Source organism: Panthera leo, chromosome C1 (assembly GCF_018350215.1).
Source record: "Panthera leo isolate Ple1 chromosome C1, P.leo_Ple1_pat1.1, whole genome shotgun sequence".
In the NCBI taxonomy this organism is placed as follows: Eukaryota; Metazoa; Chordata; class Mammalia; order Carnivora; family Felidae; genus Panthera; species Panthera leo.
In genome coordinates, this window is record NC_056686.1 from 77,404,536 (window position 1) to 77,526,431 (window position 121,896).

The 121,896-nt window shown below is 37.3% G+C and overlaps 1 protein-coding gene, 1 long non-coding RNA gene and 1 pseudogene across 5 annotated transcripts; 1 reads left to right on the forward strand and 2 right to left on the reverse strand.

Annotated features, from left to right (window-relative positions):
* Window positions 1-4,284: 4,284 nt before the first annotated feature.
* On the reverse strand, window positions 4,285-38,196 carry LOC122227997. The gene is made up of 2 exons (XR_006206348.1): window positions 38,011-38,196; window positions 4,285-4,516 (listed from the first exon to the last, which is right to left on the reverse strand). It is a non-coding gene; the product is annotated as an uncharacterized LOC122227997 (long non-coding RNA).
* Window positions 38,197-38,249: 53 nt separating this feature from the next.
* BRDT (bromodomain testis associated) lies at window positions 38,250-117,777 on the forward strand. 4 transcript variants are annotated; one of them, XM_042952798.1, is made up of 20 exons: window positions 38,250-38,488; window positions 40,015-40,116; window positions 49,725-49,865; window positions 50,029-50,268; window positions 51,054-51,191; window positions 55,771-55,885; window positions 61,004-61,176; window positions 61,851-62,204; window positions 67,213-67,341; window positions 74,199-74,387; window positions 74,979-75,148; window positions 75,231-75,520; window positions 75,607-75,720; window positions 75,797-75,967; window positions 83,719-83,777; window positions 86,146-86,317; window positions 93,597-93,697; window positions 111,472-111,677; window positions 112,320-112,494; window positions 117,564-117,777. In XM_042952798.1, exons 4-20 carry the CDS (start codon window positions 50,080-50,082, stop codon window positions 117,630-117,632), a joined length of 2,814 nt encoding a protein of 937 aa, XP_042808732.1. In that variant the 5' UTR covers window positions 38,250-38,488; window positions 40,015-40,116; window positions 49,725-49,865; window positions 50,029-50,079; the 3' UTR covers window positions 117,633-117,777. The 4 variants fall into 4 exon arrangements, with proteins under 4 accessions (XP_042808732.1, XP_042808733.1, XP_042808734.1 ...); XM_042952800.1 differs by lacking the exon at window positions 38,250-38,488 and adding an exon at window positions 39,823-39,920; XM_042952799.1 differs by lacking the exon at window positions 49,725-49,865.
* Window positions 91,268-91,572, reverse strand: LOC122227809 (annotated as a pseudogene).
* Window positions 117,778-121,896: the final 4,119 nt, after the last annotated feature.

The window sequence follows — 121,896 nt, forward strand, 5'->3', positions numbered from 1 at the left end:
TGATGTAGGGCAGCATTCTCACACTAGTTTGCCAAGGACTGCTTCCTTGGTCAAATGGACTTAGGAAAAACATATTAATATACTCACAAGGAGGGGGGGCACCTAGGTGGCTCGGTCTGTTGAGCATCCAACTTCAGCTCAGGTCATGATCTCATGGTTAGTGGGTTTGAGCCCCGTGTGGGGTTCTGTGCTAACAGCTCAGAGCCTGGGGCCTGCTTCAGATTCTGTGTGTGTCTCTCGCTCCCTGATCCTCCCCTGCTCACGCTCTGTCTCTCTCACTCTCAAAAATAAGTAAACATTAAAAATAAAAAATATATATTCACGTGGATATTATTAACCACCAACATATTAACCAGTAAATATTACCATATAATATTTAATGTTGGCACAGTTACATTAACATTAACATAGTAACGCCTCTAAAAAGTTCTAGAGTAAAAAAATTCAATTTTTAACTGTTTTTAACCCCACATTTCCCAAACTTTTTGACCCCAGTGTCCTTTTTAAAATATAATATCCATAGAACTAATATTCTACAGAACATAGTCTGGGAAACTCTGATGTAAGATAAAAACCATAATTTATTATTTGATTTAAACAGTTATGCATTTCATCAGTGTATTTCATCAACAAATATTTCCTCTACTGGTGACTGATATCTACCAGAATGAGGTTCCAGAATGTTGTCCCTGGCTCACATTTCAGAGAAAGAGTTCTAGACCAAAAATCAGGCCCTTTCCTTCCCTGTCTGCCTTTATGCCCTACAAATGGCCTTTATTTAGTCCTTATAAAATGGCAAGAAACTCTCTGACCTGAGATACTGCCCACCTACCCACCTTGAATCAAACACTAGGCTTGAGGACTACTGTACCTCAGTTCCTTGTAATCTGAGTCAAATACCTGGGCTGCTTCTCCTGAGCTCCAGTGTGAAGATAAAGTACCATGAGGCCTTAAGATACTAAAGGAGTATTCTGAATCACCCCCCAAATTAAACTAGGTTCATATACAGTATTTTTTCAATTGTGATGGAAAAAACATAGCCTAAAATTTATCATCTTAACCATTTTTAGGTTTGCAGTTCAGTGTTCACACTGTTGCACAACACATCTCCAGAACTTTTGCATCTTGTAAAACTGAAATTCTATACCCATTGAATAACAACTTCCCCTTTCTCCCTTCCCCCACCCCCTGACAACACCATTTTATTTTCTGTGTTTATGAATTTGACTACTTTAGATTCTTCCTATAAATGGAATCATACAGTATTTGTCCTTTTGTGACTGGCTTATTTCACATAGCATAATGTCTTCAAGTCTATTCATGTTGTAGTATGTTATGGGATTTTCTTTTTCAAGGCCAAGTAATATCCCATTATATACATTTTATTTAGTAATTTGTCCATTGATGAACATTTGTGTTGCTTCTGACTCTGGACTATTGTGAATAATGCTACAATGAACATGGAGGTACAACTATCTCTTTGAGAGTCTGCTTTCATTTTTGTCTATTTAGCCAGGAGTAGGATTGCTGGATTGTCAGGTAATTCTATTTTTTACTTTTTGGGGATCTTCTGTACTGTTTTCCACAGTGGGTACACCATTTTACATTCCTACCAACAGAGCACAAGGGTTTTCTCCACATCCTCACAACACTTATTTTCTGGTTGTTGTTGTTTGTTTTTTTTTTTACAGTCTTCTGTAGTTATTATGTGTATTTTTATTGGCTTTTATTTTATGAAAAAAATATAACAACTCTTCATTAATCCAAATTTTTCTTTTTAATTTTTTTTTAACGTTTATTTATTTTTGAGACAGAGAGAGACAGAGCATGAACGGGGGAGGGGCAGAGAAAGAGGGAGACACAGAATCGGAAGCAGGCTCCAGGCTCTGAGCCATCAGCCCAGAGACTGACGTGGGGCTCGAACTCACAGACCGCGAGATCGTGACCTGAGCTGAAGTCGGACGCTTAACCGACTGAGCCACCCAGGCGCCCCAGTCCAAATATTTTAATTAGCTGGAACACAGACAAGTGGTCTCCAAAGAAAAATAAGTAGTTTCTCCAATATGAAAGGAAATCACAGTAAGAACCAAAATTACAAATATACATTAAGGTAAACTATATTTAAAAATCAGAATGAAACAAGTGAATCATTTTTGCAATTGCTTGATCTTTTATATAATTAAAATAGTAAGAAATTGAATTTGTTTTTAGTCAGCTATTTGTTCAGATAATAGCATTGTATACATTTGAACATTACAAACACTATGATATACTGCATTATAATAAGTTTAGAGATATTAAGCTGACTTTTTCAACTGTTTTTGAAATTCTATGGAAATAAACATATGAGAATGAATGGTGTGTGTTTCTCTGATACTTCAGAGATTTCTAAGAAGTTTTCCTATCAATAGTAGGAGGGCCTATTATAATATTAGTGCTTTAAAACTTACAAAGTACTGGGGCACCTGAGTGGCTCAGTCAGTTAAGTGTCCGACTCTTGATTTTGGCTCAGGTCATGATCTCATGGTTTGTGAATTTGAGCCCCGGGTTGGGCTCTGCGCTGTCAGTGCAGAGCCTGCTTATATTCTCTCTCTCCCTCTTTCTCTGCCCCTCCCCCTGCTCATGCTCTCTCTCTCTCTCTCTCTCTCAAAATAAATAAACCTAAAAACAAAAAGAAAAAGAAAAACTGAGGTACAAATTATCTGTCCAAAACCATATATATGAGTGGTTAGCTGAAACTCAAAGCCAGGTGTTCTCTCTCCAAATCCCTCTTTTCACTCCTCCATGAGAAAACATAGTTCTATTTGGATTAGTTTAGTTTTGAAAATATTTTTTCACATCATTTTGGGGTCTCTAAATACACAGAACATTTTTTTTCTTTTTTTCAAATAAGGGCTCAATTAATTACATTTTGGACTTAGTCTCTGTGTGGGAAGTTAAAGCAAACATGCAATGCCAATACAGCTCCCGGTTATGAAGAGTCAACATGAAAACAAGTTATTGTCACACATCCAGATGACAGGGGTCAGCAGCCCACACCCACACAAGAGACTTGGCTTATGAAAGAAGAAGTTTGTAGATGAGGACCAATGCCATGCTTTCCACTCCCTTCCTGCCTGCTATGCCTAGAATCTCATAGATCAGCAGAGATGCCTTCCAAGGCTTCCAAAATTACTGAGGGTTTGTGCAATTCTGGAAACAACAGCAACCCCAAGGTTCTGCTAAAAGTCTAACGGATTGGTTAGTTCACTTTTTTTTTTCTATGCCAGCCTAGGCCTCTTTCTCTCATAAGAGAAAGAATTTAAAATTCAGATATCATACAATCAATCAATACTAAGATAAAATAAAATAAAAAATAAAAATAAATAAAATTCAGATATTGAATTGCTGATGCCAAATTGGGATTTACCCATAAGAGGTTTGAAATAGGACTCTCATGTGAATTATAAATTCTTAAACTTGGCTCATAGTAGGTATAAAAAGCATACATATATTCATATACATATAAGTTCATAAGAAATATCTACTGGGAAGTACATATATTACATATTATATAATTGTATATGGATATAGATATATCCACTAGGAGCCAGGAATATCTCCAAAATATGCTGGAAATTTTGATAATTGAATGAATTCTTACGAAGTTTGGAAACTTAAAGAGAGAACAGTGGTAAAAGCCTATGTTTTGAAATTAGAAAGATACAGGCTTAGATGTTGGTTCTCCTACTTGCTGGCTGTGTGAACTTGGGCATACTGCTGACCCTGATTCCTTATCTGTAAAAGGGAAATAATAACATCTACCTTTTAGAATTTCTGTGAGAATTAAATGTAAAACAATGACAGGCTTTGCACACTTCCTGGCACATAGAATGTGCCAATACATTGTAACTGTTATTAGCACAGAGCCTTCCGATCATTTCTCTTGGCATCAATTCCTATAGAATAATCCTATTAAGGCTGAAGATATAGGTGATTAAGCTGAATCTGTAATGACACTCTGACATAACTTAGAATTACATATTTGAATAATCCTTAGGGTCAGTTTACTTAACACTTGTCTCTAGGGTACAGGAAAATGTTAGTTATTTGAGCTTTCTAAATTTAGTATTCCAAACCAACAAAAACTTAATACTTTTCCAAAAGAAATTTTGATAAGATTTTCTATTACTCACAACTGTTGACGAGTTACTTTTGCTTGTACTGAGTTGATCATTCTCACCTCTAGATGGAAAGCAATATTCAAAGCTCTTTTGGTTGAAAGTGATAGAAATGACACTCAAATTAGCTTAAGAAAAAGGGAATGTATTGGCTCCAGCAACTGGAAAGTTGAAGGGTTGGTTTAGCTTCAGATGGTGGTAAATGTTGCCAGAGCTCTGGCTCCCTCCGTGTGTTGGCATCATTCTGCAGAGAGCTTCTTCCATGAAGCCTGGGGTTAGGACCATAAGCTGCAGGCTTATGTGGTTCTTTCAGCTTGACAGCACAGAGTAAAAGGAGCTCCTCTCTCTCCTGGCAGCTATAGATCGGAGAGAAACAAATCTTAGAGAAGATTCTTATTAGTTCAGAGTAGGTGGGGCACTGCGGTCATCTGACTGGGACCACATGGCCTGGGGAGAGGAGATTCCCAAAAGAAAATCAAGATCTGATTCCTGACAAAGGAGGATGGTAAAGCAAGAGATACCCACAGCAGATAGTCTGAATTGGATTGTCTGAAAACAAGGACCTGAGCAAGGCCATCACGGCATCTATTAAAATATACACTATTTCATGGAACCACATAAAAATGTTTCAAAGGGCATTGGGATGGGACATGCTTGACTCATGACTTAGCTTCATGCTAAGCTCCACATGTGGTAAACATCTGCAAAAAAAAAAAAAAAAAAAAAAAAGAACTTGTTATCCTCATGTGTTCTGTATCCTAAGCAGTATAGTATGTGTGTGATTACATGGAAAAAAAGGAAATTATTTTTCCATATTGCAAAAGCAAATAATACTATTAATAAATAATAATCACATACAATTAATGAAAAAGAAACAAAGGAAATATGCCTCCATATAAAAAAAGGACATTGGGATATTAATAAATAAGTCTAAAATTTTGCGAACTTCAAAATAAGAACAAAAGAGTTACCATTCTATAACCGATTTACATAATACCAAAAATAAAACAAAAAGAAGACATTAGCATTACTTGCATTAGCAGATGACTGTTGAGTCCATTTTTCTAAGTGAAACAGTACAATTCTTTTTGCAAGGGAAAATAAGTTACTGTGAATGCAAAGTGCAAAAAGGAAAACTCTATTTTCTTCGTTTAGCCCCATTGATGAAAATAACTTTTAAACTCCTGATTTCATTCCCCAGCATTTCAGTAAGCAAGTTCATAAAATACTGATGCCTTTCAAATTAGAAGATTCTTGCTGAGACCTCACTCTGCTCTACAAACATGATCTCATCTTTCAGCTTGGTTACATTCCAAATCCAGGAGTGAGGGCAAGTTTATGATCAGGGAGGAAAAAAGGAAAATATTTACATAAGCCCCATAATACAACTTTTCTAAAAATCAAAAAGAAATCCATGCTATATATATATAAACTCTCTGATACAATCCAAATAGGGAATAGTCAGAGAATATGGGGAAGAGGTTTGAAAAAACAGCCACCCTTTGCAATGGAAACATGAAAAAGAATGAGATGAGCCATCTGAAGACACCCTCCCAAGAGTGACACACCCAAAATTTGATGCCTTATTATCAATCTAGTGCACAGTGTCTCCCTAAATCACCAACATATTACATTAAAAATCCCATATGGAAGGTATCACATCCAAACATCAACTTACTAATTAATATGTAATAAACTGGCATCCCAGAAATGAAATATTGCAATGAGGAAGCTTTTGCAACTCGTAAGCTGAACATCAAGACTTTTCTTTTCTTTTCTTTTTTTTTTTTTTTTTTTTTTTTGGTTTATCTCCAGAGCCCTTTTGAAGGTCAATGGACAGTGTACACCCTATCATACATGGTAAGTTACTAGTATCACTTTATGAAAATCTAATTTTTCCTCAACTATTCTCAAAATACTTACTAAGTTAGGAATACCTGGGTGGCTTAGTCGGTTAAACATCTGACTTTGGCTCAGGTCATGATCTCATGGCTCGTGAGTTTGAGCCCCGCACTGGACTCTGTGCTGAGAGATCAGAGACTGGAGCCTGCTTCGGATTCTATGTGTCTTTCTCTCTCTGCCCCTCCCCTGCTTGTGCTCTCTCTCAAAAATAAATAAAAACTTACAAAAAAACTATTTCCTAACTTCTATCCTGACAGTTTTGGTACCTTATCTGTACCATTTCAATTTACCTAAATAGGGTATAGTGTAACACCACCAGCCTTTAGTCATGATGTCTATACAACCAAATGTGAAAGGTAGACTGGACAGCTTATTCACTCAATACAATTAAGACAGATATTTATTCTACTCTGTATAATTCCATGTTAGATCTGTGTTTGAATTATGGCGTTTCTTTCCTTAACATTCTAATTTCATTGTAAACTCTTTCATTTTTGATTCAGATTTTTCAATCCATTTAGATTTGGATTAAGATTCACTCTGTTGTAGCTCCTTCTTTTCACTTACACATGTCCCTTAAAGTATGCCTTCGGGTCCGCCACTTTGTCTAGCATACAGCCACTTATGCCTAGGTGTTCAGATAGCATTCCTTAAGTGAATGACTAAAAGCCCCAAAAAGTTCCAAAAAAAGGGAAGATACTGTTCCCAACACGCATTTTTAGCCAGCATTTATGCTGCCAACCCCTATTTTGCTGAATGAGTATGAGGAAACCATTCTGTTCTTTCACTGGCGCCTTCAGGAAATGCTCATGGCTCAAGCAGAGAACTACTGCTTTCTGTTACCTTCCAGGTAAACCCACTGCAGACCCTCACCCCATCTGCCCCAACTTACAACAGCAAGTCAGCAAGTCTCCAGCTGAAGTTTCCTTTCTTTTTTGTTTCTTTCTTTCTTTAAGGGATATTATTTTTTTAAGAGAGAGAGAGAGCACAAGCAGGAGAGGGGCAGAGGGAGAGAGAGAATCCCAAGCAGGCTCCATGCGCAGTGCAGAGCCCACTTGGGGCTCGATGCTGTGACCTTGGGATGGATCACGACCTGAGCCCAAAGCAAGAGTCAGACGCTCAACCAACAGAGCTACCGGTACCCCAAAGTTTCCTTCCTTTAGGTCCCCTTGAGTTAGATCAGTGAATCCAAGGGGAAAGAGAGGGACAGCCCACTTTGGTGTGCATCCTACTAGGGACCTGGCTACTAGGGAAGAGGTTCTCTGATCATGTGGGATGTTGTCCTAGATTAAGCAGTGTTCCCTCATTTGCCCCTCCCCCTCACCACTTCCTTTTGGTGACATTCATTGAAAAAATAGGTTAGAAGTCTGGGCTCTAGCCCAACAACAATGTCAAGTTTGAGTCCTGGCTCTGCTAATTCTGTGACCACAGGCCACTGAATCTCTCTGAAGCTCAGTTTCCTCAGCCATAATTGGGGGTTAGTAATTATTGCCGTGAAGATGAAATGACACACTCCATGTAAAGTACCCAGCACAATAAGTGCTATTACATGTCAATTATCATTAGAACTTGTTGTCAGACATGAATTTAAAAGTTGATTATTATCCCTACTTTGGATTCAAAAGGCAATCTAAATGTAAAGAGATGTATGGTTTTCACTCCGCTGTAGCCTGGCACAGAGGAAAGCTGAGGAACTATGTCCAAACTTCAGTCTTGTTACTTATTGTTTATTTATCTGTTCAGAAAAGTCTTCTCTTTTGTGAATTATGTCTGATAAGACCTGCCTCTCCATATATGTCAAGTACTGGCTCATAGCAAATACTTTATAAATGTCAGTTCTCACTCTCCAATCCAGAACAGATCGCTCTGGCAAGGTTCTAAATTGAAGATAAAGTGACTAATTAGATCAAGGGATAGCAAATAAAACAGCAAAATCTGTTACCAGCTCTGCCACTAGCTAGCTGAGTAATCTTAAACTTTTTGGCTCTCCTACAGAGAAAAGCAGAATTTTCTATGGAGATGTATATAGATTTAATCATAGAGAAAGCAATCACTTGTATATAGTAAACTATGAGCTAATGTGATGAACTTTCATACTTTTTTAAAATCAAGAAAAATAATATATCATGATATATTTATTCTATAGGTGTTCTTGGACTCAATCTATAATGATCTCAAGAGCATTTTGATAGCATGTTATTTATACTTAGATTAAGATGTGGTTAAATGTTAAGCATTTCACTTCCACCTACCAACATAAAAGCTACCCAAAACCATCTCTTTAGCTCACTTCTGTGTCCTCAACATGTTGAACTGTGCTTGGTATGTGGGAAGCCCTATAATACTTGCTCAATTAGTGAACAAAAGGATGATGGAAAACGGTTCTTTATGATATGCAGTCAGGGCTCCTATCTCAGATCACCTGATGTTTACAAGTTGTTGGGCAACTTCCCATTACTAAGCATTCTTTTCAACCCTTAAATGATAGATATGTTAGGCAAGAGGGTTCACGTCTCTGTAAAATCTGGTAACACAAGCAGGATCCAGTCAAGTACTAGGGTTTTTTTGTTTGTTTCGTATAGATTATAGTGCAATTTTAACAATAACAAGAAAAAAAATGAGGATCTGAGGCTTTAACTCTACAAGGTCAAAATCACTAATTAAAAAATAAACTTTTTTATTAAAAAAAAAGAGATTACCTTATTTCAATAAAATGTTTTGACCTCTATTTTTGCTAAAGCACCTTCTTGTTTGGGCATTGCAGTAAAACTATAAGTCAATTTTGAGACTGTTAACCCCAAAATTCTATTTTGTTTGAGATAAACTCTTTTTACAGATTCATCTCAAAGAGAAGACATCTTGTTTTTCTGTTCAGGCATCTACTGATAAGCAGCCAGCTGTTTATGCTCCAAACACTTCGAACACACCCCAAACAATGAGATCTGTGAAACTGGAATGAAGCTTTGAAAAATATGAATAACAACGACAATTATGACAAAAGATTAGCTGCAGTATTCAATATTTTCTCATGCACACTTATATATTTAAAACTAATAGTACTAGTTTAAGAGTACTAATATGTTTCGTACTCTACTAAAAACACTTGTTGCTTTAAATTTCAACTGCCCACCCAAAATATCAATTGAAACCAAAAAGTAAGCACTTTCATTTATTTATATTTCTACATCTACAAATACCCAGAAAACACAGCATCCATACAGCATTATTTTTTAGAGGAAAGAAATATGCTCACAGTGGAATGTCTCTGATGTTTATATTAAATGAATGTAGATACTAATCTCTCAAAGAATCTGAAGACTTCCTTTCCGTCCTAGACAAAGTAGAGTCGTCTGATTTAATATTTAGTTTGTTCATTAATCATCTTAGCTCTGCATTAAAAAAAAGCCCAATATGTTTTACAAAGCAAAACTGCTGACTCCTTGTTTACTTAAAATATGGTAGAAGCAAGCATGAACGAATCATAGAAAATACATTTTCGTCATCAAAATACAAAAGATTAAAAACATACTCTGTCTACATTAATAAAACTTTCAAAGGGATCGCAACCAATTCTGTCAGCCTCAGAAGTTCCTATTTTGGTAGTTAAAAGAGAAGAACATGAAATATTTTGTGAATTATTTTTCTTTGTGGATAATTAAACACAAGCCATGAGAAAACAAATGTACAGATGTACACCATATTTTCATCACTCTGAAGACTAGAGTCATTTATTTGGAGACTTAATATTCAAAAGAACTATGTTTGAGACATGTTACTGACTCTTCTCCTAGATTAATGTTTTTTGGTAATTCTATCAAGTTTTGCCCCGTGTTCTCCTTTTTATTTGAAGTAACTGAGTTTGTTTATCATCTTTATTCTTCTAGGGAAGCCAAACACACTGCCAAATAACCATGCATATGATTAAGGTGTGAGTGTCGGGTGAGGGTTGGCTCTGTATGCTGACAGGCATATCACAAAAGCAACACCATTTCTCCTGGGGCCTGAAAGAATGTAGAATGTGTCTTCTTCTGTTGGGTGTGGGAACTGATGTTCATAAGTGGACACTGATAAGTAACTATATGTACACTATATTCATATATGTACACTACACACACACACACAGACACCCTAAACGTATCTACACACAACTATCATAAGGACTAGGCAGAAACAGTATACAGCGCCATAAGGCTGAAAATAGGGGATTTGATGTAGTGGGAAGAGAGAGATGTCAGGATAGCTTCCCTAATAAAGTGGGTGTATTATTAGCTTCCCTAAAAAGTGAGAATATGGGGGAAAAGAAAGTATTCCAGACTCAGGGAGCAGTGAGGAGGGTGCCCGGGGAGCTGGAGAAATGTCAGTGCAACCGCATCTCACATGCAAAGCTGATAGGGATGGAAGAGGAGATGAACTCAGAAACACAGGCAGTTGTTAGATCAAGGAAAGCTTTATGGTTTTTTCTCCAAGGACACTGAAGGGTGAGAAGTGTGCTTGCATGCTGAAATCCTCACTCTGGCAGCAGAGCTCGCAGGAGGGTCTGGGACAGTGGGGCTAGGTGTGGGGCTCTCTCGTAGTGTTTCTGCTGTAGGAGAATCACAGGGGGCCTGCTGCTAAACTGAGGACGGGAGCAGCGGAGACAAGAGAAGGTAATATCAACTGGCCAGTAAATGTAACCATCACCTTGGAGAAAGTAGAAACTTCATCCCTTAAAATGCTGCAAATTCCATGCAATAGATTTTCTCTCATCATAGAGTAAAGCCATCTGCTGTGTCACTGGGGTTTCTTCCACTTTTCTTCTCATTCTGGAAAAGAGTCTGCCAGCTTAGATTCCATCAGCAGTACACCAGGGGGAGAGGGAAGGAAGTCTGACAGTGAGTTTCCAGGCTATGGCAGAGATGGGAGGAATCTGAGGGGGGCCATATATCTTTTGGGGGGCCACCACTCAATCCAATACATTCTCCATTACCCCTCACAGCCAATTCATCCATAAGTCCTGGAGAATGCATCTTCAATTTTTATCTCTCAGCCATCTCTCCTCATTGCTATGAAGATGCTATGCTCCACTGCTTTATTGCCATGACCCCCACTAAAGGTACTTTGTGTCTCTTGAGAATTTCTGCAATGGCTGCCTAGCAGCACTGGTCTCTGGCTTCTTCTACTCTTGGCCCCCTCCTCCAGAGTTCATTCCCTATAGAGCAGCTTTTTAAATATATAAATCAGACCATATCACTCACATGCTTAGAAACTTCCAAAGCACTTAGAACTCCCTTTGCACTTAGTACAAAATGTGGCATTATCCAGTGCCTGCTCCCATACCCAGCCATCCACCAGTCTCTCCTGCGAACAGGCCCAGCCATGTGGGCCTCCTTCTAACTGGCCAGAGGGGCTGCCTCTGGCTGCCCTGCGTAAGGTGCTCTCGGCTACCCTCTAACACAGCACCCTATCCATGACCCCTTAGCATTTCTCCACTTGGAATTCATTTACCAGTTTAGTCGCCATCTCTTGGCACTGCACCCCTCAGAGGTAGGAACCAAGCCCTTCCTATTCAGCACTATATATCCAGTGATTGGCTAAATACGTGGTGGACGCCCAATACGTAATTTGTTAAACAAATGATTGAGCTGATTAATTAATGGTTCCCGTTGCTTATAGAACTAAGAACAAAACTTGCCTGGCATTCCAGGTCCCTGGCCTCTAGTCACCACCTACCACTTATGCTGCTCATGGGCCACTCTCAGTGGGAAGCCCCAGCTTCTACAGATTCTGTCTTATCTTCCCACTTTGATTCATGCCATTTTCTCCTTCAGGAATGTCTACTCCCTCCTTCTGCTTACTGCATCTTGGTTGTTTTTCTAGACCATTTGAAATCTCTCCTCCTCCAGGAAGCCCTCTTGACATCACCTCCACCTATGTTATTCTCTCCCACCTCTGTTTTCTTCTGGCTACTTTGTGGCACAAACTGTTCTAAGTGATTCTCACCTTTGCCTCCAACTGGACTAAAAGGTATAAGAGTAACTCTCTGTTTTATGCTTCTTTGAATCGACATTATAGGAACTGAGACAATGCAATGCCCCAGAAACCAGCTGGGACTATTTTCTAGTCTCAGTTCTGTCCACAAGTAGCCATGTGACCCGGGGCACTTTACCTCACCTCTCAGTTTATTTTCTTTATGTGTAAAATAAGGGGTTAGACCATACTATGTAAAGCCTCCTTTAGCCCTAAAATGACAAAATTTTAATAATCAATCAATTTATTTAACAAATTTGCTTCAGAAGTGGCTATAGAGATTTAGTTATTATATAAGGAACTCAGAAGAGTGCCAGGAACTGAGAAAGCCCTCACTAAATGAGTTGCTGGTTACTTCATTTTTTTTTTTTCCAGCAAGAAAATGAAGGCTTGGCGATTTAAATAAAGTAACCCAAGGTCAACAGCAGGTAATGACAAAGCCCAGGACCTCCAACTTAAAAAAAAAACAAGCTTTCCCATGACTCTGTGATAATAACAGTCACCTTACATACAGAGATTTTATAATTTAAGATTTTATTTATTTATTTTTAAATGTTTCTTTATTTATTTTTGAGAGAGAGAGAGTGCATTCAAGTAGGGGATGGGCAAAGAGAGGGGAAGAGAATCCCAAGCAGGCTCCATGCTGTCAGCACACAGCCTGACACGGGGCTCAATCTCAGGAACTGTGAGACCATGACCTGAGCCGAAATCAAGAGTCAGATACTTAACTGACTGAGCCAGGCGGCCCCAAAGATCTTATTATTTTTAAGTAATCTCTACACCCAACACAAGGCTCGAACTTAAAACCTTGAGATCAAGAATTGCATGCTCCGCTGACTGATCCAGCCAAGCGCCCCTACAGGGATTTTAGTTTATAAACCTTTCCATAATCATCTTATTTCACCTCCGTACCAACTCTGTGAGGCAGGTATTATTATATTATTTTTCACACAAGTGAAAGTTCAGTGAAGTTCAGGGGGGCTGAATCACTTGCTGAAGGTCTCACAACCAAGTGAGCAGGTAAACAAGGATCACACCCAAGACTTGAGCCTCCTAGCCTAAATTGTCTGTAATATGCCACACCACACTGCAGCAAGGTACAATTAATGAACATTGTCAAATCACGTTTCTGCCAATAAAAATGTAAGCTAAAAATATACCGACAGAAAACTTAGCAACTTAGAAAACTTAAGAACAATCATTGGATGAATTGAAGTGATAGCTTCTGCTTTTCCACTCGAGTGGTCTTCCAGATCCATCCAGGGCTCAGTGCATGTGCGGTTCTCATTAATACTAATGTGAATCGCACACGCCAGCTCTTCACAGAAAACACACCCGAAAGCACTCAGCCATTTAAGAGACAGAAACTTCCAAGAGTCAGGCACAAGAAGTCATGTGACTAGGCACCCTGCTACCCACTGACTCTGTCTGCAGACATAGTGTGTAAGCTTCATAACTCAAACTATTTTTCCCCCTGAACATACTTTGAAGTTTGGGAAGATGCAAAAAGATGCATTTCAGGATCAATCCCAAGCCAAAAGGGGAGGTTGGAAAGCATTTATGGTTTGTTTACTTTTTTTTTTTTTTAAGATTTTATTTTTAAGTAATCTCTACACCCCACACGGGGCTTGTGCTCACAACCCCGAGACAAAGAGTCACATGCTCCACCAGCTGAGCCCCTGGTTTGTTTCCTTTTTAAAAGCTAAAATGGATTTATATTTTCAGACTCTTTCACCATGGGAAATTTAGACTGACTAGCCAATTTCCAGGAAGGTCATTTCCCTCAATTTGAGTGAAACTGTGGAAAGAGGCCTGGACTACAAGGCCCAGGACATGGGTTCTAGTTCTAGCTCCAGTTTTAGCTTCTTTACTTGGATAAATCCCTTAAACTCGAGCCTCAGTTTCCCTGCTTGAAAAAGAAAACAGATTAAAAATAAACAGAGCGGCACCTGAGCAGCTCAGTCGGTTAAGCGTCTGACCGGCTCACGTCATGATCTCAGTTTGTGAGTTTGAGCTCCACATCCGGCTCTGTGCTGACAGCTCAGAGCCTGAAGCCTGCTTCGGATTCTGTGTCTCCCTCTCTCTGCCCCACCCCTGCTCACCCTCTCCCTCTCTCTCTCTCTCTCAAAAATAAATATTAAAAATTAAAAATAAATAAATAAATACTAAACAGAAAAATATCTGTCGTGCCTACTTCACAGGGGCATCATGAGATATTGTTTGTGAAAGTATTTTGCCTACTATAAAGTATTCCTCAAATAATTAATTAATATTACTGCTCCCAAAAGGTGAACCTGAGGGGGGGAAAAAAAAAAAAAAAAAAAAAAAAAAAAAAAAAAAAAAAAAAACCTCCATTTGCAAAGTATATACGCATATCCTGCCACCTAGTGGCCACATGAAGTTATTTTTAATTTTGCTCCTGGTATTAAGATCAAATTAAAGATATAAACCTTGTTAATATTTTTAGAAACTTTGACCCAATCCACTCAACTTATCAAATCTCCCATCAACTTTTTCTGACTCTATGTTGTATCACCGATGGAGCAGAAAAAATAATCATCAGAAACATAATTACAAAACAGTAATCTATTTGAACTAAAATTTATAACCTGCCTAACACCACATTTTTTTCCATGTCAGATCTGGGTTTTTTTTACCCCAGCATATAATCATTTAACATGAGAGTAGTTATCAGGTGCTGCCTTGTGCCAGGGCTACAGCAGGCAATGAAACAAAGTTCCTGCTTTTAAGTGAGCTTACATCATAGTGGCAGAGGCAATCAGCGGATAAATATAAAATATGTTAGTTGATAACAAGTTGTCTGAGAAGAAACAGAATAGGGGGAATAGAGAGTGACTGGCAAGGCAGTACACGTTCCACTTCAGATACCATTATCAGGAAAAGCCTCTCAGGTTTTCTTCAGGAAACCTAAAGTGAGTGGGGGCACCTGGGTGGCTCAGTCGATTAAGTGTTCAACTCTTGATTTTGACTCTGGTCATGATCTCATGGTTCACGGGATCGAGTCTGGCTTCAGGCTCTGCGCTGACAGCATGGAGCCTGCTTGGGATTCTCCCTCTCTCTCTCTCTCTCTCTCTCTCTCTCTCTCTCTGCTCCTCCCCTGCTCGTGCTCACACTCTCAAAATAAATAAAATAAACATAAAAAAAAAAAAGGAAACCTAAAGGAAGTGAAGGAGAAAAATGCTAAAATTTGGGAGGCAAGAGTATTTGACTCCGAGGGAACAGAAGGTACAAAATCCTGAAAATGGTGTAAGTTTGACATGACTGAAGAACAGCAAGGCCAGTGGAGCAGAGAATAAGGGGGTGGTAGGGATGCCAGGTTGGTAGAGGCCATGGTTAGAAAGTCACATTTGGCATTGGCATCCCTGAGTCCAATAGGAAGGCATTGGAGGGTTATGAGTAGTGGAATGACCTAATCATTCTGAGTAACCCTCTGACAAACAAAATAAAATACCAAATAACCTGACAGACAAGTTTAATGGAATGCTTGGGGAGAAACGGTTCCCGTAAGAACATAAATTTCTCAAAACGTTTATACAAGCAGCTCTTTTAAGGGAACTCACAGGGAGGGTGATACAAGAAGAATGCATAACATCTTTACACTGAAATAAGTGAAGTCAGGAAAGCCAGAGTTATTTTTACTCATGATTGCCTCAAAAAAAAAAAACAAAAAAAACCCCAAACTTTGGTAACAATTGTGCATAAATGCTGAAGACACTCTTCAACGCAGAAAGTAAATATTTACTGAATGTCCACTACAGGTAGGTGACCTGGCAAGTTCAGTTTGGATCACACAAGACAGGACCCTAACCTTAAAAGCACTCAGAAGACATCTAAGGAGATAAAAGGCATGCACATAAAAGACAACACAAAGCAATGTATAAATGCTGAAGGGGAGCTGGTGCCAAGGCCACAGTTCATGGGAGAAAGGGCTTTGTGAGCTGCAGGAACTGAGGCAGGGAACACGGTGGGGGCAGGGTCTAGGAGAGGTGGCCTGGGTCTAGGACAGAACCCAAAAAAGTCAAGAAGCTGTGCCTGGAATTAGAGACTCACAAAATTTTAGAACTGGAAGAAACTCATCACAAGAAAAAAAAAATCTGTGTCTATGTATGGTAACGGTTGTTAACTAGACTTATTGTGGTGATCATTTCGCAATAGAGAGATGATACTCTACTTACAATGGTTTGATTTACAGTTTTTCAATGGTGTAAAGGTGATATGCATCCAGTAGAAAGCACACTTTGAATTTTGAATTGTGATCTTTTCCCAGGCTATCAATATGCAGTACAATGCTCTCTCGTGATGCTGGGCAGGGAGCCGAAGCTCCCACTCAGCCACACAATCACAAGGGTACAAAGCCAATACACCTACAACTACACTGTACCCATACAACTATCCGGGCTTTCACTTTTAGTACAGTATTCAATCAGTTACATAAGATATTTAACACTTATAAGGGTGCCTGGGGGGCTCAGTCAGTTAAGCGTCTGACTCAATTTTAGCTCAGGTCACGATCTTATGGTTAATGAGATCGAGTCTCTCGGCCGGCTCCATGCAGACAGTGTGGAGCTTGCTTGGGATTCTCTCTTTCCCTCTCCTTCTGCCCCCACCCCACTTGTGCACTGCTCTCTCTCTCAAAATAAATAAACTTTAAAAAACAGATATTTCGGGTGCCTGGGTGGCTCAGTCTGTTGACCGACCGACTTTGGCTCAGGTCATGATCTCAGGGTGCATGAGTTCAAGCCCCACATTGGGCTCTCTGCTGACAGCTCAGAGCCCGGAGACTGCTTTGGATTATGTCTCCCCATCTCTCTGCCCCTCCCCCATTCATGCACGCACGCTCTCTCTAATATAAAAAAAATTTCTTTTTTTTTATAGGAGGAAAGTGAGCTGAGAGCCAAATCTTATTCGTCCCAGAGAAGGACAAGAATCAAGGCTAACTTGGGTGCACTTTCCTCTCTCTTTTCTTTTCACTTCTCCACTCTTCCATTATCTTCATTCATTAAACAATGTTGAACTCATGCCAAGCAGACAGTGTTAGTCACTACAAGAGATGCAAAAAATGAAAGGGACATTGGGTCACATTAGGTCTTGCTCTGAGTCTGATGGTGAGGAGAGAATGTGTATGGCAAATATCTTAAACATAAAGAAGAGAGTAAGGACTTTGACAGAGCACTAAATGTTTAATGTACTAGTTGTGGAAGGTATATTCTATAAATGGAGGACCTTTCTCTTTGTCTATGGGCTGCTCCCTGGTCCTTGGCAACATTAAATGAATGAATGAATGGGAAATAAAACTGGAAAAGTAGGTGAAAACCTGAAGAGCCTTGGATGACAAGCTAAATTTTTGCTATTTTTGCTTATTTAAAGACTGTCAGGTGCATAGAATTGGATTGAGAATAATCCTTGTTTCATGACATACTCTCATCATTGGATCATCCTTTATTAAATAATAAACTAACTAGTTAGTTTTAACAAGGCAAATAAACATCCATGAACCCAGCCCCAACATAAAACCTACCACTTAACTTTGTCTATCTGTGCACACCTTTCTTCCTATCCCCTACCTCACCCTCCAGGGGGAATCCTGCTCCTCAATCTTGTCTCCATAATTGCCTTTCTTTTCTCGCTCTTTCTTTTTTAATTTTTTTTTTAATGTTTATTTTTGAGACAGGGAGAGACAGAGTATGACCGGAAGAGGGGCAGAGAGAGAGGGAGACACAGAATCTGAAGCAGGCTCCAGGCTCTGAGCTGTCAGCACAGAGCCCAGCATGGTGCCTGAACCCACGAACTGTGAGATCATAACCTGAGCTGAAGTCAGACGCTCAACTGACTGAGCCACCCAGGCATCCCCTTCTTTCTTTTTGAGAGAGAGAGAGAGAGAGAGAGAGAGAGAGAGAGACAGCGTGCACAGGGGTGGGGCAGAGGGAGAGGGAGAGAGAGAATCTTAAGTAGTCTCCATCCCCAACACGGAGCTGACAGGGGCTCGATTTCTTGAACCGTGAGATCAGGACCTGAGCCGAAATCAAGAGTCGGACACTTAACCAACTGGGCCACCCAGGCGCCCCCTCCTTACTTTTCTTTTTAATAGGTTTGTTTTAACAGATAGATGATAAATATTTCCTAAAAGTACTTTTTAGTTGTTTATTCTTTTCTTCAAAGAGTACCATGTCATAAGCTTTTGGGACATATATTTTTTCACTGAATCTGTTGTATGATATGCCAGTATGTATATATGCCAGTTTATTCATTCACACTCCTGTCAGCAGATGAGTTATTCCCTGGTGTCTGCTATTGTTAACTGTACTGTTAGGAACATTCTCTACATGTTTCTTGATGTAGATGGGCTGGAGTTTCTTTTGGGGATATATCTAAGAGTGCAATTGCTGGGTTGTAGAGTATGTGAAATTTCAATTTTAGAAAATATGGGGCGCCCGGGTGGCTCAGTCGGTTGTGTCTGACTTCGGCTCAGGTCATGATCTCATGATTTGTGGTTTGAGCCCCACGTCAGGCTCTGTGCTGACAGCTCAGAGCCGGGAGCCTGCTTCCAGTTCTGTGTCTCCCTCTCTCTCTGGCCCTTCCCTGCTCATGCTCTCACTCTCTCTCTCAAAAATAAACAAACATTAAAAAAAATACAAAAAAAAAAAAAAAAAAAAAGAAAGAAAGAAAAGAACGCCAAACTTTCTGAAAGTGTTTGCATCAATATGCTCTCTTCAGACTCATTTTAACTTCTTAAAAAATGTTGTTTAACGTTTTTATTTATTTTTGAGACAGAGAGAGACAGAGCATGAGCAGGGGAGGGGCAGAGAGAGGGAGACACAGTATCCAAAGCAGGCTCCAGGCTATTAGGACAGAGCCCGACGCAGGGCTCGAACTCGCGGACTGTGAGATCATGACCAGAGCTGAAATTGGACGCTTAACTGACTGAGCCACCCAGGCACCCCAGATTCATTTTAACTTAATCACCTCTTTTAAGGCTCTATCTAAATACAGTCACATTATGAGGTACTGAGGGTTAGGACATCAACATACAAATTTTGCAGGGTAAGGGGGTTACACAATTCAGCCTATAACACCTTCTATTCCTTATTTACTAAGAGTTGATATATGAATGGAAATTGAATTATATCAAATGCTTTTTTTTTTTGCATCTATTGATAAGATCGTGTTGTTTTCCTTCTTTAATCTGTTAATGTGATTATTTTCACTTGTGCTAATTTTAATATACATTTATTATAAGTCGGTATACTATATTCAAACTTATTTTTCACTTTTCTTTCAGGTTTACCCCCTTTATCCTATGAAGGGTAGCAAAATATACCACCCTAAAATATACCCCTTTGGTACACTGATTATTTTGATTGTATGTACTTGGAAACAGCAAATTCAGGGAAAAGTTTTCTCTGAACTAATATGTGCCTAAAGACAGATCCTCTAACAGGAATTCACTTGTCACAAATCCCCTCCCCAGGAGTTTCATCAACCAGGGAGGATTGACCCTTGTCACAGGAGATGAGAAGCCAACACCAAACCCTAACAACCTTTGTCACAAGCTGTCATACCTCAGATCTGTTCTTCCAAGGGCTCATTCACCTCTTCTAAAAATCAGTTATTCTTCCCTAATGGGCCTATGTTTCCCCCTCCTCTTTTCTTGTTAAGATGAAATTTAAGTCTAAACTCTAAGCCACTTCAGAGTTACTCATTTTTCCCTGGGTATCTTTCATAAATACATGAGGCATATACGCTAATAAACTTCTGTTTTTGTTAATCTTTCATTACAAGGGTCTCAACTAGGAACCCAGGAAGGTACAGAGAAAATTATTTTTCCTCCCCTATATCTATAATCAGCACAAAGCAAGAAAAAGTTTTTCCAATTTGTGTCAAGTAAAAGCCTACTCCTGAATTTGGTAATCTTTAAAAAAATTTTTTTTACATAAAGTTTGCAATCTTGTAAAAAAAATTTTTTTAAGCAGAAATTTAAATCCACGGACATTTCAGCTCCTTTCTAATGGGTTTTAAAAATGGGGTGCAATGAGCAGAAGCCCAAGACTTGATCCATGAAAATAATATAATAATAATTTTACTTATTATTGTTGGTATTTGTTGTGGATTAAATTGTATTCCCAAAAAAGTATATGCAAGTCCTAACCTCCCTATCCCCATATCTGTAAATGTCATCTTATTTGGAAATAAGGTGTTTGCAGACATAATTGAGATGTAAGATGAACTGTCCACAAGATAAGGAATGCCAAGGATTGTTGGCAAACCAGAAGCTAAGAGAAAGGCATGGATAGATTCTCCCCTGCAGCATGTCCCTGCCAACATCAGGATCTCAGACTTCAACCCTCCAGAATTATGGGAGAATATATTTCTGTTGTTTCCCATCATCCAGCCCGTGGTACTTTGTATTTGCAAACAAATACAGTATCTCTTAAGTCCAGTAAGCATCCAACTTCGGCTCAGGTCATGATCTCACAGCTCCTGAGTTCGAGCCTCACGTGGGACTCTGTGCTGACAGCTCAGACCCTGGAGCCTGCTTCAAATTCTGTGTCTCCCTCTCCCTCTGCCTCTTCCCCACTCATGTTCTGTCTCTCTCTCTCTCTCAAAAATAAACATTAAAGAAAATTAAAAAAAAATAAAAAGAATAACTGTCTTTACTAAAGAGAGTAAATGCCTCTCTAAATCACAAGATTCCCAGTTTACTCTGAAATTCATTCCCAGCTAGTTATATAAAACTTTGTCATGGGGCGCCTGGGTGGCTCAGTTGGTTAAGCGGCCGACTTCGGCTCAGGTCATGATCTCTTGGTCCGTGAGTTCAAGTCCCGCGTCGGGCTCTGTGCTGACAGCTCGGAGCCTGGAGCCTGTTTCAGATTCTGTGTCTCCCTCTCTGTGACCCTCCCCCATTCATGCTCAGTCTCTCTCTGTCTCAAAAATAAATAAACGTTAAAAAAAAAAAAAAAACAACTTTGTCAGATAAATGTCACATAAATAGCCTTAAAAATCAAGCAGGGAAGAGGAAAATATCTTAGTGATAGACCCAAAGCCTAAAATTAATCTTTTGAGTTCTTTAACCTATTGGTTATGTATTTTATAAGGTCTACCTTCTTAGAAAGTACGATTGCTTTGTCTTTTACTTCTGAGATTGTATCTTATATACTTGTCCACTTTAAACAAATTATGTACAATTGTTAGGCAAGTACCAATTATGGCAAGACATTAGTTAAAATTAAAGCACTTCTTTTGATTATTGTGCATAAAAAACATTCATTCTGCTTTTGTGTGTGTGTCTATTTCTTCCCGGTACTTTATTATGAATTTTTTCAAACAAATAGCAAAGATGAAATAAATTTAAGTGAGTACCAGTATGTCACTCTCTACCATTTTACCATTAACATTTTTGTACACTTGTTTTATCACCTATCCATTCCTCTGTTGATCCATTAATCCATCTAATTTTCTGATGCATTTCCAAGTAAATTTGAGAAATCAGTACATTTCCCCCTACATACTTCAACGTGTGTATAATTGACTAGTGTCAAATATTTTTCAGTTTAATTTCTTTTGACGTAAAATGTACATACAATAAAATGTTCAGATCTTAAGTGAACATTCAGAGTTTTGACAAGTAATATGCCTGTGTCACCCTAAACTCTATCAAAATATAGAATATTAACATTACCTAAGAAGGTTTCCTCATACCCCTCCTGGTCATTTCCCACCCCCCCCCCCACCCCCACCCCTCCCAAGCCACTACTTTTCTGATTGTTTTTCGTCCTTTTGCCTGTTCTAGAACCTCATTCATCATTCTTATTTTATTTTATTTTATTTTATTTTATTTTATTTTATGTATTTATTTTACCAGGAACCAAATACAGAGGTATTTTAATTTCATTGGATTTTATCTTATGTAAGTATTTATTTTACCAGGAACCAAATACAGAGGTAATTTAATTTCACTGGATTTATGATGCTTTGTTTGGACTCTCTCTTAAGAAAAGTTGAAGTGGGTACGTTAATCATCATCCTTTTTTTTTTTTTAATTTTTAATGCTTATTTTTTGAAGGAGAGACAGAGAGACAGAGTGTGAGCAGGGGAGGGGCAGAGAGAGAGGGAAACACAGAATCTGAAGCAGGCTCCAGGCTCTGAGCTGTCAGCACAGAGCCCACAATGAGGCTCGAACTCACTGAGCTGTGAGATCATGACCTGAGCTAAAGTCAGATGCTTAACCAACTGAGCCGCCCAGGTGCCCCATCATTATTCTGCTTTTAAAATGGACTTTGCTTGGATAAAAATGTGTGCATCAGTAGGAAGGTAGACAGTCAAATCACTGTATGTAAATTTTTTTTATTACACAAGCCATTTGTTAACTTCCACATCTAACAGGAAGGATAAAACTTAGAAGAGAATCTTTCATTCACAAAACTGTGGCAAATTTTGTATTTTTATTATTTTTTTATTTTTTTAAATTTTGTTTATTCATTTGTTTTTTGAAACGGGGGGGGGGGGGGGTTGCGGTGCAGAGGGACAGAATCCGAAGCAGGTTCCAGGCTCCAAGCTAACAGCACAGAGCCCAACGCGGGGCTCTGACTCACAAATGGTGAGATCATGACCTGACATGAAGTCAGATGCTTAACCAACTGAGCCACCCAAGTACCCCAAATTTTGTAATTTTAAAATGAGATTGTGATATAATGAAAATTAAATATTTGTTCTTTGTTCCAGTTCCTGGCATAGAGGTCCTAAAACCCTTGAAATCTGTAGAGCGATGAGTAACTTTTCTATGGTAACAAGATGATTCAAGGTGGGAGCCCCTAGCTAGTTCCAGGATTGGGGGCTAGCTGTCAAATAAACCACTGGGTAACCAGAGAGTTCGAACTTTTAGCCCCACTTCCCTGATCTTCAGGGAGGGGAAAGGAGTCAGGAGACTGAATTCAATTACTAATGGCCAATAATTTAATCAGTTGTGCCTGTGTGACGAAACCTAGATAAAAGCCCCTAGATGATGGGGTCTGGGAGCTTCCAGCCTGGTAAGCACGATGATGGGCCCAGAGGGCGGCCTGTTCAAGACAGCATGGAAAGTCTGTGCACACACACTCACCTCTCCCACCAATACCTCACCCTATGCAACCCTGCAGTTTGGCTCTTCCTGAGTTGTATTCTTTATAACGAGCTGGTAAGTATAATAAATAAGGTGTTTTTTTCTGTGCTAAGTCATTCTAGGGAATTATCAAACTTGAGGTGGGGCAAGGGGCTTCATGGAAACCCCTAAATTTTAGTCTGCTGGGCAGAAGTGTGATTACCCAGGCTTTCTACATGTTCACTATTAACAATGGCTTAAATTTCTGCTTCTCAGTTATGTTTTAATAGGAATATGGCCCATGACCACTAACTATGTATTTGGTGCTACCTTCTCCTTATAAACGCTAGTGTCAGAGAATTATATAAATAAGTGAGGTGCTAAAGCTCCTGTTGAGAGATTAAGAGATCAACATAGTAGAAAAATAAAGTTGAAGGTTTAATTGGGATTGTGCTTTTCTGTTACTCAATTAGTCCAGTAAGTAGACCAACTCTGATGACAGTTTGGAACCATGTAAAAGCAGCTCAGAAACGTGGAAGCTCTTCTCAAGCTCATGCCACTGTGGGTCATTATGTATCATCTTTCCTGAGGCTCAAAACAGATTCTGGAGTCATTTGAGAGATGTCTCTCAACCCTTTGTTTTTTTGTTCCAATTGAAAATCTCTTTCCTGATGCTGCTCATCAGGTTTTCAAATGACTGCTGCCATTTCCATATTTTGGTCACATTATGTATTTTATTCTGATTTGCTTGCAAGCCCTTCATGTTGAGGTATTTCAAGGATTTATCAAGGAATAATTTGGCGTAGTTATAACATATGCCAACCTAGGAATGCTGCTTTTTTTCTTTAATATTAACTAATCTCTACACCCACTGTGGGGCTTGAACTTATAACCCCGAGATCAAGAGTTGCATGCTCTCCTGAGTCAGCAGGCACCCCTAGGAATGCTGCTTTTTATACAAGGGTCATTTCTTTTGCTAGATATTAGCAACCTAAACTTCTATTCTTCGTACTCATTCATTTTAAGTGTTGAAGTAAATGTTAAGTTTCTCCGGCAACATACACAATCCTGTTTTCTTATTGCAATTCTGATTTGTCTTTTTCTTGCATATTACTAGTGTGGATTATAGTTAATGTCTTCAACTTTATTAAGTTCTTAGACATCTTCTTAATACTGCTTCATCTCCTCTATTCACTTGTTTAGACCCATAGATTATTCAGTAAGAGATCCTGCTGCATTGCCATGACCTCTCAATATCTTAACAAGAGCTTTTAGCACCAGCAAGTATCTTCTTTATTTGGACAGTTCATTTTGGCCTCAATCCTTTGCAGCCATCTGCTGTGGCAGTTGGGGCTCAAAGGTGCCAGAGGGACCCACAGCCCCAGCAGAGACATTCCACACACCTGAAGAGTTTCCTCAGTGGTGGAGCTAACAGGGCTTCTATCCCCTGCTCCATATCTGCTTTTTAATCAAACAAAAAAAGAAAGTAAACTATTGTAATATTTAATATACACAATGACACAGGTACCTAGACTAAGGAATGTAGGTAGACATTTGTTGTATTCATGGATGCCCAGCATTTTTTTATTAGCCTTTCCACATGGGTAGAAATTCCCACATTATGAGGCCATTAGCCTCGCTTGAACACACAGCAGGTGCAGTGGCTCAGCCAGTTAGTGATACCATCAGACTTCGATTCATTGATTCAGGAGTAAGTAAGAAAGGAAATTAATTGGGCTCTGAAAGGAATGTCTATCCTTGATGGCACAGTTGATGGCAGAGGCATCCAACTTTGGGGGGGGGGTGGGTAGCGAGGACTGTAAGGTCAAGTTCCTGATGCAGAGAGGTCACCGTGAAAGACAGAAGGAGCAACTTGAGTAAAGTTTAGTGGGGCAGTTGATAGCAGCAATTTTCATTTAAGGCTAGTTCCACAGCAGGTGTGGAGTATTCCTGAAGTTTAGCTTTGAGTCTAGACTTCTCAACAATTTTGTGAGCTCCCTAATATCTGGTCCTTTTCCTGCTTAAATTAGCTAAGGTAGACTCTGTTCTTCGCAATTAGAAACTCTGATACAGCGAGATATTGGGAGTGTAAGTGGGAGCTAATAGTCGCAACCTTACTCAATAGTGAGTATTAACAGGAATAAAATCGTTCATTTTAACCACACTGTAGTTGCAATTTTCATGGCTCTGCTTAAGAGTCCCATAGGATATTATGTGGCATAATAAAATATAGGTATTTAATTTTGTTCCCCAATGCTGGCACAGAGCTCCTAAAGCCCTTGGAATCTCCGGATAGAAGCATGGGAGTGCCTTTGTTATTCAACACAAACCCTTTGTGACCACACCCGAGTTTGTGCCAACAAGGTGGCTCCGCGTGAGGCCCCTAGATTGCTTCAAAATGTGAGCTGGTCACCAGAAAGACCATTGATTAGAAGGTTGGAACTTGCAGCCCCATCCCCGACCTCCAAGTAGGGACCAGAGATTGAATTCCGTAAAAACTCTTAAACAAGAAGGTACAGGGAACTTCCCTGTCAGTCAACACACACTGAAGGGTCTGAAGGTTGGTTGCCAAGGAGAGGGTATGGAAGTTCCACACAGGCTCCCCTCACCTCCACCCCTTATCTTGCTCTGTGCATGTCTTCCATTTGGCTGTTCCTGAGTTGTATCCTTCATAATAAACCTCTAAATGTAAGAAAAGTATTTTTCTGAGTTTTGTGAGGCATTCTAGCAAATTATGCACTTAAGGAGGGGTCATGGGAACCCCACGGGCAGAAGTGTGGATGGCCTGGGTACCCCGTTTGTGAGTGGCATCTAAAGTATGGGCAGTCGTAAGGGACTGAGCCCTTAACCTGCTGGGTTTGTGCTAACTCCTGACAGTGTCAGAATTGAATTAAATTACTAGAAACCCTGTTGTTGTTGGAGAACTGGTTGTTGGTGTCAGAAAAATCACACATTATACAGTTTGACTTTAAAAGGTTTCTGCAAATAAGACACAAACTGAAAATAATAATAAACAGAAGCAGTATTATAACAGAAGTATTAATAAACAGCAGTGTTAATAAACAGAAGTATATTATGAGTTTTCCAGGTAAAAACTGTGGCACTTGATTAGATATAACAAGTAGTTATAGAATGAAGAAGAAAATATCTGCTTTTTAAACACTCATGCTATGGAAAGAATATTTTGAAAGTTGATCTATAAAATTATCTCCATTGTTTGGCAATTTTGTTCCCCAAAATGATGTAACTGTTACCTCTAAAGTCTTGCCTGGACAGTAAAAAGACTTGGAGATGTAATTTATGGTTTGTTTAAAAACTTCAACAGGTTTTGAAACTATTTGCTAAAAATACTAAAAATGCAAAATCTCCTGGTTCACAAAAAAAATGGTTAACATCAGGAAAGAAAGAAATTTACTAGCCAGGTCTTAAAAACTGAGAAATTTGTGTAATGAATTATAAAAATGAGTATCAAGACTTATTAAGTACATGGTGCCTGGGTGGCTCGGTCATTAAGCATCTGACTTCGGCTCAGGTCAGGATCTCACTGTTCGTGAGTTCAAGTCCCACATTGGGTGACCCCGAGCCCTGCTTCAGGTGAGCCCCGCTTCTTTCTCTCTCTGCCCCTCACTCATTTGCATCCTCTCTCTCTCTCTCTCTCTCTTTTAAAAAAAAAAAAAGACTTACTAAGTACGGGCAACAGTGTATTTCCATTTGAATCTTTGTATCTTGGTGAGATATCTTTATCAGATAGAATTGTTATTAAAAGCAATACCAAAATAAACTGAACTAGATCTTTAAATCTGAGACTGAAACCATAAAACTCATTAAAAAAAAAAAACAAAAAAAACAAAAAAACAGAGGCAGGGGCCCCTGGGTGGCTTAGTGGTTAAGTGTCCAACTTTGGCTCAGGTCATGATCTCACAGTTTGTGAGTTTGAGCCCCGCATCAGGCTCTGTGCTGACAGCTCAGAGCCTGGAGTCTGCTTCACATTCTGTGTCTCCCTCTCTCTCTGCCCCTCACCTGCTCACACTCTCTCTCTCTCTCAAAAATAAATAAACATTAAAACAAAAAAAAAAAACAAAAAACAAAGGCAGTCATCTCTTTGACAGTGCCTTTGCAACATTTTTCTAGATATGTCTCCTCAGGAAAGGGAAACAAAAGCAAAAATAAGTTCCAGGGACTACACCCAAATAAAAAACTTTTGCACAGCAAAGGAAATCATCGACAAAACAAAAAGGCAACCTACTAAATGGAAGACAATATTTGCAAATGATATATGTGGTGAGGGATTAATACTCAAAATATAGGAATATAAACCTCTATGCAATTCAACAAAAAAACCCCAAATAATCCCATTAAAAATGTGCGGAGGATCCAAATAGACATTTTTCCAAAGAAGACATCCAGATGGCCAACAGACACATGAAAAGATGCTCAACATCACTAATCATCAGGGAAATGCAAATCAAAACCACAATGAGATTTCACCTCACACCTGTCAGAATTGCTAGTGTCAAAAAAACAAGAAATAACAAGTTAAAACAAGGATGTTGAGAAAAAAGTAACTATGTGCACTGTCAGTGGGAATGTATGTTGGTGCAGCCAGTGTGGAAAACAGTATGGGGGTTCCTAAAAACATTAAAAATAGAAATATCATATGACACAGTAATTCCAATGCTGGGTTGTTTTTTTTTTTTTTAATTTTTATTCTTAATTTAAAGAGAGAGAGAGCATGAGTGGGAGAGGAGCAGAGGGAGAGAGAAAGAATCTTCAACAGGCTCCATGCTCAGTGTGGAGCCCAATGCAGGGCTCGATCCTATGACCCTGGGATCATGAACTTAACTGGAATCAAGAGTCAGATGCTGAGCCATCCAGGTGCCCTTCCACTACTAGGTATTTCACCCAAAGAAAATGAAAACACTAATTTAAAAAGATATATGCATCCCTCTGTTTACTGCAGCATTGTTTACAATAGCCAAGATATGGAAGCAGCCCAAGTGCCCACTGATAAATGAATGGATCAGGAAGATGTGACACACACACACAAACACACATACACACACACTGAAATATTACTCCGACAAAAAAAAAGAATGAGAGCTAGCCATTTGCAACAACACAGATGGCCTAGAGGGTATTATGCTAAGTGAAATAAGTCAGACTGAGAAAGACAATACCACATCATTTCACTTACATGTGGAATCTGAATAACAAATCAAACAAATAAAGGAGCAACAGATCCATAAATATAGAGAACTCAGGATGGCCAGAGGGCAGGGAGGTGGGGGGGGTGAGTAAAAAGGGGTGAAGGAGAGTGGGAGGTACAGGCTTCCAGTTATGGGATGAATAAGTCATAGGGGTGAAAGAGACAGCATAGGGATTACAGTCAATGCTACTATGATAATATTGTATAGTGACAGATGGTAGCTAAACTTGTGGTAAGCACCACATAACACATAGAGGTGTCAAATCACGATGCTGTACACCTGAAACTAATGTAATTTGTATGTAAAATAGACTTCAATAAAAAAAGGAAAAAGCAGGGGCGCCTGGGTGGCTCAGTCGATTAGGCATCCGACTTCGGCCCAGGTCATGATCTCGCAGTTTGTGAGTTCGAGCCCCGTGTCGGGCTCTGTGCTGACCGCTTGGAGCCTGAAGCCTGCTTCGGATTCTGTGTCTCCCTCTCTCTCTGCCCCTCCCCCGCTCATGCTCACACTCTGTCTCTGTCAAAAATAAAATAAACTAAAAAAAAGCAAAAAGCAAAAAATTATCTAAAACATTAATTTAAAAAGCAACAAATACATACAAATGCATTACTCTGACTATATCACTTATTACATTAAATATTACGGGTGTATGCTAAAATTTTTACTCATGGGATACCTGGTCATACACACACACAAACTGGATTGATCTATGCCAGTGTTTTCTAAATGTTATTTATGGATGTGTACATCAGAATCTCCAGGGTACCCCTTATATGCTATTTCTTGAGCCTTGTATTCAAGACAAACCAGCACCAAACTGACCTATTCTCTTGGGTTTAACAAGGGGTGAAAGAGAATTAAACATGTAATAATTTCATGATGCTGTGACTCCCTGTTTTTTATTGCTATTGTCTGTGAAGCATCTCAAATCACTCACCAGTGAGTTCTTCCCACACTTTAATCCATTGATTTGCAGCATTTCAACACAGATTCCATGTTAAGTAAAATCAGCATTAATGAAAAACCTAGACTTTATGCCATCAGCTGTTATTTACGTGTTTTTGTCACTTAGTGAACTAAAGGAAGGCACCAGAGGTAGAGAAGACACAAATACAAGGAAATGAGTGAATACAGCTAGAAAGAGAAGAGCAGAGATGGCTTTTCCTTCCAGGACACTCTTGCCTCCCTGTTTCTCAATCTCCTCAACTCCAGAGACTTTCATTTCTACCGTTTTTCACCCATCCACCTTGGACCCAGCCCTCACTCAGAACTGCATGACCTCCAGGGCTTCAAAGGGAGTTTCCTTTCTCTGATCACATCCCTCTTCCTTCCCCTTCGCCTGAGTTTGTTGACCTGCTTTTCCCTGTTGTAACTCTGGTCCCTTTGCCCTTCTCTTTTTTATCAAACCAGCTGGATGACCTCATTTCCGGTTTCTCTTTCCCTGATCCTTTGCCTAAAAAGGATCTAATATTGGGAAAGGGTTGTAAAACCCTGTTCCAAATGCTTCAGAGCCCAGAGTCCTTCAGGCTACTGACCTCATTTTTTTTGTGCCGAGTGCCACGCAGGGCCTGGTTAGAGGTTCCCTACATACTTAGGCATGAGCATAAGGCGTGAGCATACATGCTGGCGTGAGCATAGCCCATAGACACAATCCAAAGCCTTACAGCTGAAACTTATCATCTGGGATTCTAAGACTTCTTAAAAATTGAACTTAATAAGTTCTTTGAATGCCATTCAGAAGTATAAAAAGCGTACACCTATTAGATTTCTATACTCAAGTATTTGTTAAATAGATGATAGTGAAAAAAAAAACAACAAAACTGTTCATTTTCAACAATTATCGCATTGGAGACTTTCGCTTATAAAAGAGACAGTAACAACATTGATCAAAATAGAATGAAAGGCATATACGGTTTTTAAATAAGTAGCATTATCTCTCTGAAATTATATTACCTTATTGTACTTTTGAGAGACAATTTGCTTATTCTATTAGCCTAAGGGATCATAGGTTATAACACATTATCTCATTACTTATAATTTGAATTGCTTCATCTTCTGGTAGAACTTAGTATAAAGAAGTATAAGCATTGATACTGTAACAGTGTTGGTAGCTACACTTGTGGCCAGCCCAGCATAAGCTATAGAGATGAGATGCATCATTACATTGTACACCTGAAACTAATGTGTGTAACACTGTGTGTCAACTACACTCAAAAAATTTTCTTAAATACAAGCATTAATGGGGTGCCTGGCTGGCTCAGTCAGTGGAGCATGTGACTCTCAATCTCAGAGTTGTGGGTTCAAGCCCAACCCTGAGTATAGAGATTACTTACAAACAAAAATCTTAAAAAAAAAAAAAAGAAAAGAAAAGAAATATAGGCATTATTAATTCTGACTTCAAACCTCAGCATTTCTAGGTGAATACATAGAAGTTATAGATTCAGCTATATAAAAAATTTTTTTTTAAATTTTACCATTTTAAACATAGTCAAAAATCTTTTTTAACCACTAATAACATGTAAAATTTATCTACATGTCAATAATTAGCTCTCAAAGTAAAGTAAAACAAATTCAAAGGAAAACTAACCAAAATGAGTGAATAAGAATTTCCTCCCCTTTCATGATCTGTACTCCACTTTGTCAAAATAAAATCTTTCTGTTGCTTATTTTTCTCTGAGGAGCCTTTGTGTACACTGTAAAAATTACCTATGTGCCAATAACAATTTAGGAAGTGGCTGAGTAACAATGTGCAATTCTCCAATAGAAACGAATCCCTAGAATGTATTAGGTCAGGACAAGGGGTCAGAATTCACTAAAGTTAACATAAAAGGCTCCTAAGAAACAAAGAATAAGCAATGAGTAGACAACAAAAGAATCTTGACAAAAAGGTCTGGTTTCCTTTGAATTTAAGTGCTCTCATTTTACTAATGGCTCTTTCTCTGATTCTGTCAGAGGGGAATTTCGCTCTTTTGAATAACTTATTTTAGTTCTGATAAAAGAGTTCAGATATGGGAAAGACCCACTGGATCACTGAAGGGATCTTCTTCAGTCTCCTAATATGGATTATAATTGTTGAAAGGAGCCAAAAGACCGGTCATTATTACACACATAAATTTTTCCTGTGGTCTCTTTGCTTTTTCAGTACAATAGAAAATATATGTGCCAATTTCCAGCCAATTGGTAGGGGTTTAGATCCATAGAGTTTTCATAATTTCAATGACATTTGAAAGCTGGTAGCCTGTTTAAATTGCTGGGCAACACCAGCAAATATTTAGGAACTCCCTAATCCACTCCAATACAAGATAGTCTCCTGTACTTAATACAGGCCGTGTCAGGGAACTTCAGGCCTCTTCTCAAGCATAAGTCAGGGCACCATCTCTTACTTTTCACTTTGGACAGTGGATTTCTCAACTGAGAAATATATATCACTTTACATATTTGTCCCTTTTGGTGAAGAGTAGGTCTTTAGGCATAAATCATTTATTCATTATTAGACCACTATTAATTGAATACCTGCTATGTGCCAGATACTCTAATGGGTACTGAGGATAAGGCAGTGAACAAAACAGACAAAAATTTCTTCTAATGTTTATTTTTTTATTTTATTTATTTTAATATGAAATTTATTGTCAAATTGGTTTCCATACAACATCCAGTGCTCATCACAACAGGTACCCTCCTCAACGCCCATCACCTACTTTTGAAAGAGAAAAAAAACATACGAGCAGGAGCGGGGGTGGGGCAGAGAGAGACAAGGACAGAGGATCTGAAGCTGGCTCTGTGCTGACAGCAGAGAGTTGGATGCGGGGCTCTAACTCAGCAACCGTGAGATCATGACCTGAGCCGAAGGGACACTTAATCAACTGAGCTACCCAGGCACCCCAAAAGACAAAAATTTATTTTCCGAGCTTCCATTCTATGGAGAGAGAGATATATTAAGTAAACGATTCTATAATGTATCAGATGGTTATATGTGCTATGGAGAAAACTATAGGACAGAAAATGATTCGGGAGTGTGGGGATGGCAGTGGTAGCTATTCTTTTCTTTAAAAGGCAGCTTGACAAGCATTGTTGTGACTTTTCCTTCAGTCACACTAAACTATAAGGCAAAGAGTAGATGTAGACCTAAAAAGGATTAAATTTAAGGTTTAATAAGGGTTTAATAAAGGTTGTAATCTTCCCAAGCATGAAATAAGGAAGAGGAGGTAGAGGAGTTAGGAGTGATTGCAAGAAGGGATTATCATGATTGGCTGTAATATGAAAGCTGGATAAGAAGGGAATAGGGGACAGTAGGTGGAAGGATAGCAAAAAGGTAATAGGATTAATGGGTTACTGACTGATTCCTGTGTAAGTGAGGAGGTGCAGGATTGTCAGAGTCCTTAAGTTCCTAATACTGTCCTGGGACGGAAATCAGAAGCCCCACGGAAATTTGATCCTCCATTTTTATTTTGGAGTATGTGGCTCATCAACACCCCTCTTCAGCCCTTTAGGAATCTAGACTTGGACAAATGGACACTTCATAATGGGTCTTCTCATAAAGAGCCTGAAAGTGCGATCAAAGCCAAACAGACAAGCATCCTTGCTACTCTAGAGGGCTGGGAATTTCTGAGGACTTCCAGATTAGGTTATAGCCTTTTCACAGATTCTCTGTAACTTCCTACTGGACCTGATTTATATTTTTTATGCTGATAGAAATTCTTTATATCATATAGTTTCAGCATTGTAGATGCAAAATTAACTTTTAGTATTTTCCATTGTGATTTTATTATTTACAAAATCTTGATTGACAGGGTTAATGGGACCAAATCTTACAAATAAATCTTAAGCTGATTAACTAAACTCAAGCTTTGTGGTACTACTATATAAAATTTGTGGCTCTTTTCTCACAGATGGGGCTCATGATTACTGCCCACCTCCCCAAAATTATTTGTAATCTTTATTTGAAATGATTATATTAAGATAACTCATTGTTTGTTACACATGTACATTCACATCCAAATTTGAATCTTCTACACATTTAAGTTACATTTGAGAAATATATATTCAATTATATTTAATGCTATTTCCAAAATAAATTTGATAAAGGAAATTACACGCTTATACCTATGGAAAAACATTACACATTTTGTTAAAACGTTTAACATTTAAAAACTCATTTAATTTTACTTTAAAAAAAATTTTTTTAACGTTTATTCATTTTTGAGAGACAGAGTACAAGTAGGGGAGGGACGGAGAGAGAGGGAGACACAGAATCTGAAGTAGGCTCTAGGATCCCAGCTGTCAGCACACAACCCGATGAGGGGCCTGAACTTGAGATCATGACCTTGAAATGCCCAGAGTCCAAGAGACCCCCAAAAACGAACCACCAGAGTCCAGAGTCAAAGCTAAGCAGCAAGGGTCATTTATTGCAGGTTCGAACCTGGACCTGTGCGCACTCGTTGCCGGTGACGCTAAGAGGCCCCGAGAGAGGTTTTTACACCCCTTTTATAGACAGGTACAAATAAGTCATGGGGAAACCAGGGATTTTCCACAGTTACAGAGCTGCAATTGGTTGATGTTTAAAGTTGGACACTTAGCAGTATTCGATTGGTTCCTGCCTTTAGGTCAGACAACAACCGGGGGTACAGGTATCACAATGATTGATCAGGAATACACGGATGTGCCAAGCAACAATGATTGATCAGGAATACACGGGCGCGCCAAGCAATTGTACAGAAGCGGAACAAGCTGGTTAGGCTTGGTTAGGTTTCAGTTTCCCGTAACTTAAGCTTTTAAGTTTCAGTTTTCTCAGGCCTCTCAACCTGACCCGAAGTCGGCCGCTTAACTGACTGAGCCACTCAGGTGCCCCTCGTTTAATTTTACTTTTAAAATAGAATGGAAAGTCTGCTGGTAAAAATATTGATATCTAAGGCAAGTAAGTAAAAGGTCAAAATTTTCAACTATGAAATTGAATAGGGAGGAAGCAAGACTGGGACTACAAGCCATACCTCCCCTTGAGTTAAGTGTATGTGTTATTTGACTCAAAACATTTTTCCATGCTTTGTCAACTAATAGGCAGATGGTGTAGAGCCCTGGAGATCACTGCAAGACTTTTTCACTGAGGGTCATGGGTAGCCATTGAAAAGTTCTGAGGAGTGGAGTGACATGAGATGATTACCAAGATCATTCTATTGCTGTATTGAGGCTAGACTGAAGAAGACCAAAGGGAGAAGCAGAAGCACTGGCGATCTGTCTGCTGCAATAAACTAGATGAAACATTATATGGACTTGGACTACTTTGGATTCTGGATAGGTTGTGAAAATGTAGCCACAAAGATTTGCTGATGAATCAAATCCTTTTAAACTTGATTGGCTGTAAGATGCGAGACAGGGGATGACTGAATTTTTTTAATTTTTAATTTTTAATTTTTATTATGTTTATTTATTGTTGATAGAGAGAGACAGAGCACAAGTTGGGGAGGGGCAGAGAGAGAAGGAGACATAGAATCCAAAGCATCCAAAGCAGGCTCCAGGCTCTGAGCTGTCAGCACAAAGCCCGATGCAGGGCTCGAACTCACAAACCGCGAGATCATGACCTGAGCTGAAGTGGTACGCTCAACCAACTGAGCCACCCAGGAGTCCCGAAATGTTTAGCCTAAGTAACTATTATAAGACTGGAGCTGCCATACACTGAGATGTGGAAGACTGTGGGCAGAGCAGTTTGAAGGGGGATTATCAGGAACTCAGGTCTGGACATAAATACCAAGTTTAAGATGCTCATTAGACTTTCCACATGGAGATATGCAGTAGGCAGTTGGAAGTATGAGTCTGGAGTTCAGGAAAAGGGTTCAAGATAGACATGTAAATTTGGGAGCCAAGGACAGATAAGCCTTGAGACTGGATGTGCTGTTCCTAAGGGTGTTTCAGTAGGGAGAAGGTCCAAGGAGTGAGCATTGGATAATTCCAACATTGAGAAGAAAGAACTAGCAAGAGCTGACTTGCAGATTTAGCAACACAGAGTTAACATATTTTTATTTTTAGTAACAAATTATCCTCTATAGCTGTATGTATTAAATTGCTTCCAAATTCCTATACAAAACCATTTACAAATTTAAGTTCTTTTTTTATGTTTATTTATTTTGAGAGAAAGAGACAGAGTGGGGGAGGGGTAGAGAGAGAGGGAGAAAGAATCCCAACAAGGCTCCACACCCAGCACACAACCCACTTCAGACCTGAGCCAGATAATCAAGAGTCAGACACTTAACCAATTGAGCCACCTAGACACCCTGTAAATTTAAATTCTCTCAGTTATCTGGGGATCCTTGTAAATCCATAGGAGACCAGAAAGATGGGCTTCCTCTTGTTGAATGTGATGCTAGAATGTAAGATGGAAAGTTGAAAATGTCTTTCATCTATATTCATGTGATATATTGATTTAAACTAAAATGGAACTTTTTTATGTTTTTCTAAAAAAAAACCCATAATTACAACTATTTTATGTCACAGAATAGCCTTGTGATATCCTAGTCTTACTGTATTATACTGTTGCTGGTCTTCAGCCACTTTTTTACCAATAATTTAGAAGCAACTTTCTGTATTATCTGTCACACATTCCCTGGAAAATCTCAATACTGGGGAAAAGCAATTATCTTCTCCATGAACAATTACAAATTTCTCCATCTTAACTGTCTCAGATATGTCTTACTAAGACATTTTCCCAGTCAATTTTTTCTCCTGTTCTCCATAAACATTATTTCAAAACTATTCAAAAATATTCAAAATATTTTCCCAGTCAATTTTTTCTCCTGTTCTCCATAAACATTATTTCAAAACTATTCAAAAATATTCAAAACTATTTTACTCTTGTAACTTCTTTCCTGCCTTCCTCTCCCATCTTTAACTTAGACTGAATTTTGAGCTGTATAATAAACTCACCATTCAAAACCTCTATCCAGATATTTTATGGGCACCCTAAATTCATGTTCAAAACTGCACTCATTATCTTCCTCCTCCCCCAAACTTGCTCCCCTCCTACAATTCCCTTTCCAGTAAATGGTGCCTTCCTCCAAATGCTCAAGCCAGAAACACCATATCATCTTTACATCCACTCTAACAGCAAATCTTTGGGAGTCTACCTCCCAAATAAACCCATTCTCCAGATTCTCCATTTTACAACCATTTTAAGTTTCTTTAAAAAACTCAAATCTGTTTTTGTCACTGTCCCCCTCACTACCTCCCCCACCTTTAATTCAAATCTGATTTGTCACAGTCCTTAAAACTTGGCAGGATCAAAGGATAATGTACTTAATGATAATACACTCTGACTTTTGATACTTTGCATTCATGGTGCTTACTGTGTAGTGGGGAAAATAGACATTAACTATTTGCCTGGCTGTATAATTACAATTGTAATGGGTGCTATGTAATATGGTTGTAATGAGAGTGTATAATAGGAAGACCAATCTAGTGGAGGCCTCCTTGAGGAAATGACTGAGCTGAGACCTGAGAGTAGGATGGGAGTAGAGAGAAGAAACCATCGTAGAAGCCCTGGGGGGAGAGGGGGAAGGAAGGGAGGAGAGAGTAATAGGGTACTGGGAAGAACTAAAAGGTCAGTGTGGCTGGAAATACGGGAACTGTTGGTGGGATGGTTGGAGCTGGAGATAGAGAATTCATGTAGGCCTTGTAGCATTTCTTTTTTAAGTTTATTTATTTTGAAAGAGAGCCCGTGTGTGCATGGGGTGGGGGAGGGGGACAGAGAAAGAAGGAAAGACAGAATCCCAAGCAGGCCCTGAGGCCATCAGCACACAGCCCAATGCCTGGGCTCCGATGTGAGATCTGGACCTGAGCCTGTGAGATCATGACCTGCAGCAAAATCAAGAATCGCATGCTTAACCCACTGAGCCACCCAGGTGCCCCCTCTTGTAGTTCATCTAAAAGGTTTTGATATTTATCTTAAAAGTAATGGGCAGTAATTGAAAGGTTTTAAGGGTGTTAACAAAATGAGATTTAGCTTTTTAAAAGATCACTGGAGTGTGGACTATGCGCTTCTCCCTTATATTGGTTCTCAGGAGGAGAGCCAAAAAGTTGACAGCTGAACAAGATTTGCACAGGTCATTCCTGGCTTTTACTTCCTTTGACTTCCCTTAGGCCTTTCCCAGCATAAAGGTCACACCCTAGGTCTATACCTAGATCACACCCTAGTTCCAATCTTTTTCCTACCTAATAAGGGTTTAAACAACAAAAACAAGAACACAAACATCAAATCTAAACCAAGTATACGCTACGGTATTGACTCTTCGGTGTTAAATACACTCTTCTAATACACGTCCACAAAGAAAAAGGAGTTAGTCGCCAAGACTCTCAAAATCTTAAATCACTCTCTTCAAGCAGCTGTCTTTAAAATACTCTTAAGTGCCATTTTAAAACCAATGAGCTCATGTGGGCTCCCACCTCACCTGCTAATACTGAGCATTCACTACGTGCAAGAGATGGGAACTTTGGGGGGAACTGGAGAAAAGTACGAAAACGACGAAAACAATGCAAGCCAAAACTCAGGACCCCCTCCCCCCAAAACAACACAGGTCTAATGCATTAAATTGTTTTAATGATAAACTATTGGGTGGCACTCCTTCTCCTAAACCCCCAGCTCTTTGCACCATACCTGGCATTCAGTAAAGGCTCAACAAACGTGCACTCCCAGGGTGAAAGACCTTGAACCTCGGCGAAAGCCGGACTGCGGAGCTGATACCTCGCGCACTTTACCCGCCGCCGGGCTCCAGGCGTGGCCACGTGACACGCTCAGGCCAATGGGCGGGCCGCCTGCAGCAGGTCTCCCATAAAGGCGCCTGTCGCTGCCGGCTAGTGGCCGCCGCCATTAGGGCGAGAGCTGGCGGCGACGGTCGGTGAAGGACTGCTACCTCGCACCGCTTCATCTTGTGCAAGCTGGAGGGGACGATCAGATAAGGTCTTTTTCACCAAAGGTGACAGAGCCTCTACCTGGAGCATTGCTTTGGGATCCGGGCCCTCGGCGGGACCCTGAGTAGGAAACAACCGTTTTTTTCTCTTCTCCCCTCCCCCATCAACACTGCGACTGGCGAGGCAGTTGGGGAGGCCATACCCGTGCGTGCGTTGCTGCCCAGGTGAGCTGCCAGTTGCTTTTCTTTGGCTTACCAACTGCAAGCTTGTTGCCCCAGTGGACCCTTTTAAAAACTGGGGACCTTCCTCTTAAAAGCTTTGGCATTTTTTGCAAGGAAGGGGTGGGAAGAAGGAGGTTAGGGCGAGGGGGTGACGTTCCGGTTACACAACCGCCTACTCCCAACTCTTGAAAAACATTCCTGGTCTTTGTGCAGCTCTTAGGCCTAGGATTGGTGGGTCTCTGGATGTACTGTAGTTTTGGGTGTCCAGAAGAAAGTACGGAGCTTTAGCTGTTGCTGGCATTTTATTGTTCATCCTGGGTATCATCGTTTGGGACAGGAAGATCCCCAGCCTTGATTTATTCCTTTATTTATTCGTTTAACATTATTAAGCTCTTAACATGCTTAATTAATCCTCTGTTGAGTGCGGCAGGTCAGGCTCACCTAACCTCAAGGCACTGGCTTACGTTAAGAATTCAGATGAAGTATCTACAAGTATCTACGTGGTGCTTTGGGACCCGTGGGAAGGACCCGAGTGGGTAGAAGGGGATGGGGGAGGTATCTGGGTAGAAGTGATAAATGAGCTGGGTCTTGAAAGACAGATAGAAATTAGCCTAAAGAGTGATGGGAGGAGCTCTGGTAAGCAGGGGAAAAATTTCAAAACCATGGACAGGTGTGAGCACAAAGTGGGGGCCGGGGGTCAGTGAAGAAGTGTAAATTTTTGGGTGTGGCTTATGCAGGTTGGGGATTGGGATAGTAGCAACATGAGTCTAATGAGACAGGCAAGGGGGGTTATATATGTGTATATCATGAACAGCAGTGGGTTGAACAGTGTGGTTGTAAATTACTGAACAAAAATCACAACCTCACCTTTGTATCAATTCAGGTGGGAGTAACAAGTGATTGAACAAAAAAAGTGGTTTGGGGGATCGAAAATAGAAATACCCTATGTACTCAGAATATGTAAATTTATATCCCAGAGTCAGGGAGTGTGTAGATGGAGTTAAAAAAAAAAAAAAAAAAAAAAAAAAAAACCCAAAGAGCAAGGGAAGAACGCTGGAGGATATTAATAAGTTAGCAGAAAATGAGATGATGAAGGAGATAACATCCTCTGGATTTCCAGCCTGACTCCATTTGTTCCCATATCACCCAGTTCCTATCTCTGTCAAAGCAGTAATTATCAGTATCCTGTTGTAATTACCTATTTGTAAGTCTCTATAAAGAGACTGTATCCTCAATTCCTAGTTCAGTGCTTGGCACCATTGTAGGTGCTTTATAAGTATGTAATAAAAGAACAAATAGAATCTGGAAAAGAAAATAGTGGTATCCTGGAAACCAGATAAGAATTTCAAGAGAGTCAAGATAGTCTAGTGACAGATATTGCTGAGAGGTCAAGTAAGATGTAACTCAAAAAGAATCCATTTAACAACTAAGTATGGTAAGTATTAGCCTTAGTGTAGGGGGAATTTTAGAGGCATGGCTGGGACAGAATTGAGTGTGAGGTGGGGAGTAAAAACAGTGTCATTTTTTAGGATGCTCCGGTGTGAGGTACAGAAGAGAGAAGATTGAGGCTTCAAGGAGACAATAAGATCGAGAAGAATTTTTAAGGAGACTTGAGAAAGTGTATATGGAGGGTAAGCTAGTATAGAAATGTTGATGATACAAGCAAGAGAGATCAAGGACTGTTGTTATCTCATTATGTAGAGTACCTGGGAACCAAGTTCTAGACAGGGAAGGTGTCCCATTTCTAGAATGAAAGGAGTAGACGAGAAGATTGAATCATTGTGAAGAGTATACATTTTCTAGAAATTATTTGTTTGACTTTAAGTGAAGCCTGATTTTAATTTGAAGAAACCATTTTCTCCCTTGAATTGGAGACTGCTCATTTGATGAGGCAGGATTTGGAGTCCCTATGTGAGCTCACACTGGGTGGATTGCCTTTGACCTTTCTGAGCCCTGGAACCACGTGGTATTCAGAATCCAAACTCTTGAGTTCCTTGCTGTACTGCTTCCCTGCATGTGTAAAATCTACCATGAAGTTCAACCAGAAGTACCACCACACAGCAGAATAACTTATTCTGTGCTATTTATTGAAATGATGGAAGATGTTTTTGAACAATCTTTATTCAAAACCTCAAAGTTCAATTCCATCCAAAATTGAGGCTCAAAATATATTAATTTACATTATTTTGTTTTTCTTTTTTTTTTTTTTTAAACAGTTTGGCTGCTTTTTAAAAAAAAAATTTTTTTTTAACGTTTATTTATTTTTGAGACAGAGAGAGACAGAGCATGAACGGGGGAGGGTCAGAGACAGAGGGAGACACAGAATCCGAAACAGGCTCCAGGCTCTGAGTGGTCAGCACAGAGCCCGACATGGGGCTCGAACTCAGACCGTGAGATCATGACCTAAGCCAAAGTCGAATGCTTAACCGACCGAGCCACCCAGGCACCCAATTATTTTGTTTTTCAATCAGCTCAATTCCTTGAGACTTCAGTAAGCATATAGCGCAATACAATTTAATACTTGCACCACTGAGGTGGTAATAATTGAAGAATTTTGTAAACATTTTTTTCTTGGCAAACTCAAGAAGTTGGTTTTTGCCAAAGAGATCAGACTCTTCCTGATATGTCTGTGCCTACATTGAATTTGAGGTGAACTTGTATGTTTCTTGTAACATTTTGGAAACATGTTTTAGCTTATTTGTGCATTTCAGGAAACCTTTGGCTTGGTTTATAACTTTTGTCAGGAATGACTGGAATATTCACAACCGCTTCAAAGACTTTTGTTTCTTAGAAGTTTAAATTTTTATTCTTGTATGTTGGTAGAGATATAAATTAGAATCTCTCAACGGCAATTAAACATATAGCAATATGTAAAAGTGTTGTCCTAAAAATCATTAATAGAAATATATCCAAAGGCCAGGCCAAAAAAATATATATATCTCTAATAGGTATTGGCAGATGTAAGCAATGATGTATTTATGAGGATATTGATTGCAACATTATATATATTTAATGGGAAGCCATTAAAAATAGAGGGACTGGGGGTACTTGGAGGCTCATTTGGTTAAGCAAGTGACTCGATCTCTGTTCAGGTCATGATCTCATGGTTTGTGAGGTGAAGCCCTACATCAAGCTCTGCACTGATAGTGTGGAACCTGCTTGGGATTCTCTCTCTCCCTCTCTTTCTGCCTCTTCCTCTCTCTCTCTTTCTCAAAATAAATAAACTTAAAAATGGAGCTGCCCTGGGACCATTTCTAATATGAATTAAGTGTAAAAAAGTTTCTAAAAGGATGCACAAGAAACTGCTAACAGTAAGGAGGGGTCCTCGTTGGCTAAGGAACAAGAATGGGAAAGGAAACTTTGTATGCCACGTGGATGTTAAAATTCAAATAAACTCATTTTTTAATGAAGTCTATAAATAGTATATAATCCTTAAGAATTTTCCCAAAACTCAAAAGATTATTTTATAATGAGCTATTAAGTGAACAAAACAGGTCTGATTTTCAGGGCAGCTGGGTGGCTCAGTTGAGTGTCTCTTGATTTCAGCTCAGGTCACGGTCCCAGGATCATAGGATGAAGCCTTGCATTGGGCTCTGTGCTGAGTGTGGGGCCTGCTTGGGATTCTCTCTCTCTGTCCCTCTCCCCTGCTTGCATGTGCTCTTTCTCTAAAATAGAAAATAAAATAAAATAAACATCTGATTTTCAGCCAATTTCTTCATGGAACCATAGAATGATCTGACAAAGTGATACTAATTGTGTGATTATCTTCATCAAAGTAAACCAGAACTTTTCAGAATTTGTTACATTGTCTTTGTGCAATTGTCAGTGGTGGTTGTTATATAACACTGAATTCTTAAGAGATGAATTCTTAAGAGATAAGATTTCATTTGCCTTCACTGTCTTTCCATGGATAAAAAGTGTCTGAAAGCAGAAACAATAATAAAATGACAACTCACCATGAACATTGGAAACAACAGTGAACTTTCACAGAGATAAGAGAGGCTACAGGTTATGTATATTTGGCAGTATACTTGTAACTCCATAGTTTAATCATGTTGGAGTATAAGTAAGTGACACCTTTGAGCTGATTAGAACCTACCATTATATCAAATAAGGTGAAAATCTTTTGGGGGTTTGTGTTGCTGAACTATTATGCTGGCATTTTGTTTTCTATTACTGAGAACATTTTCTAATAAAAATTAATAATAAAATTATTAGGATTAATAATAAAAGGCTTTAGAGAAAGTAGAATCGTGTCAGTTAACAGAAATTTGCCAAATATAAAACACCACAACTCCTTAAAAAAATTTTTTTAATGTTTTATTTTTGAGACAGACACACAGCATGAGCAGGGGAGGGGCAGAGAGAGAGAGGGAGACACAGAATCCAAAGCAGGCTCTAGGCTCTAAGCTGTCAGCATAGAGCCCAACGCGGGGCTTGAACTCACAAACTGTGAGATCATGACCTGAGCTGAAGTCAGACACTTAACTGACTGAGCCACCCAGGTGCCCCCACCACAACTCCTTTAAAAATTTTTTTAGATAAGGGGGTGCCTGGGTTACTCAGTCAAGCGTCTGACTTTGGCTCAGGTCATGATCTCACAGTTTGTCAGTTCGAGCCCCATGTCAGGCTCTGTGCTGACAGCTCAGGGCCTGGAGCCTGCTTTGGGTTCTGTCTCCCTTTCTGTCTCTCTCTCTCTCCCTTTTTCTCCCTCTCTCTCCCTCCCTCCCTATCTTTCAAAAATAAATAAACATTAAAAAACTAAAATTTTTTAATAAGAAATGGAAGATTAAAATACATTTAAAAGAAAGACTGGGGTGGGGCGCCTGGGTGGCGCAGTCGGTTGGGCGTCCGACTTCAGCCAGGTCACGATCTCACAGTCCGTGAGTTCGAGCCCCGCGTCAGGCTCTGGGCTGATGGCTCAGAGCCTGGAGCCTGTTTCCGATTCTGTGTCTCCCTCTCTCTCTGCCCCCCCCCCCCCCCCCCGTTCATGCTCTGTCTCTCTCTGTCCCAAAAATAAATAAATGTTGAAAAAAAAAAAAAAAAAAAAAAGAAAGACTGGGGTAATTACAAAGAATATTTTATAAAGGAAATAATTAACTATTCTTTTGCCCAATGATAAATCAGAGCTCTTGTTCATGATCAGTCCATTTGCAGCCTTCAGCCACAGTGTACCATAAGTTTATTGCTTAAAATTTCTAATATATAGAAAAAATAGACCAAGAACACCTGTATATCTACCAACAATTGTCAATATTTTGCCCTGTTTGCTTGTGTATATAGGTTTTTCTCCCAAATCATTTAGAACCTATTTTAATGTTGTTATTCACATCAAATTTTTTGAGCATACATTTAAACACTTCTCTTACATAATCACTATACTATTCTCATATCTATCATAATGTATTCTCAAACCTGTCAAAATGAACAATTCCATAATTTTCCCTAGTTGTCCCCAAAATATATTTAATAGTTGATCTCAAACCAGTATTTGATCTAGGATGATAAAATTGAGTTCTGTTATGTCTTCAGACATTTTCTTTTATAATCTTTTTATAAAAGATAGACCATTTGTCTTTTTTTATTTGTTTTAGGTCATTTGTCTTATAGAATATTATATATTCTACATTTGTCTGTTTTCTTAATGGTTTTGTTTCATTTTTTTTCTAGCACTGTACCACAGAACTTTCCTGCAGTGATAGCAATGTTTTATAGCTGCATTGTCCCATATAGTAGCCAATAGACTTATAACTTATGGCTATTGAGCATTTGAAATGTGGATGAGTTTTTGACTTAGGAAATTTTGGTTAATTTGAACTTAAATACTTCCATGTGGCTAAAGGTTGTTATATTGGACAGTGCAGCTCTAGCCCTTTAATTTTTTTTTTAAGTTTATTTATTTCATTTTGAGTGGGAGAGAGAGAATCCCAAGCAGGCTCTGCACTGTCAGCGCAGAGCCTGACATGGGGCTCCAAATCACAAACCGTGAGATCCTGACCAGAGCCGAAACAGAGTCAGATGCTCAACCCACTAAGCTACCCAGATGCCCTAACCCTTTAATTTTGTTACATGAAAATTAAATCTAAAAGATTGTTAGATATTTTTGGCAAAATATGTAGATGAACCTACAATGGTAGCTCATTATCACCCAAAGTCCTTTGTTTGCTTTAGAGTTCACTCTTGGTGTTGTACATTCTGAGGGTTTGGGCAAATGTATAATGGCATTTATCCATCATTATGATCTAATATGAAGTCTTTTCACTGCCCTAAAAATCCTCTGTGCTCTCCATCTTTTTCTCCTTCCCTCTCCCCAACTCCTGGTAACCATTGATCTTTTTGCTGTCTCCATAGTTTGCCTTTTACAGAATCTCATAGTTGGAATCATACAGTATGTATGTAGCCTTTTCAGATTGGCTTATTTTGCTTAATATGTATTTAAGATTCCTTCATGTCTTTTCATGGCTTGATGGTTCTTTTATTTTTAGCGCTAAATAACCTTCCGTTTTCTGGATGTTTCCCAGTTTATCCATTCTCCTTCTGCAGGACATCTTGGTTGCTTCCAAGTTTTGGCAAAGTTTTAATAAAGCTGCTATAAACAACTGTGTGCAGGTTTTTGTGTGAAAAGGTGTTTTTAAGGAAAAAATTTAAGGCTGACTAGAGCATATCTACAGACATAAATACTAGCAGAAATTAATTATAAATAACTAATTTGTAAAGGCAAATTACAAATAAGACTTAATTACAAATAAGACTATAGAAAATATAGTCTTAAGAGCAAGAAATATAATTATGTATTGTATAATCTTTAGAGGAAAACTTTCTTAAACCTAATTTAAAAAGGAACCTACAATAGCAGAAATGAAGGAATTGTTAATGAAATAATAGGATTCTGGAAAAGGGGAAAGATCTTCATGGAAAAGGGGAGGCACTTATGAAGTAAGAGGAAATAGAACAGGAAGTAAAAGAAGTCAAGGGAAATTAATTTTTAAAGGGTGTCTCTTCGGGACACCAGGGTGGTTCAGTTGGTTAAGCATCCAACTTCGGCTCAGGTCATGATCTAACGGTTCGGTTCGTGGGTTCGAGCCCCACATCGGGCTCTGCTGATAACTCAGAGCCTGGAGCCTGCTTCAGATTCTGTCTGTCCCCCTCTCTCTCGGCCCCTCCCCCACTAGTGCTCTGTCTTTGTCTTTCAAAAATAAATGTTAAAATTTTTTTTAAATAAAGGGTTTCTCTTATAAACTGAGATCCTTTGCAAAAGGGTATAGTGGAGTTGAGGTTTTGATGAGGGGAACACGTTTGGAAAAGGCATTTTTTTAACTGATAAGAATTCATTAAGTCATTCATTCATCTATTTTTTAAGGCAGATTCCTGAGCAACAAGACTTAAAAGTAAAACATTCTTTAAAAAAATTTTTTTTAATTTAATGTTTATTTTGAGAGAGAGAGACAGAGCATGGGAAGGGGAGGGACAGAGAGACAGGGAGACACAATCTGAAGCAGGCTCCAGGCTCTGAGCTGTCCACAGAGTCCTACACAGGGCCTGAATTCCCAAGTCATGAGATCATGACCTGAGGTAAAGTTGGATGCTTAACAGACTGAGCCACCTAGGTGCCCCAAAAGTAGAACATTCTTGATTTCTTTCCCTATTTCTCCCTATATAAAAAGTCACATCTTCTCTATCTCTAACATAAAACTGAATCTGAACACTTTAATTCAGCCTCTGTAGTCTCTGTCCTAGGCATTAGTCAAACAAGACCTCAGTCTGTCCTATAGCAATACAAACAAAGCAGGAGAGAGGGTTTGGGAGACAGGTAGTAAACCAGTAGATAAACAAGGTAGTGGCAAAACAGTAATAGCTGATGGATTAACATTGCAGACAAGAATGCCTATTTATGGGGTGCCTGGGTGACTCAGTTGGGTAAGTGTCTGACTTTGGATCAGGTCATGATCTCACGGTATGTGAGTTCGAGCCCCGAATCGGGCTGTGTGCTGACACCTTGGAGCCTGGAGCCTACTTTGGATTGTGTCTCTCTCTCTCTCTCTGCCCCTCCCCCACTTATGTTCTGTCTTTCTCAAAAATAAATAAAACAAAATTTTTTTTTTTAAATGCCTATTTAAAATGACGTTGTGAAGGAAAAGCATGGAGAAATACTTGGACCACACATAACAAAGGTTTTGTATTCAGACTATATGAAGAACTAAAAATCAGTAAGATAATAGCAGACAACCAAATAGAAAAATGGGTAGGACACTTCAGCAGGTGATTGACAAAGAAGATATTCATGTGGTCAATAGACATTAAACAGGTTTTTCATATCATGAATCCTCAGTGAAATATAAAAATCACAGTGAGATCCCATCATACGCTCACCAGAATGGCTAAAATGGAACGCACTGATAATTTTTTTTTAATTGAAACAATTTTTTTTGTGTTTTTATTTATTTTTTGAGAAAGAGCACGCAGGGGAGGGGCAGAGAGAGGGAGACAAGCAGGCTCCTCACTGCTTATGCAGAACCAGATGCGGGCTGGAACCCACAAACCATGAGCTCATGACAAGAGTCAAAGAGGCTCAACCAACTGAGACACCCAGGCACCCTGCTAACCCTAAATATTAACAAGGATATGGAATAAGTGGGATTCTCAAACTGCTGCTCCTATAAATTGGTACATTTTTGAAATCTGGTATCTCCTAAAGTTGAATACACAAAACTTATGACCCAACATTTTCACTTCTGAGTTTATACCCAAAATAATGTATGTGCATATTCACCACAAGCATGTTCATAGCATGTACAAAGATGTCAGACACTGTAAGCAACCCAAAAGTTGCAAGATGAGTTGGATTGATTGTATAGTCCAATTCAATCATAATATACTATACAGCAATGAAGATGAACAAATAACAGATAAATCTCATAAACATAATATTGATGAAAGGCCATATGCAGTGTAATACATAGTAAATAATACTACATTTATGTAAAGGTCAAAAGCAGTCACAATTTAATCTATGGGAAAGAAGTTATCTTAGTGGTTATCTGTGTGAAGAAGAGGGTCTAGTAATTGGGACACTCCAAAGATAGGTTAACTTTAAATAATTGCAAAACAGAACCAGTTTCAGTTGTAACACTAGACTATCCCCTTTGTTAATAACATTAATGGTTGTAGTCCATGGGCACCCGGGTGGCTAAGTCAGTTAAGCCTCTGACTTCAGCTCAGGTATGATCTCGTGGTTCACAAGTTCGAGCCCTGTGTCAGGCTCTGCTGACAGCTCAGAGCCTGGAGTCTACTTCACATTTTGTGTCTCCCTCTCTGCCCCTCCCCAGCTTATGCTGTCTCTCACAAAAATAAAAACATTAAAAAAAAAATAAAAAATTTTAAAAAAAGTTCACATTTGTATGACATGAGAAGAGTGTAATGAAGTGAAATAAATTATAAGATTGTTAATCGCCTCCAAGTTAATTCACTTCAGTGTAGTGGTTCTTAATCCTGGCTATACATCACAAGCACCGGGGATATGTAAAGAGTAAACTGATTTGCAAGCCCTGTCTCCAAGGGGCCTGGGCATTTGTCATTGGTATTTTTAAAATGATCCACAACACCTCACATCCATTATAATGGCTGGTAATTAAAAAAATAAAATTAGGGGCACCTGGGTGGCTCAGTTGGTTGAGCGTCCGACTTCGGTTCAGGTCACGATCTCGCACTCCGTGGGTTCGAGCCCCGTGTCGGGCTCTGGGCTGATGGCTCAGAGCCTGGAGCCTGCTTCCGATTCTGTGTCTCCCTCTCTCTGCCCCTCCCCCATTCATGTTCTGTCTCTCTCTGTCTCAAAAATAAATAAACGTTAAAAAAAAAATTTTTTTTTAAATAAAATAAAATTAAATAAAAGCGTGAGGAGGTGGAGAAAATTGGAACCCTGTAGACTGTTGATGGGAATGTAAAATATTGCTGGTGCTATGGAAAACAGTATGGGACTCCTCAAAAAAAACAGTTACCATGTGGTCCAGCAATTCTCACTTCTGCATTTCTGGGGTGTATCCATAAGAAATGAAGGCAGGGTCTTGAAGAGATAACTATACACCCATGTTTACAGCAGTATTCATAATAGCCAAGAGGTGGAAGCTAACCAAGTGTTGATGAAATGAATGGATACACAGAATGTGACATATACAGATAATTAAATATTGAACTTTATAAAATGAAGGAAGTTCTGACATGCTACAATATAGATTAACCTTGAGGACATTATACTAAGACAAATATTATATGATTCCACTTAGATACCTAGAGTAGTTAAATTCGTAGAAACAGGTTGGTGGTTGCCAGGGGCTGGGGTGAAGAGAGAATTATTTAATAGGTATAGAGTTTCAGTTTTGCAAGATGAAAAGGTTCTAAAGATTAGTTGCTCAAAAATGAATATACTTAATACCACTGAACTGTACACTTGAAAATAGTTAAAATGGTAAATTTTATGTATTTTATTATAATTTCTTTTAAAAGATCCAGAAGTGATTAATACGTGGTTGAGAACTAACACTGCTTTAATTTTTTTTTTTACATTTATTTTTGAGGAACAGTGAGACAAAGTGTGAGTGGGGGAGGGGCAGAGAGAGAGGGAGACACAGAATCCAAAGCAGGCTCCAGGTTCTGAGCAAGCAGTCAGCACAGAGCCTGATGCGGGGCTCGAACCCATGAACTGTGAGATCATGACCTGAGCTGAAGTCGAACGCTCAACCGACTGAGCCACCCAGGTGCCCCTAACTAACACTGCTTTAGTGCAAACAAATACACTGGCTAAATCTAACACTGTTCTAAAAAAATGGACAATTTATTTAAACTCGCTTTTTGTTTCATTGATGTACTTCGTAGTACCTTTGCTCTTTTATCCTTAAAGTAATAATGCTGTGTAGGAATTTTAGATATTGTCTTACTGAAATACGAAGTTTTACTTTAGATATAGTAATATGCACTAAAGACTAGCATTTTAATATGTGTCATATTTCTTTCTAATAGGTTTTAAAAGGCACACTTTAGGGGTGCCTGGCTGGTTCACTCTGTTGGAGCATGTGACTCTTGATCTCAGGGTCATGAATTCAAGCCCCACGTGGGCATGGAGCCTACTTAAAAAAAATAAATCACTTAAATTAGCCAGAAAAATCCTTTATTTTGCCTTTCTTCTTTTACTGAATTAATAATTGTAGAGTAACTATAAACATTCCTGTTAATTCTTTTTTACCAGGAACTTACAGACTTTTCCTGTTAAGACCTCAGTTTGTGTTTTAGAAAGGCAGAAGAAATACTGTGAAATTTTAAATACCTTAAATCATCCAAAACTAAGGCATACATAATGAAAGAACTCTTAGTACTTACATAGAAAAAGGTTTGTATTTGTGTAAAAATGGATTCATTTATCATTTGGCTTTTTTTGTCTTAATCATGATGTACTGCAAAATATAATACCACTCTTTAACCCTTTTTAGTTCCTATAGAAACTATATTAAATGTGCTTTGAAAGTAACTTAGTTTTGTATTTGTGTTTTAAGGACGTGTATTTGTAGACAACATTGTACTATCAGTGTTTGACGCAGTTAAGAATGTCTCTGTCAAGTCGACAAACAGCAATTGTTAACCCTCCACCACCAGAATATATAAATACTAAGAAAAATGGGCGATTGACAAATCAACTGCAGTATCTACAAAAAGTTGTCCTGAAGGCTTTATGGAGGCATAATTTTTCCTGGCCTTTTCAGCAGCCTGTCGATGCTGTGAAACTAAAGTTGCCTGTAAGTGTGTCCTATGATTATGTTAGCTATAAAAGAAAAATCCCATAAATCTCTAAAAGAAATAAACTAGTCTTTAATATTATAAAATATCTTTAATAAAGACAATTTATTCCGTACCACTGAAGAATTTCCGAATGAGCATTTTTTTAAATGACAAAGCTCATTTTTCTAAGCATTAATTCTTATTTTAACAGTTTGTAGTAAATTATAGTTAATGCTTTCTTGTTATAGAATGTGTCACTTGACTTTTTTTGAATGTGTCGTTTGACCTTTTGATGCAAGGTTGTCATGAATGTCACCTTCTCCATGAAGTTGCTCTTGACACTTTTGTCTTAGAAGCATCATACATAAGACTTAGAGGCATCATACATAGAATTCAATTTTAGGTCTTCTGTTAGGAATTTTTAGCCATCTGGTAACAGAACGGTTAAGTAATTTGTTAAGTAGTAAACCATGGCACTGGGATTATACTCTGGGTCTGTCATACTTCATAAATTCTAGGTTTTTCTTCATGCCTTTCACTTTTTATTTTCCAGGATAGTTCTACTCTTATGCTCTTGTCTTTGTTAGTCTTATTTGTTGTTTATTTTTTTCTCTGAAGAAAAATGCCATGGCAGTCAGCTTTGTTTCTCATCACAAAAGTTTTGTTTTCTAGATTATAGCCTTTAAAGGTAATCAATTGCTCTTTCTAGTTACACGTATATAGCTTCTTAAATTTCTTTGTGTACCAATAGTTGTATTTGTTCTTACTACTAACATTTAGAATTTTTTCATGAAAACCACAGGATTATTACACCATTATAAAAACCCCAATGGATTTAAATACAATTAAGAAGCGCTTAGAACATAAATATTATATGAAGGCTTCAGAGTGTATAGAAGACTTCAACATAATGTTCTCAAATTGCTATTTATACAACAAGGTATGTAAGGTTTATGTTATACTTGATTATTTTTTTGGTCTTACATATAGAGGATGTGCATAAAAAGTGTGCTGATTTCAGTTTTCATACCTTGATTTGGGGTATTTTACATATTTTTTTTTTATTTAAAAAAATGTTTTTTTAACGTTTATTTATTTTTGAAACAGAGAGAGACAGAGCATGAATGGGGGAGGGTCAGAGAGAGGGAGACACAGAATCTGAAACAGGCTCCAGGCTCTGAGCTGTCAGCACAGAGCCCGACACGGGGCTCGAACTCACGGACCGCGAGATCATGACCTGAGCCGAAGTCGGACGCTTAACCGACTGAGCCACCCAGGCGCCCCTGGGGTATTTTACATATTTTTAAGGATAGGGGTGTTTTTTTTTGCTGGATTTCATAATTTTCATGTATCGATATTTTTTCACGATCTATTTGCCATAATTTTGCCTGAATACCTGTAATGGTTTTTGTTTTCTTTTTTTTCATTTTTTGAAATGTTTATTTATTTATTTGGAAAGAGAGGGAGCATGTGTGTGAATGGGAGGGGGGCAGAGAGGGAGGGAGAAATTCACAAGCTGACTCTACCTTGTCAGTGCAGAGCCCAACGTGGGACTTGATCTCACAGACCATGGGAACATAACCTGAGCCAAAATGCCAATGATAGCTGGTTTCTGTGAATAAAGTATCATTTATGTGTTCTTTACCATACTTCTGCCATTTCAGTTATAAATGATAAACCAATCTAAGTTAAATGTTCATGGTATGGATTCAAACAAATTATGTACATCTAAACTTCATGACATGACAAGTTAACCTAAAGATACTGTGTTCTATTCCAGTAGAAATGTTTGCATTTGTGTTGATGCATTAGCTTGTCTGATACTGTATGTGGACATTTTGACCCTAATTTTCACTTTTGCTTTCATCTGTAAAACTGGATTTGTGTATTAAGCTTTTTCTCCATATAGTATTCCTGTTTCCTAGAACACTGCATCCTTTTTAAACTGTTCCATATCTAAATATTTTAAAACTTGCATCCCATTTACTCAAAATCACTAGTGATGCTGAAATGTAATAGAAATTTGGTTCCCAAACTATCAGTGCCACCTTAAATTTAAGACTCTTAACAAGAACCATATGATCCTTTCAATAGATGCAGAGAAAACATTTGACAAAATACAGCATCCTTTCTTGATAAAAACCATCAAGAAAGTAGGGATAGAAGGAGTATACCTCGAGATCATAAAAGCCATATATGAATAACCCAATGCTAATATCCTCAATGGGGAAAAACTAAGAGCTTTCCCCTAAGGTCAGGAACAAGACAGGGATGTCCACTCTCACCACTGTTATTCAACATAGTATTGGAAGTCTTAGTCTCTGCAATCAGAAAACACAAATAAAAGGCATCCAAATCGGCCAGGAGGAGGTCAAACTTTCACTCTTCGCAGATGACATGATACTCTATATGGAAAACCCAAAAGATTCCACCAAAAACATGCTAGAACTGATCCATGAATTCAGCAAAGTCGCAAGATATAAAATCAACGCACAGAAATCAGTTGCATTCGTATACACCAACAATGAAGCGATAGAAAGAGAAATCAAGGAATCGATCCCATTTAGAGTTGCACCAAAACCCATAAAATACTAGGAATAAATCCAACCAAAGAGATGAAAAATCTATACACTGAAACTATAGAAAGCTTATGAAAGAAATTGAAGAAGTCACAAAAAAATGGAAAAAGATTCCATGCTCCTGGATAGGAAGAACAAATATTGTTAAAATGTCAATACTACCCAAAGCAATCTACATATTCAGTGCAATCCCTATCAAACCAGCATTTTTCACAGAGCTAGAACAAATAATCCTAAAATTTTTATGGAACCAGAAAAGATCCCGAATAGCCAAAGCGATCTTGAAAAAGAAAACCAAAGCAGGAGGCATCACAATCCCAGACTTCAAGCTATACTACAAAGCTGTAATCATCAAGACAGTATGGTACTGGCACAAGAACAGACACTCAGATCAATTGAACAGAATAGAGAACCCAGAATTGGACCCACAAATGTATGGCCAACTAATCTTTGACAAAGCAGGAAAGAATATCCAATGGAATAAAAACAGTCTCTTTAGCAAATGGTGCTGGGATAATTAGACGGCAACATGAAGAAGAATGAAACTAGACCACTTTCTTACACCATACACAAAAATAAACTCAAAATGGATGAAAGACCTCAATGTAAGACAGGAAGCCATCAAAATCCTCAAGGAGAAAGCAGACAAAAACCTCTTTGATCTTGGCCACAGCAACCTCTTACTCAACACATCTCTGGAGGCAAGGGAAACAAAAGCAAAAATGAACTACTGGGACCTCATCAAAATAAAAAGCTTCTGCACAGCAAAGGAAACAATCAGCAAAACTAAAAGGCAACCGACAGAATGGGAGAAGATATTTGCAAATGACATATCAGATAAAGGGTTAGTATCCAAAATCTATAAAGAACTTAACAAACTCAACACCCAAGAAACAAATAATGCGGTGAAGAAATGAGCAAAAGACATGAATAGACACTTCTCCAAGGAAGACATCCAGATGGCCAACCAACACATGAAAAAATGCTCAACATCACTCATCATCAGGGAAATACAAATCAAAACCACAATGAGACACCACCTTACACCTGCCAGAACGGCTAGCATTAACAACTCAGGCAACAACAGATGTTGGCGAGGACACGGAGAAAGAGGATCTCTTTTGCATTGTTGGTGGCAGTGCAAGCTGGTGCAGCCACTCTGGAAAACAATATGGAGGCTCCTCAAAAAACTAAAAATAGAACTACCCTACGACCCAGCAATTGCACTACTAGGCATTTATCCATGGGATACAGGTATGCTGTTTCGAAGGGACACATGCATCCCATGTTTATAGCAGTACTATCAACAATAGCCAAAGTATGGTAAGAGCCCAAATGTCCATCGGTGGATGAATGGATAAAGAAGATGTGGCATATATGTATGTATATATATATATATATATACATATATATATACATATATATATACACACACACACACACACACACACACACATACACACAATGGAGTATTACTCGGCAATCAAAAAGAATGAAATCTTGCCATTTGCAACTACGTGGATGGACCTGGAGGGTATTATGCTAAGTGAAATTAGTCAGAGAAAGACAAAAATCATATGATTTCACTCCTATGAGGACTTTAAGAGACAAAACTGATGAACATAAGGGAAGGGAAATAAAAATATGAAAACAGGGAGGGGGACAAAACATAAGAGAATCTTAAATATGGAGAACAAACTGAGGGTTACTGGAGGGGTTATGGGAGGGGGGATGGGCTAAATGGGTAAGGGGCATTAAGGAATCTACTCCTGAAATTGTTGTTGCACTATATGTTAACTAATTTGGATGTAAATTTTAAAAAATTAAAAATAAAATTAAAAATAAATAAAATAATAAAAATAAAAAATTTAAGACTCTTAGTCAATATGAATTTTTAAAAAAAATCAGAACTAATGGTATTCTGAAAGTGCCATTGGAAACTTCATTTTAATTTAACAATGTCAAGTGTATTTTTACATTTTTAAAAATTTTTTTTTTTCAACGTTTTTTATTTATTTTTGGGACAGAGAGAGACAGAGCATGAACGGGGGAGGGGCAGAGAGAGAGGGAGACACAGAATCGGAAACAGGCTCCAGGCTCCGAGCCATCAGCCCAGAGCCTGACGCGGGGCTCGAACTCAGGGACCGCAAGATCGTGACCTGGCTGAAGTCGGACGCTTAACCGACTGCGCCACCCAGGCGCCCCTACATTTAACATATTAAAATGAAGTTCAGTAATTTTCCTGATATACCTAACTCGAAGTCAGTGTTCTCTGCTTTAGGCTTTTTATCAGTAGTGAGTAAAGCAAGTGGAAGACTTCCAAGCAGGTAGTTAAGATTTAAAAACTGAAAGAAAAAAAAGGGGCGGCTGGATGGCTCAGTCATTTAAGTGACCAACTCTTGATTTTGGCTCAGGTCAGGCTCAGGTCACCCTGGGATTCTGCTGAGGGTGGAGCCTGTTTGGGAATCTTTCTCTCCCTGCCTCTTTGTCCCTCCTAGCTTGCGCCCATGCACACATGCTCTCAGAATAAATTTTAAAAAAAGATTTAAAAACTAAATTAGCTCTGCAGTGTCATTTTATCACTTATAGTTAATTGAAAACAATCACATCAAGTCAAGTCTTGTACTTTGCACAGCCATTAATATATTTTAACTTATTTGTGAGGTAGAAATTTTAATTTCTAAAACCTTTCTGTATTAGTAGGATTGGTTGGATTGTAATCCTCTATTACTCATAAAGGCTACCTGGGTTATTTTTAGAAGTTACATGTTACATTCTAACCTGACTTGTTAGAATTTAAAATATGAGCCGCTGCACTATTTTCTAAACTTAATTTAGAAGCAATAAATACTGTTTAGTAAATACTAAGAGTACTGTGTCACTGTCTTCTCTAAGGTAGCCTGAATTGTTGACCATGTTGTAATCTTATATATTTTCTAGCCTGGAGATGACATTGTTCTTATGGCACAAGCTCTAGAGAAGTTGTTTAGGCAGAAATTATCTCAGATGCCACAAGAAGAACAAATTATAGGTGGTAAGGAAAGAATAAAGAAAGGTAAGACAGAAAAGGTTTATGTTTTCTTTCTTTCTCTGTGTTTTATATTATATGCATGTGTACTTGTGCATGTATAAATATAATGACTAGAACTAAATAAATCCCTCAAAGGAGATAGGCAATCCGAAGTCCTTCTATATCCTATTTATTGGTATAAGGTGTCCATTTAAACAGTAAGGCAAACTTTGAAAACAAGGATGGCTATCATATAAGATTAGAGAGGATTGTCTCGATTTATGGCCTTGGAGTCTGAGATTTCCTATAGCACAGTGCCATTCACATAGTAAGCACCCCATAAATTTATTAGTATTTTTAGTGGATCTTGTATCTGTGCTATACTAATAAGAGGGCAAAACTTTTCAATGTTCCTTGTACCAAAGATCTCATAGCTAAGAATGAAATGTTACTGTTGTGTCTGAGGATTCGCCTATCTTTTAATTCAAAACATGCAAACAAACAAACAAACTTTAGAGGGAAATATTTTACAGCTAATAAACATAATATTTAAATATGGAGTTACAAAACTAATCTTAGGTATTCAGTTGGATTTATTGTAGAGGTTAACCAAAGTTGTCATAGATGAAATGTTGGTTTATTTTTAGATCACTGCAGGTGTACATTTTGGCTAAGTTTCTTAATCACCATTCCATGTTAGTTTCTTCATGTATAATATCAGGAAAATATTTAGCTTTTGTGTTTGTAAAGTATATAGTTAAGTGGCTGGGATATAGGAGACTTATACCACTATAAGATTGTTTTAATTGATAATAATGTGTGCTTTTTTCCTTGTTGTTGATAGATCTTTAAGATGGGTCATGCTTAAAGCTTTACCCAATCCTGTGAGATACTCACTGTTTATTAAAGTTATTATTTGATTCTCACCTTTGGAAAAGGTTGTTCTTAAGTCTGACAGTAAATGGCCTAGGGTTCTGCAAGAGTATATCAGTATGCCATTTAAATTGTTAAAGCAAAGTGATAATTATTGCTGACTTAAATTATCAAGCATGGTAAAAATTATTTATCTTTAGAATGCTTCCCTTAAAAAAAGATTTAATACTTTCTTGGTGGTTAAGTTGTAGCTACTTGTTTCAGATGCTCAGATTATTGCTAAAAGCATAAGATTCCGTCAGACAAAAGTTCTTTGACTTTGTTTTTCTGTCATTATGTATTTGGATGTTTGTCACTTAAAATGCACATATTGTGATGGTTACAAAGATGTATAACCAACCTAACTCTCAGCTTCAATTTACATTTTAGTTAGAAATAAAACTTTAAAAAAAATAAGACATGCATTATAATAGATGTCAGATGAAATTACACATAGTATGTGCTATAGTCCAAAAGAGTAAGAAATTCACACTGGCAAAGCTGGGGAAGGCTTTAGTGGTGACAGAAGCTGAGTTTGGTCTTGATGGATTGGTAGACTTTCCAAATAACTTTTTTTAGGAGTTTTCTACTGCCAGAGTCATGTCATTTTTATGCACAGTGGTAGGGAAATTGTCATATGACAGCCAAATAATGTAGTTATGTGTTGATACATTATGGCAAAGAAGAAATTTAAATTTAGTACATTAAACTGAATTGATAGATGAAATACTTGAGTAACTTTTAGGTGCCACCACACTGGTCAGCGTTCTTGAGATATATCAAACAAAACAAAAACTTTTGCCATCTTGGAGTTTACATTGTAGTAGGAAAAGAGAGGCAAACAAGCATGATGGGTTTAGAGTGGGCCTCATTAAGAAGTTAAGATTTGAACAAAGAAGAACATTCCAGGCAGGGGGATCAGCTAGAGCAAAGGTCTTTAAAAGGATCCTTTCTCTCCCTGTCACTTTGGGCCATTGCCTTCATGAGCTGGATCAGTCTTCATGTGACAATATTTAAGTAATATTTTTCTATTCTCATTTTACTTGATCTTAATCAGTATTTGCTTTAGAAGGCTACTGTCTCTTTCTTGAAATGCCTTTATTCTTTGTGCACACTCTAGTTGTGTGAGCTTACTTCCCATTCTGTAGTCCTCTTGGCATTATCATTCTTTTCTAAATACTGAAAACAAACTTTTTTTTTTGAGACGGAGAGAGTAGGGGAGGGGCAGAGAGAGAAGGAGAAAGAGAATCCCAAGCAGGCTTTGCACTCTTAGTGCATGGGGCTCGACATGGAGCTCAAACTCACAAACCATGAGATCATGTCCTGAGCTGAAATCAAGAGTCAGACGCTTAACTGACTGAACCACCCTGGTGCCCCTATTCTTTTCTATTCGATTTCTAAAGTATTGGGGTTTTCTTTTCAGGGCTTGATATTAGTATCCTTTTTCTAAATTCCATCTGTATGCTATTAATCCTCAAATCTATATCTCTAACACAGTCCTCCCTGAGAAACCAATTATTATCTTCAAGTCACTGGACATTTCCACATGGATGTCTTCCACTTGGATGAGAGATACACATCTTTCATTTACCTTGCTTATAGTTAAACACTGAACTTGTTAGGTTATTCTGTATAACAGAAAATGGTACTAATAAACAGTTATTCAAGCCAGAATAGTAGAAGTTGTTCTTGATTCCTTCCTTCTTTGATTCTTTCTCCCCTTCTGTTCATTAGTAATCATTTGAATTCAATCCTAAGATTGTTTTTGCAATAATACTAACTTGGGCTACAATCTTCTTAGCCCCTGTGATCTCGATTGTTCTGTGTTCTCTACACAATAGCAAAAGTAGTCTTTTATTTTTATTTATTTTTAAGTTTATTTATTTTGAGAGAGAGAGCATGAGCAGGGGAGGAGTAGAGAGGAGGGGAGAGAGAATCATAAACAGCCTCCACCCTCAACACAGAGTCTGATGTGGGGCTTGAACCCATGAGCCACGAGATCATCACCTGAGCTGAAACCAAGAGTCGGACGCTTGACTGATTGAGCCACCCAGGTGCCCTGCAAAGGCAGTCTTTTAAAAATAAACTATACATCAAAAAATAAAAATACATCATTAACCTGCTTAAAACCTCCTCTATAGCTTCTCATATTAAAATGAAGTCTGAATTCCTACCGTGGCCTTTTGGGATTAAATCTTTGCCCATTTCTCTATTCTCATCCTGAACTACTTTCATCTCACTCATTGAAGTTTTCCCTACTGATTGTCTTGGAATACAGTTTTACTGCCACCCCATTCTCTGGCTGGCTACTTCTTTCCAGTAACATCTGAATTGATACCTCTTCAAAGAGACTTCTTTGGCTATCTTCTTTATAGTAGGTCTCTGTCTTTTGTCAGTACTCCCACTTATTTCCTTTCTAGTGCTTAGCATCAATTGTAATCAATTTGATTACTTTTTTTTTCTATTTCTTACACTAGACAATATGGTCAACAAGGACAGAAACTGTCTATCTTGTTCATTATTGTGCCTGAGCACCTAGAATGGTGGCCTGATACATAATAAGCATACAATAAATATCCATTGAGTCCTCTTATGTCCCAAGTACTGTATTAGGCACAAGGGATATTGTAGAGATCAAAACAAAGTTCCTTTCCCCTCACAGAGCTTTTTGTTTTTGTTGAGGAAATTGGTAACATTAAGTAAATGTAAGTATTTCTCATTATACATATCTGTTTAGCTCCTGAGTTCAAAGAGCCACAGTTGGAATATCAAAAGATAGGAGGTTATCTCAGTCTCTTTGGTTCCTAAGTTTTAGTTAGTGAGTAATGAGAAATAAGAGATTGAGGAATACCAGCCCTGTCTTAAAATATATTCAAAAAAATATATTGTTGAGAATTTGGAGGGTCAGGGATATCTATATATTCTATGTCAAATGTGATAAGGGCAAAGAAAAAAATAAGAATAAGAGAATAAGAAAGTGGTGGGAGTGGAAGGAGAAAGATGTTCTATATAGGGTAGCTTGAGAAGGTAACATTTCAGCAAAGGCATGAAGGGAATGTTGGAGTGAGCTGATGAGGCTATCTCCTTACAGGCAGAGCAAATTGTCTGCTTATGCTTACCAAATTTGAGGACAGTAGGCCAGTAGGCTAAGTGAAATTAGTGAAGGGGTGGAGTGATAGGAAGTGCAGTTGGAAGGAGGGCAGAGGTGGGGACATGGGGGAGGAGCATAGGTAGAGAGATGACACAGGTCCCTACAAGGCATTGTAGGGACTTTGGCTTTTATTTGAAAAGAAAAGATTAGAAGTCATTGGGCATTGAACAGAAGTGTCATGATCTTATTTGAATTTAAAATATCACTTCGAGGGCTATTTTGAGAACAGACTACAGGATGTAAAAGCAGAAGAAGGAAGGGCTCATAGGATACTACTGTAGAAATCCAGTTAAGAATTGATGCCTGGGACCAGGGTGATTACCACTTGTAATTGTAATCAGATTCTGGATAAGAAAATAGAGCCAAAAGAGTTTGCTGACGGATGGGGATATTGGGTTTGAACGACCATGGAGTCAAAGATGACTCCAAGGTTTATGGTGCGAGTGATTAGAAGAGTGGAGTTACCGTAGCAGCCCTCTTGGTGTAGTGGGCAGCACATTAGTCTCATAGTCTGAAGAATGGAGTTACCTGGATACAAGGATGGACTTTTGAAATGATAGATTTCAGAGCGATGTGATCCAAATGTCTTAAGGGTTGGTGTTCTCTGGGGACATACAAGGCAGAAGACCATACACAGTGGTTCCTTCGGCAGAGTCATCTGAAGGATATATTGATAAGAAGATTATGTTCATATCTATTGTTTTGTGTTAACCAATGATGGGCTCTGTCATAGTTTTAAGGTTCTTGGATATTTATGCAGAGCATTCTGGAGACCTCACATAGTATTATGTAGTTTGTCTCCAGGATGTCTAAAATTTACTGAAGCTACTCACAGAGCTCTATTAGTGTAAATTTAAGCCAGGCACCTTTCTGAATAAAATTGATAAGTCTTCCATTAATATCAGGTTTGAAGTCTCTAATATTATATCTAAATTGGTCTAACAAATGTTAGCAAGTACCTGTGGGAGGGTTTCAAAGGAGAATGGGAGTTTCCTGTGTTTATATTACTAAAAAGCTGAACTAAGTGAATTAAAATAGAATACTAATAGAAAAATGGTTTTATATTTTACTCATATTTACTCTGGTTCACACTTTACTAGGGATTCAACATAATGTAGCAGTTCCTTCTGGTAAAGAAAAACAATCCCCAAAAGCACTGGACAAAGTATTTAAGCAGCAAGTGATTCCCTCTGTATTTCCTAAGACATCTATTTCTCCTTCAAACATGTCACAAGGTACTCCATTCAACACTGCCTCACAAACAGTGGCCCAAGTAAGTTTACTATGACTTTAAAATGTTTCAGTGTAAGGGATTGTTGTAATGACTAAACCTTTTTTTAAGTTGATCTGAAAATTGGTCTTCAGTATACCACAGTCAATCTTTGTGTACATTTTTTAATAGATCTAGAATGTGAACCAAATTTTAGAGATTTTTAGGTAGAATTTGAACTGGCTTATATGTTTTTATATTAGTATCAGTTGCCCAACTACCTATTTTGTGTGTGTTACGTAACTTCTTTTGAATCCTAACTTGATGGGTTGATAATTTAAAATTGTATACCGTAGCTGATTTCAGGTATTCAGAACTTGTTTTTGCATAACAGTGACTTTTATTGTTTCCCATCTCTCATTGATCTCAAAGGTTTGCATAAGACCATTCTTTGGGATGTAGGAAGAAAATATTTGAGCTATTAATTTACCTGTAGAAAAGAAATTAACTTTTACTAATATTTACTAATATTTAAATATTACTAATATTTAATATTTACTAATTTACTAATATTAATATTTAATATATAGACGACATGGTACTGATAATTTTTTCCTTTTTTTTGTTTTTTTTTTTTTGTTTTTTTTTTAACTGTAGGAGTAACCATCAAAAAAAGTTTGAAAACTGTTGCTGTGAATGTCACTTTAATTACAGTTGTTGTTATTGAATTGTTTCAGGTTACAAGGGGTGTGAAGAGGAAAGCAGATACCACGACTCCTACAACTTCAGTAGTTAACGCAAGTGGTGAATCTTCCCCAACACTTGCAGAAAAAAAATCAGTGAAAATGCCACCTATGAAAGAAAATGTGCTGAAGACTGTTTTGCCAGATTCTCAGCAACTATGTAAAGTCATAAAGAGTGTTGAAGTGACCGAACAATTAAGGCACTGTAGTGAGATTCTTAAAGAAATGCTTGCAAAGAAACACTTGTCCTATGCATGGCCCTTTTATAATCCTGTTGATGTTAATGCTTTGGGGCTCCATAACTACTATGATATTGTGAAAAATCCAATGGATCTTGGAACTATTAAGGTAAATGTTTTCTTAATAGGAAGAACTTCTTAATTATAAAAGTATTCTTGTCATTGTAAATTTTTTTTTCAAGTTAGTTAACATACAGGGTAGTCTTGGCTTCAGGAGTAGAACCTGTGATTCATCTCTTACATATGATATCCAGCGCTCATCCTGAAAAAGTGCCCTCCTTAATGTCCATCACCCATTTAACCCACCACCCCACTCCAGCAGCCCTTAGTTTGTTCTGTGTTTGTAAGTCTTTTATAATTTGAATCCCTCAGTGTTTTTATCTTATTTTTCCTTCCCTTCCCTTATGTCTGTTGTTTCTCATATTCCACATATGAGTGAAATCATATCTTTCTCTGACTTAATTTCGCTTAGCATAATACCCTCCAGTGCCATCCACATTGTTGCAAATGGCAAGATTTCATTCTTTTTCGTCACCAAGTGGTATTCCAGTGTGTGTGTGTGTGTGTGTGTGTGTGTGTGTGTGTGTGTAGAGAGAGAGAGAGAGACCATATCTTCTTAATCCATCAGTTGATGGAAATTTGGGCTTTCTCCATAATTTGGGTATTGTTGATAGTGCTGCTGTAAACATTGTGGGTGCATCTGCCCCTTTGAATCAGCATTTTTGTATCTTTTAGATGAATTCCTAGTAGTACTATTGCTGGGTCATAGGGTAGTTCTATATTTAATTTTTTGAGGAACCTCCACAGTTTTCCAGAGTGGCTGCCCCAGTTTGTATTCCCACCAACAGTGCAAAAGGGTTCCCTTTCTCCACATCCTCACCAATATCTGTTGTGTCCTGAGTTGTTAATTTTAACCATTCTGACTGGTGTGTGGTACTATCGATGAGGTTGAGTGTCTTTTCATGTGTCTATTAGCCATCTGGTTATCTTCTTTGGAAAAGTGTCTATTCATATCTTCTGCCCATTTCTTCACTGGATTATTTGTTTTTTGGCTGTTGAGTTTGGCAAGTTCTTTGTACAATTTGGATACTAACCCTTTATCTGATATGTCATTTGCAAATATCTTCTCCCATTCCATCAGTAGCCTTTTAGTTTTGTTGACTTTCCTTTGCTGTGCACAAGCCTTTTATCTTTATGAGGTCCCAATAGTTCATTTTTGCTTTTATTTTCCTTGCCTCTGGAGACATGTCAAGCAAGAAGTTGCTGTGGGCTAGGTCAGAGAGGTTGCTGCCTGTTTTCTCCTATACGATTTTGATGGTTTCCTGTCTCACATTTAGATCTTTCATCCATTTTGAATTTACTTTTGTGTATGGTTTAAGAAAGTGGTCCAGTTTCATTCTTCTTCATGTTGCTGTCTAATTATCCCAGCACCATTTGCTAAAGAGACTGTCTTGTTTCCACTGGATACTCTTTCCTGCTTTGTCGAAGATTAGTTGGCCATGTATTTGTGGGTCCATTTCTGGGTTCTCTATTCCATTGTTCTGTGTGTCTGTTTTTGTGCCGATACCATACTGTCTTGATGATTCTAGCTTTGTAATACAGGTTAAAGTGTGGGATTGTGATGCCTCCCGATTTGGTTTTCTTTTCAACATTACTTTGGCTATTTGGGATCTTTTGTGGTTCCATACAAATTTTAGGATTGTTTGCTCTAGCTCTGTGAAGAATGTTGGTGTTATTTTGATTGGGATTGCACTGAGTGTGTAGATTGCTTTGGGTAGTATAGACCTTTTAACAATATTTGTTCTTTCTACATCACTGTCTTCCCACATTTTTCTTTATAAACAAAATATTTAGGTGTATTTGAACACATAATGAAGTTATTATAATTTAAGCCCTATAAGTTTGCTTGAGAAGTATCAGAAATATTCCTAAAATATTTTATAACCCCGGCACTTGATAGAACAATTCTCCTAAAAGCTGCTTCTTGATCTTTTCATTTTCTGTTCTCATATGGGCACACGGGTTGAGAAGTCTTACACCATTTACTTCTATTCTGAGGGGTAAGTTTTAAAACCTACTAATGGCACTTTGAGAATTAATTGAGACTTTGTTTTCATATGTGAACCAAATACTAGTCTCTTTGAAAGTCAGAGGAATTGTTTTGGATGTGCCTTGTAAGTACCGTCTTTAAATTTTTTTTTTTTAATGTTTATTTATTCTTGAGACAGAGACAGAGCGTGAACAGGGGAGGGGCGGAGAGAGAGGGAAACACAGAATCTGAAACAGGCTCCAGGCTCTGAGCTGTCAGCACAGAGCCTGACATGGGGCTCAAACCCACGAACTGTGAGATCATGACCTAAGCCGAAGTCGGACGCCTGACTGACTGAGCCACCCAGGCACCCCAGTACCGTTTTTAAATATACACAAAAGCTAGGTTTGTATGGAGCTGACATATCTGAACTCCTCCTCTGACTTCTTGGTTTTATTTTAGCTAATGTTATCCAATCCCCAGTAACTTTGGTCTTATTGGAGGGAAGGAGCAACTTTATACATGTGAGAAAAGTAAGTGTGTGTGTGTGTGTGTGTGTGTGTTTTGTTTTTTAGATGCAACATACGAGTGAAATGATATGGTATTTGTCTGTCTTATTTTGCTTAGCATAATACCTTGTAGGTCCATCCATGTTGTTAGAGATGGCAAGATCTCATCCTTTTTTATGGCTGTGTGTGATATATGTGTGTGTATGTGAGTGTGTGACTGTCTGTGTGACATATTCTTTATCCATTCATCTGTTGATAAACACTGAGGTTGCATCCATACCTTGACTATGTAAATAATAGTGCAATAAACAGAGATGCATATATATTTTTTGATTTAGTGTTTTTGTTTCCTTATATGAATTATTTATATATCTTGGATATTAACCCCTTATCAGATGAATCATTTGCAAGTATCTTCTCCCATTCAGTTGGTTGCATTTTTGTTTTGTTGATGATATCCTTCATTGTGCAAAAGGTTTTTCATCTGATGTACTTTATTTTTGCTTTTGTTTCCCTTGCCTGAGGACACATCCAAAAAAATGTTGCTAAGGCCCATGTCCAAGAGATTACTGCCTATGTTTTCTTCTAGGAGTTTTATGGTTTTATTTAGGTCTTTAATCCGTTTTTGAATTTTTGTGTATGGTGTACGAAAGCGGTTCAATTTTCATTCTTTTGCATGTAGTGGTCCAGTTACCTCAGTACCATTTGAAGAGAGTCTATTCCCTACTGTATATTCTTGACTCCTTTGTCATAGATTGACTATGTAAGTATGGGTTTATTTCTGGGCTCTCTCTATCCTGCTCCACTGATTTATGGGTCTATTTTTGTGTCAATACCACACTATTTTGATTATTATAGCTTGGTAGTATATTTTGAAATCTGGGATTGTGATTCCTCTAGATTTGTTCTTTTTTTTTTTTTTTTTACATATATTTTTGAGAGAGAGATAGTGACAGTGTGAGTGGGGAGGGGCAGAGAGAAAGGGAGAGAGAGAATCCCAAGCAGGCTTTGCACTGTCAGCACAGAGACCAATGCAGGGCTCGAACCCACAAAATCGTGAGATCATGACTTGAGCTGAAACCAAGAGTCTGACACTTAACCAACTGAGCCACCCAGTCTTCCTGGTCCTCTTTCTTAAGATTGCCTTGGCTATTCAAGGTCTTTGTGGTTTAGGATTGTTTGTTCTAGTTCTATGAAAACTATGATTAGCATTTTCATCAGGATTGTATTGAATCTGTGGATTTCTTTGGGTGATATGGATATTTTAACAATATTAATTCTTCAAATTTCTGAGCATGGTTTATCTTTTCATTTGTGAAAAGACATTTCTTTCATCAGTGTCTTATAATTTTCAAAGTAAAGGTCTTTCACTCTCTTGGTGACATTTATTTTTAGGGAATTTGTTTTTGTTTTTGCTTTTTGATGCAGTTATAAATAGGATTGTTTTTCTTAATTTTTCTTTCTGCTACTTCAGTATTAGCATATAGAGGCAGTATGTTTCTGTATATTAATTTTGTTTCCTGCAACTTTACTGAATTCATTTATTCTTATAGTTCTTTGGTGGAGTTTTTAGGGTTTTCTGTATATAGTATCATGTCATATACAAAAAGTGAGTTTTACTTTTTCTGTACCACTTTGAGTGCCTTTTACTTTTTCTTGTCTAGTTACTGTGGTTAGGATTTTCAGTACTATATTGAGTAAAAGTGGTGAGAATGGACATTCTTGTCTTCATGGTCTTAAATGGAAAGCTTTGAGTTTTTCACATTGAGTATGGTGTTAACTGGGTTTTTCATATATGGTCTTTATTATGTTGAGGTATGTTCTCTTTAAGCCCACTTTGTTGAGAGTTTTATCATGAAAAGATGTTGAAGTTTGTCAATTTTTTTCTGCATTTATTGAGATGGCCATATGGTTTTTATCCTTCATTTTGTTCACATGTTTTATAAGATTATTGAATCATCCTTGCATTCCTGGAGTAAATCTCATTTGCTCATGGTGAATGAATTTTGCTAATCTTTCGTTAAGGATTTTTGCATCTATATTCATCAGGGATATTGACCTGTAATTTTTGTTTGTTTGTTTTTGTTTTTGTCTTTCATTTATTTCAGCTTTGATCTTTATTATTTCCTTCCTTTTACCAATTCTGTTCAATTTTTTACGTCTTTTCATTTTTAGGAGAATTTTAGTAAAAACCTTTCATTTAGATGTTCAGGGTTCATTTAAGGAATTTATCTTTTCACCACTTTCCTAGGATCAAACTTGTCTATCCAAGATTACCTGGAAATGCACTGTTTTCCTGCTTTTGTGATTTTGTTTCTGTTTTTTGTTTTTGTTTTTGTTTTTACTTGGAATGTCCTCCTTCCTTATCTCTGCATGTCAAAATTCATTGGATATTTTCAAAGTCAAAAAATACCAAAACAAATATAGCAGAATTTTTACATATGTCAAATTTGGAGGGTGGGTATCTGTTTCTGGTATTGTCTATATTCTTCTGTTATTTGAACTATTTAGTAATGTAGGTGCTCAAATAATTTTTGAACTATGTTGTTTGTGAATCCTGTAATTTTTCCTTAATTTAGGGAAAAATGGACAACCAAGAATATAAAGATGCATATGAATTTGCAGCAGATGTTAGATTAATGTTCATGAATTGCTACAAGTACAATCCTCCAGACCATGAAGTAGTGACAATGGCAAGAACACTCCAGGTAAGTTGATAGGTGTGCTCTGAAAGTGAATTTCTCCTTTTTTTTTTTTAATTTTTTTTTAACATGAAATTTACTGTCAAATTGGTTTCCATACAACACACAGTGCTCACCCCAACAGGTGCCCTCCTCAGTACCCATCACCCGCTGTCCCCTCCCTCCCACCCCCATCAACTCTCAGTTTGTTCTCAGTTTTTAAGTCTGTTATGGTTTGGCTCCCTCCGTCTCTAACCTTTATTTATTCCTTCCCCTCCCCCATGGTCTTCTGTTAAGTTTCTCAGGATCCACATAAGAGTGAAAACATATGGTATCTGTCTTTCTCTGTATGACTTATTTCACTTAGCATAACACTCTCCAGTTCCATCCACGTTGCTAGAAAAGGCCATATTTCATTCTTTCTCATTGCCATGTAGTATTCTATTGTGTATATAAACCACAATTTATTTATCCATTAATCAGTTGATGGACATTTAGGCTCTTTCCATAATTTGGCTATTGTTGAAAGTGATGCTCTAAACATTGGGGTACAAGTGCCTCTATGCATCAGCACTCCTGTATCCCTTGGGTAAATTCCTAGCAGTGCTATTGCTGGGTTATAGCGTAGATCCATTTTTAATTTTCTGAGGAACCTCCACACTTTTTTCCAGAGTGGCTGTACCAGTTTGCATTCCCACCAACAGTGCAAGAGGGTTCCCGTTTCTCCACATCCTCACCAGTATCTATAGTCTCCTGATTTGTTCATTTTGGCCACTCTGACTGGCGTGAGGTGGTATCTCAGTGTGGTTTTGATTTGTATTTCCCTGATGAGGAACGACATTGAGCATCTTTTCATGTGCCTGTTGGCCATCCAGATGTCTTCTTTAGAGAAGTGTCTATTCATGTCTTCTGCCCATTTCTTCACTGGATTATTTGTTTTTCGGGTGTTGAGTTTGGGGAATTCTTTATAGATTTTGTATACTAGCCCTTTGTCCAATATGACATTTGCAAATATCTTTTCCCATTCCGTTGGTTGCCTTTTAGTTTGTTGATTGTTTCCTTTGCAGTGCAGAAGCTTTTTATCTTCATGAGGTCCCAATAGTTCATTTTTGTTTTTAATTCCCTTGCCTTTGGGGATGTGTCAAGTAAATAATTGCTGCAGCTGAGGTCAGAGAAGTTTTTTCCTGCATTCTCCTCTAGGGTTTTGATGGTTTCCTGTCTCACATTCAGGTCCTTTATCCATTTTGAATTTATTTTTGTGAATGGTGTAAGAAAGTGGTCTAGTTTCATTCTTCTGCATGTTGCTGTCCAGTTCTCCCTGCACCATTTGTTAGAGACTGTCTTTTTTCCATTGGATATTCTTTCCTGCTTTGTCAAAGATGAGTTGGCCATACATTTGTGGGTCTAATTCTGGAGTCTCTATTCTATTCCATTGGTCTATGTGTCTGTTTTTGTGCCAATACCATGCTGTCTTGATGATTACAGCTTTGTAGTAGAGGCTAAAGTCTGGGATTGTGGTGCCTCCCGCTTTGGTCTTCTTCAATATTACTTTGTTTATTCGTGGTCTTTTGTGGTTCCATACAAATTTTAGGATTGCTTGTTGTAGCTTCAAGAAGAATGCTGGTGCAATTTTGATTGGGATTGCATTGAATGTGTAGATAGTTTTGTGTAGTATTGACATTTTAACAATATTTATTCTTCCAATCAATGAGCACAGAATGTTTTTCCATTTCTATATATCGTCTTCAATTTCCTTCATAAGCTTTCTAAAATTTTCAGTATACAGATCTTTTACATCTTTGGTTAGGTTTATTCCTAGGTATTTTATGATTCTTGGTGCAATTGTGAATGGGATCAGTTTCTTTGTCTTTCTTTTGCTTCATTATTAGTGTATAAAAATGCAACTGATTTCTGTACATTGATTTTGTATCCTGTGACTTTGCTGAGTTCAGGTATGTTCTAGCAGACTTTTGGTGGAGTCTGTTGGGTTTTCCATGTATAATATCACATCACCTGCAAAATGTGAAAGCTTGACTTCATTTTTGCCAATTTGGTGCCTTTGATTTCCTTTTGTTGTCTGATTGCTGATGCTAGAACTTCCAACACTATGTTAAACAACAGCGGTGAGAGTGGACATCCCCGTCGTGTTCCTGATCTCAGGGGGGAAGCTCTCAGTTTTTCCCCATTGAGGATGATATTAGCTGTGGGCTTTTCATAAATGGCTTTTATGATGTTTAAGTATTTTCCTTCTATCCCAACTTTCTTGAGGGTTTTTATTAAGAAAGAATGCTGAATTTTGTCAAATGCTTTTTCTGTATCGATTGACAGGATCATATGGTTTTCTTTTCTTTTATTAATGTGATGTATCACGTTGATTGATTTGCAAATGTTGAACCAGCCCTGCAGCCCAGGAATGAATCTCACTTGATCATGGTGAATAATTCTTTTTATATGCTGTTGAATTCAATTTGCTAGTGTCTTGTTGAGAATTTTTGCATCCATATTCATCAGGGATATTGGCCTGTAGTTCTCTTTTTTTGCTGGGTCTTTGTCTGGTTTGGGAATCAAAGTAATGCTGGCTTCATAGAATGAGTCTGGAAGTTTTCCTTCCCTTTCTATTTTTTGGAACAGCTTGAGAAGGATAAGTATTACCTCTGCTTTAAATGTCTGGTAGAATTCCCCAGGGAAGCCATCTGGTCTTGGACTCTTATTTGTTGGGAGGTTTTTGATAACCGATTCAGTTTCTTCACTGGTTATGTGTCTGTTCAAATTTTCTATTTCTTCCTGTTTGAGATTTGGAAGTGTGTGGGTGCTTAGGAATTTGTCCATTTCTTCCAGGTTGTCCAGTTTGTTGGCATATAATTTTTCATAGTATTCCTTGATAATTGCTTCTATTTCTGAGGGATTGGTTGTAATAATTCCATTTTCATTCATGATTTTATCTATTTGGGTCCTTTCCCTTTTCTTTTTGAGAAGCCTGGCTAGAGGTTTATCAATTTTGTTTATTTTTTCAAAAACCAATTCTTGATTTCATTCATCTGCTCTACTGTTTTTTTTAGATTCTATATTGTTTATTTCTGCTCTGATCTTTATTATTTCTCTTCTGCTGGGTGTGGGGTGTCTTTGCTGTTCTGCTTCCAGTTCCTTTAGGTGTGCTGTTAGATTTTGTATTTGGGATTTTTCTTGTTTCTTCAGATAGGCCTGGATTGCAATGTATTTTCCTCTCAGGACTGTCTTCGCTGCATCCCAAAGTGCTTGGATTGTTGTTATTTTCATTTTCATTTGTTTCCATCTATTGTTAAGTTTCTTCTCTAATTGCCTGGTTGACCCATTCATTCTTTAGTAGGGTGTTCTTTAACCTCCATGCTTTTGGAGGTTTTCCAGACTTTTTCCTGTGGTTGATTTCAAGTTTCATAGCATTGTGGTCTGAAAGTGTGCATGGTATGATCTCAATTCTTTTATACTTATGAAGGGCTGTTTTGTGACCCAGTATGTGACCTATCTTGGAGAATGTTCCATGTGCACTCGAGAAGAAAGTATATTCTGTTGCTTTGGGATGCAGAGTTCTAAATGTATCTGTCAAGTCCATCTGATCCAATGTATCTCTCAGGGTCCTTGTTTCTTTATTGATCCTGTGTCTAGATGATCTATCCATTGTTGTAAGTGGAGTATTAAAGTCCCCTGGAGTTACCACATTCTCATCAATAAGGTAGCTTATGTTTGTGATTAATTGTTTTATATATTTGGGGGCTCCCGTAATCGGCTGATAGACATTTATATTTGTTAGCTCTTCCTGATGGATAGACCCTGTGATTATTATATAATGCCCTTCTTCATCTCTTGTTACAGCCTTTAATTTAAAGTCTAGTTTGCCTGATATACGTATGGCTACTCCAGCTTTCTTTTGACTTCCAGTAGCATGATAGATAGTTCTCCATCCCCTCACTTTCAATCTGAAGGTGTCCTCAGGTCTAAAATGAGTCTCTTGTAGACAGCAAATAGATGGGTCTTGTTTTTTTATCCATTCTGATACCCTATGTCTTGGTTGGAGCATTTAGTCCATTTACATTCAGTGTTATTTTGAAATATACGGGTTTAGAGTCATTGTGATGTCTGTCGGTTTCATGCTTATAGTGATGTCTCTGATACTTTGTGGTCCTTGCAACATTTCACTCACGGAATCCCCCTTAGGATCTCCTGTAGGGCTGGTTTAGTGGTGATGAATTCCTTCAGTTTTTGTTTGTTTGGGAAGACCTTTATCTCTCCTTCTATTCTGAATGACAGACTTGCTGGATAAAGGATTCTTGGCTGCATATTTTTTCTGTTTATCATATTGAAGATTTCCTGCCATTCCTTTCTGGCCTGACAAATTTCAGTAGATAGGTCTGCCACTAGGCTTATGGTCTCCCTTTATAAGTTAGAGCCTGTTTATCCCTAGCTGCTTTCAGAATTCCCTCTTTATCCTTGTATTTTGTCAGTTTCACTATGATATGTCTTGCAGAAGATCAATTCAAGTTACGTCTAAAGGGAGTTCTCTGTGCCTCTTGGATTTCGATGCCTGTTTCCTTCCCCAGATCAGGGAAGTTATCAGCTATGATTTGTTCAAGTACACCTTCAGCCCCTTTCTCTCTCTCTTCTGGAATTCCTGTGATACCGATATTGTTCCGTTTGATTGCATCACTTAGTTCTGTAATTCTCCCCTCATACTCCTGGATTTTTTTTTTTATCTTTTTCTCAGCTTCCTCTTTTTCCATAATTTTATCGTTTAATTCACATATTCTCTCTTCTGCTTCTTCAATCCATGACATGGCCACCTCCATTTTATTTTGTACCTCATTTATAGCATTTTTTAGCTCCTCATGACTATTTCTTAGTCCCTTGATCTCTGTAGCAATAGATTCTCTGCTATCCTCTATGCTTTTTTCAAGCCTAGTGATTAATGTTATGACTATTAGTCTAAATTCTTGTTACGTTACATTGCCTAAATCATTTTTGATTAGTTTGTTAGCTGTCACTACTTCCTGTAGTTTCTTTTGAGGCGAGTTCTTCTGTTTCATCATTTTGGGTAGTTCCTGGGGTGGCGCCAAACTGCAGGGCACTTCCCCTGTGCTGTCTGGAGTAACTTGTGTTGGTGGGCAGGGCCATAGTCAGACCCGATGTCTGTCCCCAGCCCACCGCTGGGGGCACAGTTAGACTGGTGTGTATCTTATCTTCCCCTCTCCCAGGGGCAGGACTCACTGTGGAGTGGTGTGGCCCCTGTCTGGGCTGCTTGAACACTGCCAGGCACAGTTGTGGTGCTGCTCTGATGGGATCTGGCGTATTAGCCAGGGTGGATCCGCAAGGTGCACAGGGGCAGGGGTAGCAGGCTCAGCTTACTTTGCTGTAGGTGGTCCCCTGCAGGAGAGGCCCTGCAGCACTGGGAGGGAGGCAGACCCGTCGGAGGGATGGATCCGCAGAAGCACAGCATTGGGTGTTTGCGGTGCAAGCAAGTTCTGTGCCGGGATCTGGTTCCCTTTGGGATTTTGGCTGGGGGATGGGCGAGGGAGATGGCGCTGGCGTGCGCCTTTGTTCCCCGCCAAGCTGAGCTCTGTTCTCCGGAGCTCAACAACTCTCCCTCCCATTGTCCTCTAGCCCTCCCACTCTCGGAGCAGAGCTGTTGACTTATAACATTCCAGATGTTAAGTCCTGCTGGCTGTCAGAACACACTCCGTCCGGCCCCTCCGCTTTGCAAGCCAGACTCAGGGGCTCTGCCTTGCCGGGTGGGCTGGCCGCCCCTTCACTGCCCCGGCTCCCTCCGCCAGTCCATGTAGTGCGCACCGCCTCTCTGCCCTTCCGACCCTCTTCCATGGGCCTCTCGTCTATGCTTGGCCCCGGAGAGTCCGTTCTGCTAGCCTTCTGGCAGTTTTCTGGGTTATTTAGGCAGATATGGGTGGAATCTAAGTGATCAGCAGGACAAGGTGAGCCCAGCATCCTCCTACACTGCCATCTTCCGTGTTCCTGAAAGTGAGTTTCTTCTGAACAGTTTGGAAATTTTTGAACCATAACTGAAAAGACAAAGAACACCCTACTTCCCAAAATAAAGCACAATTTATTAAAGTGTAGAGATTGTTTGTTTGTTAAATAAAAAACGTTGAAAAAAAAAAAATTTTAAAAAGGGGCGCCTGGGTGGCGCAGTCGGTTAAGCGTCCGACTTCAGCCAGGTCACGATCTCGCGGTCCGTGAGTTCGAGCCCCGCGTCAGGCTCTGGGCTGATGGCTCGGAGCCTGGAGCCTGTTTCCGATTCTGTGTCTCCCTCTCTCTCTGCCCCTCCCCCGTTCATGCTCTGTCTCTCTCTCTGTCCCAAAAATAAATAAAAAACGTTGAGATTGTTTGTTTGTTTTTGAGGTATAGCATACATTAGCACATCTTTTTATGAGGCTGCTGTGCACATAGAAGATATTGGAGAAATATTAGCGAAGAGGGGATAGTAGATAACTGAGATAGGATTGACTGGAGCCCATGTCTCCCTGAAGGGAAAGCTCGAGGACTGTTGAGGCTGACCCAGTGGGAGGTAGTGGAATGATGGATCAAAACATGGGGCAGAAGATCCTTGAAAGAACATTCTCTACACAACTTGAGAGGTCTGTCTTAGAAGAGACCTAGAAGAGAAGAGAAAAGTTGCTAAGGTTAGCAAGCAAGGAAGCACGAGTCTTATATTTCTTCTTTGGTAAATTCACATTGTGTAAGTTTAAGGTATACAACATAATGACTTGATGTATATATTATATAACAATTACCACAAGGAAAAATAGAATTATCAAAATGTGACACTTTTGTTAAAAGGTGTTATTGCTGCATTAAATTGGAAATACAGAAAATGTTTATAGTCTCATTTTCCATTATAGGATGTCTTTGAAATGCATTTTGCAAAGATCCCAGATGAACCTGTTGAGAGTATGCCTGTATGCTACATCAAAACAGATACCACAGAAGTCCATGATAGAGAAAGCAGAAGTGAAGCTTCCTCTGAAGATGACTCTTCTGGTGATTCTGAAGATGAACGAGTTCAACGTCTTGCAAAACTTCAGGAGCAGGTAGTTGATTGTATTGGTAAAAGTTTTGGTATTTTTGTGAGCTCTTGATGCAGATCTATTATAAAATGCTTTTTGTAGATTAAAAGCTGTTACATTTAGATCACTTAGCAACTGTGGCTTTATTTACTTATTGGCACATTTATAATGTTTAATAGTCTTTCTTACCCAAAGGTCTATATATCTTAAAATTCTGTTATTTATATTCTTAACCCCAATGAATGGATTCTCATTGAAATGATTTATATGATGTAATCCAAGATATTTTATGGATGAGATTTTAACATTGCTACCTTTTGTGATAAAAGGTTAACCTTCTCTGAACTCAAGCCTGAAACAAACAATTAAAAAGTTAAGATTACTGGAAATTTAATTTTCATGGTCTGGTTATAGATGAATACCTAAGTTTATGGGTTGAGCACATGATAGTATTTCTAATTTAGTGTATGCCCTTCAAAATAATGAATTCATGAAATAAAATAAGAACCTGAAGGACATGAATTTCAGCATAGTCCTGACTTTTGAGTGCCTTCATTTTTTTTCTGATGTCTTTACTTAGAGCCGTGAATGTTTATAGAATTTTTTCTTTATCAGCTGAAAGCTGTTCATCAACAGCTACAAGTTCTATCCCAAGTACCTTTCCGTAAGCTAAAGAAAAAGAATAAGTCTAAAAGGGAAAAGAAGAAAGAAAAGGTTAATAACAGAGATGAAAATCCAAGGAAAAAGTTTAAGCAAATGAAATTAAAGGAAAAGTCTAAAAGCAAGTAAGTATCTTTTATTAAAAATGCCTTATTCAAATCATAATATTATCTCAAATAATTTTGATTAAATTTAATTTTTGTTTAGTCAGCCAAAGAAGAGGAAACAGCAGGTGTTGGCTCTGAAACCTGAAGATGATGCTAATGCTAAACCTATGAACTATGATGAGAAAAGGCAGTTAAGCTTGGATATAAACAAACTCCCTGGAGATAAACTTGGGCGGGTTGTTCATATAATACAATCAAGAGAGCCTTCACTGAGAAATTCCAACCCTGATGAGATAGAGATAGACTTTGAAACACTAAAAGCATCAACACTGCGAGAACTAGAAAAGTATGTTGCTGCATGTCTAAGAAAAAGACCACTAAAGCCTCATGGTATGTATTTCTGTGTAGCAGTAGAGGTCAGTCTGGTATTTGTTTTTGTTTTTGGGAATACTCTTTTTTCCTCTTAAATCCTATAGGTAAGAAGATAATGAAGTCCAGAGAAGAATTTCATTCACAGAAAAAACAGGAGTTGGAAAAGCGGTTACTAGAGGTCAATAATCAGTTAAACTGTAGAAAACGTCAACCAAAATGTAGGTGGCAGTCCTTTAAATGTTCCTTTGATGATGTAATTCTGGTAGCCTTGTAACGTACTTCCCTATTTTGTAGCTGAGAAGACGCAGTCATCCAAGGCTGTTGGAAGTGGTTCCCGATTAAGCGAAAGCAGTAGCAGCAGCAGCAGCAGCAGCAGCAGCAGCAGCAGCAGCAGCAGCAGCTCCTCAGAGACTGAAAGCAGTAGCAGTGATTCAGGCTCCTCAGACAGCAGTGATTCTGAATCAGGTTAGCTGTCCCCTTAAGTGTACTTGTGTTTGTGCGGAAATTTTTTCCTTGTACTATTGAGACTTCGATTTTTAGGAAACGTCTGTCACTTACCCAGAACCTATGGTTTGGATGCCACACTTATTATTGAATTGCATGTTGAAAATCTTACTATTTTCTTTAAAAGATGCCGTGTAAAATGAAACTTCATATTACACATATGTGACTTAGAGGTGTGTAACATCGAAAATAAGTTTACTAAAGGTGGGATAGTTTCTTAATATATAACACCAGATCTTAATGCGAGAAAATAACAAATAATAAAATTCCAGTCTTCATTTTTTTATAAAGTGAAGGATTATTTGAGAACATTTACTCTCTGTGATGTATCAGACTACTGTAATGTTGCAGTTATGTCCCGTTGTGACAATATATTCTGACTGAATATATTGAATGATTTCATCATTTTGAATTAAGCCAGTCATCCCAGAAAATGTTTAAAGGAGAATTTTATTCACTTCTGTGTTTTCTTCATTGTAGAATATTATCTTCCATTCATAGAAAAATGTACTTCAAATTGAGATTTCCAGTTATGCTGAAGTACCATATTACCTTGGGTAGATTTTCATCAACTGTATCAAGCTTAACTCATTCATGTTTTGTTTGTGCTGTTTCACTGATGGTCATGTAGTTGACAAGTAATCACTGCCCCAAGGATGCCCAAGTGGCATTCCATCATTATCCACCAGAAGGCATGTTCAGAATATAGAGCACTTTTCTACCCCAAATTTTGCTTTATTTTGAATGAGATGCTTCTTGTTTGTCATGAGATTCAGTTCTCTTCAAAAAAAAAAAAAAAAAAAAATCCTACACAGAATATTGTCACATCAGGGATTCTTACCTTTTGTAAGAACACCCCTCTTATTTCACTGTGGTAGTAAAGTCTTGCTGGCTTGGAGTCCCTTTTGTTTCACTTTTGGTTCTGTTCAGTTTGCGTTTATGTGGTGCTGATTGCTGCATTTTGTTTTTACATTTCTAAAGTATATAGTGGTAAACATTTTTGTTGGATTTGTCATACTAGAAAATTTTTAAATTGATTTAGGGCTGTAATTATACGTTATTTTCTTATATTTGACAATAAAGCATAAAACAATGCTGGAAAAACTAAAGTTGCATTTAGAATTTTAAATTGTAATAATTAGCATTTGTAACTTCATCTAATAAAGCATTTGTGGCCTAATAAGTTACAGCACTTTGTCTTTTATTTGTAAGATAAAGCTGTTTGAGTTATCTAATTATATATTGGCTACTGATCAATAGATGCCTTAAGCATTAGTGGAAAAGTGATATATACAGAGTGCTTCAATAAAATACCTTAATTTCAGTTTCTGATAGATTCTTCCAACACACTGCTTGAAGGAAAGATGTTTATCATCTACTATGTGTTCTTAGAATGGTTCTTATATATGTTTTCCTAACTTTCCAGTGGAATAACTTGGCCTCAGAATTATAATTTTTTTTAACACATTTGTGTTGAATTTTTATTTTATGACTGATGTCCTTGTTTAATGTTATCTTTCTATAACAAGTACTGTTTTTAAAAACATTGTTAAAATCAAAGTAGCACATTGTTATGTTTCAACCTACATTATGAGGGTATATAGGTTTGTGACACTAAGGTCAGTTTTTCTTACATGATAGTATGAATTTGTGAATTTCTTTGAAATTTTTATTGTTTTATAAACATTCAAACTGTGTACTTGGAAACACACTTACATGCATGTTATAAATTGCAAACTCAGTGCTTACCTTAAATGAGCATTAAGTTCTCTCCTGTTTTTTTGTTTTTGTTTTTGCTTTATTTGCTTAACAAAATAAATTAGTAAATGAAGCAATAGGACCTTTGTCTTAAATATTAACTTCACTTGTACCCATTAAAATACCATAAGGCTTTTTACTTCTGGTGTGTAAGCTGAGAACATTTTTTACTTTCTTGACAAAAACTATAAATGAAAGGATTGTAAATTATGAAAAATAATGAAGTCATATCATAGCAATAATAATGCTTAATGCAAAATAGTAAAAAGCATCTGCTATTCTTAATTATGTATATGACATTATCAAAGAGCAGACAACAAATCCCAAATCAAGTCTCAGGGTAGAGGGAAATGGAGCTACTTACTGAGAAAATACAATTTGTGAAAATTAGGAATGTCAGCAAAAACTTTATCTGTTACATAAGTACAAATTAACTGAAAAAATATATAAGATTTTGTAGCTTTTAAATTTATTGTGGTTTGTTCAGAACTTAAACTTAGAGTTAGAATATCTTCATTGCCATAACTCTGGTTAATAAGGCTTTTGATTATTCAAGATAGGAGATAAGAATATATTTTCATTTCAAAACTTTAATAGAGGAAAGTTTTCTGATAGAAAGATATTGATCTTTAGCAATTTTTCTTAACCTTTTTAATACCTGCCTTCTAGAATTTTATAGCAGTTTGGCTATATGCAATTTCCTTAGCAAAATCATAATCTTTTGTAATTTTGGTTATCAAGGATGGAGCTCTAAATTAACTTTTATTAGTTCCTTAATATTGATTCATAGTTCTTTAATTATCCTTATTATGAGCTGCTCTGTCTTTACTGCAGTAGCATTCTGTTTAGATGTGTGAAATGTTTGAATGGTAACATCTGTGAAAAACATTTAAGTGTTGTAAATTGTGTTACAGTTGTTTATTCCACATTATTTAAATGATTATATTTCATGTATTTTCAAACCTTATTTTATGCACTTTTGAAAAATACAGGCTCAATTCTGCTTTATTAAATAAGATTAATTAAATGGCCAAGCTGTGATTTCCAAGGAAAGTTTTATTTAAAAATTCTTTAATTAAAATTTCAAACAAGATATTGAATCAGTTCTAAGGTGGAATTGGAATGAAATCCCAAATCTTTGAAAAATATAAATGAGATATCTTTGGAGTAAAATCAGTACTTGATTGCAGATTTGTTGTGTTTTGGTTTTATCACTTAAATTATTTTCTTGACTGACATCAGTGTATGCAAATTGTCATGTGTAGCTTAGTCAAGAACATTTATTAAACATTGGTAAAAATGTAACCCTTTTCTAAATGATTTTTCATAACCTTCAAAATATCATCAAATATCAGATCAAATATGTAAATGAGATTTGACAGTAAAATGAATTCCAGATGCTTATATCCTATGTTAGCTGGGATTTGCTAGTATGTACACAAAACCTATTGAAAGTTTTCTTCTTCTTCTTTTTCTTTTTTTTTTTTTTTTTCCTACTGATAGTTTTCTAATTCTCCACAGCTTTGGCTATCTTGAGTGCTATAATAGGGAGGAATATAACTAATAGATTCAATTCCATAGATAATATTACTGAGAATCAAATGGGATCATCTCATTGGTGGTAGTACTTTTAATTGAAATCTTAAAGAAAATAACTTAAGGAACTGTCTAAATGTTAGCTCAGATACTTGATTAGTGTGGAATAGAATTATTTTTCAGGGGGGGCAGCTGAGTGGCTCAGTCGGTTAAGCGTCCGACTTCGGCTCAGGTCATGATTTCAGGGTTTGTGGGTTCGAGCCCTGTGTCAAGCTCTGTGCTGACAGCTCAGAGCCTGGAGCCAGCTTTAGATTCTGTGTCTCTCTCTCTCTGCCCCTCCCCTGTTCATGCTCTGTCTCTCTCTGAATCTCTCTCTCTCTCTCAAAAATAAAATAAACATTAAAAACAAAAAAAGGAATATTTTTCAGGAATGTTTATAATTTCAGTTGTTTAATAGTTACACTCAAACTCAGTGGTTATGGCATCAATTCTTCACCTGATTAAGACAAAGTAAATTTGTCACTTCATTCATTAGACTTTTTGCTTTTATTGGCTTCAGTGTAATATTCAGAGGAGGAAAGTTATGAAGCCCTTTAACAGTTTCTTTTTTAAAAACACTTACTTAGTTATGGGTGACTTACAAACAGGACTAAAACAATTTCTCTTTTTAGTTTTACAACCTAGGTTTTCTGTAGAAGTGATGAGGATATGATTTTTTTTTTCATGCAAGGGGAAAAAGGACAAAATGGACTTGGTTCAAGTCCAGATTTTGTTATACCTTTTTTAGGCGGAGAATGGTTTAGTGCATGTAGGAAGTACACAATGACAGTTGGGGAATACTCTTTGGCATTTAAGAGAAATGATTAGTTTATCACTTAAAATTTTAAAACTATGATGACTTTCTCATCAACTATAGTATTTTCAAAGCACTAGAAAGATAAATTCAAAGACCCAGCTTTGATTAAAAACCTATATATATTGAGGTCCACGCTTGAGCCTTGAGTCTTTGAAAAAGAGTGATAAATTTTGTCTTGTGTATTTAAAAATTATCTGTTCAAAAATGGGTCTTGTGTATTTAAAAATTATCTGTTCAAAAATGGGTAAATTTTGTCTTGTGTATTTAAAAATTATCTGTTCAAAAATGGGTCTTCCTGAATAAGCAGGCTGTCTAGAATAGTATTTTCTCAGTATGTTAGATCACCTGCAAAACTTTTAAACTAGTGTCCAAACCTGAATTAAATATAGAATGGGGCTAGATATATGTGATATCTAAGTATCCCAAGTAACTTTAATACGCTGCTATGTTTGAGAACCATTGACCTAGGGGGTTTTTTGTTTCTACCTTTTTAAATTTTTTTTTTTTGTTATAAATGTTTATTTATTTTTGAGAGGGAGGGATAGCACAAATGGGGGAGTGTTGGGGAAAGGGGGACCACAGAATCTGAAGCAGGCCTCAGGCTCTGAGCTGTCAGCCCAAAGCCCAATGCGGGACTCGAACCCACAAACCTGAGCTGAAGTTTGATGCTAAACCAATCGAGCCACTCAGGCGCCCCAGTTTCCACTTTTTGTACTTGGGTTGTGTTTATATATTAAAATAAGTACCAGACACTTCAATGAAAATTGCCAAAGCAGTCTGTAAAGGGAGCACATTTTTTTAGTTCAAAGACAAATTGCTTATTTGGGTTTTTTTGTTTGTTTGGTTGGTTGGTTTTGGTTTTTTAACCAACAGACCATGTCTTAGGTGATAAGTTTGGGCAAATCATTTAACGTCTCTGGACATGCTTTTTTCCTATAAAATAAGGTAACAGAACCAGGTAGTGAATTCCAACTACCTTTTTAAACCCTGTTCTGTGTAACAGAAGTGTGATTTAGTTTTCTAATTCAAAATTCTTCAGTAATTTTTTTCCGCTATATATGGCATAACGTTCTGGTTTTGCATTATGGTATTATATTCATATTCAGCTTATTAAACTTTTCTTAGTCCATACTGTCTTCCTGATAACATTTGCTATATCTGGAGCATTTATCTCAGTGCTTTGATAGGTGATGGATATTAAACCAACTCTTTAATCAAATATTCAATTCCAGCTCTCTTTTATTCTATAATTAAAATTTTTTGCCTTAGTTTAAAATGAAAACTTTTTTTAATGTTTATTTTTGAGAGAGAGACAGAGAGCGAGCAGGGGAGAGGGGGCAGAGAGAGAGACACACACAGAATCCACAGCAGGCTCCAGGCTCTAAGCTGTCAGCACAGAGCCAGACACAGGGGCTCTAACTCAACGAACTGCGAGATTATGACCTGAGTTGAAGTCAGATGCTCAACCGAGCCACCCAGGCGCCCCTAAAATAAAAACTTTTCCATCAGAGTTTTATGTTGAGGTTTTGGGGGAGATGTGAAAATAGAACATATTACATAACATGCATAATATGCATTTGTTTAGTAGTTCACATATATTACCCAATTTGAATCTCTTAAGGTGGGTATGCATATTATCACAGTTCCCTGGAGAAATTAGTTGACAGTATATATGTTGTCACTATAGTGCTCAGTTTCATTAAGATTTGCAAGACCTGAAGAGCTTCTTCACTAACTGAAAGGGGATCTTAAACTCGATAGTGAAAATGTATATGTTTGCCTTTTAACTACAAGGGCCAGGAACTCATAAACAGTTTTATGTTTTATGTTTCTAGAAAGTCAACTATGTAAAAGTAGAATGAGAATCAAAATGCTGAGTTTTAGGCTGTCATTAATTATTCTTCTGTCCATAGTCTAAGACTTTTATGAAACATACTGTATCGGATGGTTTTGACCTTTTTTTATTGCAGTATAACTGACATACAATATTAGTTTCAGGTGTACAACATAGTGATTTGGCATTTGTGTACTTTGCAAAATAATGACTACAGTAAGTCTAGTTACCATTGTAGTTTAAAAAATTTTGATGCCTTTTCCTAGTGTCTTCAGATTCAGAGAATTTTTAAAATTCTGAGCTATTATATCAGAAAACTAAGATAACGCCCTTGAATTTTTTAGTAGAACACTAATATATGTCATATTTTATTATACTTAAGAGTCTATGTAAATTGTAGAATAATGTAGTTTGGGTGCATATTTGAATATTTAAGATAGCTGTGTAGATGTGCATATATTATATGATCATATTAATGAAGTCTGTTTTTTTTGTTCAAAGCTGAAACCATAATTTATCCCCTAAATGTGACAGCTACCTGGATCTATACCCTCAATCTTTCCTGTCTATATTCTTCCCTTCCCTTCCACCTCGCCCCCAACACTTAAATAATACTTAGTGGAGTGACATTAAGATGGTTCGTGTCATTTCAAAACTTGAATTCTTTAAACTAAAGCACGTCATTGAGTGGCATTTAGCAATTTTAACAATGTCCAGCATCAAACATTTTAGGAGAGGAAAGAACAGTAACACATCCAGTGGAAACTGATGGCATTTCAGGAAGCAGAAGGTAATTATTAAAATTAGAACGTTTTAAGTTTGAATAAGATTTGGTATTAACCAGCTTTGGTGCCCTGGAGCCTGAAACAAATAATGCTAAGGTGGCTCATCAATGCCCACCTGGAGAGATGGGTCAAGGCATTAACTGGCAGTTTGGTGCTTTATTGCACTGGCCTAGGCTTATGATTGGGGAGGACAGCGCCAGAAAATATTGTAAGATAAAGAAAGGAACTTATGAGTAGCATGTCAGAGATCTCTTTTTATATCTACTGTACCACCAGTGTCTGCTGTCAAGGTATTTCTAAAGGTAAAGAAGGTACTATAAAAACCATTTGTTACAACATAGTTGAGGCTGCCAAATAACTAGAGAGTAAATAAATAATTGTTTGGGATCTTCCCATAATGCTTAGTAAGCAGAGCAGACTTTACCATGAAATCAAATAGCTTCACTTTTCATAAAAGACTGTATCCTCTCAGATCAGTGATATATCCTTCTCTTATAGTAAGTTCTTAATTATTTTAATTAAGTTCCTTGTGGCTGTATTTATGGCTACTTGGTAAAAGATGATTTTGCTATAATTCATTCTACTTGTTTAAAACCTTATCTGTGTTGTAACTTGTTCCTGTTTAAACTGTCGCTTATTCAAGCTCTTTACTATGCTGTTCTTTTTTGCCTAAATGATCCAAATTGAAATTTGTGAGTGGATATTTATTCAATTATGTGGAAAAGAAAATATCCCCTTTAAAACGCAAGTATCTCTTTAGAATTTTGACTGATTCAAAGGGCAAAAACCTGGTAACTATAAGAATTTCTTGATTTAAGAGGTTGGTATTAAAGACATTTTCCTGAGATGGCCGTTCTATTTTTAATATGAAAACAATTTATAATTTAAATCGTAAGGTTTTAAGCTAACAAATATTGAAATATTTATTTATATACATTTGCAGAAATGTTTCCTAAATTTACTGAAGCAAAACAGAATGATTCTCCTAAAGAACAAGTAAAGGTAAGTTAATTCCTCCTTTTTTACCTTAGAATTTAAAAATGTATGTTATAACTCAACTGGTATAGTAGTAGCTTCTTTAAAATTTGTTTTGATTTTGTTTATAACGAAGAGCTGTCACATTTTCAGTTTGTCAACTAAATACTCAAAGATTTCTTCTTAAAATTGAATACAGGAAGTATTTGGCTACATTTTTCTAATAAGATATAACTGTTCTATAAATCATATTAGAAGAACAAATGATAGAAGTTTTGAGTTAGTCTTGAGAGTAAATACAGAAGAAAGGCCTTGCTTTCCCTATGTGCACACAGTAGGATGTAGGGTGCACACAGTAAGGTGGGATTTCTAAAGGGAGTAGGAAAATGGTAGGCAGGGTTTCTAAAGATAAAGCTTATAATTACCGGCTACTAATTTTAGCACATCTATCATTAGTAGTTGACATGCTTTGACAAGGATAGAAGTAATTTTATCTCTTACTAAACTAATTCAAGTTGTAATTCTCATTAAAGCTTTAATCCTCTATACCTTCCTGAATATAGAATTACAGGTATATACCTTTATTAAATTATAAATTAACATCATCTAACTAGGTTACAGATGTACAACATAAATACGTGTGTTGAGGGAGCTCTCTATTATAATTATATCTTATCTTATATATATTATATAAGAGATATATATAATCATCCTGTTAAGAGGTTGCATGATTAGTGCGATCATCTATTTTCATAACTGAGAAAATGTAGAAGGAATATATATACTATCTGAAGGAGAAAATGCTTAAAATGGCTTTTAAACTACAGGGAAGGGAAAGAAATGGTTAGTACATTGACACAGATTAGGGACTTACTTTTTCTAAACAGAGGTAGTAGTGTGAAGAGAGGCAAAGAAGCACAGAAGTTGTGTTCAGGGAAAAATGGCAGCAGAGGGTATTTGTCAGGGATTAGTTGGCTTGGGGGACATAATAAAGAGGGCTTTGGACACCCAGATGAAGTGGTAATTAATTTGGTAGACAAGAATGAGTTCTCAAAGGTACAGATTGTCTGTTGCCATAGATTTTAGTGGAATCAAAATTATATCAATGAACTTTGAAAGCATCCTCAATACATAGCATATAAAATGCTGTCTTTTTATTTTAATGTTTATGAGGGAGGGAGGGAGGAAAGGAGGCAGCAGAGAGAGAGGGAGACACAGAATCGGAAGCAGGCTCCAGGCTCTGAGCTGTCAGCACAGAGCCTGATGTGAGGCTCGAACTCACAGACTGAGATCATGACCTGGGCCGAAGTTGGATGCTCAACTGACTGAGCCACCCAGGTGCCTCTAGAATGCTCTCTTAATGATCTGTTTGTGGCCAGAATTTTTTCAGTGTCACTCACTGAGGAACAAAATGCCCGTTGATAATAAAAGAGGGAATTTTTTTAGAAATATGAGTAAATGCATATATTTGTGTGTTTCAGAAAGTGATTTTTTATTGATTTAAACCTCAGCATTTGACTTTAACTTTGCAGCTTGGGTCTATATTATTGTTGGAACATTTCTATGGCATTAGTTTTATTCAAGCTAGCATAGGTATTCATACACTTGCCTTATTTACTCACTCTAACCCCTTTATTAGATGGAGAAAGACTGTCTTACTGATCTCTGTACTATCTACAACTCAAAGCTTAGTAGATAAGGTACCTGGGCTTTGGTACTATAACTTAGCTTGTGACTAAATAATTGTGAGATTCTAGGAAAGTTGCTTTTATTATATCTGAGTCCTATTGTAAACTATAAACGGGGATAATAGTTATATTGAACTCATGAGATTATTGTGAGAATTGAAGAGCTTTATATAAAGGGTTTAGCCTGGTGCCTCACACATTGTAAGCATTTAATAAATGTTAGCTATATAATACAGTTGTTACTTACTAAATCAGAATTTTGTTGATAGTCTTACAGGTCAACTATCATGTGATTTTTACCCACCCTTCCCATTATGCCTATAATTCAGTAAGGTAAAGGGGGTAAAAGAAAGCAGATTAGTCTCTAGATTTGGTATAAAAGCTTACAGGAAAGCATTTGGAAATAAGCAGCACTATTTAATAACATATGTAAGTTTGTATGTATTATTAACTAAGATTATAGGCTTTGACTAACTCTACCTAAAACTATAGGATGGCCAAGTCTTTTAATCTTTCCACACCTTATTTTTCTCATCTGTAAGAATGGGATAATTATACCCTATAAGTTTGTATGACTTAAATAATTATATCATAGTTGAAGGTAGTTTTAAATTATATTCTTTTCCTCTCTGTTTCTACTTTTTTAGTTAAACTTCTTGTGTGGTTAAAACTCTGAAAGACAATTGTCTTTATCTTTGTCTTAACAGATACAGTCTTCTGTACAAGATGAAGCCTCTGCAAAAACTACCCTTTTTTGTCAGACTTCATATTCATGTGAAATACCACCAGATCACCATCAGTTAGCATTTAATCATCAAGAATTAGAACATTTACACAGTGTGCAAAACATTTCGTCTTTACAAATTCTGCCTCCCTCAGGTAAGAAATTAACTAGTTAATAACTACTAAATTTCAGGTTAGAAATAATCACTGAAGCACATAGTTAGAAATTATCTGCTTTATTTTTAAAGGTATTCATTACATTTGAATAAGAAAATTATATGTACAGTTCACATGCAATTTACTTTCATATAGATTATATACATTGGCTTGTGGGTCAAATACTAAAACCTTTCACTGCCAGAGCCCATACTACTGAGTTCTGAGCAGATTTGGGAAATGTAGCTCTAATTTCCATGATTCCTATTTGAGTTGGAAAGGTAGGATGGAATAAGGAAAAGATAGAGGTTTTATAGGTAGAGAAATAAATTTTATACATGAGAAGTAGTTTACAGCTAAGGAAACTTAGGACAAAAATACTTGCCTAGTGGTAGTTCCCATTTACCAAAATCATCTTCCAAACCTGGCTAAATTTTTATATTGTTACATTCATTTGACTACAAATATCTTGTCTGTTAGTCTTGTCAGAAGTGGAGTTATTGCCTGTCTCGTCCTGATTCTCCTGCCGTGTATGCCACAAACAATAATTCTCCGATACTGATGAGCCCAGCTTAAGGAGTACCTGAACCTTGAGATAGTATTCAGGTCTAGTCTAGAGTCAGGTGTGAATATTCCTCATCCATGTCGCCTTCCCTCTAGTAGGCTGCCCACCAGTTTCTATTTGGCCTTCCAAGGGCAGGGGTTTCTCCAAAGCAGAAGAAATTTCTAAATTGTTTTACTACAGTACAGATTAGGAGGAAGAGAGAAGTTTTGATCCTCCTTTAGTGCTTCCAGTGAAAGCTCTCTGTTCTGTGTTTGAGTATTTCATTTTGTATGTAACTCAAGTTATAGCTCTTCAGTGTGGAGAAGGGAATGGAGATCAAAATAGAAAATACCTAAAGCAACACTGGAAGGCATCCCAGGAATTAAAGAAAAAAAAAAAACAAAGATCCAAACTATAAAATATTTATATCCATCCTTTTGTGGAAAAAGGTTTTCAAAGTATGCAGGAGCATAACTGAAGATGTGTTAATTCTAGGTCATGAATTATCTTGAATGCAAGTGTTGCATTTGGGTCTTTTATTTTGCACACAACAAGTAGCTTTGTTTTTTGTTTTTTGTTTGTTTTTTTTAACGTTTATTTATTTTTGGGACAGAGAGAGACAGAGCATGAACAGGGGAGGGGCAGAGAGAGAGGGAGACACAGAATCTGAAACAGGCTCCAGGCTCTGAGCCATCAGCCCAGAGCCTGACGCGGGGCTCGAACTCACAGACTGCGAGATCGTGACCTGAGCTGTAGTCGGACGCTTAACCGACTGAGCCACCCAGGCGCCCCTAGCTTTGTTTTTTTTTAACGTTTATTCATTTTTGAGAGACAAAGCACAAGCAGGGGAGGGGCAGAGAGAGGGAGACACAGACACTTAAGCAGGCTTCAGGCTCTAGCTGTCAGCACAGAGCCCAACGCAGGGCTCAAACCCACGAACCGCGAGATCATGACCTGAGCCAAAGTCAGTCACCTAATCGACTGAGCCACCCAGGCGTCCCTCAACAACAAGTAGCTTTAAATAGTAGCCTAACAAAATCAGATTTTATAATCGGAACTGATTGCTGCTTAACTGTTTAGGGGACAGACAGATTTTAAGATGAAGATGCTCTGATGTAGGTGGAACCAAGTAAGGAAGCTGAGTGCTATGTAGTCTAGGAGAGAAATTATACGAGGACCATAACTGAGGCAGTAAGCATGGAAAGATGTGGATAAATTAGAAGAATATTTTTGTGGCACAGCGCATAGGCTTTGTTAGAATGAATGTCTCACCAAGGTATCATCCAATAGTTAGATTGAAAATAAGAGGCAGTGCTCACTTTGGGCATATTTGAGGTACTAGAGTATCTGATTAGAAATATATGACTAGAAGTAGGTTTCTAGAACTAATAGGATATAGCAAGAACTATAATTTATGAATCACCAGCGTATAGAAGCTACTTGAAGCTGTAAGAATGGATGAAAACATCCAGGAAAATGTACAAAGCGAGAAGAGGAAGGTTAAGGACGAAATTCTAGGAAACAAAACTTCCTCAGTAAAAATTTTAAAAAATTAGTTAAAAGACGATGTTATCAAATCACCAGAGTACAAAAGCGCCACAAGAGTATACTACAGTGCATTAAAGTAAGATGAGGAGTGAGGCTTAAAGTTGGCAGTTGAGATTTTTTACTTTCGCAAAAGGTTTTTTAGTGGCCATTGTGATTGAGGTAGAAGCCAGATTTTTGTAAATTGAGAAGTAATCTGAATGTAGCCAGTCTTTCAAGAAGTTTGTTGGAGAGGATAGCTGTAACTTTAACAGGAAAATAGGTGGGAGTTTTGTTTGTTTTGTTTTTTGGGGTTTTGGTGTTTTGTTTTTTGTTTGTTTTCTCAGACTGGGAGAAGTTGTTTTGTTATGTTTGAGTTTTTGAATCAGATTTGAGCATGTTTGAAGGTTGATCAGAAAGAGCCACAGTAGGGAAAGGTTGCTGTTTTCATTATAGCACTTTTGTAGAACAATTGATAGGGATAGCCCTGAAGAAGAAATAGACAATGGAAAACCAAAAGAATGCATTCATGATGGTCTTTTGTTCCTATTTTGAGAAAACACCCTATCTGTGAAAAGTCAGGCTTTCAATATCTAAGTCTTCAGTTGGGGTAAGTTTATTGTATTTTACTTCAATTTGGGCTTATATGTGATTGTGAGTAACATAGTGTGTAAAAGGAATTTTGTATGATGCCACAGATGCTATTCTGTTGCACTAACCAGGTTTTTCAGAACCCAGTGGTTTGCATTTGCTAACTGTAGGTGGCACTATGCCCAAGGGAAACTACAAATGTATACAAGCTAAAATATATATAGAAGTTTACTTTTCTGGAGTTTAATCTCGATGGAAATAAATTTTTGGTTAAGTCTTTTAAACAATAAAGATTTTTTTCACTTAAGTTTTCTTAACAAAAAAAACCTTGAAAAATGTTAGTACAGAAAAGCTTTAAGAAATTGAATCAAGTGTTGTCAGCTTTTCCCAAAATTACTGCCATCATCTCCATATGAACTAGAAGAAGCCTCTTTTTTTTTCCCCTTAAAATAAGTTGAAGCTCTTAGTTATAAAGGATTATTAGTCTTATTCTTATTACTTATCCATTTCCCAGCTTATAAAAATCTTCACTCAGTTGTATTAAGAATTAAAAAAAATACTTACGCTGTCATATCATTGTGAATTAACATGGCAAATGAAAAGCTTAATCAAAGAGTTAGCCATCAAGTAGGAGAAATAAACAATTGGGTATGCGAAATAAAAATAATGTTCCCTAAAAGAATCAAAATGAAATTTAAGGAGGTGAGGAAGGCAAAATTACCTGATCTCTTTGGCAGATGTGTATTTTACAGATTAAGTTATCATTTGAGCTGGATATTGGAGGAAGAAGTAAGACTTATCTATGTATATCTAGGACTGAAAGGCATTTTGGATGGAGAAAACAACATGAATGAAGGTATTTAGGCAATCAATAATTGGATGTGATTAAACCTTTGGTTGGATGAATAGGAATATGGGGAAATGAATTTGGGAAGGTAGACCAGTTCAGATCATAAAGAACCTTGATATCTAGAGACTTTGGACTTAATGGTAATGGTATAGTCATTGGGGAGCCAGTGAAGGTTTTTTGTTTGTTTTTTTTTTTTTTTTTTCGAGCAAAGGGTGTGCTTCAAAGTAATTAATATGCCAATATTATGTAGGCCAGTTGGAGGAATGGGCCATAGGGAACAGAAAGAAAATAGCAATTGTGTTTTTGCAGTAGCAGAAAAAAAAAACAAAGTGATGGAAAGAAGGAAACGGGAAAGGCTAAAAAATTATAAGGGTCAAACAAGCAGGTCTTCAAAAGATGAATATATGCTAGGTTTTAAGAACAAAGGAATATAAGCTTCAGTGACTCAGAGAATATGGGCTAGATACTGGTCTGGGTTGCAGAACATAAGTCTTAGGAAAGATGAGTTCTGTAGTGTTTTGGGTACTAGAGGGTAATCCCCATAAAAATCTTTTTCGGAAAGTTGGACCTTAACATACTTCCTAGGCTTCTGTGATACTATTTTCTTGATCGTCCCATCTCTCAGAATATTCCTTACAGATATCTCTGTATCTGCCTTAAGCCCTTAATATCTTTTTACTTCAGGGCTTTCCAGCCATGTTCCAAAGCCTAGGTTTACTGAGCTAGTGATCCTCTCCACTTTCATAGCAATAGGCTTGGAGCAGCCTTCCCATTTACCCAGATTTTCCATACATTGATCATTTTCTACTTATTATAACATGTAAAAGGTTGAAAGGCAGTGATCTATACATTGTGCCTAAGTGATCTTGGTGTCTGTTACTTCTGGTCTCATTTTTACAAATCAAGCATCGAGGCCCCATGCATGTTTATACACCTCTGCTGACCATCTTTCCTTCAGCATCTCATAGGTATGTCAAGCACAGCATGCCAAAACTGAATTTCCCGATTTTAATCTTTCCTCTTTAATTTTTTAATTTTTTGCTTTAAAAAACACTATGACTGGTGCGCCTGGGTGGCTCTGTGGGTTAAGTGTCCAACTTTTGGTTTCGGTTCAGGTCATGGTCTCCTGGTTTGTGAGTTCAAGCCCCACATCAGGCTCCATGCTGATAGTGCAGAGCCTGCTTGGGATTCTCTGTCTCCCTCTCTCTCTACCCCTCCCCCACCTCAAAAATAAATAAACTTAAAAAGATAAAAATAAATTATGAGAAATAAAAAACACTATTACTTTATTAACTACCAATAGAGCTAGCCTACATGGGGCAGTGGATGCTCTGGGCTCAGGGTACATGTAGGATGTGAGGAGGGGATAATGATTGAGAGTCTCTTTTGAAGGAGAGAGTGTGGTCTGGAGGCCAGGCCCAAGAGCACCTCACATTTGCTTCTAGAAATGGGTAGACCTAATAAAGTAGCCATGGCAAGATATGGCCATTCCACCAGAAAGATGCAGAAATTCTTGGAAATCTAGCTGTCCATCACAGTTGAGGTCTAGTTTTTTCATCATACAGTCTAGGACACCAGGGTCCTTCCAGTTCTTTAGGAAGACTTCCACTTCTGTATTCATGAAGGCTGGGAACTCTTTCTTGGAGAGGTGCAGTTGTTAGCCTCCTTTCCAGCATACTTGTGGGAAACAGCAATCAGAAGCTCAATGCACTGCTCAGTCTCAGTAGGGCTGGATATTTTTGCCATGTCTATGTGAAGCAGGCATGGAGCCTGTGACCAGGCAGTGGCAGCACTGCTCCTTTTTCATTCTTTTTTTTTTAAATTTACATCCAAGTTAGTTAGCATATAGTGCAACAGTGATTTCAGGAGTAGATTCCTTAGTGCCCCTTACCCATTTAGCCCATCCCCCCTCCCACAACCCCTCCAGTAACCCTCAGTTTGTTCTCCATATTTATGAGTCTCTTGCTTTGTCCCCCTCCCTGTTTTTATATTATTTTTGTTTCCCTTCCATTATGTCCATCAGTTTTGTCTCTTAAGGTCCTCATATGAGTGAAGTCATATGATGTTTGTCTTTCTCTGACTAATTTCACTTAGCATAATACCCTCCAGCTCCATCCACGTAGCTGCAAATGGCAAGATTTCATTCTTTTTGATTGCCAAGTAATACTCCATTGTATATATATACCACATTTTCTTTATCTATTCATCCATCAATGGACATTTGGGCTCTTTTCATACTTTGGCTATTGTTGATAGTGCTGCTGTAAACATGGGGGTGCATGTGTCCCTTTGAAAGAGCACACCTGTATCCCTTGGATAAATACCTAGTAGTGCAATTGCTGGGTCATAGGGTAGTTCTATTTTTAGTTTTTTGAGGTACCTCCATAATGTTTTCCAGAGTGGCTGCACCAGCTTGCATTCCCAGCTCCTCTTTCATTCTTAATAACAGCACTGCCACCACCTATTTCAGCAAACTGAGTCATTTAGCATTTAATTCTCTTGACATGCATACTCTTTCTACATCTTAAATAATATGTGGCCTCAAGCACAGAAGGGATGTAGTTATGTACTTAAAGCTATACTCCCTGTTTTTCCCTTCCTTGTTGAACTGAGAAAACATAGGTATGTTAGGCCATGTAGGGACATACAAATTTAAACTTTGTTCTTTCATTCATGCCTCTAGTTTAACAGTTTTTTCTCACCCTTCCATGATCACTCCCACCTCTTAACATTCCTCTCTTTTTCAAGCCTCAACCTCAACTAGTAGGATTTGGCCAGAGAATCAGTCAAGGGATTGACAGATGGTAGAAGGTTAAATGTAAGTTCCTACATTATAGTATGTAAGTGGCCAGGATTTTGTGACCTTGGAATCAGTTAACAGAGATAGTAACTTAGTTGTCATTTGTCTCTTCTGACCTTTTGCTACTTGTTAGGGCCCATAGTAAAGAACTAGGGAGAAGTGAAAGAGAAATGACTCAACTAAGTTTCTGCATTAGGATATTCATGGTTGCATATGCCAGAAAACTCAGTTCGAGATGACATGAATGATGTAAGTAATTTTGTTAGTTATATACAACCACTGGTCCAAAGGTAGGTCAGTCTAGGCATGGTTTGACCAAAGCTTAAGGTATTTTTCTGTAGTTATCTTTACTGGTGATAAGTGAAACATTTGTATGCAAGTTTAACAGCTAATACAATTGCATAGTTTGTTCTTTTTACCTCAGAGTCAAGCCAACCTCTTGCATTTCGTACATGTTATCTTCTCACTAGCTAGTCTAGGTATTTAGTGTCTTAGTTCTTCCATTCTTTGTGTTTTCTTTGTTTTCAATTTGACCACCAAGAAGTATCTTTCCCTAGGATCCCTGCATTGGTGTAGGCCTGCTCTTTACTAAATGACTCACTTGTGTTGGGGTAGGATTACCATGATTGATTTGGCCTAATGAAAACCCATCTTTGGAGCAGAGGTCATTCTGCACACTGGGGGACTGCTATACCATGGGGACAGAAAAAACAGATTTTGGTGGGTGGCCACTGTGTCAGCTATCCTTTATGAAGACAAAACAAGAGGACATAAGTTCCAAGCAAAAAAATGTTTATTTTTCAGTAGAACAATTCCTCAACTAAGAATATTCCAAAGTTAAACAGCATAAACAAATTAATCCTTTTGTTTTCGTAGTTTCTGACCTGGGTTGGGGGGGAGAAGAAGTCAAATTATGGACAAACAAGATGAAATATCTTGATTATACTATTCTAAAAATGTGTGCATCTAGGTGATTGTGAACAACATTTGAATGGCCTAACTATGATGCATCAGTCTGGTGATAATGACACAACGGTGTTAGAATCTGAAGGTCCAGTACCTGTGCAGAAGGTAAGAGTGATGTTACTTTTTTTCCTAACAAATTTGAAGGGATTTAAAATTGAATATAGAAGTGGCACAAGAGGTGTTTTAAGCCTTAACTTGAATGAGATTTTGGATCTCTAAGCCTATTTAATAAAAAAAATTTTTACCTATCTAATAAAATTTAAAAAATTTACTTGTGAGCAGCACCGCCCCCCATCCTATATCATCAGTTCCCATGCTTGTGTTTAAGTTTTATAATGCTGCATTTGCCAGCTATCCAGATTTTAAAGCATGTCATAAAGCTGTCTTTTAGAATTTGTGGTGGGGGATTTCCTAATGGAGTCTTTTTGTGTACTTAATCTCAAACCACACATTGATCATCCTTTCGACAAATATTATAGATGTTTGGGATACATTAAATAGCTCAGCTACTATTCTAGGCATTTGAGTCATTCTCAGAAACTTACTGTAAAGGAGGTGTTTATATACCTTGTCTTTTCCTTCTTTCCCTCCCTCCCTCCCTCTCTCCCTTTCTTTCCTTTATTTTTCCTTGCAAATACGTCAGAGGACAAGTCTTATTATTTCTTTGTTTCAGCACACTTAGGAATATGATTTTACCATAAGGAACACACTGATTTGGTCCTTGTGTTTTCTTAGTATCTTTAATTCTCTTTGATAATGTGCTAATAATTACTATCATCAAAGATTATGTTTAATTTGGGTGTCTTGTTATTGATAAGAACCATTTAAAAAAAGTGTCTTCTGATAATCCAACATTAATTTTTTTATTTTACTGGTTTTTGTTTTATTTAATTTTTCAATTTTTTTAACGTTTATTTATTTTTGAGAGAGAGTAAGCAGGGGAAGGGCAGAGAGGGAGACACAGAATCCAAAGCAGGCTCCACGCTCTGAGCTGTCAGTGCAGAGCCTGACATGGGGCTCGAACTCATGAGCCATGAGATCATGACCTGAGCGAAAGTCAGATGCTTTACCAACTGAGCCACCCAGGTGCCCCCTGGTTTTTGTTTTAATAACAGAAGTGTCACCTATCCCCTTTACGATGGAAAGAATAGTGCTGCAGAGTTTATTTACTTTAAAAATTTTATTTTCGAGAGCGAGAGCAGGAGAGGGGCAGAGAGAGAGGGACGCAGAGGATCTGAAGCAGGCTCTGTGCTGAGAGTGCACAGAGCCCAATGTAGGGCCCAAACCCACAAACCATGAGATCATAACCTAAGCCAAAGGCAGACATTTAACTGATTGAGCCACCCAGGTGCCCCAGTGCTCCAAAATTTCTTAAATATTTGGCTTACTGTAATCTTTATGTTTCTAATTTAACAACCCTGTTTATAATTTTGATTGAGCCAAAATAAAGTTTAAAAACAATAAGAAAATTTCCAAAAGGGCAAAAATAAGCAGCAAAACATCTAGTATATGTCATACAGTTGAAGTTTGTGCCATAGGTGAAAGTGACATAAGACCACTCTGATTATTTCCAATGTCTAGCATGTAGCAGGAACTAAAATGTTGACATGAAAGCTAAAGGAAGAATGGGATTCTGGGGCTTGTTCTCCCACAACAGACTTTCCATTCTTGACATTTCCTACCATTGCTCCCTCACTGTCAGTAGTATTACCTCCTATTGAAAAGAGAGGCTATGGAATTTTGGTGCTAGAAGAGCTCTTTGAGAATTAGTCTATGTGAATAAACTGCAACCCAGATGGTTCAAGCATCCTGCCCAAATAAGAGCTGGGACTAAGACCAAAAGAATTTCAACAAACACTCAGACTCTTGTCTTTTTACTTGGAAGCCCTAGCTTTGCCGTTTTTCTCTTCTGCCTCAGGAAAAGATGTTTCGTTACCAAGACTAACTCATCTCTGTTCTTAATTCTCTTGCATTCAGCAGATTTATTATAGTGGAGGTCTCCTACCATCTCTGTAATCTCTATTATTTTTTTTCTTATTTGTGCCAGTATCATATTGTCTTGATGATTACAGCTTTGTAATACATCTTGAAGTCCAGGATTGTGATGCCTCCAGCTTTGGCTTTCTTTTTCAGGATTGCTTTGGCTATTCGGGGCCTTTTCTGGTTCCATACAAATTTTAGGATTGTTTGTTCCAGCTCTGTAAACAATGCTGGTGTTATTTTGATAGGGGCTGCATTGAATGTGTAGATTGCTTTGGGTAGTAGCATCATTTTAACAATATTTGTCCTTCCAATCCATGAGCATGGAATATTTTTCCTTTTTTGTGTGTCTTAATTTCTTTCATAAGCTTTCTATAGTTTTCAGTGTATAGACTTCTCACCTCTTTGGTTAGGTTTATTCCTAGATATTTTATGGTTTTTGGTGCAGTTGTAAATGAGATAGATTCCTTGACTTCTCTTTTTGTTGCTTCATTATTGCTGTATGGAAATGCAATTGATTTCTGTGCATTGATTTTATATCCTGCAACTTTCCTGAATTCATGGATCATTTCTAGCAGTTTTTTGGTGGAATCGTTTGGGTTTTCCGTATAGAGTATCATGTCGTCTGCGAAGAGTGAAAGTTTGACTCCCTCCTTGCTGATTTGGATGCCTTTTATTCTTTTATTGCTTTATTCCTCTTTGCTATTTGGATGACTTTTATTGCTGAGGCTAGGACTTCCAATACTGTGTTGAATAACAGTGGTGAGAGTGGACATGCCTGTCTTGTTCCTGACCTGGGGGAAAGCTCTCAGTTTTTCCCCATTGAGGATATTAGCGGTGGGTCTTTCATATATGGCTTTTATGATCTCAAGGTATGATCCTTCTATCCCTACTTTCTTGAGGGTTTTTATCAAGATAGGATGCTGTATTTTGCCAAATGCTTTCTCTGCATCTATTGAGGATCAATGTGGTTCTTGTCCTTTCCTTTATTGATATGATGTATCACATTGATTGTTTTACAGATATTGAACCAGCCCTGCATCCCAGGTATAAATCCCACTTGGTCATGGTGAATAATTCTTTTAATGTATTGTTGGATCTGGTTGGCTAGTATCTTGTTGAGGATGTTTGCATCCATATTCATCAGGGAAATTGGTCTGTAGTTCTCCTTTATAGTGGGGTATTTGGTTTTGGAATCAGGGTGATGCTGGCTTTATAGAATGAGTTTTGAAGTTTTCCCTCCATTTCTATTTTTTGGAACAGCTTCAAAAGAACAGGTGTTAACTCTTCTTTAAATGTTCGGTAGAATTCCCCTGGAAAGCCGTCTGGCCCTGGACTCTTGTTTTTTGGGAGATTTTTGATTACTAATTTGGTTTCCTTACTGGTTATGGGTCTGTTCAAATTTTCTATTTCTTCCTGTTTCAGTTTTGGTAGTTTATATGTTTCTAGGAGTTTGTCCATTTCTTCCAGATTGCCCAATTTATTGGCGTATACTTGCTCATGATTCTCTTATTATTTGTATTTCTGCAGTGTTGGTTGTAATCTCTCCTCTTTCATTCTTGATTTTATTTATTTGGGTCCTTTTTCTTTTTGATCAAACTGTCTAGGGGTTTATCAATTCTGTTAATTCTTGCAAAGAAACAGCTCCTGGTTTCATTGATCTGTTCTACTGATTTTTTGGTTTCAATACCATTGATTTCTGCTCTAATATTTATTATTTCCTGTCTTCTGCTAGTTTGGGGTTTTATTTGCTGTTCTTTTTCCAGCTCTTTAAGGTGTAAGGTTAGGTTGTGTCTCTGAGGCCTTTCTTCCTTCTTTAGGAAGGCCTGGATTGTTATATACTTCCCTCTTATGACCACCTTTGCTGTGTCCCAGAGCTTTTGGACTGTGGTGTTATCATTGTCATTGGCTTCCATGTACTTTTCATTCCATTCGTTATTTAGTAGGATCTTCTTTCATCTCCAAGTATTAGTGGTCTTTGCAAATTTTTTCTTGTGGTTGATTTTGAGTTTCATAGCGTTGTGATCTGAAAATATGCACGGTATGATCTTGATATTTTTGTATTTGTTGAGGGCTGATTTGTGTGCTAGTATTATCTATTCTGGATAACATTCCATGTGCACTGCAGAAGAATGAATATTCCACTGCATTAGGATGAAATGTTCTGAATATATCTGTTAAGTCTATCTGGTCCAGTGTGTCATTCAAGACATTGTTTCCTTGTTGATTTTCTGTGTAGATGATCTGTCCATTGCTGTAAATGGGGTGTTGAAGTCCCCTACTATTATGGTATTATTGTAAACAAGTTTCTTTATGTTGGTGATTAATTGATATATATATTGGGGTGCTTTCACATTTGGAGCATAGATGTTTATAATTGTTAGGTCTTCTTGGTGGATAGACCCCTTAATTATGATATAATGCCCTTCTTCATCTCTTGTTACAGTCTTTATTTTATTTAAAGTCTAGTTTGTCTGATATAAGTATGGGTACTCCGGTGACCATTAGCATGATAGATGGTTCTCCATCCCCTTACTTTCAATCTGAAGGTGTCTTTAGGTCTAAAATGGGTCTCTTGTAAACAGCATATAGATGGATCTTGTTTTCTTAACCATTCTGTTACCCTTTGTGTTTTGATTGGACATTTAGTCCATTGACATTTAAAGTGAGTATTGAAAAATATGAATTTATTGCCAATATGTTGCCTGTAGAGTTGGATTTCTGGTGGTATTCTCTGATCCTTTATAGTCTCTGCTGCTTTTGGTCATTTTTTTCTGTTTCATCTTTTCTCCCCTCAGAGAGTCCCCTTTAAAATTTCTTGCAGGTCCAGTTTAGTGGTCATGAACTCCTTTACTTTTTGTTTGTCTGGGAAACTTTTTTATCTTTCCTATTTTGAATGACAGCCTTGCTGGATAAAGAATTCTTGGCTGCATATTTCTCCAATTCAGCACATTGAATATATCCTGCCACTCCTTTCTGGCCTGCCAAGTTTCTGTGGATAGGTCTGCTGCAAACCTTATCTGTCTTCCCTTTTGGTTAAGGACTGTTTTTCCCTTGCTGCTTTCATGATTCTCTCCTTTCCTGAGTATTTTGTGAATTTGACTATGATATGCCTTGTTGATGGTCACTTTTTGTTGAATCTAATGAGAGTTCTCTGTGCTTCCTGGATTTTCATGTCTGTGACTTTCTCCAGGTTAGTAAAGTTTTCTGCTATGATTTGCTCACATAAACCTTCTACCCCCTTTTGTTTCTCTTCATCTTCTGGGACACCTATGATTCAGATGTTACTCCTATTTAATGTGTCACTGAGTTCTCTAATTCTTATATTGTGTTCTTTTGCCTTAGTTTCCCTCTTTTTTTTCTACTTCAGTATTCTCCATATGTTTGTCCTCTATATCACTGATTCTCTGCTCTGCTTCATCCATCCTTGCCACCTGGCATCCATTCAAGATTGCATCTCAGTTATAGCATTTTAAATTTCATCCTGACTAGATGTTACTTTTTATCTCCACAGAAAGGGATTCTGTGTTTTCAACTCAGGTAGTATTATTATCATGATTCTAAATTCTGGTTCAGACATCTTTCTTGTATCTGTGTTAAGGCTCTGGCTGTCATTTCTTCCCGTTCTTTCTTTTGGGGTGAATTCCTTTGTCTTGTCATTTTGGAGGAAGAAATAGAATAAAATAAAAAATTAAAATTAAAAAATTAAAAACAACACAAAAAAATCAAATAAAGGATGCTAGATCCTAGGTGTGTTTTGGTCTGGTTGTTGAAAGACATTTGATAGAATTGAGAAAAAAGGGAAACAAAAAAAGAAAATGTTTGAAAATTTAAAAAAATTAATAAATAGCATAAAATGAAATGATGAAAGTAAAAGAGAATAAAAATTTACAAAAAAGTAAAAAATATAGAAAAAAATTCGTTTTTATAAAAACAGAAAATAAAAATAATTTTTTTCTCTTTGTATTCATGAAAAAGAAAAGAAAAAAAATTGAATAGATGGACCAGTGAACAGAATGGAATACGATTGGAATTACATTCAGTTTTCCCTAGAAGTCAAACTATGAAGCACTCTATAGTCTGTAAACTAAGCAGGCAGAGAGATTTGTGGTATTCTTCTAGGCTGTGGTTGGCACAGTGGGACAGGGCTTGTGTAGCAGGTCCATTCTCCACTAAATGGTGCTGCTTAGTTTACTGGGGTGGATTGTTTTAGTGCATGTATTTTTGTATATGCATGCTTGGGAGAGGTGAAAATGGCATCACCCAGCTACCTTGTCTCTGGTATCAGAATTCTGTGTTCTCCCGACTGGCAGTCAAGCACCTCTCCTTTTTCTCCAGCTTCTATCCACTCCTTGCTTCTACACCATCTGCTACCAAGCCATCAGCCTGCCAGGCAGTACCTCCCTCCCAAGTTTTATCTCAGATAGGGCTGTGTTTCCAAACCCGTCACTTCTGAGAGCCCTGTGGCTTTGACCCACTCAGACACTCTGTGGGACTGTCTCTCTGAGCAATGGCCAGGTTCTGGCCTGCCCCCAGAAGTGGTCACTCAGCCACGCTGCTGCAAATGCCCAGAGCCTGCGGCTGGATGCCAGCCCACCCCCAAAAAAGTTTGTGCAATCGTGTAGTAGCAGTGTTTCAGGGATTATGGTAAATTGCAACACACATCTGGCGCCAAGCTTCACCACCCCCTAACATCCTTATTCCAACACTAGCAAATGTGGCTGTTTGCTGGAGTCCGTGGGCACCTTTGCCTCTGTGGAGGCTGCACAGCCTCTACCAAATGTCTTCTTAGCAGGGGAACCACCTCTCCCCATGTGGCCTGAGGACCCCTCAGACCTTGCTGTCTGCTCCTCAGGATTCATCCTTCCCACCGGCGCTCCACCAGGTATCGAGCTGCAGAATTTCAGACTCTGCACTCCCCTGTTCATAGAGTCTTAGGGGTATCCAAACCCTCTCCTTTCTCCTTTTTTCTTTCTCCCTTTCTTGTTAAGTCACTTATGGGTGTTTGCACTCTTTGTCTTCAGCTGCTTTTGGGGGAGGGGGTGCTTTTCCTATACTCTGCCCTCCTATCTCTGTCCTCTCTCTGCAAGCAAAAACAGCTCCCTACCCTCTGCAACTTCTCTCCCCAAGTTCACCTCTCTGTGCTGCATCTGCCGAGTTCTGTGGTTCAGGTTATGCAAATTGCTGTGTTAATCCTCAGATCAATTTTCTAGGTGTGAAAGATGTTTTGGTGTTGATGTAGCTGCATTTCAGGGGCCAGAGATGCAAAAAACTTCCATGCTGCTCCGCCATCTTGGGCCCCTCCCCCTGAAGACGACATGCTTTAAATCACTTAAGTAGCCAAAGGAATTCTGCAACTCATTTTTAGCTCATTCCATGGGTAAGAACAAAAATAGGGTTCGTGGGCAATTTTGGAAGCACTTGTGAAGGATATCTAGGTGACTCCTGGTGATGTTTGACTCTCTTTAGTACTTCAGGATAGAAATTAAGGGCCTGTGAGTATATATAGTCATAAATTTTCTTATGCTTTATTTGGGACTCTTGACAAGTTCTCCTAGTATTTCATGGAAATCTGTGAAAAGAGTAAGTAAGCATACTTATTAAGGAGAAAATTATCAAAAAATAAATTTCAACAGAGGATGTTTAGGTATTGTATACTTTCCTACCATAGCTAGGCAGGTTAAATCTTTTGTTTTTATTGAGAAATAATTGACATACAACATGTTGGTTTTCTGATGTACAACATAATGATTCAGTATTTGTATATAATGATTAAATATTTGTATTTATTGTGAAATGATCGTCACAGTAAGTCTAGTGCCACACATAGTTACAAATCGTTTTTCTTGTGATGCAAACTTCTAAGATCTATTCTCTTAAAACTTTCAAATATAATACAGTATTATTAAGTATGGTGACCATGCTATACACTACGTCTGCAGGACTTATTTTATAACCAGAAGTTTCTACCTTTTAACCCTCTTCACCCAATTTCCCCACTTGTCACTACCCTCCTCTGACAGCCACCAATTCATTTTATCAAGAGTTTGGTTTTGTTTGTTTTAATTCCACATACAAGTGAAATTAGACAGTATTTATCTTTCTCTATCTGCCTTATTTCACTTAGCACAATACTCTCAAAGTCAACCTATGTCATTACAAATGGCAAGATTTTCTTCTTTTTGTTGCCTGAATAATAGTCCCTTACTTGTAATGTTCCATTATTGTATGTGTACCACATTTTCTTAATCTACTCATCCATTAGTGGACACCTAGATTGCTTTCATGTCTTGGGTATTGTAATGAACACAGGCACAGTTTTTCTAGTCAATATATGGCCTTTTCATTTTGTAGATGGTTTCCTTTGTTTTATAAGAGCATGTGGCTATCCAGTTTTCCCAATGCTATTTACTGAAGGGGTGCCTGGGTGGCTCAGTTGATTGAGCATCTGGCTCTTGATTTTGGCTCAGGTCATGATCTCATGGCTTATGGAATCAAGTCCGGTGTCAGGCTCTGTGATGACAGCATGGAGCCTGCTTGGGATTTTCTCTCTTTCTCTCTGCCCCTCCTGTGCTCATGCATGCACATGCTCTCTTTCTCTCTCTCAAATAAATAAACATTTTTGTTTAAGTGCTTATTTTTGAGAGACAGCATGAACAGTGGAGGGGCAGAGAGGGACAAAGGATCTGAAGCAGGCTCTGCGCTGGCTGCAGAGAGCCTGATGTGTGGCTTGAACCCACAAACTGTGAGATCATGACCTGAGTCAAAGTCAGATGCTTATTAACCAACTGAGCCACCCACGTGCCCCTAAATAAAAAAATTTTTTTAATACCATTTATTGAAGAGATTGTTCTTTGCTCATTCTATACTCTTTACTCCTTTGTTGTACACTAATGGACCAAATTTGTATAATTTCATTTCTGGGCTCTGTTGACCTATGTGTCTGTTTTTACGTCAATACCATAGTGTTGTGATTACAATAGCTTTATAATGTAGTTTGAAATTCAGAAGCATGATACTAATTTTGTTCTTTTTCAAGATTGCTTTGGCTATTTGAAGTCTTTTGTGGTTCCATAAAAATTTAAAGATTGATTTCTGTGAAAAATGCCATTGAAATTTTGATAGGGATTTCACTGAATCTGTAGATTGCCTTGAGTAGTATGGACATTTTAACAATATTAATTCTTTCATTCCAGGAGCTTGGGATATTTTCTCATTTATTTATGTCTTCTTCAATTTCTTTCATCAGTTTATTTCACCATGGTTACAGTTTTCAGTGTATAGGCCTTTGACTTCCTTAGTTTATTCCTAGGTATTTTTTTTCTTTTTTGATATAATTGTAAATGGCATTGTATTCTTAGTGTCTCTGACAGTTTGTTATTAGTGTATAGAAACAGCATAAATTTTCATATAATTTTGTGTCCAGCAACTCTACTGAATTTGTTTAATAGTTCTAACAGGTTTTTGTTGTTGTTGAGTCTATAGGGTTTTCTATATATACTATCATGTAATCTGCAAGTACTGACAGTTTTACTTTGTCCTTTCTGATTTGACTGCCTTGTATTTACCCTGCCAAATTGCTCTTGCTAGGACTTGTAATACCATGTTGAATAGAATTGCCAAGAGTGGGCATCTTTATTTTGTTCTTGATTTTAGAGGAAAAACATTCATCTTTTCACTGTTATATTAGCTGTGGGGCTTGTCAGATACAGCTTTTATTATGTTGAGGCATCTTACTTTGATGCCCACTTTATTGAGAGTTTTTACCATAAACAGGTGTTGAATTTTGTTACATGCCTTTTCTGCATTGAGGTAATCATATGATTTTTATTCTTCATTTAGTTAATCTAGTATATCATATTGATTTGTGGATGTTGAACTATCCTTGCATCCCTGGAATAAATCCTACTTGATTGTGATATATGATGCCTTTAATGTACTGTTGAATTGGGTTTGCTAATATTTTGTTGAGGACTTTTGTATGTATGTATGTTCATGAGGGATATTGGCCTATAATTTTCTTGTGTCCTTATCTGGTTTTGGTATCAGGGTAATGCTGGCCTCATAAAATGAGTTTGAAAGACTTTCCCTTCAGGGCACCTGTGTGACTCAGTCAGTTAAACATCTGACTTCAGCTCAGGACATGATTTCACAGTTAGTGAATTCGAGCCCCATATTGGTCTCTCTGTTGGTACTGAGCCTGCTTTGGATCCTCTGTCTCCTTCTCTCTGTCCCTCACCCCCCCCACACACACATACACAATAAATACACTTTAAAAACAAAAAGACTTCCCCTTTAATTTTGGGGGGGAGCTTGAAAAGGATTAGTATTAATTCTTTAAATGTGAAGCCATCTGGTCTTAGATTTTGTTTGTTTGTTTGAAGGGTTTTGATTACTTAGTGTCCTCACTAGTAATTATTCTGTTCAGATTTTCTGTTTCATCATCATTTAGTCTTGGAGGATTATGTTTTTAGAAATTTATACATTTCTTCCAGGTTGTCCATGTCATTGACATATAATTGCTTATAGTAGACTCTTATCTTCCTTTGTATTGCTGTGGTATAAGTTGTATATCTCTTTCATTTATGATTCTGCTTATTTGAGTCTTCTTTCTCTTGGTGAGTCTAGTCAAAGGTTTGTCTATTTCCTTTATCTTTACAAAAAAAAAATCAGCTTTTAGTTTCACTGATCTTTTCTAATGTCTTTTAGGACTCTTTCTTTTTTTTAAGTTTGTTTATTTTGAGAAAGAGTGAGTGTGAGTGGGAAAGGGGCAGAGAAATATGGAGAGAGAGAAACCCAAGCAGACTCCACACTCAGCACAGAGCCCAACGTGGGGCTTGAACCCACGAACCATGATATCATGACCTGAGCTGAAATCAAGAGTCGGATGCTTAATCCACCCAGCCACCCAGGTGCCCCTAAAAATCTATTTCTACTCTGGTCTTTGTTTCTTCCTTCTGTAAGCCTTGGGCTTTGTTCTTTTTCTGGTTCCTTGAGGTATATACAGTTAGGTTTTGTGAGATCTTTCTTGTTTTTTGTGTGTGCATTTATCACTGTGAACTTTCCTCCTGAACTGCTTTTTCTGCATCCTATACATTTTGGTATATTTCCATTTTCATTTGTCTCAAGATATTTTTTACTTTTTGATTTCTTGTTTGAGCCATTGGTTGTTCAGTAGTAGAATGTTGTTTAATCTCCATATTTGTGAATTTTCCAGTTTTATTCTTGTTATTGATTCCTGGTTTCATAATGTTGTGGTTAAGAATGATGCTCGATAAATTTCAATCTTTTTAAATTTATGCAGACTTGTTTTGTGGCATAGCACATGATCTATACTAGATGATGTGGCACGTTAACTCTTAGAAGGGCCATCTAGACTTGAATTGTCCAATGTCTGATATGGTAGCCACTATCCACATATGGTTATTGAAACCTGGAAGTGTGGCTACTGCAACTGAAGAACTAAGTTTTAATCCTTATTTAATTAAATTTCAAAATTGGTACTCTGTTCACTTTTTGGAACATTTAAGTATGTTTGAAACAGCTTGATTGTGCATATCTACTTTTTCAGCTGTATGTTTCATGAAATGCAGTTGCAAATCAATTGTTTCCAATCAGTTTAGCATTTGAATTGAGATATGCTATAAATATATAATAAACACCAATTTGGACTTACAAAAAATATAAAATTATCTTCAAACTTTTACACTGAGTGTATGTTGAAATAATAATGCTTTGAGTATATTTGGATAAATAGTAAAATTTTACACTTTTTAAACTTGTTAATGTATTAGAATATTTTTAAAAATTTTAATTCCAGTGTAGTTAACATAGTGTTATATTACTTTCAGGTGTGCAAAAAGTGATTTCAACAATTCCATACATTACTCATTGCTCATAATGATAAGTGTACTCTTAATCCCTCTCACTTCTTTCACCTATCCTCCCACCCACCTCTCCTCTAGTAACCATCAATTTGTATTCTACAATTAAGAGTCTGTTTTTTGGTTTGTCTTTTTTGTTTTGTTTCCTAAATTCCACATGAGTGAAATAATATGCTATTTGTCTTTCTCTGAATAGCTAATTTCACTTAGCTAGATGCTAAGTGATCCATCCATGTTGTTGCAACTGGTAAGATTTCGTTTCTTTTTGTGGCTGAGTAATATTCCATTGTGTATATATACTACCTCTTTATCCACTCATCTATCAATGGACATTTGGGTTGCTTCCATAACTTGGCTATTGTAAATAATGCTACAATAAAAATAGGGGTGTATATATCTTTTGGAATCAGTGTTTCATATTCTTTGGATAAATACCCAGTAATGGAATAGGGTAATTCTATTTTTTATTTTTTGAGGACTCTTCATACTGTTTTCCACAGTGGCTGCACCAGTTTGCATGTCCACCAACAACAGTGCACAAGGGTCTGTTTTTTTCCACATCCTTGCCAACACTTGTTTCTTGTGTGTTTGATTATAGCCATTCTGACAGGTGTGAGGTGATCTCATTGTGGTTTTGATTTGCATTTCCCTAATGAGTAATGTTGAGCATCTGTTCATGCATCTTTTGGCCATCTGTCTGTCTTTGGAGAAATGGCCTTTTCATGTCTTCTGCCCATTTTTAAATTGGATTATTTGTGGGTTTTGGTGTTAAGTTCTTTATATATTTTAGATACTGTTTATCCAATATGACATTTGCAAATATCTTCTTCCGTTCAGTAGGTTGTGTTTTAGTTCTTTTTATTGTTTCTTTTGCTGTGCAGAAGCTTTTTATTTTGATGTAGTCCCAATAGTTTATTTTTGCTTTTGTTTCCCTTGCCTCAGGAGACATATCTAGAAAAATGTTGCTATGGCTGATGTTAGAGAAATCACTGCCTCTCCTCTCTTCAAGGATTTTTATGGTTTCAAGACTCACGTCTAAATCTTTAATCCATTTTGAGTTTATCTTTGTGTATAGTCTAAGAAAGTAGTTCACTTTTCCTAACACCGTTTGTTGAAGAGAATGTCTTTTTTCCCAGCGCATATTCTTGCCTCCTTTGTCAAAGATTTGTTTTTGTCAAAGATTAATCATGGGTTTATTTCTGGGCTCTGTATTCTGTTCCATTGATCAATGTGTCTATTTTTGTGCCAGTACCATTCTGTTTTGGTTACTGTAGCTTTGTAGTATATCTTAAAATCTGGGATTGTGATACCTCCAGTTTCATTCTTGTCCAATATTGCTTTGGGAATTTGGGGTCTTTTGTGGTTCTATACAAATTTTAAGATTATTTCTTCTCGCTCTGTGAAAAATGCTATAGATATTTTGATAGGGATTGCATTAAATCAGTAGATTGCTTTGGGTAGTGTGGACATTTTAACAATATTTGTTCTTCCAACCCATGAATATGAAATACCTTTACATTTGTTTGTGTCATCTTCAGTTTATACTTCTTAGAGTACAGGTCTTTCACCTCCTTGGTTAAGTTTATTCTTATGTGTCTTACTGTTTTTTGTGCAATTGTAAATGGGATTGTTTTCTTAATTTCTCTTTCTGCTACTACATTATTAGCATATAGAAATGCAATGGATTGGGGCGCCTGGGTGGCTCGGTCGGTTGAGTGTCCGACTTCGGCTCAGGTCATGATCTCACGGTTCGTGAGTTCGAGCCCCGCATCGGGCTCTGGGCTGACAGCTCAGAGCCTGGAGCCTGTTTCAGATTCTGTGTCTCCCTCTCTCTCTGCCCCTCCCCCGTTCATGCTCTGTCTCTCTCTGTCTCAAAAATAAATAAAACGTTAAAAAAAAATTTTTTTTTTAAATGCAATGGATTTATGTAAGTTTATTTATTTATTTTTTTTGTAACCCTGTGACCTCACTGAATTCATTTATCAGTTCTAGTAGTTTTTTTAGTGGAATGTTTGGGTTTTCTATATATAGTATCATGTAATCTACAAACAGCTAAAGTTTTACTTCTTCCTTACCAATTGGGATGCCTTGTATTTCTTTCTTTTGTGTGATTGCTGTAACTAGGACTTCCCACACTATGTTGAATAAAAGTGGTGAGAGCAGACATCCTTACCTTATTCCTGATCTTAGGGGAAAAGTTTCTATTTCATTTATATCTACTCTAATCTTCATCATTTCCTTCCTTCTGATGATTTTAGGCTTTAAGGCTTTTTCTAGCTCCTGTAGGTGTCAGTTTAGGTTGCTTATTTCAGATGTTTCTTTCATCTTGAAGTAGGCCTGTATTGCTAAAAACTTGCCTCTTAGAAGAGCTTTTGCAGGTGGGGGGGATAGGGTAAGGGGCACTAAGGAAGACACTTGTTGGGATGAGCACTGGGTGTTATACTCGGGAGAATCACTGGAATCTACTCCTGAAATCATTATAGCACTATATGCTAACTAGTATGTATATTAAAAAAAATTTTTACATGTAACAAAAAAATAATTTGTAGAATAAAAAAAAAGAACAGCTTCTCCTGCATCCCAAACATGTTGGACCATTATGTTTTCATTTTCTTTTGTCTCAATGTATTTTTTGATTTCCTCTTTGATTTCTTGGTTGACACATTTGTTGTTTAGTAGCATGATATTTAACTTTCATGTATTTGTGTTGTTTCAGATTTTTTTTCTTGTGGTTGATGGCTAGTTTCATAGTGTTGTAGTCAGAAAAAGATGTATAGTATGACTTCTTTTTGAATTTCTTGAGACTTGTTTTGTGGCCTAACATGAAATCTATACTGGAGAGTGTTGTGTTTCCACTTGAAAAGAATATGTATTCTACTGTTTAATGATGGAATGTTCTGAATATACCTATTAGATCCATCTGGTACTATGTGTCATTCAAAGCCACTGTTTTCTTGTTGATTTTTTGTTTGGGTGATCTATCCATTGGTGTAAGTGGGGTGTTCAAGTCCCCTACTATATTGTAATACTATTGATTATTTCCTTTATGTTATTAGCTGTTTTATGTATTTGGATACTCCCACGTTGGCTGCATAAATATTTACAGTTGTTCTATCTTGTTGGATTTTTCCCTGTATGATTATATAGTGTCCTTCTCTGTCTCTTGTTACAGTCTTTGTTTTAAAATCTGTTTTGTCTAATACAAGTATCGCTCCCCTGGCTCTCCTTTTACTTCCATTTGCATGAGAACTGCTTTTCTGTTTCTACACCTAATGCAAGGTTCAATCCCACAACCCTGGGGAACCCTCCTGAGCTGAAATCAAGAGTCAGACACTCAACTGATTTAGCCACCCAAGCACCCCTGCATGTATCTTTAGTACGAAATGAGTCTCTTGGAGATCGCATATAGATGGGTCTTGCTTTTTTGCATCCACTCCAAAACCCTATGTCTTTTGATTGAAGCATTTGGTCCTTTTATATTCAAAGTAATTATTGATAGGAATGGATTTATTGCTATTTTATTGCTTGTTTTATGTTTGCTTTGTAGTTCTTCCCTGTTCCTGTCTTCTCTTGCTCCCTTCTCTCAAGGTTTGCCAGCTTTCTTTAGTGACAGACTTTGGATTCTCTTCTATTTATTTTTTTGCTTATCTATTACTGGTTTTTGATTTTTGGTTACTATTAGGTTTATATATAACATCTTTTATATATAGCTGTCTATATTAAAATGATGGTCCTTTAAGTTTGGACCCATTCTTCACTCCTGTCCTCCCCACCTATGTTTCAGGTATGTGGTATTATACCTTGCATCCTTTTATTTTGTGACTCCCTTGACTGATTTTTATAGCTATACTTAATTTTACTACTTCTGTGTTTCCTACTTTTCTTATTCCTACTTAGGATGTTTCTTTCCACTCAGAGAATCCTCTTTTAATATTTCTTGTAGGGCTGGTTTTGTGGTGCTGAATTCCTTTAACTTTTGTTTGGGAAACTCTATCTCCTTATATTCTAAATGATAGCCTTGCAGGATAGAGTAATCTCTCTCTCTTTTAAGTATTTATTTATTTTGGGGGAGAGAGAGTGAAAGAAAGACAGCATGTGGGGAGGGGCCGAGAGAGGGAGACAGAATCACAAGCAGGCTCCGCACTGTCAGCGCAGAGCCCGACACAGGCCCTGACCTCATGAACCATGAGATCATCACCTCAACCAAAATCAAGAATCTGATGCTCAATGAGTCACCCCGACACCCCTAGATAGAGTATTCTTGATTGCAGATTGTTTTTTTCTTTCAGCACTTTGAATATATCATGTCTTCTCCCTTCTTGCTTACAAAGTTTCTGCTGAAGAATCAGCTGATAGCCTTGTGGGGTTTTCCCTTGTATGTAACTTTTTTTTTCTCCTGCTGCTTTTAAAACTATAGTTTGCCATTTTAATTTCTACATGTCTTGGAGTAGACCTCCTTGGATTGATTTTTGTTGGGAGCTTTCTGTGCCTCCTGGATCTGGATTTCTGGTTTCTTCCTCAGATTTTGGAAGTTTTCAGTTATTATTTCTTCAAATTTTCTGCCCCCCTTTTGTCCCTTCTTTTTCTGGGATCCCTATAATGTGAACGTTATTACCTTTGATGGTGTTGCTGACTTTCCTAAGTGTCGTTTCATTATTTATTTATTTATATTTTTGTCTCCTTTTCAGCTTGATTGTTTTCCATTACTCTTTCCTCCAGGTCACTAATCTCTTCTTGTGCTTCCTCTAGTCTACTATTTCTTCCACCTATTTTATTTTTAATTTCAGTTTCTGAGTTTCTCATCTCTGATTGGTTCTTTTTTATGTTTTCTATCTCTTTTTTAATGGTCTCACCGAAGTCTCTTCCACTCTTGTCTGAAGTCCAGTGAGTATAAACTATATGTATTTCTATTGGATTGCACTGATCTAGATCATGACACATCTCCCTTAAGAACAGCAGTCACAATCAGTTAATTATTAAGAAAGGAAAGACAAAGGCATGTCAGAGGGTTCCCAACAAATATGGCATTATCTTTCTTTGCCTCTTATTAATAATTTGTATATTTGGTTTATTTTCCCTATAGGACCAAAAATATCTTTATTTACAGTGACTAGTTTACTTATTTTTATATTCCTTGCAGATTCTCATACTCTTAATATACAGTTGACCCTTGGGGCACCTGGGTGGCTCAGTCGGTTAAGCATCCAACATCAGCTCAGGTCATGATCTTGCAGTTCGTGAGTTCGAGCTCTGTGTCAGGCTCTGTGCTAACAGCTCAGAGCCTGGAGTCTGCTTCTGATTCTGTCTGTCTCTCTCTCTCTGCCCCTCCCCCACTCACATTCCGTCTCTGTCTCTCAAAAATGAATAAATGTTAAAAAATATATTTTTTTAAATATACAGTTGACCCTTGAACAACAGAGGTTTTGAACTGTGTGGGTCCCCTTATAGTTTTTGATACAGTTTGATATGGTTTTGATACAGTTTGTACAGGTTTTTGATACAGTATAGTATTGTAAATATATTTTTATCTTCATTGTGATTTTCTCAATAACATTTTCTCTTCTAGCTTACTTTATGGTCAGAATATAGTATGTAATACATATAACATAGAAAATATGTGTTAACTGACTGCTTATGTCACTGGTTAAGGCCTCTAGTCAACAGTAGGCAATTAGTAGTTTTTTGGGGGAGTCAGAAGTTATACATGGACTTTTGACTATGCAGGCATCGGCACCCCTAATCCCCATGTTGTTCAAGGGTCAACTGTATATGTTTTACATTAAATTGAAATAATTGGTAAGTATGCTATTTTAATTTGGTCTTAGATGATTGAGTTTATCTGTTAATCATATTTTCATATTTTTTCTGACATCAGTTACTTTTAACTTAAGTTTAATAAAATTACAGGAAGTTCTTTAGAATCTTACTGTGATCTATTACTATATCAAAAATTATTGTTTTCCTTCCAAAATGTTGACATCTGTAGACACAGACTGAATCAACTATTTGTTTTAGGATATAAAGATCAAGAATGCAGACTCTTGGAAAAGTTTAGGCAAATCAGTCAAAACATCAGGTATACTAAAGTCCTCAGATGAGCTCTTCAACCAATTTAGAAAAGCAGCAATAGAAAAAGAAGTAAAAGCTCGAACACAGGAACTAATTCGGAAACATGTGGAACAAAATACAAAGGAACCAAAAGTATTGCAAGAAAATCAGAGGTCTGTAATTTACTGGATTATAACTTGGGAGATATGGACTTTTTTTTTCCATTTATCAGTTCCTTTTTATTTATTCAAGTATTCATTCATATCTGCATGCATTGACTATGTGTAGCAATCTCCATTCCCTATGATGGACATATAATTTTAAATATATTAAATTTCTTTTTTGTCAAGTGACCATGATTAAGCTATTTAGTAGAATACAGAGCAAATTATAACTGCAAAAATCAAATTTTTATTGATTTTTTTAATTAACAAGTAGTATCTACTTTGAAGAGGATAGAACTTATCAAGTGATTAAACTATCAAAGATACTAATGTAACTAAATTAGAAAGACGTTGTTTTCCAGAAATGTCTTAATGTTTCCATTCTATGTGTAAGAACGTAATACAGTTCTATATAACCTTGGTCACAGTTTCTATGTAAACTTCTCTTTGTTAATATAGATTGTCTTTGTAAAATTTGACATCAAAAGTTAAGCTTAAAAATGGCATTATAACAAAAACCGACATCACAACATGACAAGGGGAATCTAAAACATTGCTTTATATTTATACTTTAATGACATATCTTTGTAATGTAATAAAAACTTTTAAGGAACTTTTGAAACCCACTTTGAGCTATACTGTTTCTTTAAGGGACCTTGGCTGCATTCAACAATCTTTTTCAAATAAAATGCAAAACCAGTGCCTTGGAAAAGAGCAGAAAGAACATCAGCAGTCTTTGGAAACTCAAGATAAATACAAACTCTTGCTTCTCAAAGACCGTAATTTAGCAAGGGAGAAAGAACAAGAGCGGAGGAGGAGAGAAGCAGTAAGTAAATTTTAGTTCATTACATCTAAGGAAAGATTTAACAGAGTACTGTCTTTTACATGTTCAAAGATATATTCAGGGTGATTTTCCGTGACAGTGGAGTTACATCTTTAGTGAGGATCAAGTTTTAAATTCAGAGCCTAAAATAAAAATTTTATACTCAAAGATCTAGAATATAATCATAGAGTATTGTCTTAGAGCTACTAGACTATGTGGTTCAAATACTAGTTCTCCCATTTTCTAGACTTTTGGGCTTGGCAATTTATTCAACCTCTCTGTACCTCAGTCTACTTGTCGGTAATAAATAATACCTATTCTAAAGATGGAATGAATTTACATGTAGTAAACACATAGGAAAGTGCCTGGCACATAAAGTGGTTCATTACTTACAGTTATTACTCTTGAAAAAATCAATAAACTATCTATAAATTGTGGCCTAGAGTTATGCCATCTGCATAACTGCCCCAGGTCAGTGTTTCTTAGTTCAACACTAGAGGAAGAAGTTGACTTCTATTATATGTCAACTATATCTTAATAAGATTGGAAAGAAAAAAAACCTGACTTGCTTAGGAGTCTTAATATACAGAAAATGATGTTTTAAAAACTAGGATTTCTTCTTTCATCCATGGATTATTTTTTCATTTTTATTTTGTTTTGTTTTTTATTTTGAGAGGGGGCAGAGAGAGAGGGGAAGAGAGAAAGAATCCCAAGCAGGCACCATACTGCTGGCTCAGCACAGAGCCTGATGTGGGGCTCAGTCTGCAAACCATGAGATCATGACCTGTGTTGAAATCAAGAGTCGGATGCTTAACCCACAGAGCCACCCAGGTGCCCCTCAGCCATGGATTATTTATTTAGAAGTATATTAGTTTCCAAATATTTGGGAATTATCTGGCTAGTAATTTGTTATTAATTTCTAATTAAATTCCAGTGTAATCAGAGAATATATAATGTATTGGATTCATTGAGACTTTTTTTTTTTTTTAATTTTTATTTTGAGAGAGGGAGCATGAGTGGGGGAGGGGCAGAGGGAGATAGTAAAAATCCCAAGCAGGCTCCGCTCTCAGCTCAGTGCAGAGTCCAACTTAGGGCTCAATCTCATAACCGATGCTTAACTGACTGCACCACTCAGGCGCCCCCATTGAGACTTTTTTAATGGTCCACATTATGGTCTACCTTGGTAAATATTCTGTGTGCACATGAGCAGAATGTATGTTCTGGTGCTGTTGGGTAGCCAAGTTGGTTGAGCATGTTGTTCAAGACTCCTGTATTCTTGCTGATTTTCTGCCTGCTCATTTTACCAAATGTCCAGAGGGGGCATTGGCATCTATGATCGTATGATTTGCAGATTTGTCTTTTTATCTTTGTAATTCTATTTTATTTCACGTATTTTGAAGCTGCATTGTTAGGGACCTAACATTTAGGATTTTTATGGCCTCTTGATTAATTGACCCCCTTTTCATTACAAAATGATGTACTTGATTCCTGATATCATTTACTATGAAATATAACCACTTCAACTTTTGTATTACTAGTGTTGGCATGATTTAAAAAATGTTTTCATCCTTTTATTTTTAACCTACCTGTGTTTTTATATTTAAAGTGAGTTTCATGTAGGCAACATGTATTGAGATCTTTTTTTTTTTAATCCAATCTCTGCCTTTTATAGGAGTGTGTAGATCAACTGCGTTCAATATGATTATTGATATGGTTAAGTTTGAGTGCAACATCTTGTTCTTTTCTGTTTGTCCATTCTTTTTATCTCCTTTTTTTCCTGAATTATTTTAATCAAGCATTTTTATGATCCCATTTTATTTCCTTCATTGACTTATCACTAACACTTTGTTATTTAATGGTTGCTTTAGGATTTTAGTACATACATTAACTTAGCACAGTGTTCCTGTGAGTTATGCTATACCACTTCACATTTGATAGAATAGCTTTACAACAGTGTACTTCCATTTCTACCTTCCCTGCTTTTATGCTAATATTTAAGCCATAAAATAATCTTTTTAAAAGTTTTAAATAAGTTAAAATTTTATGTTTACCTGTGTAGTTACCATTTCCAGTGCTCTTCGTTCATTTAGCTCCAGATTTCCAAATGATACAATTTTCCTTCTTCCTAAAGGACTTTTAACATTTCTTGTAGCATAGGTCAGTTAGTAATGAATTCTTTCAGCTTCTGTGTATCTGAAAATATCTTTATTTGGCCTTTTTATATCAGTAATAGACTTTATATTTTAGAGCATTTTAGATTCACAGCAAAGTTGAGCCTAAAATACAATGAGTTTCCACATACTCCTCCCCTCCTCCCATCAACACAAAACTTTCCACACCATCAGCACCCCACAGTCCATGAACCAACATTGACACATCACTGTCAACCTTGGTTTATCAAGCAAAATCCATAGTTTACTTCAACATTCACTCTTAGTGTTGTACTTCTTATGGGTTTGACAAATGTATGATGACATAGATCAACAATTACAGTACCATCAGAGTAATTTCCCTTTCTGGGGTGCCTGGGTGGCTTAGTCAGTTAAGCATCTGACTTTTGATCTCAGCTCAGGTCTTGATCTCAGGGTTGTGAGCTCGAGCCCTGCATTGGGCTCCACGCTGGGGGTGTAGCCTACTAAAAAAATAAGAGTAATTTCCCTTTCTTAAAAGTCACCTGGGGGTGCTTGGGTAGCTCAGTCGGTGGAGTGTCTGACTTTGGCACAGATCATGATCTCACAGTTCGTGAGTTCAAACCCCACATAGGGCTTGCTGCTGTCAGCATGGAGCCTACACTGGATCCTCTGTCCCCTTCTCTCTCTGCCCCTACCCTACTTGTGCTCTCTCAAAAATAAATAAAACATTTTTTTAAGTCTGTTTTTCTTAAAAAAAAAAATTGCTTGTGTGTGTTCTACTCATGCCTTCCAACCACTGATCTATCTCCATAGTTTTGCCTTTTCCAGAATGTCATATAGTTGGAATCATATAATATGTAGCTGCTTCAGATTGGTTTCTTTCATTTTAGTAATATGAATTTAAGGTTCCTCTATGTCTTTTTGTAGCTTAATAGCTTTTTTTTTTTTTTTTTGGCTGACTAAATACTTCCATTATATGGATGTACCACAGTTTATCCATTCATCTATTGACAGACATATTGGTTGTTTCCAGCTTACAGCATTTACAGTAAACCACTATAAATATTTGTGTGGTTTTTGTGTGGATGTGTTTTAAACTGGCCTTTATTTTTTAAAATATGTTTTTGCTGGATATAGAATTCTAGATGGTTAGTGTTCTTTTCCCATTATTTATTTTTGAGAGAGAGAGAGAGAGATAGAGCATGAGTGGGGGAGGGCCAGAGAGAGATGGAGACTAGAAACTGAAGCAGGCTTCAGGCTCTGAGCTGTCAGATACTTAACCAACTGAGCATGCAGCTCTTGATCTTGAGGTTGTGAGTTCAACCCTAAGTTACGTGTAGAGATTGCTTAAAAAATAAAACCTTTTTTTAAAAAAAGTGGTCTGGGTAAAGATTTTAAGAATTTATTTTGGGGGCGTCTGGGTGGCTCTGTTGGTTAAGCATCCAACTCTTGATTTTGGCTCAGGTCATGATCTCATAGTTGTGAGGTCGAGCCCCACAATTCTCTCTCCCTCCACCCCTCTCCTGCTCACATGCACTCTCTCTCTCAAAAAAAATTCTTTTGTTTCTATGGCATATTTAAAGAAATATTTATAGTTTATGAGTCACATATATTATCCTTTTGGTAGCTAAATCATAATTCTAAATCTTCTCCCACATAGCCAATAAGAATACTGATTCTCATCAAGGAAGTTAACCAATTGATTGCAAATTGGCACATTTATCCATCACTCTGGGCTGTTACTATTTACTGATAAAAAAAATTTTCTTTTAATTTCATAGTTGGTATCATTTCAGATGCCAAAGACTAGTACCACATGGGCATTTATAGAAGGCTTCAAATATAGGAAACATTTATTTCCTTTGTCTTAATTTGCTTTTTGTTTACTTTGTTATTTTTAATGGCTTTTTAGCATTTAATGAAAAACAGTGTGCTAAATGTTACATATGCAATCTGATTCGATCTTCATAAATACCTACATTTGACAATATATAAAATAAACTTGGTTACAAAATTTGTCCTAGGTTACATAGTAAGTGGCACAATCAAGGAAAGCCTGTAACTTTAATGTTAATAGTTTTCTCTAATAGTTAAGATATTGGTTTATTCAGAAAATAATTTTACGTGTCTTAGCACACTATGTTGATTACAGAGGTAGATGAAACAATATAATCTCAGTTCACATTCTTATTAATATTTTGCCTACATTGAGACTTTACTCTCTTAGTTGAAGAGAGAAGTTAAACTTGTTCTCAGTGTTCTTGTAAGTTTTAAAACCTTTACTTATCACATGAGCAATATATTTTTTTTAATGTTTATTTATTTTTGAGAGAGAGACAGAGGGCAAGCAGGACAGGGGCAAAGAGAGAGGTAGACACAGAATCTGAAGCAGGCTCCAGGCTCTGAGCTGTCAGCACAGAGCCCGATGCGGGGCTTGAACTTACAGAGACCACAAGAACATGACCTGAGCTGAAGTCAGATGCTCAACCGACTGAGCCACCCAGGTGCCCCAGATATGGGCAATATTTTAATTTTTTTTTTTTTTTAACGTTTATTTATTTTTGAGACAGAGAGAGACAGAGCATGAACAGGGGAGGAGCAGAGAGAGAGGGAGACACAGAATCTGAAACAGGCTCCAGGCTCTGAGCTGTCAGCACAGAGCCCGACGCGGGGCTCGAACTCACGGACTGTGAGATCATGACCTGAGCCAAAGTCAGACGCTTAACCGACCGAGCCACCCAGGCGCCCCAGATATGGGCAATATTTTAACAAAAATCAGATAGTATTTGAACAGAAATAGAAAACTGCATAAACTCATTATGTTAAATAGTGTTCATTTTGTATAATTTGTTTCAAATGTTGTGTAATCATTTTTATATAGTTATAATGAAGGCATACATTTTTTAAAAGTAACATTGAATTGTTTCCTTCTTTCTACAGATGGCTGGTACCATTGATATGACTCTTCAAAGCGATATTATGACAATGTTTGAAAACAACTTTGATTAAAACTTTTTAAATTAACCGTCAGCTTAAAATGAATGATTTAAAAGATTAAAATGCATATGGTAAAATGATTGCTTTCAAACACCAGGATACCAATCTTATATTGTATTTTTGACTGCTCTAAAATGATTAAACAATTTTCACTATATTTTTTAATAGCTATATGTTCATTTTCTAAATGGTGTAATTTACAGGAAATTTTATAATTTTGAATCCCTAAAAATTGAATAAATTCCCAGATTTTATTTATTTTATAAATAATAGTCTGCTATGTATTATAGGCCTGTATAAGCAATGAAAATCCAAAAGAGATAGCCCCTTGTTTAAAAATGAAAAAAATATATAAAGGTATATAAAAACCAGTTCCTGTTGAGTTTTTAACTTTTATAACAAGTATCTATCTGCCTTCAAAAACATTTAGAACCTCTAACAAATAATACTTGGTTTCTTTGAGCATCAGGTTACGTAAAATTCTCTGCTGATTCTGTATGCAAAGTTGATAATGAAATCTAGCTTAAAGAAAATGTTACCTATGGTTTGGTTGATGTTAAATTTGAGCAAAATAATAGTAAATATGATGTAAGTTTCTATAGGAGCTTATACATTTCTTAATGTGAATATGTGATAGCAATGAATGTTTACATTTTTACTTAACTATATAGTATTTATTTTAAATCTGTAAATTATTTTTGTTTCATCATCCTCAAGTTGCAATTATGTATCAATCATGTGTATCTGCTTCATATATTTTAACATTTTGCACTCTTAAAGTGTAAAATGATTCAGGCAGTATTAAGATACCATCTAAAGTAAAAATTCAAAGTTTGTGTGTATTATTGAGAGAAAGAGGGAAAGTTTTCTTGACTTCACTTGTTTTATAATCAATATAATTTTTTGAAATACTTTACAGCCATTTTTAAAATTACGATCAACTAGTAGCTAAAATGGTGGTGACACCTTCAGGAAACAGCTAGAATTAAAGTGGTAATCATATCCACTCAACTATAGCTATTTTTTAACCAAGAAATTAGTATGTATATATATATACTGAATAGTATGCATTGTTATTTTCCTAAAAGATCATCTGTAGATTAGATATATCTGTGTGTGTGTATTTTTTTTTAAGGAAGATATATCAGATATATGTAGTGATTAGCAGAGAAAATATCGGCTTACTGACTAACTGATCCTTCCTATATTAGGCATTATTTTTTAGTAAAAGACTGTTTCGCTTTTTTTTAACTTCTTGTATGGAGTTTATTTCTGTTAATTTTACGCATGAAATACTGCATGTAACTTATTTGCCTTCAACTCAAGCCTAGTTTTGTGAGGACCCCATTTCTGTCCCCATCTCTTACTACTCTCCAACTTCTAAAACTGTTTCATATTGTTTTCTGGGATTCGGGATCAGTCCCGATATAATCAAGTTTTTGCTTGTTTTTTCCCTCTTCTTGAGTTGTCTGGAAATGTGGTCCCAGGACCAGCTGCATTAGCATCATCTGAGAATGTTTTAGAAATGCAAATTTTCAGACTTCAGAATTACTGAGTCAGAAACTCTGGGTGCAGGGTCCAATAATCCTTAGATGAACGGTGATAATAATACACATTAAAGTTGGAGAACCACTGCTCTGACTGAACCTGGGCTCTCCCTTGCAAGCTCTCATTTAGTCCGTTTCTTCACTAGTGTTTTTCTTACTTTTGGGGTGCCACTTGCAGACCATCTTCCCCCCCACACCCTCGCAGTTCCTCCTTTTTATCCTCTGCTTTAAGTTTGTCATGATCATCAGACTATACCACCCATAGTCATTTACCATCCCTGGTTCACTCCTTGTTTCCCAGAGATTTTAGTCTCTGTCTCAATATTTCTCTCTAATGGACACTTCTCAGTCCCTTGACCTCCCTGCTAATGATCAAAATAGCTAATTAACTTTAACCACTCCTTTGTCATTGCCAATAACTAAAATCTTTCCTTGATCTCAATTTCAAGCACGCTAGTTTCTTACTACTTCCTCATACCTTTTTCTAGCTTACTCCAGATAACCCTTGACTCCAACAATTGTTAGACCTCACCATGACCTTAAAATCCATTAATCCTATAGATTTTCACAGTACCTCTCCCCTTCATACCCTCACTGCTTTCCTTATGCAAGCTTCTGTTCCTTATAATTTACTTTCATGTTGTATTCACTTGGCAAAACTCAAATCCTTATTAAATCTGACTGCCCGCTCTGCACCCATGAAGCTGTTTGTGGTTACAGAAACACATGGAACCATAACCAGTCTCACTTCAAATTCATGAGCATAAACTCGTTAGCCATAATGCTGCCCAGAAATCTTACTACCAATGTAGAGATAGTAAGAAACACTTTCCTCTCCACCCCAACTATTGAGAGATCAAAGATTTTTCAGTCTTCTTTTGCTCATCCAAATATAGACATGTCAGGACGTTGAGGGGGTTGTTTTTACAAAAACATGATCATTTACACATGTTACTTGACAGTTGGGTTTTTCTTAATGCATCATGAGCATCTGTCTAGTTCTTTAAATGGACATAGACTAATTCATTCTTTTTTAAAAGTATGTATTTCATTCCATAGAACAGACATATCATGGGGCGCCTGGGTGGCTTGGTCGGTTAAGTGCCAGACTTCGGCTCAGGTCATGATCTCATGGTTCGTGGGTTCAAGTTCCACGTGGGGCTCTGTGTCGACAGCTCAGCCTGGAGCCTGCTTCAGATTCTGTGTCTCCCTCTCTCTCTACCCCTTCTCGGCTCGCTCTCTCTCTCTCAAAGGTAAATAAACGTTAAAATTTTTTCATTTTTTTTTTTAAAAGAAGAGACATATCATGATTTATATAATCCCCTACTGATTCAGTTGATTCCAGTCTTTTTCTACCATGAACAATGCTGAAGTAAATATACTGTTTATGTAGCCTTGCATAATTGTGCTTCTATTTCTAAAGAGTAGAGTTCTTAAAATGGGATTGCTGGGTTAGAAGTTACAATCAAAGGGAGTAGTTTTTATTTTAATAGGAGGTACCAGATAACTTTTCCAAAAAATGTTAGATCAGGTCACATTCCTAGGAGTTTGAAAGTACTATTTTCCCCATTATTCTCACCAGCATTGGATATTACTGCCTTCATATTCTTTGCTAATCTGAATGAAAAAATTATAATCGGCTTTTTAAATTTCTATTTCCCAGACTACAGGTGGAGTAGATTCTCTTGTATTTGTTAGCCATGTGACTTGCCTAGTAACCAATAATATCCTTTACTCATTCTCCTTTTGGGTTATCTTATCAATGTGTACAAGGCTGCTGCTTCTGCTTCTTCTTCTTCTTTTTTTTAAATGTTGGCCCTCTGGTTTAGAAACATTTTTTCACAATCTACTGCTTGTCTTTTGAGATTTATTGCCTTTTTTTCCATTAAAATTTAAAATTTTATATAGCCGTATGTCTGGATTTTCCTTTATAGTGTCTGGCTATTCTGCCTTGTTTTGGATTGTATCCCCCACGTCAAGATGATAAAATAGTCTTTATTTTGTACTTAAAATCCAGACAATTAAATTTTACACTAAGATTCCAGGTGGATTAAAGACATTTTTATATATAGTAAGAGATAGGGAACCAGATTTCTTTTTTTCTAAATGAACTATCAATTATGCTGCCACAGTTTACTTAGCGAACCTTTGAATGGCAATAGCTCTCACTCTAAGAAATTTATAATCACTTTATCCAATTGGTAAAAGTTGAGTGAAAATAAAAATTAGAATTTTGATTGGGATTAGATTATAATTAAGTTTAGACACCTACCAATTTTGTTTCTAGTATTACAAATATATCCTGCATGAGACCCATTTTTTAAGGCATTGCCAGTCTCAGAGGCAGGGGAAACTCTCTGAGGACCAACCCCCTCCCTGCCACACACACATTTAGTTGGGAGGAGAGCAGTAAGCAACTGAAATGGTAGGGCTCTCTTGAAGTCAGATGCCAGGACCAATGTTGAGGGAATGTTGTCTTCAAGAAGCTGGAGCGGTCCCAGGTTGGCTAGAGACATAAGCAGGATCACCACAAATTAAGGTCAAGAAATTAGTATCAAAGATGAATGATACAAAAAGCAAGCCACAGTGGGTGAGAGTTAGCAGAAACAATGAACAACAAATAGAGTTCATCATCCTCTTTCCAGGACTGCAGTAGACTAGCTATTTGTAAAATGTTTAAAGAAATAAGATTTTTGGAGGAAAATGGGCAGATTTGGAAAAAGATTTGT

Bases quoted from the DNA above. Each gene is read 5' to 3' on its own strand.
- BRDT (XM_042952798.1), top strand. From the start codon at position 50,080: ATGTCTCTGTCAAGTCGACAAACAGCAATTGTTAACCCTCCACCACCA. The intron at 83,778-86,145 runs GTAAGTTAATTC...TTGTCTTAACAG, and splicing joins CTCCTAAAGAACAAGTAAAG to ATACAGTCTTCTGTACAAGA. The intron at 112,495-117,563 runs GTAAGTAAATTT...TTCTTTCTACAG, and splicing joins AGCGGAGGAGGAGAGAAGCA to ATGGCTGGTACCATTGATAT.